General features: G+C 47.2%; 7 protein-coding genes and 5 long non-coding RNA genes across 21 annotated transcripts in view; 6 read left to right on the top strand and 6 right to left on the bottom strand.

The window, feature by feature from the left end:
* Positions 1-6,008, bottom strand: part of LOC129856035 (NACHT, LRR and PYD domains-containing protein 1 homolog) — a 22,228-nt gene extending 16,220 nt beyond the window's left edge. For 2 of the 5 annotated variants that reach the window (XM_055924165.1, XM_055924168.1), the window contains exons 1-2: positions 1,970-2,452; positions 652-791 (exon numbers count right to left, since the gene is read on the bottom strand). In XM_055924165.1, coding sequence (XP_055780140.1) covers positions 652-791; positions 1,970-2,415 — 586 coding nt within the window. In that variant the 5' untranslated portion in view covers positions 2,416-2,452. Of the gene's footprint in view, positions 1-651; positions 792-1,969; positions 2,453-5,939 lie in introns of those variants that run through there. The other 3 variants (XM_055924169.1, XM_055924167.1, XM_055924166.1) reach the window with 3 other exon arrangements.
* Positions 6,009-26,058: 20,050 nt separating this feature from the next.
* On the bottom strand, positions 26,059-37,918 carry zgc:56493 (Thioredoxin-like). Its single transcript, XM_055924164.1, has 5 exons — positions 37,770-37,918; positions 30,898-31,002; positions 30,242-30,301; positions 29,539-29,604; positions 26,059-26,974 (listed from the first exon to the last, which is right to left on the bottom strand). The coding sequence occupies exons 1-5, from the start codon at positions 37,791-37,793 to the stop codon at positions 26,912-26,914; spliced, it is 318 nt and encodes a 105-aa protein (XP_055780139.1). The 5' UTR covers positions 37,794-37,918; the 3' UTR covers positions 26,059-26,911.
* A 9,784-nt stretch (positions 37,919-47,702) lies between these two features.
* fbxo10 (F-box protein 10) lies at positions 47,703-80,766 on the top strand. The gene is made up of 13 exons (XM_055924162.1): positions 47,703-47,922; positions 50,530-50,783; positions 50,873-51,140; positions 53,770-53,904; positions 57,828-58,637; positions 65,133-65,282; positions 67,292-67,428; positions 72,823-72,893; positions 73,081-73,233; positions 73,421-73,720; positions 78,581-78,891; positions 78,975-79,162; positions 79,329-80,766. Exons 2-13 carry the CDS (start codon positions 50,554-50,556, stop codon positions 79,519-79,521), a joined length of 2,946 nt encoding a protein of 981 aa, XP_055780137.1. The 5' UTR covers positions 47,703-47,922; positions 50,530-50,553; the 3' UTR covers positions 79,522-80,766.
* A 259-nt stretch (positions 80,767-81,025) lies between these two features.
* polr1e (RNA polymerase I subunit E) lies at positions 81,026-103,541 on the bottom strand. Its single transcript, XM_055924158.1, has 12 exons — positions 103,457-103,541; positions 101,877-101,980; positions 100,983-101,059; positions 97,290-97,375; positions 91,846-91,904; positions 91,231-91,375; positions 85,449-85,553; positions 85,034-85,127; positions 84,727-84,857; positions 83,851-83,932; positions 83,204-83,335; positions 81,026-81,612 (listed from the first exon to the last, which is right to left on the bottom strand). The coding sequence occupies exons 1-12, from the start codon at positions 103,518-103,520 to the stop codon at positions 81,450-81,452; spliced, it is 1,242 nt and encodes a 413-aa protein (XP_055780133.1). The 5' UTR covers positions 103,521-103,541; the 3' UTR covers positions 81,026-81,449.
* Positions 93,127-94,236, bottom strand: LOC129856029 (uncharacterized). 2 transcript variants are annotated; one of them, XR_008759598.1, is made up of 3 exons: positions 94,000-94,236; positions 93,272-93,939; positions 93,127-93,206 (listed from the first exon to the last, which is right to left on the bottom strand). It is a non-coding gene; the product is annotated as an uncharacterized LOC129856029 (long non-coding RNA). The 2 variants fall into 2 exon arrangements; XR_008759599.1 differs by having other exon boundaries at positions 93,272-93,818.
* Positions 93,719-94,280, top strand: LOC129856031 (uncharacterized). The gene is made up of 3 exons (XR_008759601.1): positions 93,719-93,777; positions 93,898-94,083; positions 94,206-94,280. It is a non-coding gene; the product is annotated as an uncharacterized LOC129856031 (long non-coding RNA).
* On the bottom strand, positions 94,832-96,307 carry LOC129856028 (uncharacterized). Its single transcript, XR_008759597.1, has 3 exons — positions 96,006-96,307; positions 95,030-95,945; positions 94,832-94,907 (listed from the first exon to the last, which is right to left on the bottom strand). It is a non-coding gene; the product is annotated as an uncharacterized LOC129856028 (long non-coding RNA).
* LOC129856030 (uncharacterized) lies at positions 95,186-95,670 on the top strand. The gene is made up of 3 exons (XR_008759600.1): positions 95,186-95,234; positions 95,417-95,476; positions 95,598-95,670. It is a non-coding gene; the product is annotated as an uncharacterized LOC129856030 (long non-coding RNA).
* LOC129856032 (uncharacterized) lies at positions 96,417-97,010 on the top strand. 2 transcript variants are annotated; one of them, XR_008759602.1, is made up of 3 exons: positions 96,417-96,455; positions 96,517-96,696; positions 96,938-97,010. It is a non-coding gene; the product is annotated as an uncharacterized LOC129856032 (long non-coding RNA). The 2 variants fall into 2 exon arrangements; XR_008759603.1 differs by lacking the exon at positions 96,938-97,010 and adding an exon at positions 96,817-96,896.
* A 40-nt stretch (positions 103,542-103,581) lies between the features above and the next one.
* On the top strand, positions 103,582-114,444 carry LOC129856024 (zinc finger and BTB domain-containing protein 5). The gene is made up of 5 exons (XM_055924157.1): positions 103,582-103,989; positions 105,466-105,495; positions 105,752-105,934; positions 106,584-107,456; positions 108,231-114,444. Exons 2-5 carry the CDS (start codon positions 105,469-105,471, stop codon positions 109,380-109,382), a joined length of 2,235 nt encoding a protein of 744 aa, XP_055780132.1. The 5' UTR covers positions 103,582-103,989; positions 105,466-105,468; the 3' UTR covers positions 109,383-114,444.
* Positions 114,431-129,164, bottom strand: grhprb (glyoxylate reductase/hydroxypyruvate reductase b). 2 transcript variants are annotated; one of them, XM_055924160.1, is made up of 9 exons: positions 128,872-129,160; positions 127,154-127,287; positions 126,766-126,838; positions 125,909-126,025; positions 125,600-125,688; positions 125,359-125,463; positions 119,287-119,422; positions 115,814-115,944; positions 114,431-115,042 (listed from the first exon to the last, which is right to left on the bottom strand). In XM_055924160.1, exons 1-9 carry the CDS (start codon positions 129,051-129,053, stop codon positions 114,921-114,923), a joined length of 1,089 nt encoding a protein of 362 aa, XP_055780135.1. In that variant the 5' UTR covers positions 129,054-129,160; the 3' UTR covers positions 114,431-114,920. The 2 variants fall into 2 exon arrangements, with proteins under 2 accessions (XP_055780135.1, XP_055780136.1); XM_055924161.1 differs by lacking the exon at positions 114,431-115,042 and adding an exon at positions 115,437-115,540 and having other exon boundaries at positions 128,872-129,164.
* Positions 129,165-130,476: 1,312 nt separating this feature from the next.
* uba6 (ubiquitin like modifier activating enzyme 6) overlaps positions 130,477-142,884 on the top strand; it is a 66,197-nt gene continuing 53,789 nt past the window's right edge. For all 3 annotated transcript variants that reach the window (XM_055924154.1, XM_055924155.1, XM_055924156.1), the window contains exons 1-9: positions 130,477-130,570; positions 132,852-132,926; positions 133,284-133,378; positions 134,442-134,470; positions 136,043-136,137; positions 136,414-136,525; positions 136,802-136,882; positions 141,210-141,332; positions 141,399-141,522. In XM_055924154.1, coding sequence (XP_055780129.1) covers positions 130,548-130,570; positions 132,852-132,926; positions 133,284-133,378; positions 134,442-134,470; positions 136,043-136,137; positions 136,414-136,525; positions 136,802-136,882; positions 141,210-141,332; positions 141,399-141,522 — 757 coding nt within the window. In that variant the 5' untranslated portion in view covers positions 130,477-130,547. The remainder of the gene's footprint in view (positions 130,571-132,851; positions 132,927-133,283; positions 133,379-134,441; positions 134,471-136,042; positions 136,138-136,413; positions 136,526-136,801; positions 136,883-141,209; positions 141,333-141,398; positions 141,523-142,884) is intronic.

Below are 142,884 nucleotides of genomic sequence, written 5' to 3'. Positions count from 1 at the left end.
TTCATGGATACCGACGTGAGTGCTAAGGGGCAGTAGTCATTTAGGCAGGTTACCTTCGCCTTCTTGGGCCCAGGGACAATGGTGGTCTGCTTGAAACATGTGGGTATTACAGACTCGATCAGGGAGAGGTTGAAAATGTCAGTGCAGACATTTGCCAGTTGGTCTGCACATGCTCTGAGTAGACGCTCTGGTAATCCGTCTGGCACCGCGGCCTTGCGAATGTTGAATTGTTTAAAGGTCTTGCTCACATCGGCTACGGAGAGCGTGATCACACAGTCATCCGGAACAGCTGGTGCTCTCATGCATGCTTCAGTGTTGCTTGCCTCGAAGCGAGCATAAAAGGCATGCAGCTCGTCTGGTAGGCTTGCGTCACTGGGCAGCTCGCAGCTGGGTTTCCCTTTGTAGTCCGTAATAGTTTGCAAGCCCTGCCACATACGACGAACGTCAGAGCCGGTGTAGTAGGATTCAATCTTGGTCCTGTACTGACGCTTTGCCTGTTTGATGGTTAGTCTGAGGACGCTCTTAGTTGTAGAAATTGACCCATTATGCTGTTTACTTTGTGCATCTACGTCATATCGCTGACTCTACTTTTAAGTTTGTTTTGACCAAATAGATCATGATTGTGTTAAAGTAAAATCAGTTAACACTCACATTTCTCAGGTCCAGGCTTAATACAACACTCTCCACCGTGGTCTCTGGTGTCCTCAGGTCCAGGCTTGATCCAACACTCTCCACCATGGTCTCTGGTGTTCTCAGGTCCAGGCTTGATCCAACTCTCTCCACCATGGTCTCTGGTGTTGGTAAAGCAGAAGGATAGACTGTGATTAAACTAAATACAACTTATAAAGGCTTTATATAGCATACATACAGTCATAAGAAATACAAAGGGTGTATAAAGGATGACAGAACAGCTCCCTATGTAGGGTGCATTACCTAAATGTGACATAACCCACTATGTCAACTTCCATAAAGTGATGATGGCGACATTAACCCTCCCCTAACCAATTGACATTACAGGTGACATTTAACTAGGCCAATCACCGCCGGTTGTGATAAAGCCCGGGATCGAACCCGGGTCTGTGGTGACACAGCTGTCTAAGGTACTGCATGTCAGTGCTAGATCTGTATCCAATATCTTCAATATGAGCCTCGGAATTGGATAAGGACACGCGCAGTTGCGTCCCCCCAACGTGTCGGTCTTCAATTGTAGCCTGTGAGAAAGACCCGATCACATGACGGAGGGATGTGAGTGAGAGGTGCTTCTGCACGCAGCCGGGAGAATTGAATTATAATTATAATATTCACCCAAGGGCACAACGGCCACTGGGCGCAAAAGGCATGGATTTTTTTTAGGCTGCATTACCGGGAAATTCGAGGAATGATCAAGTGCTTGTCAATTTGTGAGAGACTGATGAAGTGTGTACAGCCTGTGCAAGAAAATGCATTTCATGAGACTTTTTTTCAAGTCGTCATTAGAGTCGCATCATGCAGCCTTGGAATGTATTAACAATCTAAACATACAGCTCAATGTTTGTATCACGACTAAAGTAGAATAAATAACTGTAAATTAAGCATATGGGACTTCCTGTTTCTTTGTTAACCGCTCAACACAGAATAGCCGCATGTCTCCCCCAAATCATCTGGAGAAAATATTTTTTCTATATTTTATTTAGCTATTTTCAACTGTATTCTTCATTCTATAATATAAAATAATGCCAACGGAATTCTAAGTACATTTTGTCTGCTAAATGACCTAGTGTATCCCACAGCCATATGGCATGGCCAGATCAGGACCTAACATAAGGACAACTCAGAGTATGCTATTCTGTTCTTCTGAAATATACTACATTTTCTTCACATCATGTTTCTTTAGACCTGTCTAAAATTAATAATGGATTTATTGTGATGGTGTCGGCTATATTACATGGATTTATTAGACTTTTTAAAATATAGATGTTCGAAAGAATACCTCCTCTTAGAGGCAGTGCCTCTCTCCTCGCTCTCCCCAGACAGACTCATTTTAGAGGCAGTGGTCTCCTCTTTCTCCCCAGAGAGACTCATTTTAGAGGCAGTGGTCTCCTCTCTCTCCCCAGAGAGACTCATTTTAGAGGCAGTGGTCTCCTCCTCTCTCTCCCCAGAGAGACTCGTTTTAGAGGCAGTAGTCTCTTCCTCTCTCTCCCCAGAGAGACTCGTTTTAGAGGCAGTGCCTCTCTCCTCGCTCTCCCCAGAGAGACTCATTTTAGAGGCAGTGGTCCCCTCCTCTCTCTCCCCAAAGAGACTCATTTTAGAGGCAGTGGTCTCCTCTCTCTCCCCAGAGAGACTCATTTTAGAGGCAGTAGTCTCCTCCTCTCTCTCCCCAGAGAGACTCGTTTTAGAGGCAGTGCCTCTCTCCTCGCTCTCCCCAGAGAGACTCATTTTAGAGGCAGTGGTCCCCTCCTCTCTCACAGCTCACTCAGCTACAATAAGAAATAACAGAACAGTCAATATTTCTGAACATTGTTGGAAGTACCATTAACAATGACAATACTTTTACTGTCCGTGGTCACAGAGTTCACACAACGACGTCACCTACTAAAAGGAAATGACCTCGATAACAGCATTTGTCAGTTAAATGTAACAACCAGGGGTTGGAACTGAAATTATTTTTTCAATCGTTTTCGTTCTGAACAGAACCATCATTTTTTGGGGTTCCGTTCCACAGTTTAGACCAGCAGAATGTAGTTCTGAACCAGTTCAACCCCCCCCCTAAAAAAGTAATGGTTTCTATATTTACTTTATGTTCGTTTTTTTTTTTTTTTTTTTTAAACCTCTGAAATATCTGTATTTGTATTTAGCTCAACATTAAATTACTATTATCTATTTAAATGCATTGGACTGTGTAGGGTGCAAGATGCGACTGAAATTTCTGCGGGAGAGGATGTTGGAGGAGGAGGCTGGGGCTTGAAGCGCTGGGCATCTTGTTGCTATGTACAAAGCAATATATTCATATGGTTTTTGAACACTATTTATTTACAAGCACAACTGGTAATAACCGCGTTCCCACTTGGTAATGAATGCAGCATAATGCCCGATGTCCATCAGATGCATATGAGGTTTTTGTTTTGCCGGATGTCTAGCCCACATTTTACATACTTGACCCACGTGCTTCGCTTTTCAACTCGCTAAAAGCTAGCTAGTCTGTGTGTGTACGTCCATTTGTACCACCGCACGGTAAAGCAACGCACTAGTTTAAAATATTGAGTACACAGAACACACCACAGCCTAGTGCGGCATCCCCAACGTAGCGTTGTGGAACGCAAAGAGTTTGATGCATCTGGTGGACGTGAGGCAAGTATGTTTGATTGAGCCTGAGCTGGGGTGTATTCATTAGTGCACAGTGTAGAAAACCATAGCAAAAAACGTTTTGCAAAGGGAAAGCGTTCCGCAACAAAAAACAACAAGAGTTTCTATTAGACAAATTCAGGTAGGTCGCTCTCCGTTTTGTTCTGTTTACTGAAAAGGCCCACAGCTTGAGTTCACATGAGGTGCGATCAGATTATCTCCACCTGCACACTGGCTGGTGGGGTTTGACATTAAAGACGAATGCTGACAATCATTGAACACATCGGCTCAAGTTAAATCGAGTGCACCTGAAGTGAGCAGAACGGACCACCGCCTTTCTGATCTGTGTAACCAGAAAGCTCCCAGTCTAAACTTTAAACACGTCATTTAGCCCTATATTATATTTAACTACCGGTAGTTCATTTAGCCCTATATTATATTTAACTACCGGTAGTTCATTTAGCCCTATATTATATTTAACTACCGGTAGTTCATTTAGCCCTATATTATATTTAACTACCGGTAGTTCATTTAGCCCTATATTATATTTAACTACCGGTAGTTCATTAAGCCCTATATTATATTTAACTACCGGTAGTTCATTTAGCCCTATATTATATTTAACTACCGGTAGTTCATTTAGCCCTATATTATATTTAACTACCGGTAGTTCATTTAGCCCTATATTATATTTAACTACCGGTAGTTCATTTAGCCCTATATTATATTTAACTACCGATAGTTCATTTAGCCCTATATTATATTTAACTACCGGTAGTTCATTTAGCCCTATATTATATTTAACTACCGGTAGTTCATTTAGCCCTATATTATATTTAACTACCGGTAGTTCATTTAGCCCTATATTATATTTAACTACCGGTAGTTCATTTAGCCCTATTTTATATTTAACTACCGGTAGTTCATTTAGCCCTATATTATATTTAACTACCGGTAGTTCATTTAGCCCTATATTATATTTAACTACCGGTAGTTCATTTAGCCCTATATTATTTTTAACTACCGGTAGTTCATTTAGCCCTATATTATATTTAACTACCGGTAGTTCATTTAGCCCTATATTATATTTAACTACCGGTAGTTCATTTTCCTTTTGTTGCCTGTCACTTTTACTTGCTCGACTTCATGAAACTTTTTATTTTATTTTACTGTCTATGGTCACAAACAATTAAAACAATCTGTTATTTGATTTAAAAAGGATCCTCATTAGCTGTCTCCATAACAACAGCTAGTCTACCTGGTTGGATCCCCTGACTCCATAACAACAGCTAGTCTACCTGGTTGGATCCCCATTAGCTGACTCCATAACAACAGCTAGTCTACCTGGTTGGATCCCCTGACTCCATAACAACAGCTAGTCTACCTGGTTGGATCCCCTGACTCCATAACAACAGCTAGTCTACCTGGTTGGATCCCCTGACCCCATAACAACAGCTAGTCTACCTGGTTGGATCCCCTGACTCCATAACAACAGCTAGTCTACCTGGTTGGATCCCCTGACTCCATAACAACAGCTAGTCTACCTGGTTGGATCCCCTGACTCCATAACAACAACTAGTCTACCTGGGGTCAACACACACAACTGACATCGACTTTACTGTTGACATTGAAAGACGTAGTAGACATTATAAACATTTACCAAGTAGACATTACAGACCGTTAAAATAGCTGACAGGTATTTATTCCGAACCCTTTAAGAGAACAGCACACACACACACACACACACACACACACACACACACACACACACACACACACACACACACACACACACACACACACACACACACACACACACACACACACACACACACACACACACACACACACACCTTTGTTTCTTGTTCTGGTTTAGTAGTAGCCTAAAAGGAGAAACCAAAACGTTTCAGAACGACAACGACAGTTTCTATTGGACAATTCAGGTTGGTCCGTCCTCGTATCGTTTAGTAAATTAACCCAGTCACCGATTAGGTTCAACTTGAAGTGCGATCGGTTTATCACGCCCGGTGCACCGATACTTGAATTCAGAGAAAAGGTGTGACGACAACGATTCAACATCTGCTTAACAATGCGCACCGGGTCGGCGTTCAAGTTATATTGAGCGCACCAACAGCGACCCACAAAACGGACCAGCGCCTTTCTGATCTGCGTCACCAGAAAGCTTTTTCAACATAAACTTTGGATTTAGCCATCGTTTACATCGTTTTTATGCCCATAGTTGCACGTCACTTTTACTTGACGAAACGGACACGTTTCTTTAGCGACAGCTTTACAAAGAGTTACAACGTTCGTTTTCTTCCGGGAAGTGAAAGAACAGTTTCGACCGGATCATGCGTCATTATGATCACGTGCTATCAATCGCCTATAATAATAATAATACCACACCTCATAGACGAAAACAAAACGTCATATTGATTAGATTAATCAATATAGGAATCAGCATAAGCCTAAAACGATCATTCTTGAAAAGTTGGAATCAGTAGTGTATAACTTTACAATTCTGCGGATGTTTTACCACCTAAATCACCTTTCTCTAGAATAGTCCAACTTCTCTTAAACACTTTTCTATATTAAATTGTTTAAAAAACGCTACAAACCTCAGAATATTTTTTTTTCCACCGACCGTGTCCATTTCTTCCTCTACTTCCGTATAAATGTTCTTCCTGTTTCAACACAGTGGGCGGGTTCAACACGTATAGGTTTGTATATTATACGTTCATATTTATGTCATCTAAAGTCTTCATACACTTAATGCAAGTATTCAGCCCACAACTTCATATTCTATCTGGTAACAATTGTTTTTTTTTAATTATTTTATTTCATGATATCATTGAGTGATGTTTTGCAGTGCTACCAGGAGAGGGCAGTGTGAGAACGATGTTTGTCAGAAAAGACGCTAGACGGTCATATCTGTGTTGTTGTGGTCAATCAATAAATCATTACACTTATTTATAAAGCCCTTTTTACATCAGCAGATGTCACAAAGTGCTTATACAGAAACCCAGCCTAAAACCCCAAACAGCAAGCAATGCAGGTGTAGAAGCACGGTGGCTAAGGGAAAAACTCCATAGAAAGGCAGGAACCTAGGAAGAAACCTAGAGAGGAACCAGGCTCTGAGGGGTGGCTAGTCCTCTACTGGCTGTGCTGGGTAGAGAGGAACCAGGCTCTGAGGGGTGGCTAGTCCTCTTCTGGCAGTGCCTGGTGGAGATAAGAGTACATGGCCATTTAAAGCCAGGTTGTTCTTTAAGATGTTCAAACATTCATAGATGACGAGCAGGTAAAAGTTACATTGAACTAATCACACTTATCAAAGATAGAATGTATTTATGTGTGTGTCGGTCTATTCCATTTCCTGTCATTTATTGAAAATGTATTTGACAGAGATTCTGCACATCAATCAACATTTCTCTAAATGTGCCAGATTTAGCCAGCTAGCTGGTTTTCAACTGTAGTCCCTGGGCAGGACAGATAACAGTCTGAATGGTGGTTATAGTCTGGGTCAGATAACAGTCTGGACGGTGGTTATAGTCTGGGTCAGATAACAGTCTGGACGGTGGTTATAGTCTGGGTCAGATAACAGTCTGGACGGTGGTTATAGTCTGGGTCAGATAACAGTCTGGACGGTGGTTATAGTCTGGGTCAGATAACAGTCTGGACGGTGGTTATAGTCTGGGTCAGATAACAGTCTGGATGGTGGTTATAGTCTGGGTCAGATAACAGTCTGGGTGAGATAACAGTCTGGGTGGTGGTTATAGTCTGGGTCAGATAACAGTCTGGGTCAGATAACAGTCTGGGTCAGATAACAGTCTGGATGGTGGTTATAGTCTGGGTCAGATAACAGTCTGGGTGGTGGTTATAGTCTGGGTCAGATAACAGTCTGGGTCAGATAACAGTCTGGGTCAGATAACAGTCTGGATGGTGGTTATAGTCTGGGTCAGATTACAGTCTGGATGGTGGTTATAGTCTGGGTCAGATAACAGTCTGGGTGGTGGTTATAGTCTGGATTAGATAACAGTCTGGATGGTGGTTATAGTCTGGGTCAGATAACAGTCTGGATGGTGGTTATAGTCTGGGTCAGATAACAGTCTGGATGGTGGTTATAGTCTGGGTCAGATAACAGTCTGGGTGGTGGTTATAGTCTGGGTCAGATAACAGTCTGGGTCAGATAACAGTCTGGATGGTGGTTATAGTCTGGGTCAGATAACAGTCTGGGTCAGATAACAGTCTGGATGGTGGTTATAGTCTGGGTGAGATAACAGTCTGGATGGTGGTTATAGTCTGGGTCAGATAACAGTCTGGATGGTGATTATAGTCTGGGTCAGATAACAGTCTGGATGGTGGTTATAGTCTGGGTCAGATAACAGTCTGGGTGGTGGTTATAGTCTGGGTCAGATAACAGTCTGGATGGTGGTTATAGTCTGGGTCAGATAACAGTCTGGATGGTGGTTATAGTCTGGGTCAGATAACAGTCTGGATGGTGGTTATAGTCTGGGTCAGATAACAGTCTGGATGGTGGTTATAGTCTGGGTCAGATAACAGTCTGGATGGTGGTTATAGTCTGGGTCAGATAACAGTCTGGATGGTGGTTATAGTCTGGGTCAGATAACAGTCTGGGTGGTGGTTATAGTCTGGGTCAGATAACAGTCTGGATGGTGGTTATAGTCTGGGTCAGATAACAGTCTGGGTGGTGGTTATAGTCTGGATTAGATAACAGTCTGGGTGGTGGTTATAGTCTGGGTCAGATAACAGTCTGGATGGTGGTTATAGTCTGGGTCAGATAACAGTCTGGATGGTGGTTATAGTCTGGGTCAGATAACAGTCTGGATGGTGGTTATAGTCTGGGTCAGATAACAGTCTGGATGGTGGTTATAGTCTGGGTCAGATAACAGTCTGGGTCAGATAACAGTCTGGGTGGTGGTTATAGTCTGGGTCAGATAACAGTCTGGATGGTGGTTATAGTCTGGGTCAGATAACAGTCTGGATGGTGGTTATAGTCTGGGTCAGATAACAGTCTGGATGGTGGTTATAGTCTGGGTCAGATAACAGTCTGGATGGTGGTTATAGTCTGGGTCAGATAACAGTCTGGATGGTGGTTATAGTCTGGGTCAGATAACAGTCTGGGTGGTGGTTATAGTCTGGGTCAGATAACAGTCTGGGTGGTGGTTATAGTCTGGGTCAGATAACAGTCTGGATGGTGGTTATAGTCTGGGTCAGATAACAGTCTGGATGGTGGTTATAGTCTGGGTCAGATAACAGTCTGGATGGTGGTTATAGTCTGGGTCAGATAACAGTCTGGGTCAGATAACAGTCTGGGTCAGATAACAGTCTGGATGGTGGTTATAGTCTGGGTCAGATAACAGTCTGGACGGTGGTTATAGTCTGGGTCAGATAACAGTCTGGACGGTGGTTATAGTCTGGGTCAGATAACAGTCTGGATGGTGGTTATAGTCTGGGTCAGATAACAGTCTGGATGGTGGTTATAGTCTGGGTCAGATAACAGTCTGGGTCAGATAACAGTCTGGATGGTGGTTATAGTCTGGGTCAGATAACAGTCTGGATGGTGGTTATAGTCTGGGTCAGATAACAGTCTGGATGGTGGTTATAGTCTGGGTCAGATAACAGTCTGGATGGTGGTTATAGTCTGGGTCAGATAACAGTCTGGATGGTGGTTATAGTCTGGGTCAGATAACAGTCTGGATGGTGGTTATAGTCTGGGTCAGATAACAGTCTGGGTCAGATAACAGTCTGGGTGGTGGTTATAGTCTGGGTCAGATAACAGTCTGGATGGTGGTTATAGTCTGGGTCAGATAACAGTCTGGATGGTGGTTATAGTCTGGGTCAGATAACAGTCTGGATGGTGGTTATAGTCTGGGTCAGATAACAGTCTGGATGGTGGTTATAGTCTGGGTCAGATAACAGTCTGGATGGTGGTTATAGTCTGGGTCAGATAACAGTCTGGATGGTGGTTATAGTCTGGGTCAGATAACAGTCTGGATGGTGGTTATAGTCTGGGTCAGATAACAGTCTGGATGGTGCTTATAGTCTGGGTCAGATAACAGTCTGGATGGTGGTTATAGTCTGGGTCAGATAACAGTCTGGATGGTGGTTATAGTCTGGGTCAGATAACAGTCTGGGTGGTGATTATAGTCTGGGGCAGATAACAGTCTGGACGGTGGTTATAGTCTGGGTCAGATAACAGTCTGGGTCAGATAACAGTCTGGGTGGTGATTATAGTCTGGGTCAGATAACAGTCTGGACGGTGGTTATAGTCTGGGTCAGATAACAGTCTGGATGGTGGTTATAGTCTGGGTCAGATAACAGTCTGGATGGTGGTTATAGTCTGGGTCAGATAACAGTCTGGACGGTGGTTATAGTCTGGGTCAGATAACAGTCTGGACGGTGGTTATAGTCTGGGTCAGATAACAGTCTGGATGGTGGTTATAGTCTGGGTCAGATAACAGTCTGGATGGTGGTTATAGTCTGGGTCAGATAACAGTCTGGATGGGGGTTATAGTCTGGGTCAGATAACAGTCTGGATGGTGATTATAGTCTGGGTCAGATAACAGTCTGGATGGTGGTTATAGTCTGGGTCAGATAACAGTCTGGATGGTGGTTATAGTCTGGGTCAGATAACAGTCTGGGTCAGATAACAGTCTGGATGGTGGTTATAGTCTGGGTCAGATAACAGTCTGGATGGTGGTTATAGTCTGGGTCAGATAACAGTCTGGATGGTGGTTATAGTCTGGGTCAGATAACAGTCTGGATGGTGGTTATAGTCTGGGTCAGATAACAGTCTGGATGGTGGTTATAGTCTGGGTCAGATAACAGTCTGGATGGTGGTTATAGTCTGGGTCAGATAACAGTCTGGATTGGGGTTATAGTCTGGGTCAGATAACAGTCTGGATGGTGATTATAGTCTGGGTCAGATGACAGTCTGGATGGTGGTTATAGTCTGGGTCAGATAACAGTCTGGATGGGGGTTATAGTCTGGGTCAGATAACAGTCTGGATGGTGGTTATAGTCTGGGTCAGATAACAGTCTGGATGGTGGTTATAGTCTGGATTAGATAACAGTCTGGGTGGTGGTTATAGTCTGGGTCAGATAACAGTCTGGATGGTGGTTATAGTCTGGGTCAGATAACAGTCTGGATGGTGATTATAGTCTGGGTCAGATAACAGTCTGGATGGTGGTTATAGTCTGGGTCAGATAACAGTCTGGATGGTGGTTATAGTCTGGGTCAGATAACAGTCTGGGTCAGATAACAGTCTGGATGGTGGTTATAGTCTGGGTCAGATAACAGTCTGAATGGTGGTTATAGTCTGGGTCAGATAACAGTCTGGGTGGTGGTTATAGTCTGGGTCAGATAACAGTCTGGATGGTGGTTATAGTCTGGGTCAGATAACAGTCTGGCTCAGATAACAGTCTGGATTGTGGTTATAGTCTGGGTCAGATAACAGTCTGGATGGTGGTTATAGTCTGGGTCAGATAACAGTCTGGGTCAGATAACAGTCTGGGTGGTGATTATAGTCTGGGTCAGATAACAGTCTGGACGGTGGTTATAGTCTGGGTCAGATAACAGTCTGGGTCAGATAACAGTCTGGGTGGTGATTATAGTCTGGGTCAGATAACAGTCTGGACGGTGGTTATAGTCTGGGTCAGATAACAGTCTGGATGGTGGTTATAGTCTGGGTCAGATAACAGTCTGGATGGTGGTTATAGTCTGGGTCAGATAACAGTCTGGATGGTGGTTATAGTCTGGGTCAGATAACAGTCTGGATGGTGGTTATAGTCTGGGTCAGATAACAGTCTGGGTCAGATAACAGTCTGGGTGGTGGTTATAGTCTGGGTCAGATAACAGTCTGGATGGTGGTTATAGTCTGGGTCAGATAACAGTCTGGATGGTGGTTATAGTCTGGGTCAGATAACAGTCTGGATGGTGATTATAGTCTGGGTCAGATAACAGTCTGGATGGTGGTTATAGTCTGGGTCAGACAACAGTCTGGATGGTGGTTATAGTCTGGGTCAGACAACAGTCTGGATGGTGATTATAGTCTGGGTCAGATAACAGTCTGGATGGTGGTTATAGTCTGGGTCAGATAACAGTCTGGATGGTGATTATAGTCTGGGTCAGATAACAGTCTGGATGGTGGTTATAGTCTGGGTCAGATAACAGTCTGGATGGGGGTTATAGTCTGGGTCAGATAACAGTCTGGATGGTGGTTATAGTCTGGGTCAGATAACAGTCTGGATGGTGGTTATAGTCTGGGTCAGATAACAGTCTGGATGGTGGTTATAGTCTGGGTCAGATAACAGTCTGGATGGGGGTTATAGTCTGGGTCAGATAACAGTCTGGATGGTGATTATAGTCTGGGTCAGATAACAGTCTGGATGGTGGTTATAGTCTGGGTCAGATAACAGTCTGGATGGTGGTTATAGTCTGGGTCAGATAACAGTCTGGGTCAGATAACAGTCTGGATGGTGGTTATAGTCTGGGTCAGATAACAGTCTGGATGGTGGTTATAGTCTGGGTCAGATAACAGTCTGGATGGTGGTTATAGTCTGGGTCAGATAACAGTCTGGATGGTGGTTATAGTCTGGGTCAGATAACAGTCTGGATGGTGGTTATAGTCTGGGTCAGATAACATTCTGGATGATGTTTATAGTCTGGGTCAGATAACAGTCTGGATGGGGGTTATAGTCTGGGTCAGATAACAGTCTGGATGGTGATTATAGTCTGGGTCAGATGACAGTCTGGATGGTGGTTATAGTCTGGGTCAGATAACAGTCTGGATGGGGGTTATAGTCTGGGTCAGATAACAGTCTGGATGGTGGTTATAGTCCGGGTCAGATAACAGTCTGGATGGTGGTTATAGTCCGGGTCAGATAACAGTCTGGATGGTGGTTATAGTCTGGGTCAGATAACAGTCTGGGTCAGATAACAGTCTGGGTGGTGGTTATAGTCTGGGTCAGATAACAGTCTGGATGGTGGTTATAGTCTGGGTCAGATAACAGTCTGGATGGTGGTTATAGTCTGGGTCAGATAACAGTCTGGATGGTGGTTATAGTCTGGGTCAGATAACAGTCTGGATGGTGGTTATAGTCTGGGTCAGATAACAGTCTGGATGGTGGTTATAGTCTGGGTCAGATAACAGTCTGGATGGTGGTTATAGTCTGGGTCAGATAACAGTCTGGATGGTGGTTATAGTCTGGGTCAGATAACAGTCTGGATGGTGGTTATAGTCTGGGTCAGATAACAGTCTGGATGGTGGTTATAGTCTGGGTCAGATAACAGTCTGGATGGTGGTTATAGTCTGGGTCAGATAACAGTCTGGATGGTGGTTATAGTCTGGGTCAGATAACAGTCTGGGTCAGATAACAGTCTGGGTGGTGGTTATAGTCTGGGTCAGATAACAGTCTGGATGGTGGTTATAGTCTGGGTCAGATAACAGTCTGGATGGTGGTTATAGTCTGGGTCAGATAACAGTCTGGATGGTGGTTATAGTCTGGGTCAGATAACAGTCTGGATGGTGGTTATAGTCTGGGTCAGATAACAGTCTGGATGGTGGTTATAGTCTGGGTCAGATAACAGTCTGGATGGTGGTTATAGTCTGGGTCAGATAACAGTCTGGATGGTGGTTATAGTCTGGGTCAGATAACAGTCTGGATGGTGCTTATAGTCTGGGTCAGATAACAGTCTGGATGGTGGTTATAGTCTGGGTCAGATAACAGTCTGGATGGTGGTTATAGTCTGGGTCAGATAACAGTCTGGGTGGTGATTATAGTCTGGGGCAGATAACAGTCTGGACGGTGGTTATAGTCTGGGTCAGATAACAGTCTGGGTCAGATAACAGTCTGGGTGGTGATTATAGTCTGGGTCAGATAACAGTCTGGACGGTGGTTATAGTCTGGGTCAGATAACAGTCTGGATGGTGGTTATAGTCTGGGTCAGATAACAGTCTGGATGGTGGTTATAGTCTGGGTCAGATAACAGTCTGGACGGTGGTTATAGTCTGGGTCAGATAACAGTCTGGACGGTGGTTATAGTCTGGGTCAGATAACAGTCTGGATGGTGGTTATAGTCTGGGTCAGATAACAGTCTGGATGGTGGTTATAGTCTGGGTCAGATAACAGTCTGGATGGGGGTTATAGTCTGGGTCAGATAACAGTCTGGATGGTGATTATAGTCTGGGTCAGATAACAGTCTGGATGGTGGTTATAGTCTGGGTCAGATAACAGTCTGGATGGTGGTTATAGTCTGGGTCAGATAACAGTCTGGGTCAGATAACAGTCTGGATGGTGGTTATAGTCTGGGTCAGATAACAGTCTGGATGGTGGTTATAGTCTGGGTCAGATAACAGTCTGGATGGTGGTTATAGTCTGGGTCAGATAACAGTCTGGATGGTGGTTATAGTCTGGGTCAGATAACAGTCTGGATTGGGGTTATAGTCTGGGTCAGATAACAGTCTGGATGGTGATTATAGTCTGGGTCAGATGACAGTCTGGATGGTGGTTATAGTCTGGGTCAGATAACAGTCTGGATGGGGGTTATAGTCTGGGTCAGATAACAGTCTGGATGGTGGTTATAGTCTGGGTCAGATAACAGTCTGGATGGTGGTTATAGTCTGGATTAGATAACAGTCTGGGTGGTGGTTATAGTCTGGGTCAGATAACAGTCTGGATGGTGGTTATAGTCTGGGTCAGATAACAGTCTGGATGGTGATTATAGTCTGGGTCAGATAACAGTCTGGATGGTGGTTATAGTCTGGGTCAGATAACAGTCTGGATGGTGGTTATAGTCTGGGTCAGATAACAGTCTGAATGGTGGTTATAGTCTGGGTCAGATAACAGTCTGGGTGGTGGTTATAGTCTGGGTCAGATAACAGTCTGGATGGTGGTTATAGTCTGGGTCAGATAACAGTCTGGCTCAGATAACAGTCTGGATTGTGGTTATAGTCTGGGTCAGATAACAGTCTGGATGGTGGTTATAGTCTGGGTCAGATAACAGTCTGGATGGTGGTTATAGTCTGGGTCAGATAACAGTCTGGGTCAGATAACAGTCTGGGTGGTGATTATAGTCTGGGTCAGATAACAGTCTGGACGGTGGTTATAGTCTGGGTCAGATAACAGTCTGGGTCAGATAACAGTCTGGGTGGTGATTATAGTCTGGGTCAGATAACAGTCTGGACGGTGGTTATAGTCTGGGTCAGATAACAGTCTGGATGGTGGTTATAGTCTGGGTCAGATAACAGTCTGGATGGTGGTTATAGTCTGGGTCAGATAACAGTCTGGATGGTGGTTATAGTCTGGGTCAGATAACAGTCTGGATGGTGGTTATAGTCTGGGTCAGATAACAGTCTGGGTCAGATAACAGTCTGGGTGGTGGTTATAGTCTGGGTCAGATAACAGTCTGGATGGTGGTTATAGTCTGGGTCAGATAACAGTCTGGATGGTGGTTATAGTCTGGGTCAGATAACAGTCTGGATGGTGATTATAGTCTGGGTCAGATAACAGTCTGGATGGTGGTTATAGTCTGGGTCAGACAACAGTCTGGATGGTGGTTATAGTCTGGGTCAGACAACAGTCTGGATGGTGATTATAGTCTGGGTCAGATAACAGTCTGGATGGTGGTTATAGTCTGGGTCAGATAACAGTCTGGATGGTGATTATAGTCTGGGTCAGATAACAGTCTGGATGGTGGTTATAGTCTGGGTCAGATAACAGTCTGGATGGGGGTTATAGTCTGGGTCAGATAACAGTCTGGATGGTGGTTATAGTCTGGGTCAGATAACAGTCTGGATGGTGGTTATAGTCTGGGTCAGATAACAGTCTGGATGGTGGTTATAGTCTGGGTCAGATAACAGTCTGGATGGGGGTTATAGTCTGGGTCAGATAACAGTCTGGATGGTGATTATAGTCTGGGTCAGATAACAGTCTGGATGGTGGTTATAGTCTGGGTCAGATAACAGTCTGGATGGTGGTTATAGTCTGGGTCAGATAACAGTCTGGGTCAGATAACAGTCTGGATGGTGGTTATAGTCTGGGTCAGATAACAGTCTGGATGGTGGTTATAGTCTGGGTCAGATAACAGTCTGGATGGTGGTTATAGTCTGGGTCAGATAACAGTCTGGATGGTGGTTATAGTCTGGGTCAGATAACAGTCTGGATGGTGGTTATAGTCTGGGTCAGATAACATTCTGGATGATGTTTATAGTCTGGGTCAGATAACAGTCTGGATGGGGGTTATAGTCTGGGTCAGATAACAGTCTGGATGGTGATTATAGTCTGGGTCAGATGACAGTCTGGATGGTGGTTATAGTCTGGGTCAGATAACAGTCTGGATGGGGGTTATAGTCTGGGTCAGATAACAGTCTGGATGGTGGTTATAGTCTGGGTCAGATAACAGTCTGGATGGTGGTTATAGTCCGGGTCAGATAACAGTCTGGATGGTGGTTATAGTCTGGGTCAGATAACAGTCTGGGTCAGATAACAGTCTGGGTGGTGGTTATAGTCTGGGTCAGATAACAGTCTGGATGGTGGTTATAGTCTGGGTCAGATAACAGTCTGGATGGTGGTTATAGTCTGGGTCAGATAACAGTCTGGATGGTGGTTATAGTCTGGGTCAGACAACAGTCTGGATGGTGGTTATAGTCTGGGTCAGACAACAGTCTGGATGGTGGTTATAGTCTGGGTCAGACAACAGTCTGGATGGTGATTATAGTCTGGGTCAGATAACAGTCTGGATGGTGGTTATAGTCTGGGTCAGATAACAGTCTGGATGGTGATTATAGTCTGGGTCAGATAACAGTCTGGATGGTGGTTATAGTCTGGGTCAGATAACAGTCTGGATGGGGGTTATAGTCTGGGTCAGATAACAGTCTGGATGGTGGTTATAGTCTGGGTCAGATAACAGTCTGGATGGTGGTTATAGTCTGGGTCAGATAACAGTCTGGATGGTGGTTATAGTCTGGGTCAGATAACAGTCTGGATGGGGGTTATAGTCTGGGTCAGATAACAGTCTGGATGGTGATTATAGTCTGGGTCAGATAACAGTCTGGATGGTGGTTATAGTCTGGGTCAGATAACAGTCTGGATGGTGGTTATAGTCTGGGTCAGATAACAGTCTGGGTCAGATAACAGTCTGGATGGTGGTTATAGTCTGGGTCAGATAACAGTCTGGATGGTGGTTATAGTCTGGGTCAGATAACAGTCTGGATGGTGGTTATAGTCTGGGTCAGATAACAGTCTGGATGGTGGTTATAGTCTGGGTCAGATAACAGTCTGGATGGTGGTTATAGTCTGGGTCAGATAACAGTCTGGATGATGGTTATAGTCTGGGTCAGATAACAGTCTGGATGGGGGTTATAGTCTGGGTCAGATAACAGTCTGGATGGTGATTATAGTCTGGGTCAGATGACAGTCTGGATGGTGGTTATAGTCTGGGTCAGATAACAGTCTGGATGGGGGTTATAGTCTGGGTCAGATAACAGTCTGGATGGTGGTTATAGTCTGGGTCAGATAACAGTCTGGGTCAGATAACAGTCTGGATGGTGGTTATAGTCTGGATTAGATAACAGTCTGGGTGGTGGTTATAGTCTGGGTCAGATAACAGTCTGGATGGTGGTTATAGTCTGGGTCAGATAACAGTCTGGATGGTGATTATAGTCTGGGTCAGATAACAGTCTGGATGGTGGTTATAGTCTGGGTCAGATAACAGTCTGGATGGTGGTTATAGTCTGGGTCAGATAACAGTCTGGGTCAGATAACAGTCTGGATGGTGGTTATAGTCTGGGTCAGATAACAGTCTGGATGGTGGTTATAGTCTGGGTCAGATAACAGTCTGGGTGGTGGTTATAGTCTGGGTCAGATAACAGTCTGGATGGTGGTTATAGTCTGGGTCAGATAACAGTCTGGGTCAGATAACAGTCTGGATGGTGGTTATAGTCTGGGTCAGATAACAGTCTGGACGGTGGTTATAGTCTGGGTCAGATAACAGTCTGGATGGTGGTTATAGTCTGGGTCAGATAACAGTCTGGGTGGTGGTTATAGTCTGGGTCAGATAACAGTCTGGGTGGTGGTTATAGTCTGGGTCAGATAACAGTCTGGATGGTGGTTATAGTCTGGGTCAGATAACAGTCTGGATGGTGGTTATAGTCTGGGTCAGATAACAGTCTGGGTGGTGGTTATAGTCTGGATTAGATAACAGTCTGGATGGTGGTTATAGTCTGGGTCAGATAACAGTCTGGGTCAGATAACAGTCTGGATGGTGGTTATAGTCTGGGTCAGATAACAGTCTGGATGGTGGTTATAGTCTGGGTCAGATAACAGTCTGGGTCAGATATCAGTCTGGATGGTGGTTATAGTCTGGGTCAGATAACAGTCTGGATGGTGGTTATAGTCTGGGTCAGATAACAGTCTGGATGGTGGTTATAGTCTGGATTAGATAACAGTCTGGGTGGTGGTTATAGTCTGGGTCAGATAACAGTCTGGATGGTGGTTATAGTCTGGGTCAGATAACAGTCTGGATGGTGATTATAGTCTGGGTCAGATAACAGTCTGGATGGTGGTTATAGTCTGGGTCAGATAACAGTCTGGATGGTGGTTATAGTCTGGGTCAGATAACAGTCTGGGTCAGATAACAGTCTGGATGGTGGTTATAGTCTGGGTCAGATAACAGTCTGAATGGTGGTTATAGTCTGGGTCAGATAACAGTCTGGGTGGTGGTTATAGTCTGGGTCAGATAACAGTCTGGATGGTGGTTATAGTCTGGGTCAGATAACAGTCTGGGTCAGATAACAGTCTGGATTGTGGTTATAGTCTGGGTCAGATAACAGTCTGGATGGTGGTTATAGTCTGGGTCAGATAACAGTCTGGATGGTGGTTATAGTCTGGGTCAGATAACAGTCTGGATGGTGGTTATAGTCTGGGTCAGATAACAGTCTGGATGGTGGTTATAGTCTGGGTCAGATAACAGTCTGGGTCAGATAACAGTCTGGGTGGTGATTATAGTCTGGGTCAGATAACAGTCTGGACGGTGGTTATAGTCTGGGTCAGATAACAGTCTGGTTCAGATAACAGTCTGGGTGGTGATTATAGTCTGGGTCAGATAACAGTCTGGACGGTGGTTATAGTCTGGGTCAGATAACAGTCTGGATGGTGGTTATAGTCTGGGTCAGATAACAGTCTGGATGGTGGTTATAGTCTGGGTCAGATAACAGTCTGGATGGTGGTTATAGTCTGGGTCAGATAACAGTCTGGATGGTGGTTATAGTCTGGGTCAGATAACAGTCTGGATGGTGATTATAGTCTGGGTCAGATAACAGTCTGGATGGTGATTATAGTCTGGGTCAGATAACAGTCTGGATGGTGGTTATAGTCTGGGTCAGATAACAGTCTGGATGGTGGTTATAGTCTGGGTCAGATAACAGTCTGGGTCAGATAACAGTCTGGATGGTGGTTATAGTCTGGGTCAGATAACAGTCTGAATGGTGGTTATAGTCTGGGTCAGATAACAGTCTGGGTGGTGGTTATAGTCTGGGTCAGATAACAGTCTGGATGGTGGTTATAGTCTGGGTCAGATAACAGTCTGGGTCAGATAACAGTCTGGATTGTGGTTATAGTCTGGGTCAGATAACAGTCTGGATGGTGGTTATAGTCTGGGTCAGATAACAGTCTGGATGGTGGTTATAGTCTGGGTCAGATAACAGTCTGGATGGTGGTTATAGTCTGGGTCAGATAACAGTCTGGGTCAGATAACAGTCTGGGTGGTGATTATAGTCTGGGTCAGATAACAGTCTGGACGGTGGTTATAGTCTGGGTCAGATAACAGTCTGGGTCAGATAACAGTCTGGGTGGTGATTATAGTCTGGGTCAGATAACAGTCTGGACGGTGGTTATAGTCTGGGTCAGATAACAGTCTGGATGGTGGTTATAGTCTGGGTCAGATAACAGTCTGGATGGTGGTTATAGTCTGGGTCAGATAACAGTCTGGATGGTGGTTATAGTCTGGGTCAGAAAACAGTCTGGATGGTGGTTATAGTCTGGGTCAGATAACAGTCTGGATGGTGGTTATAGTCTGGGTCAGATAACAGTCTGGGTCAGATAACAGTCTGGGTGGTGGTTATAGTCTGGGTCAGATAACAGTCTGGATGGTGGTTATAGTCTGGGTCAGATAACAGTCTGGATGGTGGTTATAGTCTGGGTCAGATAACAGTCTGGATGGTGATTATAGTCTGGGTCAGACAACAGTCTGGATGGTGATTATAGTCTGGGTCAGATAACAGTCTGGATGGTGGTTATAGTCTGGGTCAGATAACAGTCTGGATGGTGATTATAGTCTGGGTCAGATAACAGTCTGGATGGTGGTTATAGTCTGGGTCAGATAACAGTCTGGATGGGGGTTATAGTCTGGGTCAGATAACAGTCTGGATGGTGGTTATAGTCTGGGTCAGATAACAGTCTGGATGGTGGTTATAGTCTGGGTCAGATAACAGTCTGGATGGTGGTTATAGTCTGGGTCAGATAACAGTCTGGATGGGGGTTATAGTCTGGGTCAGATAACAGTCTGGATGGTGATTATAGTCTGGGTCAGATAACAGTCTGGATGGTGGTTATAGTCTGGGTCAGATAACAGTCTGGATGGTGGTTATAGTCTGGGTCAGATAACAGTCTGGGTCAGATAACAGTCTGGATGGTGGTTATAGTCTGGGTCAGATAACAGTCTGGATGGTGGTTATAGTCTGGGTCAGATAACAGTCTGGATGGTGGTTATAGTCTGGGTCAGATAACAGTCTGGATGGTGGTTATAGTCTGGGTCAGATAACAGTCTGGATGGTGGTTATAGTCTGGGTCAGATAACAGTCTGGATGATGGTTATAGTCTGGGTCAGATAACAGTCTGGATGGGGGTTATAGTCTGGGTCAGATAACAGTCTGGATGGTGATTATAGTCTGGGTCAGATGACAGTCTGGATGGTGGTTATAGTCTGGGTCAGATAACAGTCTGGATGGGGGTTATAGCCTGGGTCAGATAACAGTCTGGATGGTGGTTATAGTCTGGGTCAGATAACAGTCTGGATGGTGGTTATAGTCTGGGTCAGATAACAGTCTGGATGGTGGTTATAGTCTGGGTCAGATAACAGTCTGGGTCAGATAACAGTCTGGGTGGTGGTTATAGTCTGGGTCAGATAACAGTCTGGATGGTGGTTATAGTCTGGGTCAGATAACAGTCTGGATGGTGGTTATAGTCTGGGTCAGATAACAGTCTGGATGGTGATTATAGTCTGGGTCAGATAACAGTCTGGATGGTGGTTATAGTCTGGGTCAGACAACAGTCTGGATGGTGGTTATAGTCTGGGTCAGACAACAGTCTGGATGGTGATTATAGTCTGGGTCAGATAACAGTCTGGATGGTGGTTATAGTCTGGGTCAGATAACAGTCTGGATGGTGATTATAGTCTGGGTCAGATAACAGTCTGGATGGTGGTTATAGTCTGGGTCAGATAACAGTCTGGATGGGGGTTATAGTCTGGGTCAGATAACAGTCTGGATGGTGGTTATAGTCTGGGTCAGATAACAGTCTGGATGGTGGTTATAGTCTGGGTCAGATAACAGTCTGGATGGTGGTTATAGTCTGGGTCAGATAACAGTCTGGATGGGGGTTATAGTCTGGGTCAGATAACAGTCTGGATGGTGATTATAGTCTGGGTCAGATAACAGTCTGGATGGTGGTTATAGTCTGGGTCAGATAACAGTCTGGATGGTGGTTATAGTCTGGGTCAGATAACAGTCTGGGTCAGATAACAGTCTGGATGGTGGTTATAGTCTGGGTCAGATAACAGTCTGGATGGTGGTTATAGTCTGGGTCAGATAACAGTCTGGATGGTGGTTATAGTCTGGGTCAGATAACAGTCTGGATGGTGGTTATAGTCTGGGTCAGATAACAGTCTGGATGGTGGTTATAGTCTGGGTCAGATAACAGTCTGGATGGTGGTTATAGTCTGGGTCAGATAACAGTCTGGATGGTGGTTATAGTCTGGGTCAGATAACAGTCTGGATGATGGTTATAGTCTGGGTCAGATAACAGTCTGGATGGGGGTTATAGTCTGGGTCAGATAACAGTCTGGATGGTGATTATAGTCTGGGTCAGATGACAGTCTGGATGGTGGTTATAGTCTGGGTCAGATAACAGTCTGGATGGGGGTTATAGTCTGGGTCAGATAACAGTCTGGATGGTGGTTATAGTCTGGGTCAGATAACAGTCTGGGTCAGATAACAGTCTGGATGGTGGTTATAGTCTGGATTAGATAACAGTCTGGGTGGTGGTTATAGTCTGGGTCAGATAACAGTCTGGATGGTGGTTATAGTCTGGGTCAGATAACAGTCTGGATGGTGATTATAGTCTGGGTCAGATAACAGTCTGGATGGTGGTTATAGTCTGGGTCAGATAACAGTCTGGATGGTGGTTATAGTCTGGGTCAGATAACAGTCTGGATGGTGGTTATAGTCTGGGTCAGATAACAGTCTGGATGGTGGTTATAGTCTGGGTCAGATAACAGTCTGGGTGGTGGTTATAGTCTGGGTCAGATAACAGGCTGGATGGTGGTTATAGTCTGGGTCAGATAACAGTCTGGGTCAGATAACAGTCTGGATGGTGGTTATAGTCTGGGTCAGATAACAGTCTGGACGGTGGTTATAGTCTGGGTCAGATAACAGTCTGGATGGTGGTTATAGTCTGGGTCAGACAACAGTCTGGATGGTGGTTATAGTCTGGGTCAGACAACAGTCTGGATGGTGATTATAGTCTGGGTCAGATAACAGTCTGGATGGTGGTTATAGTCTGGGTCAGATAACAGTCTGGATGGTGATTATAGTCTGGGTCAGATAACAGTCTGGATGGTGGTTATAGTCTGGGTCAGATAACAGTCTGGATGGGGGTTATAGTCTGGGTCAGATAACAGTCTGGATGGTGGTTATAGTCTGGGTCAGATAACAGTCTGGATGGTGGTTATAGTCTGGGTCAGATAACAGTCTGGATGGTGGTTATAGTCTGGGTCAGATAACAGTCTGGATGGGGGTTATAGTCTGGGTCAGATAACAGTCTGGATGGTGATTATAGTCTGGGTCAGATAACAGTCTGGATGGTGGTTATAGTCTGGGTCAGATAACAGTCTGGATGGTGGTTATAGTCTGGGTCAGATAACAGTCTGGGTCAGATAACAGTCTGGATGGTGGTTATAGTCTGGGTCAGATAACAGTCTGGATGGTGGTTATAGTCTGGGTCAGATAACAGTCTGGATGGTGGTTATAGTCTGGGTCAGATAACAGTCTGGATGGTGGTTATAGTCTGGGTCAGATAACAGTCTGGATGGTGGTTATAGTCTGGGTCAGATAACAGTCTGGATGATGGTTATAGTCTGGGTCAGATAACAGTCTGGATGGGGGTTATAGTCTGGGTCAGATAACAGTCTGGATGGTGATTATAGTCTGGGTCAGATGACAGTCTGGATGGTGGTTATAGTCTGGGTCAGATAACAGTCTGGATGGGGGTTATAGTCTGGGTCAGATAACAGTCTGGATGGTGGTTATAGTCTGGGTCAGATAACAGTCTGGGTCAGATAACAGTCTGGATGGTGGTTATAGTCTGGATTAGATAACAGTCTGGGTGGTGGTTATAGTCTGGGTCAGATAACAGTCTGGATGGTGGTTATAGTCTGGGTCAGATAACAGTCTGGATGGTGATTATAGTCTGGGTCAGATAACAGTCTGGATGGTGGTTATAGTCTGGGTCAGATAACAGTCTGGATGGTGGTTATAGTCTGGGTCAGATAACAGTCTGGATGGTGGTTATAGTCTGGGTCAGATAACAGTCTGGATGGTGGTTATAGTCTGGGTCAGATAACAGTCTGGGTGGTGGTTATAGTCTGGGTCAGATAACAGGCTGGATGGTGGTTATAGTCTGGGTCAGATAACAGTCTGGGTCAGATAACAGTCTGGATGGTGGTTATAGTCTGGGTCAGATAACAGTCTGGACGGTGGTTATAGTCTGGGTCAGATAACAGTCTGGATGGTGGTTATAGTCTGGGTCAGATAACAGTCTGGGTGGTGGTTATAGTCTGGGTCAGATAACAGTCTGGGTGGTGGTTATAGTCTGGGTCAGATAACAGTCTGGATGGTGGTTATAGTCTGGGTCAGATAACAGTCTGGATGGTGGTTATAGTCTGGGTCAGATAACAGTCTGGGTGGTGGTTATAGTCTGGATTAGATAACAGTCTGGATGGTGGTTATAGTCTGGGTCAGATAACAGTCTGGGTCAGATAACAGTCTGGATGGTGGTTATAGTCTGGGTCAGATAACAGTCTGGATGGTGGTTATAGTCTGGGTCAGATAACAGTCTGGGTCAGATATCAGTCTGGATGGTGGTTATAGTCTGGGTCAGATAACAGTCTGGACATGTAGGCTGGAAGACGATGGTGGAAGAGACAACGAACACTGTGAAGACACACACAAGCGCAGAGACGCAGACCGACAGACACACACATAGAGACAGACAGACACACACAGATCCGTTTAGAGAGACAGACAGACAGGGATGTTCTCTGTTTAGTGAGTCCACCAGATCAGAGGCAGTAGGGATGACCAGGGATGTTCTCTGTTTAGTGAGTCCACCAGATCAGAGACAGTAGGGATGACCAGGGATGTTCTCTGTTTAGTGAGTCCACCAGATCAGAGGCAGCAGGGATGACCAGGGATGTTCTCTGTTTAGTGAGTCCACCAGATCAGAGGCAGTAGGGATGACCAGGGATGTTCTCTGTTTAGTGAGTCCTCCAGATCAGAGGCAGTAGGGATGACCAGGGATGTTCTCTGTTTAGTGAGTCCACCAGATCAGAGGCAGTAGGGATGACCAGGGATGTTCTCTGTTTAGTGAGTCCTCCAGATCAGAGGCAGTAGGGATGACCAGGGATGTTCTCTGTTTAGTGAGTCCTCCAGATCAGAGGCAGTAGGGATGACCAGGGATGTTCTCTGTTTAGTGAGTCCTCCAGATCAGAGGCAGTAGGGATGACCAGGGATGTTCTGTTTAGTGAGTCCTCCAGATCAGAGGCAGTAGGGATGACCAGGGATGTTCTGTTTAGTGAGTCCTCCAGATCAGAGGCAGTAGGGATGACCAGGGATGTTCTCTGTTTAGTGAGTCCTTCAGATCAGAGGCAGTAGGGATGACCAGGGATGTTCTCTTGATAAGTGTGTGAATTAGACTATTTTCCTGTCCTGCTGTAATGTGACGAGTACTTTTGGGTGTCAGGGAAAATGTATGGAGTAAAAAGTACAATATTTTCTTTAGTAATGTAGTGAAGTAAAAGTTGTAAAAAATATATATAGTTAAAGTAAAGATATCCCCCCCAAAAACTACTTTAAAGTATTTTTACACCACTGGGCATAATCTACAGACAACCAACACAATTGCGTTACATCGATGGCTATTTGAACGCACAGAGACACCGTGACGAGATCCTGAGGTCCATTGTCGAGCTGTTCATCCGCCGCCATCACCTCATGTTTCAGCATGATAATGCACGGCCCCATGTCGCAAGGATCTGGACACAATTCCTGGAAGCTGAAAATGTCCCAGTTCTTTCATGGCCCTGCATACTCGCCAGACATGTCACCCCATTGAGCATGTTTGGGATGCTCTGGATCGACATGTACGACAGCGTGTTCCATTTAATACAGATTAGGGGTCTAATTAATTTATTTCAATTGACTGATTTACTCATATGAACTGTGTATGAACGGTGCGGCTGGTAACCTAGTGGTTAGAGTGCTGGGCCAGTAACCGAAAGGTTGCTAGATCGAATCCCGAGCTGACAAGTACCCTGAACAAGGCAGTTCACCCACTGTTCCCCGTCATTGTAATTAAGAATTTGTTCTTAACTGACTTGCCTAGTTAAATAAAGGTTAAATAAAATTTAAAAAATAACGTTTTATTAACTCAGTAAAATCTTTGTAAATTGTTGAATGTCACGTTTCTATTTTTGTTCGGTGTAGATGGTCTTCCCCTAGTTCAACACTTAAGAGGTTTATACTACATGTAACCGGTGTGAAATGGCTAGCTAGTTAGCGGTGGTACGCGCTAACAGCGTTTCCAATCGGTGACGTCACTCGCTCTGAGACCTTGGAAGTAGTGGTTCCCCCCTTTGCTCTGCAAGGGCCCGCGGCTTTTGTGGCGCGACGGGTAACGATGCTTCGAACGGTGGTTGTTGTCAATGTGTGCAGAGGGCCCCTGGTTCGAGCCCAGGTCGGGGCGAGGAGGAGAGGGACAGGAAACTAAACTGTTACAGGTCTCAGAGCGAGTGACGTCACCGATTGAAACGCTATTAGCATGCACTAGCTAGCTAGCCATTTCATACCGGTTACATGCAGGCTTCCATTCACATTCATCAGATTAATTCAAGTAAGTAAAAGTCTAGATTCTATTTAGCAAAACCATGATTTAAAAATAATTATATTCTTGATTTGAGTGCTGTTCTGCAGTGACACCAGCAGAGGGCAGTGTGACAACATCAATCAGGTTTGGCAGAAGGACTCCAGACATTCTTATCTGTGGTAATAACATGGTAGAATGTAACCAACAATGATTTAGCAAATACTAAAAAAAACAGACTAATTATACATTTATAGCACGATGTACATTAATGAAAATATAAGTTTAAGGAAAGAGACTGAATTTTAATACAAATGGTTTATTATTATACATTATTGACCCATTCCTGGGTAGGAGAGAGAGAGACGGAGAGAGGGAGACACGGGGGAGAGAGGGAGAGACGGGGAGACTGGGGGGAGAGAGAGACGGAGAGAGGGAGACGGAGAGAGGGAGACACGGGGGAGAGAGAGAGGGAGACTGGGGGGGAGAGAGAGGGAGGGAGACAGGGGGAGAGAGAGGGAGACGGAGAGAGGGAGACACGGGGGAGAGAGGGAGACGGAGAGAGGGAGACACGGGGGAGAGAGGGAGAGACGGGGAGACTGGGGGGAGAGAGGGAGAGGGAGGGAGACGGGGGGAGAGAGAGAGGGGGAGGGAGACGGGGGGAGAGAGAGAGGGAGGGAGACAGGGGGGAGAGGGAGAGAGGGAGACAGGGGGGAGAGGGAGAGGGAGGGAGACAGGGGGGAGAGGGAGAGGGAGGGAGACAGGGGGGAGAGGGAGAGGGAGGGAGACAGGGGGGAGAGGGAGAGGGAGGGAGACAGGGGGGAGAGAGAGGAAGACGGGGGGAGAGAGGGAGGGAGACGGGAGGAGAGAGAGGAAGACGGGGGAGGGAAAACAGAGGAAGCTGAAGGGCATATTCTATTTAGATGGGGGGAGGAGAAAGGGAGGATTGGGTGGAAGGCATTCAGGCATCCTGCCAAATCAGTTGAGGAGAGGATGGAGGCTTTGGGGCGTCCTCAGGTGAACTGAGACAGAGGAGAGTTGGAGAGGAGACAACTGTCCTCAGACAGGTGAGAGAGAGGAGAGGAGACAGACAGGTGAGAGAGAGGAGAGGAGACAGACAGGTGAGAGAGAGGAGAGGAGACAGACAGGTGTGTGTTTATTTGTGAGTGTTGACCAGCTCCTCCAGTTTGGCCTGATTGGACCCTGAGAACTCCTCCACCTGGAACACAACGACCAATCAAATCAGTTATTCAACAAATCAACCAACCAATTGTATGTTTAAGTGGAGACAGCGATGCACGAAGTAAACAAACAATATGGGAATATGGGCTCGATTTCCACAACAAACTAACATGCTGACCAGACCGGACAGGTCGCGAGCGTCGCAAAATAAATTTAGATATCCACGTTATTCAATTATTGCGCGCGCCAACGAGCGTCTGCGACGCCAAGGGCTAAAATAGAACTCATTCCTATTTCTGACGCAGATCGCGCTGCAAGTCCTGCCTCTCCCATCTCCTCATTGGTTTACAGAAGCAGGTACCCACGTGCCATCTCCTCATTGGTTTATAGAAGCAGGTACCCACGTGCCATCTCCTCATTGGTTATACCCACGTGGGTGATAGAAAGACGAACTGTTATGCCGGTAGTCGTGGTAATACAATGAAAGTTTAGATGCGATCACCATATAATTTAAACGATGAAAAAGCCTGGAAGGAGGAGAGAACTGTCTCTTTAAGACTACCAGCAGACTCCTACCTTCTTCTAGTTAATATTAGGAACTGTCTCTTTAAGACTCCCAGCAGACTCCTACCTTCTTCTAGTTAATATTAGGAACTGTCTCTTTAAGACTACCAGCAGACTCCTACCTTCTTCTAGTTAATATTAGGAACTGTCTCTTTAAGACTACCAGCAGACTCCTACCTTCTTCTAGTTAATATTAGGAACTGTCTCTTTAAGACTACCAGCAGACTCCTACCTTCTTCTAGTTAATATTAGGAACTGTCTCTTTAAGACTACCAGCAGACTCCTACCTTCTTCTAGTTAATATTAGGAACTGTCTCTTTAAGACTACCAGCAGACTCCTACCTTCTTCTAGTTAATATTAGGAACTGTCTCTTTAAGACTACCAGCAGACTCCTACCTTCTTCTAGTTAATATTAGGAACTGTCTCTTTAAGACTACCAGCAGACTCCTACCTTCTTCTAGTTAATATTAGGAACTGTCTCTTTAAGACTACCAGCAGACTCCTACCTTCTTCTAGTTAATATTAGGAACTGTCACTTTAAGACTCCCAGCAGACTCCTACCTTCTAGTTAATATTAGGAACTGTCTCTTTAAGACTACCAGCAGACTCCTACCTTCTAGTTAATATTAGGAACTGTCTCTTTAAGACTACCAGCAGACTCCTACCTTCAAGTTAATATTAGGAACTGTCTCTTTAAGACTACCAGCAGACTCCTACCTTCTAGTTAATATTAGGAACTGTCTCTTTAAGACTCCCAGCAGACTCCTACCTTCTTCTAGTTAATATTAGGAACTGTCTCTTTAAGACTACCAGCAGACTCCTACCTTCTTCTAGTTAATATTAGGAACTGTCTCTTTAAGACTACCAGCAGACTCCTACCTTCTTCTAGTTAATATTAGGAACTGTCACTTTAAGACTCCCAGCAGACTCCTACCTTCTAGTTAATATTAGGAACTGTCTCTTTAAGACTACCAGCAGACTCCTACCTTCTAGTTAATATTAGGAACTGTCTCTTTAAGACTACCAGCAGACTCCTACCTTCTTCTAGTTAATATTAGGAACTGTCACTTTAAGACTCCCAGCAGACTCCTACCTTCTAGTTAATATTAGGAACTGTCTCTTTAAGACTACCAGCAGACTCCTACCTTCTAGTTAATATTAGGAACTGTCTCTTTAAGACTACCAGCAGACTCCTACCTTCAAGTTAATATTAGGAACTGTCTCTTTAAGACTACCAGCAGACTCCTACCTTCTAGTTAATATTAGGAACTGTCTCTTTAAGACTCCCAGCAGACTCCTACCTTCTTCTAGTTAATATTAGGAACTGTCTCTTTAAGACTACCAGCAGACTCCTACCTTCTAGTTAATATTAGGAACTGTCTCTTTAAGACTACCAGCAGACTCCTACCTTCTAGTTAATATTAGGAACTGTCTCTTTAAGACTCCCAGCAGACTCCTACCTTCTTCTAGTTAATATTAGGAACTGTCTCTTTAAGACTACCAGCAGACTCCTACCTTCTAGTTAATATTAGGAACTGTCTCTTTAAGACTACCAGCAGACTCCTACCTTCTAGTTAATATTAGGAACTGTCTCTTTAAAACTCCCAGCAGACTCCTACCTTCTAGTTAATATTAGGAACTGTCTCTTTAAGACTCCCAGCAGACTCCTACCTTCTAGTTAATATTAGGAACTGTCTCTAAGACTACCAGCAGACTCCTACCTTCTAGTTAATATTAGGAACTGTCTCTTTAAGACTACCAGCAGACTCCTACCTTCTAGTTAATATTAGGAACTGTCTCTTTAAAACTCCCAGCAGACTCCTACCTTCTAGTTAATATTAGGAACTGTCTCTTTAAGACTCCCAGCAGACTCCTACCTTCTAGTTAATATTAGGAACTGTCTCTTTAAGACTACCAGCAGACTCCTACCTTCTAGTTAATATTAGGAACTGTCTCTTTAAGACTACCAGCAGACTCCTACCTTCTTCTAGTTAATATTAGGAACTGTCTCTTTAAGACTACCAGCAGACTCCTACCTTTTTCTGGTTCTTGTAGAAGTGGAATGTAGGCATACACTTGATGTCACAGAAACTGGCCACATCCTGAGGAAAGGGAGGAAGGAGAGAAGGAGACAAGGACAGAGAGGGAGGGAGGAGAGAGAAACAGAACAAGAGAGATAGGAGAGAGGGACAGAGATAGAGAGCGAGGGAGGAGAGAGAGAAACCGAACGAGAGAGATAGGAGAGAGGGACAGAGATAGAGAGCGAGGGAGGAGAGAGAGAAACAGAACGAGAGAGATAGGAGAGAGGGACACAGAGATAGAGAGCGAGGGAGGAGAGAGAGAAACAGAACGAGAGAGATAGGAGAGAGGGACAGAGATAGAGAGCGAGGGAGGAGAGAGAGAAACAGAACGAGAGAGATAGGAGAGAGGGACACAGAGATAGAGAGCGAGGGAGGAGAGAGAGAAACAGAACGAGAGAGATAGGAGAGAGGGACAGAGAGATAGAAGGAGAGAGAGGGAGGAGAGAGAGAAACAGAACGAGAGAGAGAGAGAGAGGGACAGAGAGATAGAAGTAGAGCGAGGGAGGAGAGAGAATGACAAGTTGGTTACATCAGACCGGTGTTGCTGTAAAGGCTGTGATTAAGGGCAGATGACTGATCCCAGATCTGTTAATAATGTTGCTGTATGGATAAAGGCTATGATCATGGGCAGATGGCTGATCTCAGATCTGTTGCTCACCGGTGCGTCGTCCACGTCAACCTTCAGGAAGACCACACTCTGATAATTCTCAGACAGACCCTGGAGACAGAGAGAGAGAGAGACAGAGAAACAGAGAGACAGAGACAGACAGAGAGAGAGACAGACAGACAGAGAGAGAGAGCAAGAGAGAGACAGAAAGAGAGACAGAAAGAGAGACAGAAAGAGAGACAGAAAGAGAGACAGAGAGAGACAGAGAGAGACAGAGAGAGACAGAGAGAGACAGAGAGAGACAGAGAGAGACAGAGAGAGAGAGAGAGAGACACAGAGACAGTGAGACAGAGACAGAGAGACAGAAAGAGAGAGCGAGAGAGAGACAGAGAGAGACAGAAAGAGAGAGCGAGAGAGACAGAGAGACAGAAAGAGAGAGCGAGAGACAGAAAGAGAGAGCGAGAGACAGAAAGAGCGAGAGACAGAAAGAGAGAGCGAGAGACAGAAAGAGAGAGCGAGAGACAGAAAGAGGAGGAAGACCGGAGGAGAGAGGAGGATGAAGAGAAAAGAGGATTTAGAGAAGAAGAGGGAAATGAAGTCAGATCATTTTAACCCCACGTCCTGTTCCAAAGCGGACCAACCCTCCAACACCCAGTAGAAAGTATCAGCGTTTCCTTCTTAAATAAAAGGTGGATTAGAAGGTTCACCTTGAAGAAAGGAGCGATGCTCTGACAGGGTCCGCACCACGTGGCTGTGAAGTCCACCACCACCAGCTGATCTCCTGCCTCCTCCAGGGCCTTGTCGAAGCCCTCCTGGTACACACACACACACACACACACGTGTCAAAAAATAGACCATATTGCCAACAGATCTCTGAAAGTGTGTCGGAGTGTGTTTGTGTAATCACTGTTATAGCGGGTCTGTTATCGCGGGTCTGTTATAGCGGGTCGACTGGTTCTGTTATAGCGGGTCTACTGGTCCTGTTATAGCGGGTCTACTGGTCCTGTTATAGCGGGTCTACTGGTCCTGTTATAGCGGGTCTACTGGTTCTGTTATAGCGGGTCTACTGGTTCTGTTATAGCGGGTCTACTGGTTCTGTTATCGCAGGTCTACTGGTTCTGTTATCGCAGGTCTACTGGTTCTGTTATAGCGGGTCTACTGGTTCTGTTATAGCGGGTCTACTGGTTCTGTTATAGCGGGTCTACTGGTTCTGTTATAGCGGGTCTACTGGTTCTGTTATAGCGGGTATACTGGTCCTGTTATAGCGGGTATACTGGTCCTGTTATAGCGGGTCTGTTATAGCGGGTCTACTGGTTCTGTTATAGCGGGTCTACTGGTTCTGTTATAGCGGGTCTACTGGTTCTGTTATAGCGGGTCTACTGGTTCTGTTATAGCGGGTCTACTGGTTCTGTTATAGCGGGTCTACTGGTCCTGTTATAGCGGGTCTACTGGTCCTGTTATAGCGGGTCTACTGGTCCTGTTATAGCGGGTCTACTGGTCCTGTTATAGCGGGTCTACTGGTTCTGTTGTAGCGGGTCTACTGGTTCTGTTGTAGCGGGTCTACTGGTTCTGTTGTAGCGGGTCTACAGTCATGTCTCTGGTTCTGATACTAGGTAGGAGTCATCACATTAACAGTCATGTCTCTGGTTCTGATACTAGGTAGAGGAGTCATCACATTAACAGTCATGTCTCTAGTTCTGATACTAGGTAGAGGAGAGAGTCATCACATTAACAGTCATGTCTCTGGTTCTGATACTAGGTAGAGGAGTCATCACATTAACAGTCATGTCTCTGGTTCTGATACTAGGTAGAGGAGTCATCACATTAACAGTCATGTCTCTGGTTCTGATACTAGGTAGAGGAGTCATCACATTAACAGTCATGTCTCTGGTTCTGATACTAGGTAGAGGAGTCATCACATTAACAGTCATGTCTCTGGTTCTGATACTAGGTAGAGGAGAGAGTCATCACATTAACAGTCATGTCTCTGGTTCTGATACTAGGTAGAGGAGTCATCACATTAACAGTCATGTCTCTGGTTCTGATACTAGGTAGAGGAGTCATCACATTAACAGTCATGTCTCTAGTTCTGATACTAGGTAGAGGAGTCATCACATTAACAGTCATGTCTCTGGTTCTGATACTAGGTAGAGGAGTCATCACATTAACAGTCATGTCTCTGGTTCTGATACTAGGTAGAGGAGTCATCACATTAACAGTCATGTCTCTGGTTCTGATACTAGGTAGAGGAGAGAGTCATCACATTAACAGTCATGTCTCTGGTTCTGATACTAGGTAGAGGAGAGAGTCATCACATTAACAGTCATGTCTCTGGTTCTGATACTAGGTAGAGGAGTCATCACATTAACAGTCATGTCTCTGGTTCTGATACTAGGTAGAGGAGTCATCACATTAACAGTCATGTCTCTAGTTCTGATACTAGGTAGAGGAGTCATCACATTAACAGTCATGTCTCTGGTTCTGATACTAGGTAGAGGAGTCATCACATTAACAGTCATGTCTCTGGTTCTGATACTAGGTAGAGGAGTCATCACATTAACAGTCATGTCTCTGGTTCTGATACTAGGTAGAGGAGAGAGTCATCACATTAACAGTCATGTCTCTGGTTCTGATACTAGGTAGAGGAGTCATCACATTAACAGTCATGTCTCTGGTTCTGATACTAGGTAGAGGAGTCATCACATTAACAGTCATGTCTCTGGTTCTGATACTAGGTAGAGGAGTCATCACATTAACAGTCATGTCTCTGGTTCTGATACTAGGTAGAGGAGAGAGTCATCACATTAACAGTCATGTCTCTGGTTCTGATACTAGGTAGAGGAGTCATCACATTAACAGTCATGTCTCTGGTTCTGATACTAGGTAGAGGAGTCATCACATTAACAGTCATGTCTCTGGTTCTGATACTAGGTAGAGGAGTCATCACATTAACAGTCATGTCTCTGGTTCTGATACTAGGTAGAGGAGTCATCACATTAACAGTCATGTCTCTGGTTCTGATACTAGGTAGAGGAGTCATCACATTAACAGTCATGTCTCTGGTTCTGATACTAGGTAGAGGAGTCATCACATTAACAGTCATGTCTCTGGTTCTGATACTAGGTAGAGGAGTCATCACATTAACAGTCATGTCTCTGGTTCTTATACTAGGTAGAGGAGAGAGTCAACACATTAACAGTCATGTCTCTGGTTCTGATACTAGGTAGAGGAGTCATCACATTAACAGTCATGTCTCTGGTTCTGATACTAGGTAGAGGAGAGAGTCATCACATTAACAGTCATGTCTCTGGTTCTGATACTAGGTAGAGGAGTCATCACATTAACAGTCATGTCTCTGGTTCTGATACTAGGTAGAGGAGTCAACACATTAACAGTCATGTCTCTGGTTCTGATACTAGGTAGAGGAGTCATCACATTAACAGTCATGTCTCTGGTTCTGATACTAGGTAGAGGAGTCATCACATTAACAGTCATGTCTCTGGTTCTGATACTAGGTAGAGGAGTCATCACATTAACAGTCATGTCTCTGGTTCTGATACTAGGTAGAGGAGTCATCACATTAACAGTCATGTCTCTGGTTCTGATACTAGGTAGAGGAGAGAGTCATCACATTAACAGTCATGTCTCTGGTTCTGATACTAGGTAGAGGAGAGAGTCATCACATTAACAGTCATGTCTCTGGTTCTGATACTAGGTAGAGGAGTCATCACATTAACAGTCATGTCTCTGGTTCTGATACTAGGTAGAGGAGTCATCACATTAACAGTCATGTCTCTGGTTCTGATACTAGTTAGAGGAGTCATCACATTAACAGTCATGTCTCTGGTTCTGATACTAGGTAGAGGAGTCATCACATTAACAGTCATGTCTCTGGTTCTGATACTAGGTAGAGGAGTCATCACATTAACAGTCATGTCTCTAGTTCTGATACTAGGTAGAGGAGTCATCACATTAACAGTCATGTCTCTGGTTCTGATACTAGGTAGAGGAGTCATCACATTAACAGTCATGTCTCTGGTTCTGATACTAGGTAGAGGAGTCATCACATTAACAGTCATGTCTCTGGTTCTGATACTAGGTAGAGGAGTCATCACATTAACAGTCATGTCTCTGGTTCTGATACTAGGTAGAGGAGAGAGTCATCACATTAACAGTCATGTCTCTGGTTCTGATACTAGGTAGAGGAGAGAGTCATCACATTAACAGTCATGTCTCTGGTTCTGATACTAGGTAGAGGAGTCATCACATTAACAGTCATGTCTCTGGTTCTGATACTAGGTAGAGGAGTCATCACATTAACAGTCATGTCTCTGGTTCTGATACTAGGTAGAGGAGTCATCACATTAACAGTCATGTCTCTGGTTCTGATACTAGGTAGAGGAGTCATCACATTAACAGTCATGTCTCTGGTTCTGATACTAGGTAGAGGAGAGAGTCATCACATTAACAGTCATGTCTCTGGTTCTGATACTAGGTAGAGGAGTCATCACATTAACAGTCATGTCTCTGGTTCTGATACTAGGTAGAGGAGTCATCACATTAACAGTCATGTCTCTGGTTCTGATACTAGGTAGAGGAGTCAACACATTAACAGTCATGTCTCTGGTTCTGATACTAGGTAGAGGAGTCATCACATTAACAGTCATGTCTCTGGTTCTGATACTAGGTAGAGGAGTCATCACATTAACAGTCATGTCTCTGGTTCTGATACTAGGTAGAGGAGTCATCACATTAACAGTCATGTCTCTGGTTCTGATACTAGGTAGAGGAGTCATCACATTAACAGTCATGTCTCTGGTTATGATACTAGGTAGAGGAGAGAGTCATCACATTAACAGTCATGTCTCTGGTTCTGATACTAGGTAGAGGAGTCATCACATTAACAGTCATGTCTCTGGTTCTGATACTAGGTAGAGGAGTCATCACATTAACAGTCATGTCTCTGGTTCTGATACTAGGTAGAGGAGTCATCACATTAACAATCATGTCTCTGGTTCTTATACTAGGTAGAGGAGTCATCACGATGGTAGGGTATATAAATAGTGGAGTAGGGTTAGATAGTAGGGTATATAAATAGTGGAGTAGGGTTAGACGGTAGGGTATATAAATAGTGGAGTAGGGTTAGATGGTAGGGTATATAAATAGTGGAGTAGGGTTAGACGGTAGAGTATATAAATAGTGGAGTAGGGTATATAAATAGTGGAGTAGAGTTAGACGGTAGGGTATATAAATAGTGGAGTAGGGTATATAAATAGTGGAGTAGGGTTAGACGGTAGGGTATATAAATAGTGGAGTAGGGTTAGATGGTAGGGTATATAAATAGTGGAGTAGGGTATATAAATAGTGGAGTAGGGTTAGATGGTAGGGTATATAAATAGTGGAGTAGGGTTAGACGGTAGGGTATATAAATAGTGGAGTAGGGTTAGACGGTAGGGTATATAAATAGTGGAGTAGGGTTAGACGGTAGGGTATATAAATAGTGGAGTAGGGTTAGATGGTAGGGTATATAAATAGTGGAGTAGGGTTAGATGGTAGGGTATATAAATAGTGGAGTAGGGTTAGATGGTAGGGTATATAAATAGTGGAGTAGGGTTAGATGGTAGGGTATATAAATAGTGGAGTAGGGTTAGATGGTAGGGTATATAAATAGTGGAGTAGGGTTAGATGGTAGGGTATATAAATAGTGGAGTAGGGTTAGACGGTAGGGTATATAAATAGTGGAGTAGGGTTAGACGGTAGGGTATATAAATAGTGGAGTAGGGTTAGACGGTAGGGTATATAAATAGTGGAGTAGGGTTAGACGGTAGGGTATATAAATAGTGGAGTAGGGTTAGACGGTAGGGTATATAAATAGTGGAGTAGGGTTAGACGGTAGGGTATATAAATAGTGGAGTAGGGTTAGACGGTAAGGTATATACATAGTGGAGTAGGGTTAGATGGTAGGGTATATAAATAGTGGAGTAGGGTTAGACGGTAGGGTATATAAATAGTGGAGTAGGGTTAGACGGTAGGGTATATAAATAGTGGAGTAGGGTTAGACGGTAGGGTATATAAATAGTGGAGTAGGGTTAGATGGTAGGGTATATAAATAGTGGAGTAGGGTTAGATGGTAGGGTATATAAATAGTGGAGTAGGGTATATAAATAGTGGAGTAGGGTTAGATGGTGGGGTATATAAATAGTGGAGTAGGGTGGTGGGTTTTTAGTGAGTGATGGGTGAGATGGTAGGGTATTTGTTGATGTATTTTTTAAAGCTAATTATAAAAGGGAGGTACACCGTATAAACACCAGTCTAGTAGGTGGCGGTAACGCAACATTTATTGGATGCCAAACGCCGACCTTAAACCTCATCGAAGAAGAAGAACGGCGGTACAGAGTATAGAATGAATGAGCCTGAATGTGCAGGCCGACAGACGGGGCTAAATGCCGGATCGGATAAATCTTTACTTTACTTCTGTCTTTGGCGATAGGGTTAGCTTGCTAAAATACTCATCCTTGGCACATGATTCTTTGATCTGAGGTGAACACAATTTGAGCCACGTGTGACGGGGCATATTGCCTCTGCTAGCTATCCATTGCATGGACCAAGCACATCGTTAAAACAAGTCAAACACAGGGTTAGATAGTTAGCTAACGTTATCTGTCTAATGTACAGGGTGACATAAGACGGAGACATGCTAAACCGGCTAGCTAGCTAGCTTTCCTTAACTTTTCGACTAGCTAGTTCGCTTTGCCTAAGCAGTGCCCGACAAAACTACAAAATGTAGCTACACTGGCTAGCTAGCATGTTAGCTAGCTCTGGCTCAAAGTTTGACTTGCTGTAATGCAACTACAGTTAAATAAAAACCCTTGCTAAATCACACCAACCATTCATTGTATATAGCTAGCAGTTGTTGCCTCAACGTTTAAACAATGTTACAACCTCCCGGCCTGTCAGATACGGACTATGTAGGGCTCAAAGTAACACGTGAATTACTATGCAGTATTACCGTTTAAGGCCGGGGCCCACGCTTGTTTGCATAAAACCGGAGAAAGACGACTCGTGAATATCTCATATTAGCATGTCGTTCTAGCTAACTGTTCTCATACAAATAAAAACTGACTAAAATTGTTAGCTGTATGCATCGCGACAAAAGCGATGTATTAAATAATGATCGTGTTTTTAATAGTATCGTTTCGATTAGAGTTGTATTTTTAAAAATGGTGAGATCTCAACATGGCGAATATGGTTTGGGTGAATCCACTGCCCCTCACTAGACGACCGCTGATTCTACCAGGACCATAACGTTAGCCAGTTATCGCAATTGAAAAATGTACATTTTAATTCAAATGTAAATTTGTGCATCTGTCAAGTCTCTAACTAAAGTAACTAGCGAACGTTAGCTAGTTTTATTGAGGACCAAAACATGCTAAAACGGTCAAGCAGGAGGTTTGCAACAACGTGTTGTCTGATTCTCGCCTAATCTAACTAGCTACAGTAAACTTTGCCTTTAGCCAAACGCTACCAATAGCTAAATCGATAAGGGCAAATACCCCCTTTCAAAGGAACGGCATCTCACCTTATCTTCGATTATGATGATCATGTTGATAGATAGTTTAGCGACGGTGACAGTCCTTACTGCTGGCGTATTTCGTCCCTGGTTGTCTGTTTCAAGCAGCGGCACTGTGGACCAGGCAAGCTGAGCGGGACAGCCCGTTATGCAGGGGCGGGTTATGTAAATGTGATTTCAGAACAATCCTGCCCCCCCCTCTCTACGCTATTTTGTTCCGCCACATTCACGGTGTGTGTCTACAACAGACTGTTGTATTCATTCTCGACAAGCTCTGTCTCTCTGTTAAATTAGCCTACTGTTGCATAGCAGTCCTACGACCGTAAGGTTGCACCTGTTCTTCAGACACAAGCAGTAATGTGAGGAGTAAGTTAGTAGTCAAGTAAACCCCCTGGAAAGGACGCTAGTCTATCACAGTGTTCCATTCTAGTTCATCAAGACAGTGGTATACTGACAGCCCCATGTAGTGTTCCATTTTAGTTCATCTAGACAGTGGTATACTGACAGCCCCATGTAGTGTTCCATTCTAGTTCATCAAGACAGTGGTATACTGACAGCCCCATGTAGTGTTCCATTCTAGTTCATCAAGACAGTGGTATACTGACAGCCCCATGTAGTGTTCCATTCTAGTTCATCAGGACAGTGGTATACTGACAGCCCCATGTAGTGTTCCATTCTAGTTCATCAAGACAGTGGTATACTGACAGCCCCATGTAGTGTTCCATTCTAGTTCATCAAGACAGTGGTATACTGACAGCCCCATGTAGTGTAGTGTTTCATTCTAGTTCATCAAGACAGTGGTATACTGACAGCCCCATGTAGTGTTCCGTTCTAGTTCATCAAGACAGTGGTATACTGACAGCCCCATGTAGTGTTCCATTCTAGTTCATCAAGACAGTGGTATACTGACAGCCCCATGTAGTGTTCCATTCTAGTTCATCAAGACAGTGGTATACTGACAGCCCCATGTAGTGTAGTGTTCCATTCTAGTTCATCAAGACAGTGGTATACTGACAGCCTCATGTAGACAGTGGTATACTGACAGCCTCATGTTCCATTCTAGTTCATCAAGACAGTGGTATACTGACAGCCCCATGTAGTGTTCCATTCTAGTTCATCAAGACAGTGGTATACTGACAGCCCCATGTAGTGTAGTGTTCCATTCTAGTTCATCTAGACAGTGGTATACTGACAGCCCCATGTAGTGTAGTGTTCCATTCTAGTTCATCTAGACAGTGGTATACTGACAGCCCCATGCAGTGTAGTGTTCCATTCTAGTTCATCAAGACAGTGGTATACTGACAGCCCCATGTAGTGTTCCATTCTAGTTCATCAAGACAGTGGTATACTGACAGCCCCATGTAGTGTAGTGTTCCATTCTAGTTCATCAAGACAGTGGTATACTGACAGCCCCATGTAGTGTTCCATTCTAGTTCATCAAGACAGTGGTATACTGACAGCCCCATGTAGTGTTCCATTCTAGTTCATCAAGACAGTGGTATACTGACAGCCCCATGTAGTGTAGTGTTCCATTCTAGTTCATCAAGACAGTGGTATACTGACAGCCCCATGTAGTGTTCCATTCTAGTTCATCAAGACAGTGGTATACTGACAGCCCCATGTAGTGTAGTGTTCCATTCTAGTTCATCTAGACAGTGGTATACTGACAGCCCCATGTAGTGTTCCATTCTAGTTCATCAAGACAGTGGTATACTGACAGCCCCATGTAGTGTAGTGTTCCATTCTAGTTCATCAGGACAGTGGTATACTGACAGCCCCATGTAGTGTAGTGTTCCATTCTAGTTCATCTAGACAGTGGTATACTGACAGCCCCATGTAGTGTAGTGTTCCATTCTAGTTCATCTAGACAGTGGTATACTGACAGCCCCATGCAGTGTTCCATTCTAGTTCATCAGGACAGTGGTATACTGACAGCCCCATGTAGTGTAGTGTTCCATTCTAGTTCATCAAGACAGTGGTATACTGACAGCCCCATGTAGTGTAGTGTTCCATTCTAGTTCATCAAGACAGTGGTATACTGACAGCCCCATGTAGTGTAGTGTTCCATTCTAGTTCATCAAGACAGTGGTATACTGACAGCCCCATGTAGTGTTCCATTCTAGTTCATCTAGACAGTGGTATACTGACAGCCCCATGTAGTGTTCCATTCTAGTTCATCAGGACAGTGGTATACTGACAGCCCCATGTAGTGTAGTGTTCCATTCTAGTTCATCTAGACAGTGGTATACTGACAGCCCCATGTAGTGTAGTGTTCCATTCTAGTTCATCTAGACAGTGGTATACTGACAGCCCCATGTAGTGTTCCATTCTAGTTCATCAGGACAGTGGTATACTGACAGCCCCATGTAGTGTTCCATTCTAGTTCATCAGGACAGTGGTATACTGACAGCCTCGTGTAGTGTTCCATTCTAGTTCATCAAGACAGTGGTATACTGACAGCCCCATGTAGTGTAGTGTTCCATTCTAGTTCATCAGGACAGTGGTATACTGACAGCCTCATGTAGTGTTCCATTCTAGTTCATCAGGACAGTGGTATACTGACAGCCTCATGTAGTGTTCCATTCTAGTTCATCAGGACAGTGGTATACTGACAGCCCCATGTAGTGTAGTGTTCCATTCTAGTTCATCAAGACAGTGGTATACTGACAGCCTCATGTAGTGTTCCATTCTAGTTCATCAGGACAGTGGTATACTGACAGCCTCATGTAGTGTTCCATTCTAGTTCATCAGGACAGTGGTATACTGACAGCCCCATGTAGTGTAGTGTTCCATTCTAGTTCATCAGGACAGTGGTATACTGACAGCCCCATGTAGTGTAGTGTTCCATTCTAGTTCATCAGGACAGTGGTATACTGACAGCCCCATGTAGTGTTCCATTCTAGTTCATCTAGACAGTGGTATACTGACAGCCCCATGTAGTGTAGTGTTCCATTCTAGTTCATCAGGACAGTGGTATACTGACAGCCCCATGTAGTGTAGTGTTCCATTCTAGTTCATCAAGACAGTGGTATACTGACAGCCCCATGTAGTGTAGTGTTCCATTCTAGTTCATCAAGACAGTGGTATACTGACAGCCCCATGTAGTGTTCCATTCTAGTTCATCTAGACAGTGGTATACTGACAGCCCCATGTAGTGTAGTGTTCCATTCTAGTTCATCTAGACAGTGGTATACTGACAGCCCCATGTAGTGTAGTGTTCCATTCTAGTTCATCTAGACAGTGGTATACTGACAGCCCCATGTAGTGTTCCATTCTAGTTCATCAGGACAGTGGTATACTGACAGCCTCGTGTAGTGTTCCATTCTAGTTCATCTAGACAGTGGTATACTGACAGCCCCATGTAGTGTAGTGTTCCATTCTAGTTCATCAGGACAGTGGTATACTGACAGCCTCGTGTAGTGTTCCATTCTAGTTCATCTAGACAGTGGTATACTGACAGCCCCATGTAGTGTAGTGTTCCATTCTAGTTCATCTAGACAGTGGTATACTGACAGCCCCATGTAGTGTAGTGTTCCATTCTAGTTCATCTAGACAGTGGTATACTGACAGCCCCATGTAGTGTTCCATTCTAGTTCATCAGGACAGTGGTATACTGACAGCCTCGTGTAGTGTTCCATTCTAGTTCATCAGGACAGTGGTATACTGACAGCCCCATGTAGTGTTCCATTCTGGTTATTTTGGTTCATCAAGACAGGTGCCCCTTTGATGCTGCTGCAGCTCAAGCTGTTGCCCCTTAAAACACACACACACACACACACACACACACACACACACACACACACACACACACACACACACACACACACACACACACACACTGATCTATGTTCAGTTTTGCATTGTAATGAAGGATCTATGGGTTGTATAACTGATCCTAGACCTGGTATTAGGAGCCTGTAATGAATGATCTATGGGTTGTATAACTGATCCTAGACCTGGTATTAGGAGCCTGTAATGAAGGATCTATGGGTTGAATAACTGATCCTAGACCTGGTATTAGGAGCCTGTAATGAATGATCTATGGGTTGTATAACTGATCCTAGACCTGGTATTAGGAGCCTGTAATGAAGGATATATGGGTTGAATAACTGATCCTAGACCTGGTATTAGGAGCCTGTAATGAAGGATCTATGGGTTGTATAACTGATCCTAGACCTGGTATTAGGAGCCTGTAATGAAAGATCTATGGGTTGAATAACTGATCCTAGACCTGGTATTAGGAGCCTGTAATGAAGGATAAATGGGTTGTATAACTGATCCTAGACCTGGTATTAGGAGCCTGTAATGAATGATCTATGGGTTGAATAACTGATCCTAGACCTGGTATTAGGGGGAAACAAACTTCTACACTTCACACCCTAAATCCTCTCATCCTACTATTGACCGCATCCTGATTGGTCCACACATCAAGGGGCGGTTGGGCTGTGTTACCGTAGAGACGAGGGGGGAGGAGGGGCACTACACTGTGTCAGAAGAACCAAATGTGATTCTAATCAGAGGTGTTTTGAAATGATTATCAAAGAGTGTTTAATTAATGCAAGCTCGCCTGAATGGACATGAACATGAAAAGAGAATCCCTATAAACAAGCATTGCACGCACACGCACACACACACACACACACACACACACACACACACACACACACACACACACACACACACACACACACACATACACACACACACACATCTGAAGGGAGAGGATATGGAGTCCTTCATGTACAACACCAATACATTCAAGCAAAGGGGCACCTTATTGAACAGAGTTTAAACACTGAGGAGGGAACACCTTATTGAACAGAGTTTAAACACCGAGGACGGAACACCTTATTGAACAGAGTTTAAACACTGAGGAGGGAACACCTTATTGAACAGAGTTTAAACACCGAGGACGGAACACCTTATTGAACAGAGTTTAAACACTGAGGAGGGAGCATCTTATTGAACAGAGTTTAAACACTGAGGAGGGAGCATCTTATTGAACAGAGTTTAAACACGGAGGACGGAACACTTTATTACCACAATGTTACAGACAACACTATCAATATAACAAGAATATATGTCATTTAGCAGAACTTACAGTCAGTCATGTGTTCATACATTTTACATACGGGTGGTCGCGGTAGTCGAACCCACTGTCCTGGTGCTATGCTCTACCAGCTGAGCTACAGAGGACCACAGTCAGAAAGGTTTCCACTACACTGTTGAAGATAACAGAAACAGAATCGTATTGTAGCTCTGTGGTGAAGATGTCTGTGATTTGGCCAGTCACCCCTCACATACTAGATGGTGTGCATGGCTGTGTGTGTGTGTTCCGTGTGTGTGTTGCGTGTGTGTTCCGCGTGTGTGTTCCGTGTGTGTGTTCCGTGTGTGTGTTCCGTGTGTGTGTTTGCCTGCACTTGATAGGATGTGAGAGGCAGGTGTCTATGTTAATGGCGGTGAGAGGCAGGTGTCTATGTTAATGTGTTCTCATATCTCCTTCATCCACTCTGCCATTCAACTGTCTCGTGAATAAATAAAAGACACAGAGAGAAAGAGAGAGGGATTGAGAGAGCGATGGGGGAAGGTTAGGAGAGAGAGAGAGAGAGGCAGAGAGAGAGGAGGTTAGGAGAGAGAGAGGCAGAGAGAGAGAGAGAGGGAGAGAGAGAGCGATGGGGGAAGGTTAGGAGAGAGAGAGAGAGAGGCAGAGAGACAGAGGAGGTTAGGAGAGAGAGAGGCAGAGAGAGAGAGAGAGGGAGAGAGAGAGAGAGAGAGAGAGAGGAGGTTAGGAGAGAGAGCGAGAGAGAGAGGAGGTTAGGAGAGAGAGAGAGAGGAGGTTAGGAGAGAGGGAGGAATTGAAGAGAAAAAGAGACATAGAGAGGAGACAAAAATTCTAGAATTCTAACCAGGGTAGAAAAGAGCTATTAATACCCCACCTCTCTGTGTGTGTGTGTGTGTGTGTGTGTGTGTGTGTGTGTGTGTGTGTGTGTGTGTGTGTGTGTGTGTGTGTGTGTGTGTGTGTGTGTGTGTGTGTGTGTGTGTGTGTGTGTGTGTGTTAGTGGCGTGTATTCATGCCAAGGAAAGCCAGGTTTCCCCCCAAAAAATGTTTTACAAAAATAATGTATCTTTAGTGTCTCTGCGTTTCTGAATTTTACTTCATTTGGCAAGAAGCTGAATGTATCTCACCGAAGAACGAATCAGAGTGAGCAAAACAGCGCCCCTCTGTCTCTCTATGTGTAGACCATGTATCTGATGCTGTGTGGTCTAAACGAGTATGACATTGTTGCCGTTTGTAGCGTTGAAGCCAGCGAGTATTTAGCCTCCGTTTATATTTTTTTTCTTTTTTTAAATAATAGCCAATCAACGTTGAGCTCAACTGTGAATGGTCCTGGCACACTAAAAAAAAAATGTTAAGGGAAGCCATCTTGGATTTGGCCAATCACATCGAGAGCATATGTCATTGACAGAAACTCGTTGTGTTGTTGTCTTCCGGTGACAAGCTAGCTAGCTAAAATAGGTCCTTTCTTAAATTAGCCATGGATGGAGATAGGGGTTTGGACTTGTGGTTTAACTTAATTCTCCATACTGGCAAATGATTATAACTTCGATTCTGATCCAACCATTAATTCATACATTGTTGTGTTCCTGGCCTGAGAGGATGGAAGTTAAATATGTAGCTAGATGTAGAAGGCTCATGTTAACTAGCTAACGTTGTCCATGAATGGACGTTCAATATGTAACGTTAGCTAGATGTAGAAGGCTAATTTTAACTAGCTAACGTTGTCCATGAATGGAAGTTCAATATGTAGCTAGATGTAGAAGGCTAACGTTAACTAGCTAACGTTGTCCATGAATGGAAGTTCAATATGTAGCTAGATGTAGAAGGCTAACGTTAACTAGCTAACGTTGTCCATGAATGGAAGTTCAATATGTAGCTAGATGTAGAAGGCTAACGTTAACTAGCTAACGTTGTCCATGAATGGAAGTTCAATATGTAGCTAGATGTAGAAGGCTAACGTTAACTAGCTAACGTTGTCCATGAATTGAAGTTAGGCTAGTGAGCAAGCATTTTAGCCATGTAGCCTATGTAAGAAATTGTAATAGAGACTGGAAACTAGTAATAACAACATTTCAACATAAGCCATCTTGTATACAAAATACACATACTCCTCATTTCTCTTGGACATATGCTGGACTTATTAAGACACCAACTACAGACACACACAATTCCCCTCCCCCATGATAACCACAGACACACACAACTCAAGGTTGGAGCTCAAAACAAAGAACTATCTCAGGAACCAATGGAACGTTGACACCAGGCCTGATCAGGACTACCCAAGACCCAGATCGACCAATCGGAAGGCCAGACTTCCAGATCAACCTACTTTGCTTGTTGTCTATATAAAACTGTACAACTGCTTAAACTACCTCTTTTCCGGACGATTCCATACGAATCAGACAGAAAGAGCCTTGCTGCAAGATTTTACTAAGATATCTTTACATGTGATTAAACGGCCTTATTATAAAATTATCCACCTCGTCCTATTGTCTCCGTCCTATTGTCTCCAGTAAACGTTTTATCAACACCTAGGACAACAAACAAGAAAAGTTTGTACTTTATGACCTTTATCACTTAAGCAGATGAATTCATGAACTTCTTGGACGAAAAGATCATGATAATTGGAAAGCAAATTACGGACTCCTCTTTGAATCTGTATTTCTCCAAAACTCAGTTGTCCTGAGTCTGCACAACACGGCCAGGACCTCGGATCAAGGGAGACACTGAAGTTTTTTTTAAATCCTGTATCTCTGTGAAAATAGTCATGGCCTCTAAACCTTCCAGCTGCCTACTGGACCCTATTCCAACGAAACTACTGAAAGAGCTACTTCCTGTGCTTAGCCCTCCTATGTTGAATATAATAAATGTCTCTCTATCCACCGCATGTGTACCAAACTCACTAAAAGTGGCAGTAATAAAGCCTCTCTTGAAAAAGCCAAACCTTGACCCAGAGAAAAAATAAAAAAGGAACAAGTTTGGCTTATATCGAATCTTCCATTCCTCTCAAAAATTTTAGAAAAAGCTGTTGCGCAGCAACTCACTGCCTTTCTGAAGACAAATCATGTATACAAAATGCTCCAGTCTGGTTTTAGACCCCATCATAGCACTGAGACTGCATTTGTGAAGGTGGTAAATTACCTTTTAATGGCGTCAGACCGAGGCTCTGCATCTGTCCTCGTGCTCCTAGACCTTAGTGCTGCTTTTGATACCATCGATCACCACATTCTTTTGGAGAGATTGGAAACCCAAATTGGTCTACACGGACAAGTTCTGGCCTGGTTTAGATCTTATCTGTCGGAAAGATATCAGTTTGTCTCTGTGAATGGTTTGTCCTCTGGACCCTGATCTCTCTTTTGACGAACATATCAAGAATATGTCATGGGCAGCTTTTTTCATCTTTGTAACATTGCAAAAATCTGAAACGTCCTGTCCAAAATTGATGCAGAAAAATGTATCCATGCTTTTATCACTTCTAGATTAGTCTACTGCAATGCTCTACTCTCCGGCTACCCGGATAAAACACTAAATAAACTTCAGTTAGTGCTAAATACGGCTGCTAGAATCTTGACTAGAACCAACCAAATTCAATCACATTACTCCAGTGCTAGCCTCTCTACACTGGCTTCCTGTTAATGCTAGGGTTGGTTTCAAGGTTTTACTGCTATCCTACAAAGCATTACATGGGCTTGCTCCTACCTATCTCTCCGATTTGGTCCTGCCGTACATACCTACACATACGCTACGGTCACAAGACGCAGGCCTCCTTACTGTCCCTAGAATTTCTAAGCAAACAGCTGGAGGCAGGGCTTTCTCCTAAAGAGCTCCCTTTTTATTGAATGGTCTGCCTACCCATGTGAGAGATGCAGACTCGGTCTCAACCTTTAAGACTCATCTCTTCAGTAGGTCATATGATTGAGTGTAGTCTGGCCCAGGAGTGTGAAGGTGAACAGAAAGACACTGGAGCGACGAAACGCCCTTGCTGTCTCTGCCTGGCCGGTTCCCCTCTCCACTGGGATTCTCTTTCATGCCGTTCCTAGGAGGGGTGTGTTACGTCAGGCTTTTTTCACTAAAACTCGACTTGAATGGGTTGAGTCACTGATGTGCTCTTCCTGTCTGGTCTTGCGCCCCCCCCCCCCCCCCCCCCCCCCCCCCTTTTTTTATCAAGGGCGCATGACAAACAAAATGGCGAAAATGAGGAAGTAGAAAGGAAAATCTATGCGTTTGAAGGAGCTCACCTGAGGCCGAAATGCTGCACTATTGAGTCGACAAGTGCAGCCACGTCTTAATAAATGGTTTAAACCATTAAAACAGATGTGGGGGGGGGGGGGGGGGGGGTGTTCGTTTCATTTGGAAGTTTTACTTTTCCAATTTAACACTGTAAAACATATTTACCACTACATTTTTAACAAATAAGATAATGGTTAAATTAGCATTATTTAGGGTAGCTAACGGGGGGGGGGGGGGGGGGGGGGGCGCATTGTACATTTTTGCCTCCGTGGATCGATTTATACTTTTCTGACCTGTCCCAAAAGCTTTTGGCAAGCTTGACGCGCGCATTCAGTTAGGCACTTAAGTTATTAAGGCTTACGCACTAATGCCAAATAGCCTAACATAATTAAATGAAAAAACTCAATGTAGCTTATTGGTCGATATAAATTACACAAGAATGAGACAGTTATGGATTTTTAAGGTATTATTTGATCTTTATTCCCGCCCGCTCGCTACCCGCCCGACCGCTCGCCACACACCCGCCCTTCATCCACACAATATTTAATGACCCGCCTTCTCCGCGGTTTGGACTGCGGTTTATGAGTCAACATGCGCATCACTAGTGTGTGTGTTTTGTGTGTGTATCACTTGAGCAAAAACTTATTTCGTCTCTCTTCTTATCCCTTCCATCTCAGTTCTCTCCGTCTCCTCTCTCCCTCCCCTTTTCTCAACTCTCTCTCCCTTCACTACTCTCTCCTCATCCCTCCCCTTCCATCTCAGTTCTCTCCGTCTTCAGTCTCCTCTCTCTCCTCTTCTCTCGCCCACCCTCGCTCCCTCCCGCCCAGTGTAAGGGCGTCCCTGGTTGGTTTCCATGGTTTGCCTTGCCGTAAAGTGAGTGAAAATGTCTGATTCCTGACAGTGTTTCTAATCTTGATCCCGAACCAGGCGTTGTTCCGCTATATCTCATGAAGCATGGCTATTACAGCTATATATCTAGTTAAAAACCACACTGGGATGTGCGGGGCTTCATCCAAGAGACTTTAACACGGGTAAGATGTCAAATATAGCCTAGTCTACAATGTAGTAAATCCTACGTATAACGTTAGTAAGTATTCGGGTTGCTAGCTAACTAGGTACGTCCACTAAACGCAGATGTGTAGCTAAATTGTTGCTATTATTTTTGCGACAAAATATAGCCAGCCGAGAATTCAACGTTTTTATAACGTTACCGATGTTGAAACAAAGTTGCGCCCACGACGATCCAATGTTGTTGCCAGTTGCCACCCCGTCGATGTGTTGCTAGTTGGTACCAATTCCCTTGATGATGATGATGATGATGATGATGACTCAGTCACAGACAGACAGTCATATGTAACATCTTCCTCACACTAGCCGTTAGTTAGATGTTAGCTGGCCTGTTCCACAATGTAATCTGTCCCGATGGCCAGTCATTGCCCCAGGAGAATGAGCAGACAGTCAGCCTATGTCTGTAGAGTTTAAACTAAGTCCAATACAAGACGGTCAACATTCATGATATAGGCAGTGGAAGTCACCATCACAACGAAGTGTAGGTCTGTAGGCCCAGTCTACACTAACCTAGTCTGTCTGTAGGCCCAGTCTACACTAACCTAGTCTGTCTATAGGCCTAGTCTACACTAACCTAGTCTGTCTATAGGCCTAGTCTACACTAACCTAGTCTGTCTATAGGCCTAGTCTACACTAACCTAGTCTGTCTATAGGCCTAGTCTACACTAACCTAGTCTGTCTGTAGGCCTAGTCTACACTAATCTAGTCTGTCTGTCTGTCTGTCTATAGGCCTAGTCTACACTAACCTAGTCTGTCTATAGGCCTAGTCTAAACTAACCTAGTCTGTCTATAGGCCCAGTCTACACTAACCTAGTCTGTCTATAGGCCTAGTCTACACTAACCCAGTCTGTCTGTAGGCCTAGTCTACACTAACCTAGTCTGTCTGTAGGCCCAGTCTACACTAATCTAGTCTGTCTGTCTATAGGCCTAGTCTACACTAACCTAGTCTGTCTATAGGCCCAGTCTACACTAACCTAGTCTGTCTATAGGCCTAGTCTACACTAACCCAGTCTGTCTGTAGGCCTAGTCTACACTAACCTAGTCTGTCTGTAGGCCCAGTCTACACTAATCTAGTCTGTCTGTAGGCCCAGTCTACACTAACCTAGTTTGTCTATAGGCCTAGTCTACACTAACCTAGTCTGTCTGTAGGCCCAGTCTACACTAACCTAGTCTGTCTATAGGCCCAGTCTACACTAACCTAGTCTGTCTATAGGCCTAGTCTACACGAACCCAGTCTGTCTGTAGGACTAGTCTACACTAACCTAGTTTGTCTATAGGCCTAGTCTACACTAACCTAGTCTGTCTGTAGGCCTAGTCTACACGAACCCAGTCTGTCTGTAGGACTAGTCTACACTAACCTAGTCTGTCTATAGGCCTAGTCTAAACTAACCTAGTCTGTCTATAGGCCTAGTCTAAACTAACCTAGTCTGTCTATAGGCCTAGTCTACACTAACCTAGTCTGTCTGTAGGCCTAGTCTACACTAACCTAGTCTGTCTGTAGGCCTAGTCTACACTAACCTAGTCTGTCTGTCTGTCTGTCTGTCTATAGGCCTAGTCTACACTAACCTAGTCTGTCTATAGGCCTAGTCTACACTAACCTAGTCTGTCTGTCTGTCTGTCTGTCTATAGGCCTAGTCTACACTAACCTAGTCTGTCTATAGGCCTAGTCTACACTAATCTAGTCTGTCTATAGGCCTAGTCTACACTAACCTAGTCTGTCTATAGGCCTAGTCTACACTAACCTAGTCTGTCTGTCTATAGGCCTAGTCTACACTAACCTAGTCTGTCTATAGGCCTAGTCTACACTAACCCAGTCTGTCTGTAGGCCTAGTCTAAACCAACTCAGTCTGTCTGTCTGTCTGTCTGTCTATAGGCCTAGTCTAAACTAACCCAGTCTGTCTGTCTGTCTGTCTGTCTGTCTGTAGGCCTAGTCTAAACTAACCCAGTCTGTCTGTCTGTCTGTCTGTCTGTCTGTCTGTCTGTCTGTCTGTCTGCCTGCCTGCCTGTCTGTCTATAGGCCTAGTCTAAACCAACCCAGTCTGTCTGTCTGTCTATAGGCCTAGTCTACACTAACCCCGTCTGTCTGTCTGTCTGTCTGTCTGTCTGTCTGTCTGTCTATAGGCCTAGTCTATACTAACCCAGTCTGTCTGTCTGTCTATAGGCCTAGTCTACACTAACCCAGTCTGTCTATAGGCTTAGTCTACACTAACCTAGTCTGTCTGTAGGCCTAGTCTACACTAATCTAGTCTGTCTGTCTGTCTATAGGCCTAGTCTAAACTAACCTAGTCTGTCTATAGGCCTAGTCTAAACTAACCCAGTCTGTCTATAGGCCTAGTCTAAACCAACCCAGTCTGTCTATAGGCCTAGTCTAAACCAACCCAGTCTCTCTGTCTGTGTGTCTCCTGTCCCCAGGTGCCCACCCTCCCTATCAGATCCATGTCACTGGGCAGCAGGGGAAGCAGCAGCAGCAGCGGCGGTGGTAGAGGTGCCCACCTCCCGGTGGAGGTATGGCGTGTGGTCCTGGCCTACCTCCCCCTCCCAGAGCTGGGCCGCTGCAGCCTGGTGTGCAGGGCTTGGAGAGAGCTGATCCTCTCCCTGGATAACACCCGTTGGAGACAGCTTTGCCTGGGCCTGCCCGAGTGTCCCCGACACCCCAGCTGGCCCAGGTACTCGTAGTGGAGATGGTGGGTTCTCTGACGTACAAAGGTCCTTCGTTCACATTCCTCTAACCCCGTGTGTCTGTCTGTCTCCGTAGCCGGCCTCACTTGGAGCCCTCATCCTGGAGAGAAGCCCTGAGGCAGCATGCCATCGCCAGTCGTACCTGGTCCCGTCACGCCCACCCTGAGCTCCAGCCCTCCGCCTGCCTCCACCTGTTCCGTCGGAGGAAGGAGAGGAGGGTGTGGCAGGTGGGGTCGGGGCTGGAGCTGGAGACGCTGAGGGGGGCGTTGGGTGTAGCCGGGTCGTACGACCGGGTGGTGCTGCACCCCGGGGTCTACGAGGAGCAGGCAGAGTTGGTACTGAAGGTGACTTAACTGATTGGCTGCTGTTGTCTTGATGACACAATGTCTAGTTAAAGGGGACTTACTGATTGGCTGCTGTTGTCTTGATGACACAATGTCTAGTTAAAGGGGACTTACTGATTGGCTGCTGTTGTCTTGATGACACAATGTCTAGTTAAAGGGGACTTACTGATTGGCTGCGGTTGTCTTGATGACGCAATGTCTAATTAAAGGGGACTTACTGATTGGCTGCTGTTGTCTTGATGACACAATGTCTAATTAAAGGGGACTTACTGATTGGCTGCTGTTGTCTTGATGACACAATGTCTAGTTAAAGGGGACTTACTGATTGGCTGCTGTTGTCTTGATGACACAATGTCTAGTTAAAGGTGACTTACTGATTGGCTGCTGTTGTCTTGATGACACAATGTCTAGTTAAAGGGGACTTACTGATTGGCTGCTGTTATCTTGTTGACACAATGTCTAGTTAAAGGGCCTGTCTGGGATTCATACATCCATTTCTGTACTTTTAAATTCATTATATATTATTTATTTTTAATTTAATTTAACCTTTATTTAATTAGGCAAGTCAGTTAAGAACAAATTCTTTTATTTTTAATTTTTTAATTTTTAAAATAAATGTATCCCCTTTTCTCCCCAATTTTCGTGGTATCCAATCGCTAGTAATTACTATCTTGTCACATCGCTACAACTCCCGTACGGGCTCGGGAGAGACGAAGGTCGAAAGCCACGCGTCCTCCGAAACACAACCCAACCAAGCCGCACTGCTTCTTAACACAGCGCCTCCAACCCGGAAGCCAGCCGCACCAATGTGTCGGAGGAAACACCGTGCACCTGGCCCCCTTGGTTAGCGCGCACTGCGCCCGGCCCGCCACAGGAGTCGCTGGAGCGCGATGAGACAAGGGTATCCCTACCGGCCAAACCCTCCCCAACCCGGACGACGCTAGGCCAATTGTGCGTCGCCCCACGGACCTCCCGGTCGCGGCCGGCTGCGACAGAGCCTGGGTGCGAACCCAGAGACTCTGGTGGCGCAGCTTAGCACTGCGATGCAGTGCCCTAGACCACTGCGCCACCCGGGAGGCCTACAAATTCTTAATTTAGATTGACGGCCTACCCCGGCCAAACCCTCCATTAACCCGGATGACGCTGGGCCAATTGTGCGCCGCCCTATGGGACTCCCGATCACGGTCGGTTGTGATACAGCCTGGAATCGAACCAGATGAGATGCAGTGCCGTCAATCGCTGCGCCACTCGGGAGCCTTATTATTGTTTGAACTGCAGATAGTTTCCAGCTCCAGATTAATTTAAAGGAACAATCTGTTAATATCTGTTAATATCTGTTAATATCTGTTAATATCTGTTAATATCTGTAAGTATCTGTTAATATCTGTTAATATCTGTTAATATCTGTTAGTATCTGTAAGTATCTGTAAGTATCTGTAAGTATCTGTAAGTATCTGTTAGTATCTGTAAGTATCTGTTAATATCTGTTAATATCTGTTAATATCTGTTAGTATCTGTTAATATCTGTTAGTATCTGTTAATATCTGTTAGTATCTGTTAATATCTGTTAATATCTGTTAATATCTGTAAGTATCTGTTAATATCTGTTAATATCTGTTAGTATCTGTTAGTATCTGTTAATATCTGTTAATATCTGTTAGTATCTGTAAGTATCTGTAAGTATCTGTTAATATCTGTAAGTATCTGTAAGTATCTGTTAGTATCTGTTAGTATCTGTTAGCATCTGTTAGCATCTGTTAGTATCTGTTAGTATCTGTTAGTATCTGTTAGTATCTGTTAATATCTGTTAGTATCTGTTAGTATCTGTTAATATCTGTTAATATGTTAGTGTCTGTTAATATCTGTTATTATCTGTTAGTGTCTGTTAGTATCTGTTAATATCTGTCAATATGTTAGTATCTGTTAATATCTGTTAATATGTTAGTATCTGTTAGTATCTGTTAATATATTAGTATCTGTTAATATGTTAGTATCTGTTAATATGTTAGTATCTGTTCATATATGTTAGTATCTGTTAATATCTGTTAATATATTAGTATCTGTCAATATGTTAGTATCTGTTAGTATCTGTTAATGTTAGTATCTGTCAATATGTTAGTATCTGTCAATATGTTAGTATCTGTCAATATGTTAGTATCTGTTAATATGTTAGTATCTGTTAATATATTAGTATCTGTTAGTATCTGTCAATATGTTATTATCTGTTAATATGTTAGTATCTGTTAATATTTTAGTATCTGTTAATGTTAGTGTCTGTTAATATGTTAGTATGTGTTAATATGTTAGTATCTGTTAATATGTTAGTATCTGTCAATATGTTAGTATCTGTCAATATGTTAGTATCTGTCAATATGTTAGTATCTGTTAATGTTAGTATCTGTTAGTATGTGTTAATATGTTAGTATCTGTTAATATGTTAGTATCTGTTAATGTTAGTATCTGTTAATGTTAGTATCTGTTAATGTTAGTATCTGTCAATATGTTAGTATCTGTTAATGTCTGGTGATATCTGTTAATGTCTGTTAATATGTTAGTATCTTTTAGTATCAAGTATTGTAATAAGATCTGCAATTTGATAAATGAAAATATTGCCCTTTGACCCTGCCAGGTGCCTGTGGAGGTGGTGGGACTAGGGCGGCTGGGGGACGTGGCTCTCCTGGTCAGTATGGAGCAGCAGTGTCCCACAGCCAGGCTCTCCAACCTGGTCTTCATGCCTGCATGGTTCTCCACCGTCGTATACAAGGTACATCCAATCAGAGCACATTTTATAAAACACTTTTTTACAACAGTACATGTGACAGTGCTTTACAGACTGGCTGGCTGACTGGCTGGGGTGTTGGACTGGCTGGCTGGGGTGTCTGAATGGGGTGTCTGGCTGACTGGCTGGGGTGTCTGGCTGTCTGACTGGGGTGTCTGGCTGTCTGACTGGGGTGTCTGGCTGACTGGCTGGGGTGTCTGGCTGACTGACTGGGGTGTCTGGCTGTCTGACTGGGGTGTCTGGCTGACTGGCTGGGGTGTCTGGCTGACTGACTGGCTGACTGGCTGGGGTGTCTGGCTGACTGACTGGCTGACTGGCTGACTGGCTGGGGTGTCTGGCTGTCTGACTGGGGTGTCTGACTGGGGTGTCTGGCTGACTGGCTGGGGTGTCTGGCTGACTGGCTGGGGTGTCTGGCTGTCTGACTGGGGTGTCTGGCTGACTGGGGTGTCTGGCTGACTGGCTGGGGTGTCTGGCTGACTGACTGGCTGACTGGCTGGGGTGTCTGGCTGTCTGACTGGGGTGTCTGACTGGGGTGTCTGGCTGACTGGCTGGGGTGTCTGGCTGACTGGCTGGGGTGTCTGGCTGTCTGACTGGGGTGTCTGTCTGACTGGGGTGTCTGGCTGACTGGGGTGTCTGACTGGGGTGTCTGGCTGACTGACTGGGGTGTCTGGCTGTCTGACTGGCTGACTGGCTGTCTGACTGGGGTGTCTGGCTGACTGGCTGTCTGACTGGGGTGTCTGGCTGACTGGCTGGGGTGTCTGGCTGACTGGCTAGGGTGTCTGGCTGTCTGACTGGGGTGTCTGGCTGACTGGGGTGTCTGGCTGACTGACTGGCTGACTGGCTGGGGTGTCTGGCTGTCTGACTGGGGTGTCTGACTGGGGTGTCTGGCTGACTGGCTGGGGTGTCTGGCTGACTGGCTGGGGTGTCTGGCTGTCTGACTGGGGTGTCTGGCTGACTGGGGTGTCTGACTGGGGTGTCTGACTGGGGTGTCTGACTGGGGTGTCTGGCTGACTGACTGGGGTGTCTGGCTGTCTGACTGTCTGACTGGCTGTCTGACTGGGGTGTCTGGCTGGGGTGTCTGACTGGGGTGTCTGGCTGACTGGCTGGGGTGTCTGGCTGTCTGACTGGCTGACTGGCTGTCTGACTGGGGTGTCTGGCTGACTGGCTGTCTGACTGGGGTGTCTGGCTGACTGGCTGGGGTGTCTGGCTGTCTGACTGGGGTGTCTGACTGGGGTGTCTGGCTGGGGTGTCTGGCTGGGGTGTCTGGCTGGGGTGTCTGACTGGGGTGTCTGGCTGGGGTGTCTGGCTGACTGACTGGGGTGTCTGGCTGTCTGACTGGGGTGTCTGGCTGACTGGCTGGGGTGTCTGGCTGACTGACTGGGGTGTCTGGCTGTCTGACTGGGGTGTCTGGCTGACTGGGGTGTCTGGCTGACTGGCTGGGGTGTCTGGCTGACTGACTGGGGTGTCTGGCTGACTGACTGGGGTGTCTGGCTGTCTGACTGGGGTGTCTGGCTGGGGTGTCTGGCTGACTGGCTGGGGTGTCTGGCTGGGGTGTCTGGCTGTCTGACTGGGGTGTCTGGCTGTCTGACTGGGGTGTCTGACTGGGGTGTCTGGCTGGGGTGTCTGGCTGGCTGACTGGGGTGTCTGGCTGGCTGACTGGGGTGTCTGGCTGACTGGGGTGTCTGGCTGACTGGCTGGGGTGTCTGGCTGACTGGCTGGGGTGTCTGGCTGACTGGCTGGGGTGTCTGGCTGACCGGCTGGGGTGTCTGGCTGACCGGCTGGGGTGTCTGGCTGGGGTGTCTGGCTGGGGTGTCTGGCTGGGGTGTCTGGCTGGGGTGTCTGGCTGACTGGCTGGGGTGTCTGGCTGGGGTGTCTGGCTGGGGTGTCTGGCTGACTGGCTGGGGTGTCTGGCTGACTGGCTGGGGTGTCTGGCTGTCTGGCTGGGGTGTCTGGCTGACCGGCTGGGGTGTCTGGCTGGGGTGTCTGGCTGGGGTGTCTGGCTGACCGGCTGGGGTGTCTGGCTGGGGTGTCTGGCTGGGGTGTCTGACTGGGGTGTCTGGCTGGGGTGTCTGACTGGGGTGTCTGGCTGACTGGCTGGGGTGTCTGGCTGTCTGACTGGGGTGTCTGGCTGACTGGCTGGGGTGTCTGGCTGGGGTGTCTGGCTGTCTGGCTGGGGTGTCTGGCTGGGGTGTCTGGCTGTCTGGCTGGGGTGTCTGGCTGTCTGACTGGGGTGTCTGGCTGACTGGCTGGGGTGTCTGGCTGTCTGACTGGGGTGTCTGGCTGACCGGCTGGGGTGTCTGGCTGACTGGCTGGGGTGTCTGGCTGTCTGACTGGGGTGTCTGGCTGTCTGACTGGGGTGTCTGGCTGACTGGCTGGGGTGTCTGGCTGACCGGCTGGGGTGTCTGGCTGACCGGCTGGGGTGTCTGGCTGACCGGCTGGGGTGTCTGGCTGGGGTGTCTGGCTGGGGTGTCTGGCTGACTGGCTGGGGTGTCTGGCTGGGGTGTCTGGCTGACTGGCTGGGGTGTCTGGCTGTCTGGCTGGGGTGTCTGGCTGACCGGCTGGGGTGTCTGGCTGGGGTGTCTGGCTGGGGTGTCTGGCTGACCGGCTGGGGTGTCTGGCTGGGGTGTCTGGCTGGGGTGTCTGGCTGACCGGCTGGGGTGTCTGGCTGGGGTGTCTGGCTGGGGTGTCTGGCTGGGGTGTCTGACTGGGGTGTCTGGCTGACCGGCTGGGGTGTCTGGCTGACTGGCTGGGGTGTCTGGCTGACTGGCTGGGGTGTCTGGCTGACTGACTGGGGTGTCTGGCTGTCTGACTGGGGTGTCTGGCTGACTGGCTGGGGTGTCTGGCTGACTGACTGGCTGACTGGCTGGGGTGTCTGGCTGACTGACTGGCTGACTGGCTGACTGGCTGGGGTGTCTGGCTGTCTGACTGGGGTGTCTGACTGGGGTGTCTGGCTGACTGGCTGGGGTGTCTGGCTGACCGGCTGGGGTGTCTGGCTGGGGTGTCTGGCTGGGGTGTCTGGCTGACTGGCTGGGGTGTCTGGCTGGGGTGTCTGGCTGACTGGCTGGGGTGTCTGGCTGTCTGGCTGGGGTGTCTGGCTGACCGGCTGGGGTGTCTGGCTGGGGTGTCTGGCTGGGGTGTCTGGCTGACCGGCTGGGGTGTCTGGCTGGGGTGTCTGGCTGACCGGCTGGGGTGTCTGGCTGGGGTGTCTGGCTGGGGTGTCTGGCTGGGGTGTCTGACTGGGGTGTCTGGCTGACCGGCTGGGGTGTCTGGCTGACTGGCTGGGGTGTCTGGCTGTCTGACTGGGGTGTCTGGCTGACTGGCTGGGGTGTCTGGCTGACTGGCTGGGGTGTCTGGCTGGGGTGTCTGGCTGTCTGGCTGGGGTGTCTGGCTGGGGTGTCTGGCTGTCTGGCTGGGGTGTCTGGCTGTCTGACTGGGGTGTCTGGCTGACTGGCTGGGGTGTCTGGCTGTCTGACTGGGGTGTCTGGCTGACCGGCTGGGGTGTCTGGCTGACTGGCTGGGGTGTCTGACTGGGGTGTCTGGCTGTCTGACTGGGGTGTCTGGCTGTCTGACTGGGGTGTCTGGCTGACTGGCTGGGGTGTCTGGCTGTCTGACTGGGGTGTCTGGCTGACCGGCTGGGGTGTCTGGCTGACCGGCTGGGTGTCTGGCTGGCTGACTGGCTGTCTCTGTCTGGGCTGTCAGTCAGTCAGGCTGTAAGCAGTGGCCATCTGTTAATACTCTCTGTATCATTCTCTCTTCCCCCTCCTGCCCTCTACAACCTCCTCCCCTCTCCCTCCTGCCCCCTCCTCCCCTCTCCCTCCTGCCCCCTCCTCCCCTCTCCCTCCTGCCCCCTCCTCCCCTCTCCCTCCTCCTGCCCCCTCCTCCCCTCTCCCTCCTCCCCCCTCCACCAGACGTCGTCAGGTCATGTCCAGTTGGACAACTGTAATTTCGAGGGAGCTCAGCTGCAGATCCGAGGCCCAGGAACCTGCCACGCCCGCTTCTGCTCATTCTCACAGGGAAGCTCCACCCACTTCCTGGGCGTGACCCTCAGCCTGTTGGATAGCTGTGATTTCTCAGGAAGTGATTCGGCTTCCGTGACGGTTGAGGGCGCTCCAGTGACGGAGCGGAACTGGGCCTGTAAACACCTGGCCGCTCTGGCTCGAATCACCACATCCTGGACCTCGCCTGGGAGTGGTAGCCCAGCTGGAGACACCTTGGGCGGGCATTCAGGAGCCACACAGCCCCCTGTGGCTACCATCACCCTGGAGGACTGGAGCAAAGGACAAACGGGGAGGAGAGGAGGAGGAGGAGGAGGAGAGGAAGGAGTGTGTCAGGATACGGTGATTGAGGACGGCTGGAGCGACAGCGCTCCTAGTGAGGAGGAAGAGGAGGAGGAAAAAGGAGAGGAAGGTTCAGGACAAGGCAACAACATTCTAAACTACAGACTGGCCCACAGTCACCACGGCCTCTCTCATCTCCTCAGACCCAACCAGGACGACTCCCCCTCGCTGACCCCTGAAGTCCGAACCCTGACCGAGGAGCTCCAACGCGACCCCGGAGCCCAGGCGCTGGTCGAGACAGTGCAGGGGTGCGTGCTGAGGCGCTGCCTGTTTCGGGACGGCAAGGGCGGTGTGCACGTATGTAACCACGGAAACGCCAGGTTGGAAGGAAACGTGTTCCGGGGGCTGACCTATGCGGTGCGCTGCATCCAGAGCGCCACGGTAACCAGATAGGGCTGCCGATCTTATATGATTGGTTGGTTTGTTGATGTATATATACTCCCTTAATTGAATGTGTTTTAGATAGTAATGTACACTACCGGTCAAAAGTTTTACAACACCTACTCATTCAAGGGTTATTTGTACATTTTTTTTACTATTTTCTACATTGTAGAATAATAATGAAGACATCAAAACTATGAAATAACACATATGGAATCATGTAGTAACCAAAAAACAAATCAGAATACTATTTGAGATTCTTCAAATAGCCACCCTTTGCCTTGATGACAGCTTTGCACACTCTTGGCATTCTCTCAACCAGCTTCATGAGGTAGTCACCTGGAATGCATTTCAATTAACAGGTGTGCATTCTTAAAAGTTAATTTGTGGAATTTCTTTCCTTCTTAATGCGTTTGAGCCGATCAGTTGTGTTGTGACAAGGTAGGGGGATACACAGAAGATAGCCTATCTGGTAAAATACCAAGTCCATATTATGGCAAGAACATCTCAAATAAGCAAAGAGAAATGACAGTCCATCATTAATTTAAGACATGAAGGTCAGTCAATACGGAAAATTTCAAGAACTTTTCAAGTTTCTTCAAGTTCAGTCGCAAAAACCATCAAGTGCTATGATGAAACTGGCTCTCATGAGGACCGCTACAGGAAAGGAAGACCCAGAGTTACCTCTGCTGCAGAGGATAAGTTTATTAGAGTTACCAGCCTCAGATTGCAGTCCAAATAAATGCTTCACAGAGTTCAAGTAACAGACACATCTCAACATCAACTGTTCAGAGGAGACTGCATGAATCAGGCCTTCATGGTCGAATTACTGTAAAGAAACCACTACTAAAGGACAGCAATAAGAAGAAGAGACTTGCTTGGGCCAAGAAACACGAGCAATGGACATTAGACCGGTGGAAATCTGTCTTTTGGTCTGCAGTCCTAATTGGAGATTTGTCTTTGTGAGATGCGGTGCGGGTGAACGGATGATCTCCGCATGTGTGGTTCCCACCGTGAAGCATGGAGGAGGAGGTGTGATGGTGTTGGGATGCTTTGCTGGTGACACTGTCAGTGATTTATTTAGAATTCAAGGCACTTAACCAGCATGGCTACCACAGCATTCTGCAGTGATACGCCATCCCATCTGGTTTGGGCTTAGTGGGACTATCATTTCTTTTTCAACAGGACAATGACCCAATACACCTCAAGGCTGTGTAAGGGCTATTTGATTGCTGCACAATCACCCGACCTCAACCAAATTGAGATAGTTTGTGATGAGTCGGACCGCAGAGTGAAGGAAAAGCAGCCAACAAGTGCTCAGCATATGTGGGAACTCCTTCAAGACGGCTGAAAAAGCATTCCAGGTGAAGCTGGTTGAGAAAACGGCAAGAGTGTGCAAAGCTGTCATCAAGGCAAAGGGTGACTACTTTGAAGAATCTCAAATATAAAATATAATTTGATTTGTTTAACACTTTTTTTGGTTACTACATGATTCCATATGTGTTATTTCATAGTTTTGATGTCTTCACTATTATTCTACAATGTAGAAAATAGTAAAAAATAAATAAATAACCCTTGAATGAGTAGATGTTCCAAAACTTTTGACTTTTGACCGGTAGTGTAGATCAAATATGATTGTGTGTATCTCATTGGTTTGTGTATTGTGTGTGTGTGTGTGTGTGTGTTCCAGATTGTGATGCTCCGTAACGAGGTGTGTGTGTGTGTGTTCCAGATTGTGATGCTCCGTAACGAGGTGTGTGTGTGTTCCAGATTGTGATGCTCCGTAATGAGGTGTGTGTGTGTTCCAGATTGTGATGCTCCGTAACGAGGTGTGTGTGTGTTCCAGATTGTGATGCTCCGTAACGAGGTGTGTGTGTGTTCCAGATTGTGATGCTCCGTAACGAGGTGTGTGTGTGTGTTCCAGATTGTGATGCTCCGTAACGAGGTGTGTGTGTGTGTGTTCCAGATTGTGATGCTCCGTAACGAGGTGTGTGTGTGTTCCAGATTGTGATGCTCCGTAACGAGGTGTGTGTGTGTGTGTTCCAGATTGTGATGCTCCGTAACGAGGTGTGTGAGTGTGTGTTCCAGATTGTGATGCTCCGTAACGAGGTGTGTGAGTGTGTGTTCCAGATTGTGATGCTCCGTAACGAGGTGTGTGTGTGTGTGTGTTCCAGATTGTGATGCTCCGTAACGAGGTGTGTGTGTGTTCCAGATTGTGATGCTCCGTAATGAGGTGTGTGTGTGTTCCAGATTGTGATGCTCCGTAACGAGGTGTGTGTGTGTTCCAGATTGTGATGCTCCGTAACGAGGTGTGTGAGTGTTCCAGATTGTGATGCTCCGTAACGAGGTGTGTGTGTGTGTTCCAGATTGTGATGCTCCGTAACGAGGTGTGTGTGTGTGTGTTCCAGATTGTGATGCTCCGTAACGAGGTGTGTGTGTGTTCCAGATTGTGATGCTCCGTAACGAGGTGTGTGTGTGTGTGTTCCAGATTGTGATGCTCCGTAACGAGGTGTGTGAGTGTGTGTTCCAGATTGTGATGCTCCGTAACGAGGTGTGTGAGTGTGTGTTCCAGATTGTGATGCTCCGTAACGAGGTGTGTGAGTGTGTGTTCCAGATTGTGATGCTCCGTAACGAGGTGTGTGTTCCAGATTGTGATGCTCCGTAACGAGGTGTGTGTGTGTCCCAGATTGTGATGCTCCGTAACGAGGTGTGTGTTCCAGATTGTGATGCTCCGTAACGAGGTGTGTGTGTGTGTTCCAGATTGTGATGCTCCGTAACGAGGTGTGTGTTCCAGATTGTGATGCTCCGTAACGAGGTGTGTGAGTGTTCCAGATTGTGATGCTCCGTAACGAGGTGTGTGTGTGTGTGTTCCAGATTGTGATGCTCCGTAACGAGGTGTGTGTGTGTTCCAGATTGTGATGCTCCGTAACGAGGTGTGTGTGTGTTCCAGATTGTGATGCTCCGTAACGAGGTGTGTGTGTGTTCCAGATTGTGATGCTCCGTAACGAGGTGTGTGTGTGTTCCAGATTGTGATGCTCCGTAACGAGGTGTGTGTGTGTGTTCCAGATTGTGATGCTCCGTAACGAGGTGTGTGTTCCAGATTGTGATGCTCCGTAACGAGGTGTGTGTGTGTTCCAGATTGTGATGCTCCGTAACGAGGTGTGTGTGTGTGTCCCAGATTGTGATGCTCCGTAACGAGGTGTGTGAGTGTCGTGCGTCGGGCGTGTTCCTCCGTAACGAGGTGTGTGAGTGTCGTGCGTCGGGCGTGTTCCTCCGTAACGAGGTGTGTGTGTGTTCCAGATTGTGATGCTCCGTAACGAGGTGTGTGTGTGTTCCAGATTGTGATGCTCCGTAACGAGGTGTGTGAGTGTCGTGCGTCGGGCGTGTTCCTCCGTAACGAGGTGTGTGTTCCAGATTGTGATGCTCCGTAACGAGGTGTGTGAGTGTCGTGCGTCGGGCGTGTTCCTCCGTAACGAGGTGTGTGTTCCAGATTGTGATGCTCCGTAACGAGGTGTGTGAGTGTCGTGCGTCGGGCGTGTTCCTCCGTAACGAGGTGTGTGTGTTCCAGATTGTGATGCTCCGTAACGAGGTGTGTGAGTGTCGTGCGTCGGGCGTGTTCCTCCGTAACGAGGTGTGTGTGTGTTCCAGATTGTGATGCTCCGTAACGAGGTGTGTGAGTGTCGTGCGTCGGGCGTGTTCCTCCGTAACGAGGTGTGTGTGTGTTCCAGATTGTGATGCTCCGTAACGAGGTGTGTGAGTGTCGTGCGTCGGGCGTGTTCCTCCGTAACGAGGTGTGTGTGTGTTCCAGATTGTGATGCTCCGTAACGAGGTGTGTGAGTGTCGTGCGTCGGGCGTGTTCCTCCGTAACGAGGTGTGTGTGTGTTCCAGATTGTGATGCTCCGTAACGAGGTGTGTGAGTGTCGTGCGTCGGGCGTGTTCCTCCGTAACGAGGTGTGTGTGTGTTCCAGATTGTGATGCTCCGTAACGAGGTGTGTGAGTGTCGTGCGTGTTCCTCCGTAACGAGGTGTGTGTGTGTTCCAGATTGTGATGCTCCGTAACGAGGTGTGTGAGTGTCGTGCGTCGGGCGTGTTCCTCCGTAACGAGGTGTGTGAGTGTCGTGCGTCGGGCGTGTTCCTCCGTAACGAGGTGTGTGAGTGTCGTGCGTCGGGCGTGTTCCTCCGTAACGAGGTGTGTGAGTGTCGTGCGTCGGGCGTGTTCCTCCGTAACGAGGTGTGTGAGTGTCGTGCGTCGGGCGTGTTCCTCCGTAACGAGGTGTGTGTGTGTTCCAGATTGTGATGCTCCGTAACGAGGTGTGTGAGTGTCGTGCGTCGGGCGTGTTCCTCCGTAACGAGGTGTGTGAGTGTCGTGCGTCGGGCGTGTTCCTCCGTAACGAGGTGTGTGTGTTCCAGATTGTGATGCTCCGTAACGAGGTGTGTGAGTGTCGTGCGTCGGGCGTGTTCCTCCGTAACGAGGTGTGTGTGTTCCAGATTGTGATGCTCCGTAACGAGGTGTGTGAGTGTCGTGCGTCGGGCGTGTTCCTCCGTAACGAGGTGTGTGAGTGTCGTGCGTCGGGCGTGTTCCTCCGTAACGAGGTGTGTGAGTGTCGTGCGTCGGGCGTGTTCCTCCGTAACGAGGTGTGTGTGTGTTCCAGATTGTGATGCTCCGTAACGAGGTGTGTGAGTGTCGTGCGTCGGGCGTGTTCCTCCGTAACGAGGTGTGTGTGTGTTCCAGATTGTGATGCTCCGTAACGAGGTGCGTGAGTGTCGTGCGTCGGGCGTGTTCCTCCGTAACGAGGTGTGTGTGTTCCAGATTGTGATGCTCCGTAACGAGGTGTGTGAGTGTCGTGCGTCGGGCGTGTTCCTCCGTAACGAGGTGTGTGTGTGTTCCAGATTGTGTTCCTCCGTAACGAGGTGTGTGAGTGTCGTGCGTCGGGCGTGTTCCTCCGTAACGAGGTGTGTGTGTGTTCCAGATTGTGTTCCTCCGTAACGAGGTGTGTGAGTGTCGTGCGTCGGGCGTGTTCCTCCGTAACGAGGTGTGTGAGTGTCGTGCGTCGGGCGTGTTCCTCCGTAACGAGGTGTGTGTTCCAGATTGTGATGCTCCGTAACGAGGTGTGTGAGTGTCGTGCGTCGGGCGTGTTCCTCCGTAACGAGGTGTGTGAGTGTCGTGCGTCGGGCGTGTTCCTCCGTAACGAGGTGTGTGAGTGTCGTGCGTCGGGCGTGTTCCTCCGTAACGAGGTGTGTGAGTGTCGTGCGTCGGGCGTGTTCCTCCGTAACGAGGTGTGTGTGTGTTCCAGATTGTGATGCTCCGTAACGAGGTGTGTGAGTGTCGTGCGTCGGGCGTGTTCCTCCGTAACGAGGTGTGTGTTCCAGATTGTGTTCCTCCGTAACGAGGTGTGTGTGTGTTCCAGATTGTGTTCCTCCGTAACGAGGTGTGTGTGTGTTCCAGATTGTGTTCCTCCGTAACGAGGTGTGTGAGTGTCGTGCGTCGGGCGTGTTCCTCCGTAACGAGGTGTGTGAGTGTCGTGCGTCGGGCGTGTTCCTCCGTAACGAGGTGTGTGAGTGTCGTGCGTCGGGCGTGTTCCTCCGTAACGAGGTGTGTGAGTGTCGTGCGTCGGGCGTGTTCCTCCGTAACGAGGTGTGTGTGTGTTCCAGATTGTGATGCTCCGTAACGAGGTGTGTGAGTGTCGTGCGTCGGGCGTGTTCCTCCGTAACGAGGTGTGTGTGTGTTCCAGATTGTGATGCTCCGTAACGAGGTGTGTGAGTGTCGTGCGTCGGGCGTGTTCCTCCGTAACGAGGTGTGTGAGTGTCGTGCGTCGGGCGTGTTCCTCCGTAACGAGGTGTGTGAGTGTCGTGCGTCGGGCGTGTTCCTCCGTAACGAGGTGTGTGTGTTCCAGATTGTGATGCTCCGTAACGAGGTGTGTGAGTGTCGTGCGTCGGGCGTGTTCCTCCGTAACGAGGTGTGTGTGTGTTCCAGATTGTGATGCTCCGTAACGAGGTGTGTGAGTGTCGTGCGTCGGGCGTGTTCCTCCGTAACGAGGTGTGTGTGTGTTCCAGATTGTGATGCTCCGTAACGAGGTGTGTGAGTGTCGTGCGTCGGGCGTGTTCCTCCGTAACGAGGTGTGTGTGTGTTCCAGATTGTGATGCTCCGTAACGAGGTGTGTGAGTGTCGTGCGTCGGGCGTGTTCCTCCGTAACGAGGTGTGTGTGTGTTCCAGATTGTGATGCTCCGTAACGAGGTGTGTGAGTGTCGTGCGTCGGGCGTGTTCCTCCGTAACGAGGTGTGTGAGTGTCGTGCGTCGGGCGTGTTCCTCCGTAACGAGGTGTGTGTGTGTTCCAGATTGTGATGCTCCGTAACGAGGTGTGTGAGTGTCGTGCGTCGGGCGTGTTCCTCCGTAACGAGGTGTGTGTGTGTTCCAGATTGTGATGCTCCGTAACGAGGTGTGTGAGTGTCGTGCGTCGGGCGTGTTCCTCCGTAACGAGGTGTGTGTGTGTTCCAGATTGTGATGCTCCGTAACGAGGTGTGTGAGTGTCGTGCGTCGGGCGTGTTCCTCCGTCTGTCGGCTCAGGGTCTGATCGCTGACAACAACATCCACTCCAACGGGGAGGCGGGGCTTGACATCCGCAAGGGGGCGGACCCCATCATCCTGGTAGTTCTATTCATTCTATTTCACGTCTCTGATGTCATCACATCTGTTCTGTTCGTCTCTGATGTCATTATATCTATCCTGTTCGTCTCTGATGTCATTATATCTGTCCTGTTTGTCTCTGATGTCATTATATCTATCCTGTTCGTCTCTGATGTCATCACGTCTGTCCTGTTCGTCTCTGATGTCATTATATCTGCCCTGTTCGTCTCTGATGTCATTATATCTGTCCTGTTTGTCTCTGATGTCATCATATCTGTCCTGTTCGTCTCTGATGTCATCACGTCTGTCCTGTTCGTCTCTGATGTCATTACATCTGTCCTGTTCAGTCTGATGTCATTACGTCTGTCCTGTTCGTCTCTGATGTCATTACGTCTGTCCTGTTCGTCTCTGATGTCATTACATCTGTCCTGTTCATTTCTGATGTCATTATATCTATCCTGTTCGTCTCTGATGTCATTATCTGTCCTGTTCGTCTCTGATGTCATTACATCTGTCCTGTTCGTCTCTGATGTCATCACGTCTGTCCTGTTCATCTCTGATGTCATCACGTCTGTCCTGTTCGTCTCTGATGTCATCACGTCTGTCCTGTTCGTCTCTGATGTCATTATGTTTGTCCTGTTCGTCTCTGATGTCATCATATCTGTCCTGTTCGTCTCTGATGTCATTATGTTTGTCCTGTTCGTCATTATGTTTGTCCTGTTCGTCTCTGATGTCATCATGTCTGTCCTGTTCGTCTCTGATGTCATCACATCTGTCCTGTTCGTCTCTGATGTCATTATGTTTGTCCTGTTCGTCTCTGATGTCATCATATCTGTCCTGTTCGTCTCTGATGTCATTATGTTTGTCCTGTTCGTCTCTGATGTCATTATGTCTGTCCTGTTCGTCTCTGATGTCATTATGTTTGTCCTGTTCGTCTGTGATGTCATCATATCTGTCCTGTTCGTCTGTGATGTCATATCTATCCTGTTCGTCTGTGATGTCATCATATCTGTCCTGTTCGTCTGTGATGTCATCATATCTATCCTGTTCGTCTCTGATGTCATCACATCTGTTCTGTTCGCCATCATGTCTGTCCTGTTCGTCTCTGATGTCATCATATCTGTCCTGTTCGCCATCATGTCTGTCCTGTTCGTCTCTGATGTCATCATGTCTGTCCTGTTCGCCATCATGTCTGTCCTGTTCGTCTCTGATGTCATTATATCTGTCCTGTTCGTCTCTGATGTCATTATATCTGTCCTGTTCGTCTCTGATGTCATTATATCTGTCCTGTTCGTCTCTGATGTCATTATGTTTCTCCTGTTCGTCTCTGATGTCATCATGTCTGTCCTGTTCGTCTCTGATGTCATCACATCTGTCCTGTTCGTCTCTGATGTCATCACATCTGTCCTGTTCGTCTCTGATGTCATCATATCTGTCCTGTTCGTCATCATGTCTGTCCTGTTCGCCTCTGATGTCATTATGTTTCTCCTGTTCGTCTCTGATGTCATCATGTCTGTCCTGTTCGTCTCTGATGTCATCATATCTGTCCTGTTCGTCTCTGATGTCATCACATCTGTCCTGTTCATCTGGTAGAAGTTATAGGACATGGTGATCTGCCTGTCTGTCTGTCTGTCTGTCTGTCTGTCTGTCATTCATCTGGTAGAAGTTACAGGACATGGTGATCTGTCTGCCATTCATCTGGTAGAAGTTACAGGACATGGTGATCTGTCTGTCATTCATCTGGTAGAAGTTACAGGACATGGTCATCTGCCTGTCTGTCTGTCTGTTAGAAGTTACAATACATGGTGATCTAAAATAACAACTTATCAAACTTTCTCTGTCTGTCTCTGTCTCTGTCTCTCTCTGTCTCTCTCTGTCTCTCTCTGTCTCTCTCTGTCTCTCTCTGTCTCTCTCTCTGTCTCTCTCTCTGTCTCTCTCTCTCTGTCTCTCTGTCTCTGTCTCTCTCTGTCTCTGTCTCTCTCTGTCTCTCTCTCTCTCTGTCTCTCTCTCTCTCTGTCTCACTCACTCAGTGTAACAGAATACACAGCGGTTTGCGTTCCGGCATCGTGGTTCTTGGCAACGGGAGGGGTTCCATCCGTAGCAACCAGATCTATAACAATAAGGAAGCAGGAGTCTACATCCTGTTCAACGGGAACCCTGTAGTCAGGTAGGAGAGGGTAGTCTACATTCTGTTATACAGGAACCCTGTAGTCAGGTAGGAGAGGGGAGTCTACATTCTGTTATACAGGAACCCTGTAGTCAGGTAGGAGAGGTCTACATTCTGTTATACAGGAACCCTGTAGTCAGGTAGGAGAGGGTAGTCTACATTCTGTTCAACAGGAACCCTGTAGTCAGGTAGGAGAGGGGAGTCTATATTCTGTTATACAGGAACACTGTAGTCAGGTAGGAGAGGGGAGTCTACATTCTGTTATACAGGAACCCTGTGGTCAGGTAGGAGAGGGGTAGTCTACATTCTGTTATACAGGAACCCTGTAGTCAGGTAGGAGAGGGTAGTCTACATTCTGTTATACAGGAACCCTGTAGTCAGGTAGGAGAGGGGAGTCTACATTCTGTTATACAGGAACCCTGTAGTCAGGTAGGAGAGGTCTACATTCTGTTATACAGGAACCCTGTAGTCAGGTAGGAGAGGGGTCTACATTCTGTTCAACAGGAACCCTGTAGTCAGGTAGGAGAGGGTAGTCTACATTCTGTTATACAGGAACCCTGTAGTCAGGTAGGAGAGGGTAGTCTACATTCTGTTATACAGGAACCCTGTAGTCAGGTAGGAGAGGGGAGTCTACATTCTGTTATACAGGAACCCTGTAGTCAGGTAGGAGAGGGTAGTCTACATTCTGTTATACAGGAACCCTGTAGTCAGGTAGGAGAGGGTAGTCTACATTCTGTTATACAGGAACCCTGTAGTCAGGTAGGAGAGGGTAGTCTACATTCTGTTCAACAGGAACCCTGTAGTCAGGTAGGAGAGGGTAGTCTACATTCTGTTATACAGGAACCCTGTAGTCAGGTAGGAGAGGGTAGTCTACATTCTGTTATACAGGAACCCTGTAGTCAGGTAGGAGAGGTCTACATTCTGTTCAACAGGAACACTGTAGTCAGGTAGGAGAGGGGAGTCTATATTCTGTTATACAGGAACCCTGTAGTCAGGTAGGAGAGGTCTACATTCTGTTCAACAGGAACCCCGTAGTCAGGTAGCAGAGGGGAGTCTATATTCTGTTATACAGGAACCCTGTAGTTAGGTAGGAGAGGTCTACATTCTGTTATACAGGAACCCTGTAGTCAGGTAGGAGAGGGTAGTCTACATTCTGTTCAACAGGAACCCTGTAGTCAGGTAGGAGAGGGGAGTCTACATTCTGTTCAACAGGAACCCTGTAGTCAGGTAGGAGAGGGTAGTCTACATTCTGTTCAACAGGAACCCTGTAGTCAGGTAGGATAGGGGTCTACATTCTGTTCAACAGGAACCCTGTAGTCAGGTAGGAGAGGGTAGTCTACATTCTGTTATACAGGAACCCTGTAGTCAGGTAGGAGAGGGTAGTCTACATTCTGTTATACAGGAACCCTGTAGTCAGGTAGGAGAGGGTAGTCTACATTCTGTTATACAGGAACCCTGTAGTCAGGTAGGAGAGGGTAGTCTACATTCTGTTATACAGGAACCCTGTAGTCAGGTAGGAGAGGGTAGTCTACATTCTGTTATACAGGAACCCTGTAGTCAGGTAGGAGAGGGTAGTCTACATTCTGTTATACAGGAACCCTGTAGTCAGGTAGGAGAGGGTAGTCTACATTCTGTTATACAGGAACCCTGTAGTCAGGTAGGAGAGGGTAGTCTACATTCTGTTCAACAGGAACCCTGTAGTCAGGTAGGAGAGGGGAGTCTACATTCTGTTATACAGGAACCCTGTAGTCAGGTAGGAGAGGGGAGTCTACATTCTGTTCAACAGGAACCCTGTAGTCAGGTAGGAGAGGGTAGTCTACATTCTGTTATACAGGAACCCTGTAGTCAGGTAGGAGAGGGTAGTCTACATTCTGTTATACAGGAACCCTGTAGTCAGGTAGGAGAGGGGAGTCTACATTCTGTTATACAGGAACCCTGTAGTCAGGTAGGAGAGGGTAGTCTACATTCTGTTATACAGGAACCCTGTAGTCAGGTAGGAGAGGGGAGTCTACATTCTGTTATACAGGAACCCTGTCGTCAGGTAGGAGAGGGGAGTCTACATTCTGTTCAACAGGAACCCTGTAGTCAGGTAGGAGAGGAGGGGTCTACATTCTGTTCAACGGGAACCCTGTAGTCAGGTAGGAGAGGGGGGTCTACATTCTGTTATACAGGAACCCTGTAGTCAGGTAGGAGAGGGGAGTCTACATTCTGTTCAACGGGAACCCTGTAGTCAGGTAGGAGAGGGTAGTCTACATTCTGTTATACAGGAACCCTGTAGTCAGGTAGGAGAGTAGTCTACATTCTGTTCAACGGGAACCCTGTAGTCAGGTAGGAGAGTAGTCTACATTCTGTTCAACGGGAACCCTGTAGTCAGGTAGGAGAGGGGAGTCTACATTCTGTTCAACGGGAACCCTGTAGTCAGGTAGGAGAGGGGAGTCTACATTCTGTTATACAGGAACACTGTAGTCAGGTAGGAGAGGGGAGTCTACATTCTGTTATACAGGAACCATGTAGTCAGGTAGGAGAGGGTAGTCTACATTCTGTTATACAGGAACACTGTAGTCAGGTAGGAGAGGGGAGTCTACATTCTGTTATACAGGAACCCTGTGGTCAGGTAGGAGAGGGGTAGTCTACATTCTGTTATACAGGAACCCTGTAGTCAGGTAGGAGAGGGTAGTCTACATTCTGTTATACAGGAACCCTGTAGTCAGGTAGGAGAGGGGAGTCTACATTCTGTTATACAGGAACCCTGTAGTCAGGTAGGAGAGGGGAGTCTACATTATGTTCAACAGGAACCCTGTAGTCAGATAGGAGAGGTCTACATTCTGTTCAACAGGAACCCTGTAGTCAGGTAGGAGAGGGGAGTCTATATTCTGTTATACAGGAACCCTGTAGTCAGGTAGGAGAGGTCTACATTCTGTTCAACAGGAACCCTGTAGTCAGGTAGGAGAGGGTAGTCTACATTCTGTTATACAGGAACCCTGTAGTCAGGTAGGAGAGGGTAGTCTACATTCTGTTATACAGGAACCCTGTAGTCAGGTAGGAGAGGGGAGTCTACATTCTGTTATACAGGAACCCTGTAGTCAGGTAGGAGAGGGGAGTCTACATTCTGTTATACAGGAACCCTGTAGTCAGGTAGGAGAGGGTAGTCTACATTCTGTTATACAGGAACCCTGTAGTCAGGTAGGACAGGGTAGTCTACATTCTGTTATACAGGAACCCTGTAGTCAGGTAGGAGAGGGTAGTCTACATTCTGTTCAACAGGAACCCTGTAGTCAGGTAGGAGAGGGGAGTCTACATTCTGTTATACAGGAACCCTGTAGTCAGGTAGGAGAGGGTAGTCTACATTCTGTTCAACAGGAACCCTGTAGTCAGGTAGGAGAGGGTAGTCTACATTCTGTTATACAGGAACCCTGTAGTCAGGTAGGAGAGGGTAGTCTACATTCTGTTATACAGGAACCCTGTAGTCAGGTAGGAGAGGGTAGTCTACATTCTGTTCAACAGGAACCCTGTAGTCAGGTAGGAGAGGGGAGTCCACATTCTGTTATACAGGAACCCTGTAGTCAGGTAGGAGAGGGTAGTCTACATTCTGTTATACAGGAACCCTGTAGTCAGGTAGGAGAGGGGAGTCTACATTCTGTTATACAGGAACCCTGTCGTCAGGTAGGAGAGGGGAGTCTACATTCTGTTATACAGGAACCCTGTAGTCAGGTAGGAGAGGGGAGTCTACATTCTGTTATACAGGAACCCTGTAGTCAGGTAGGAGAGGGGAGTCTACATTCTGTTATACAGGAACCCTGTAGTCAGGTAGGAGAGGGGAGTCTACATTCTGTTATACAGGAACCCTGTAGTCAGGTAGGAGAGGGGAGTCTACATTCTGTTCAACGGGAACCCTGTAGTCAGGTAGGAGAGGGTAGTCTACATTCTGTTATACAGGAACCCTGTAGTCAGGTAGGAGAGGGTAGTCTACAATCTGTTATACAGGAACCCTGTAGTCAGGTAGGAGAGTAGTCTACATTCTGTTCAACAGGAACCCTGTAGTCAGGTAGGAGAGAAGTCTACATTCTGTTCAACAGGAACCATGTAGTCAGGTAGGAGAGTAGTCTACATTCTGTTCAACAGGAACCATGTAGTCAGGTAGGAGAGTAGTCTACATTCTGTTCAACAGGAACCCTGTAGTCAGGTAGGAGAGTAGTCTACATTCTGTTCAACAGGAACCCTGTAGTCAGGTAGGAGAGGGGAGTCTACATTCTGTTCAACGGGAACCCTGTAGTCAGGTAGGAGAGGGGGGGTCTACATTCTGTTCAACGGGAACCCTGTAGTCAGGTAGGAGAGTAGTCTACATTCTGTTCAACGGGAACCCTGTAGTCAGGTAGGAGAGGGGAGTCTACATTCTGTTCAACAGGAACAGATCCCGTGTGGCTCAGTTGGTAGAGCATGGCGCTTGCAACGCCAGGGTTGTGGGTTCAATTCCCACGGGGGGACCAGGGTTCAATTCCCACGGGGGGACCAGGATGAATATGTATGAACGTTCCAATTTGTAAGTCGCTCTGGATAAGAGTGTCTGCTAATTGACTTAAATGTAATGTAGATATTATACACTATATATCTAGATATTATACACTATATATCTAGATATTATACACTATAAATATAGATATTATACACTATATATCTAGATATTATACACTATAAATATAGATATTATACACTATATATCTAGATATTATACACTATAAATATAGATATTATACACTATATATCTAGATATTATACACTATATCTAGATATTATACACTATATATATATAGATAGATATTATACACTATATAGATATTATACACTATATATCTAGATATTCTACACTATGTCTGGAGACATTCATCACTATATATATCTAGATATTATACAATATATCTAGATATTATACACTATATATATAGATAGTATATACAATATATCTAGATTTTATACACTATATATCTAGATAGTATATACAATATATCTAGATATTATACACTATATATCTAGATAGTATATACTATATATCTAGATATTATACACTGTTTAGAGAGATTCATCACTATATATATCTAGATTATATACAATATATCTAGATATTATACACTATATATCTAGATATTATACATTATGTCGGGAGACATTCAACACTATATATAAAATATACATTTATTTGACATCCCTCTCCCTCCAACCTTCTCTCTCTCTCTCTCTCTCCAACCTTCTCCTTCCCTCTACCTTCTCTCTCCTTCCCTCCAACCTTCTCCCTCTCTCTCCTTCCCTCCCTCCAACCTTCTCCCTCTCTCTCTCCCTCCCCCCAACCTTCTCCCTCTCTCTCTCCTTCCCCTTTTCCTCTCTCTCTCTCTCCTCCAGTGGTAACCATATCTTCCAGGGTCAGGCAGCAGGGATTGCTGTGAATGAGAACGGCAGAGGGGTGATAGTCGGTACTTACACACACACACACACACACACACACACACACACACACACAGCATCTTGACTGAAATGTGAAAAGTACTTTATGAATGAAATGTATTATTAGTGATATTATGTAAATGTAGGTACTTTAATGCTATCTATCCATTCTCCCCCCTCCTCCTCCTCCTCCTCCTCCTCCTCCTCCTCCTCCAGAGAATGTGATCAGGGAGAACCAGTGGGGGGGTGCAGACATCAGGCGGGGGGGCGACCCGGTCCTGAGGAACAACTACATCTGTCATGGCTATTCTGACGGGGTGGTGGTGGGGGAGAGAGGCCGTGGACTCATAGAGGGAAACCACATCTACAGTGAGTAATACACTTCCTGTTCACTGACGTCACTTCCTGTCCTCCTCTCTGTCGGGGTGGTGGTGGGGGAGAGAGGCCGTGGACTCATAGAGGGAAACCACATCTACAGTGAGTAATATACACACACTTTCTGTTCGCTGATGTCACTTCCTGTTCTCCTGTCCTCCTCTCCTCTCCCTTCTCCTAGGCAACAAGGGCTGTGGTGTGTGGTTGATGTCCTCCAGCCTCCCTCAGCTGTTGGGAAACTACATTACCCATAACCGCATGTACGGGCTGGCCGTGTTCTGCCGGAAGGACCCTGACGGGGGTGGGACCAGAGAAGGGGGGCAGGAGGGAGGAGGAAGAGGAGGAGGACAGGAGAACTTCCATGAGGAAGGAGAGCTGCTGGCGTGGGAAGGTGACCTTGACAGCGAGGACGAACGTCTCTCCGCCCGGCGCTCCATCAGCACGGCTCTGGTGGAGGGAAACTGCATTAGCCGTAATGGAGGTGAGACTAGACACTGTAGAGCCGCAATGGAGGAGAGACTGTAGACACTGTAGAGCCGCAATGGAGGTGAGACTGTAGACACTGTAGAGCCACAATGGAGGAGAGACTGTAGACACTGTAGGGCCGCAATGGAGGAGAGACTGTAGACACTGTAGAGCCACAATGGAGGAGAGACTGTAGACACTGTAGGGCCGCAATGGAGGTGAGACTGTAGACACCGTAGAGCCACAATGGAGGAGAGACTGTAGACACTGTAGGGCCGCAATGGAGGAGAGACTGTAGACACTGTAGAGCCACAATGGAGGAGAGACTGTAGACACTGTAGAGCCACAATGGAGGTGAGACTGTAGACACTGTAGAGCCGCAATGGAGGAGAGACTGTAGACACTGTAAAGCCACAATGGAGGTGAGACTGTAGACACTGTAGAGCCGTAATGGAGGTGAGACTGTAGACACCGTAGGGCCGCAATGGAGGAGAGACTGTAGACACCGTAGAGCCGCAATGGAGGTGAGACTGTAGACACCGTAGAGCCGCAATGGAGGTGAGACTGTAGACAATGTAGGGCCGCAATGGAGGAGAGACTGTAGACAATGTAGGGCCGCAATGGAGGAGAGACTGTAGACACCGTAGAGCCGCAATGGAGGTGAGACTGTAGAGACTGTAGAGCCACAATGGAGCAGAGACTGTAGACAATGTAGGGCCGCAATGGAGGAGAGACTGTAGACACCGTAGGGCCGCAATGGAGCAGAGACTGTAGACAATGTAGGGCCGCAATGGAGGAGAGACTGTAGACACTGTAGAGCCACAATGGAGGAGAGACTGTAGAGACTGTAGGGCCGCAATGGAGGAGAGACTGTAGACATTGTAGAGCCACAATGGAGGAGAGACTGTAGACACTGTAGAGCCGTAATGGAGGTGAGACTGTAGACACTGTAGAGCCAATGGAGGAGAGACTGTAGACATTGTAGAGCCACAATGGAGGAGAGACTGTAGACACTGTAGAGACACAATGGAGGTGAGACTGTAGACACTGTAGAGACACAATGGAGGAGAGACTGTAGACACTGTAGAGACACAATGGAGGTGAGACTGTAGACACTGTAGAGACACAATGGAGGTGAGACTGTAGACACTGTAGAGCCACAATGGAGGAGAGACTGTAGACATTGTAGAGCCACAATGGAGGAGAGACTGTAGACACTGTAGAGACACAATGGAGGTGAGACTGTAGACACTGTAGAGCCACAATGGAGGAGAGACTGTAGACATTGTAGAGCCGCAATGGAGGAGAGACTGTAGACACTGTAGAGCCACAATGGAGGAGAGACTGTAGAGCCGCAATGGAGGAGAGACTGTAGACATTGTAGAGCCACAATGGAGGAGAGACTGTAGACATTGTAGAGCCACAATGGAGGAGAGACTGTAGACATTGTAGAGCCACAATGGAGGAGAGACTGTAGACACTGTAGAGCCACAATGGAGGAGAGACTGTAGACACTGTAGAGCCACAATGGAGGAGAGACTGTAGACACTGTAGAGCCACAATGGAGGAGAGACTGTAGACATTGTAGAGCCACAATGGAGGTGAGACTGTAGACACCGTAGAGCCACAATGGAGGAGAGACTGTAGACATTGTAGAGCCACAATGGAGGAGAGACTGTAGACACCGTAGAGCCGCAATGGAGGAGAGACTGTAGACACTGTAGAGCCACAATGGAGGAGAGACTGTAGACATTGTAGAGCCACAATGGAGGAGAGACTGTAGACACCGTAGAGCCGCAATGGAGGAGAGACTGTAGACACTGTAGAGCCACAATGGAGGTGAGACTGTAGACATTGTAGAGCCACAATGGAGGAGAGACTGTAGACACCGTAGAGCCGCAATGGAGGAGAGACTGTAGACACTGTAGAGCCACAATGGAGGAGAGACTGTAGACATTGTAGAGCCACAATGGAGGTGAGACTGTAGACACCGTAGAGCCACAATGGAGGAGAGACTGTAGACACCGTAGAGCCGCAATGGAGGAGAGACTGTAGACACTGTAGAGCCACAATGGAGGAGAGACTGTAGACACCGTAGAGCCGCAATGGAGGAGAGACTGTAGACACTGTAGAGCCACAATGGAGGAGAGACTGTAGACATTGTAGAGCCACAATGGAGGTGAGACTGTAGACACTGTAGGGCCGCAATGGAGGAGAGACTGTAGACACCGTAGAGCCGCAATGGAGGAGAGACTGTAGACACTGTAGAGCCACAATGGAGGAGAGACTGTAGACATTGTAGAGCCACAATGGAGGAGAGACTGTAGACACTGTAGAGCCACAATGGAGGTGAGACTGTAGACATTGTAGAGCCACAATGGAGGAGAGACTGTAGACACTGTAGAGCCACAATGGAGGTGAGACTGTAGACATTGTAGAGCCACAATGGAGGTGAGACTGTAGACACTGTAGAGCCACAATGGAGGCTGGCAGGACAGAGTGCCCAGGTTAGTGTGTAGGGTTTGAGCATAGCCTAAAAGGTAGGGAGGGGGCAGTTCCTCTTGCTGCCCTGTAGGGAAGCACCGTGGTCTGGTAGGGGACGTGAGCTTCGACTGGAAGACAGTGGAGTGTGCAGAGTAGTGGGGTAACATGGGAGAATTTGGGAAGGTTGAACTCCAGGCGGGCTGCTGCGTTCTGGGTAAATTGCAGGGGTTGGATGACACACGCGGGAAGCCCAGAGCCAACAGCCAGTTGCAGTCGTCCAGACGGTATTAGGATCTGCGCCACTTCCTGTGTGAGGTAGGGTCGTACTCTACGGATGTTGTAGAGCATCAACCAGCAGGACATGGTCACTGCTGTGATGTTTGCAGAGAACGACAAGAGTGTTGTCCAGGGTCACGCCAAGGTTCTTTACACTCTGGGAGGGGCGACACTGTGGTGTTGTCAACCGTGATGGAGAGGTCCTTCAGCCTGCAGGCCTTCCCCGGGAGCAAGAGCAGCTCTGTCTTGTTGAGGTTGAGCTTGAGGTGGTGGGCCGTCACCCAAGCTGAGATATCTGCCAGGCACTCAGAGATGCGTGTCAGAAGGGGGGGGGGGGGGGGGGGGGGGGGGGGAGAATAGTAGTTGAGTGTCATCATCATAGCAGTGATAGGTCGGATTGGTTTGGGTTTTTACTTTACCATCTATACCGGCATTTGAATGTTTGGTTTGTTCAATGTGATACGCAGTGTTGTAACGGCCATTTTTATTGTTTACTTCTCTCCGGTCTCTCTATGCCGCTGTCCACACAGACTTAGCCACCCCTCCTGTCACTCAATGAGTTAATTTGTTGTTCCTCAACCAGGAGACACTTCCGCGTCCCCGTCTGCATGGTCAACGCAACGCAATCAACACTGTCGATGACAACGATGCAGTTGTCACTTTTGCTTCTTAAAATATAAATCTACTAGTATTCTATAATTACACTATTAGCTTGTGTTTCTTACATCTGCTGACAGCTAGCTTGTCTTTTCTTAGCAAGTTGTTCCTAAATCTTGTTAGCCGCTAATGCTAATCACTAGCTAGCTAGCTAATACATGTAACGTAATGAGTCAGAGCAAGTGTAATTAGCCATACAGCCTGATAATACCAGTGATTGTGTTGACCTTAATTAGCATGTTGTTTGTGCAACAGTGTCTTCTAAATTTAAAGAGGTAAACGGAAAAGCAAGAATCAGTTAGCTTCATGAAGTAGCTAACAGAAAACATTCAATGTAGCCGAAGATTATAGGGTCCCCTAGGAAACACCTATCAACACATTAGTTCTTACCCTGTCACAATAATAACTACTTCTCCCTGGCATTTTCATTCGTTGTCATGTCCAACAACATTGTATTAAAAGTACCCACTATTATATTCTAACCAAATAATTAGAATAGACATTATATTCCTATTATTCCAACAGTGTTTTGCTCTTAAATCGCAACATTTGGTTAAAAATAAGGCCCAGGTGACTTGCCCATATCGTGCAGCTCTACGTGGCAGCGTGGAAACGATCTCAAATGCAGAAATGGATGAAAATTATGATTTGTTTTGTTTTATACTGCTCAATTCAAATTCAACCCAATCAGAATGGAGAAAGACCCATTGAAATCACTTAGAATATACAGTGGGGCAAAAAAGTATTTAGTCAGCCACCAATTGTGCAAGTTCTCCCACTTAAAAAGATGAGAGGCCTGTAATTTTCATCATAGGTACACTTATTTTCCACCATAATTTGCAAATAAATTCATTAAAAATCCTACAATGTGATTTTCTGGATTTTTTTTCTCATTTTGTCTGTCATAGTTGAAGTGTACCTATGATGAAAATTACAGGCCTCTCTCACCTTTTTAAGTGGGAGAACTTGCAATTGGTGGCTGACTAAATACTTTTTTGCCCCACTGTATGTGTTGCCACGCACTACTCATAAAACACATCTACAACTTTTATTATTAAAAAAACATAAAATACCATCTATTTAACATAAAATAAATACCGTCTATTTAAAATAAAATAAATACCGTGATATAATATTTTGGCCATATCGCCCAGCCCTATGTGATGATATGACAGAGCTGAGTGACTTGGTGTAGAGAGAGAAGAGGGCCAAGAACAATGACATTTGGTCGTTTACCTCGTACCATCTAAACACAGCATTGTTGTTAAATCACTGATATGGAACATAAACTCTCTCTCTCTCTGTCTCCCTCTCTCTGCCTCTCTGTCTTTCTCTCTCTCTCTCTGTCTTTCTCTCTCTCTCTCTGTCTCTCTCTCTCTGTCTTTCTCTCTGCCTCTGTCTCTCTCTCTCTCTCTGTCTCTCTTTCTGTCTTTCTCTCTCTCTCTGTCTCTCTCTCTAGCGGTTGGTTTATACGTGAAGAGCAGTGAACCGCTGAATGTCGTTGCTAACCTAGTGAACGGTAACCGTGGCGCCGGTGTTGCCGTGCTACAGAGCGGTCAGCTGACTCGACTAGTTGCTAACTGCGTCCATGGAAACGGGCGCGGTGGCGTCGCCGTGGAGAGGGAGTGTCGGGTGGAACTCCGCGGCAACGGTGTGTATGACAACGGCGGCCATGGCGTTAGTTTCCGGGGCGATGGACAGGTGGTGGAGAACGACGTGGTGGGTAACCGTGGTTACGGGATACGGTTGACGGACAGCGCCGATGTCAAGGTGAGCTGGGCTCAGACACACAACACACATACACACAATCACCATCACCCTGGGTATTAAATAAATACTTTGTGTGTGTGTAGGTGTTGCGTAATCGAGTCCAGCCGGTACAGGGGTGTGGCATCGCCGTGCTGGGGCCGGCAAAGGCCGTCGTCCACGACAACCTGGTGTTCCAGGGTCACCCCGGCAACGTCAAACCCCCGCTACACCGCGACCCCGGCAACGACAGCAGCGCTCTGCGCAACAACAGCGTGCTGAAACATAGCAACAGGTAGCTAGGCAACAGACTTTCAATGCTACTCATCAAGTATGGACACTTCCTTCTAGCTATTTAATGGGTTAATACATTTGACCTCTCCTCTCTCCTCATCCCTTCTCTTCTCTCATCCCGTTTCCTCTCCTCTCCACCCCCCCCCCCCTCTGCTCTCTCCTGCCAGGACATGTTCCTCTGCCCCTCCCTGGGTTTTGGAGAACCCTCCGCCCCGCCCCCTCTCTGACCGTCCCTCATCCCTCCCCCCCTCCTCCTCCTGTCACCCCTCCCACTTTGCAATCTCCATGACTACCAGGATCACCGCCACCGTCGAGAGCGGTTGCCATAACAACGGTAGCGTCTTCTGCACCATCCTCTGAGGCCCTAGCAACCAGCCCGCCTAGTAACCCCGCCCTGAAGACGGATTGGATGACCTCCTCACCAGGGGTCAAGAGTTCAGCCCTGACCTCTCCTGTCTCGAAACATTCTGTTTTCTTAAAACATTCCTCTGACATGTTGATCTAGAAACACTTGAACTCTGCAGATGTTGTGGAATGGCTGGACACAGAACGTTGCCTGTCTTGGGGGTTCTAGATTGTTGTCCTCTCTGGGGGATCTAGAACATTGTCCTCCCCGGGGGGGTTCTAGAACATTGTCCTCTCCGGGGGTTCTAGAACATTGTCCTCTCCGGGGGTTCTAGAACATTGTCCTCTCCGGGGGTTCTAGAACATTGTCCTCTCCGGGGGTTCTAGAACATTGTCCTCCCCGGGGTTTCTAGAACATTGTCCTCCCCGGAGGGTTCTAGAACATTGTCCTCCCCGGAGGGTTCTAGAACATTGTCCTCCCCGGAGGGTTCTAGAACATTGTCCTCCCCGGAGGGTTCTAGAACATTGTCCTCTCCGGGGGTTCAGGAACATTGTCCTCTCCGGGGGTTCAGGAACATTGTCCTCTCCGGGGGTTCAGGAACATTGTCCTCCCCGGAGGGTTCTAGAAGTGTCATTGAGCTATGAGATCCCCACTACTGGAGGAGCTTCTATACAGCATTTACCACTGTGACTGGTGTGGTATCATGGACAGTGTCATGTGACTGGCGTGGTATCATGGACAGTGTCATGTGACTGGCGTGGTATCATGGACAGTGTCATGTGACTGGCGTGGTATCATGGACAGTGTCATGTGACTGGCGTGGTATCATGGACAGTGTCATGTGACTGGCGTGGTATCATGGACAGTGTCATGTGACTGGCGTGGTATCATGGACAGTGTCATGTGACTGGCGTGGTATCATGGACAGTGTCATGTGACTGGCGTGGTATCATGGACAGTGTCATGTGACTGGCGTGGTATCATGGACAGTGTCATGTGACTGGTGTGGTATCAGTGGTTAGGGATGTGAGTTTTACCTGACTAGGAATAACTCCTAGCCTTAATGACATTCAAGTTTCCCCCAAAAATCCAGTTTCCTCACTGAAATGTCTACTAGTGTGTTTTACTGAGCTTTCTACATGTTTTCACCACACGAGTCACTTCCTCAGTTCTCCCAGACGGGTAATGTTCTGACGGTAGGAACTCACACACAACCTGGATTTAGTTTATTACATTAAATGTTTTATTTGTTTACAGAATACTTTGAGGAGGGTTTCTAGTGTCCATCTCTATCTCACCTGCTTTCCCGCTCCAGGAATATGTTTATCTCTTCCTCCTTACCCCCGTCTTCCTCCCCTCCCCTCTCTAGGAATATTTACCCTCTCCCCTTCTCTCTTCCTCCTTACCCATGTCTCCCTCTCTCTTCCTCCTTACCCCCGTCTTCCTCCCCTCCCCTCTCTAGGAATATTTACCCTCTCCCCTTCTCTCTTCCTCCTTACCCATGTCTCCCTCTCTCTTCCTCCTTACCCCCGTCTTCCTCCCCTCCCCTCTCTAGGAATATTTACCCTCTCCCCTTCTCTCTTCCTCCTTACCCATGTCTTCCTCTCCCCTCCTCTCTTCCTCCTTACCCATGTCTTCCTCTCCCCTTCTCCTTACACTTCGAACACACCGACAGCGTCATTACATTCTGGTACACCAGAAGTACCTTCATATCCAATGAAAACGCTGCGTTATCCTAGCAGCCCTGCGTTGCAGTGCGTTCTGTGTGGTGCGTAACGTCAGACGCGTCAAACTGTCTGCTGCAGACGGATTGACAGAAACGGTAGCAGAAGGTGAATGTTGAACTTCGGTTGCAGACAGAACCAGACGATGCTGCGTACTATTTAGCTCAATGACGCTGTCGGTGTGTTCGAAGCGTTACCCTCGTCTTCCTCGTCTTCCTCTAATGCATTTTTTTGCGTTTGCGTATCTCTATGAACGGTTGGTATTTGACGAGGGGCAGCACCAGAGTGGCCAGTCTGTTTTCAGCTGTCGCCCCATCGTTCCCCTTCACACAGCCATGTCTGACCAGGGTCAACCCCATCGACTTGGCCACCTCCACGATCCTACACACACACACACACACACACACACACACACACACACACACACACACACACACACACACACAGAGAGAAAATATCAGTAACGCTGTTGCTTTTGTGTTTGAGGTGTCTCTCTCTCTCTCTCTCTCTCCTGTTCTGTGACCCCTCCCCCAGGTCTCTCTCCTGTTCTGTGACCCCTCCCCCAGGTCTCTCTCCTGTTCTGTAACCCCTCCCCCAGGTCTCTCTCCTGTTCTGTAACCCCCCTCCCCCAGGTCTCTCTCCTGTTCTGTAACCCCTCCCCCAGGTCTCTCTCCTGTTCTGTGACCCCTCCCCCAGGTATCTCTCCTGTTCTGTAACCCCTCCCCCAGGTCTCTCTCCTGTTCTGTAACCCCCCTCCCCCAGGTCTCTCTCCTGTTCTGTAACCCCCCTCCCCCAGGTCTCTCTCCTGTTCTGTAACCCCTCCCCCAGGTCTCTCTCCTGTTCTGTAACCCCCCCCCCCCCCCCCAGGGTCTTTCTCCTGTTCTGTGACCCCCCCCCCCAGGTCTCTCTCCTGTTCTGTAACCCCTCCCACAGGTCTTTCTCCTGTTCTGTAACCCCTCCCCCAGGTCTCTCTCCTGTTCTGTAACCCCTCCCCCAGGTCTCTCTCCTGTTCTGTAACCCCTCCCCCAGGCCTCTCTCCTGTTCTGTAACCCCTCCCCCAGGTCTCTCTCCTGTTCTGTAACCCCTCCCCCAGGTCTCTCTCCTGTTCTGTAACCCCTCCCCCAGGTATCTCTCCTGTTCTGTAACCCCTCCCCCAGGTCTCTCTCCTGTTCTCTGTAACCCCTCCCCCAGGTCTCTCTCCTGTTCTGTAACCCCTCCCCCAGGTCTCTCTCCTGTTCTGTAACCCCTCCCCCAGGTCTCTCTCCTGTTCTGTAACCCCTCCCCCAGGTCTCTCTCCTGTTCTGTAACCCCCCCCCCCCCCCAGGTCTTTCTCCTGTTCTGTGACCCCCCCCCCCAGGTCTCTCTCCTGTTCTGTAACCCCTCCCCCAGGTCTCTCTCCTGTTCTGTAACCCCTCCCCCAGGTCTCTCTCCTGTTCTGTAACCCCTCCCCCAGGTCTCTCTCCTGTTCTGTAACCCCTCCCCCAGGTCTCTCTCCTGTTCTGTAACCCCTCCCCCAGGTCTCTCTCCTGTTCTGTAACCCCTCCCCCAGGTCTCTCTCCTGTTCTGTAACCCCTCCCCCAGGTCTCTCTCCTGTTCTGTAACCCCTCCCCCAGGTCTCTCTCCTGTTCTGTAACCCCTCCCCCAGGTCTCTCTCCTGTTCTGTAACCCCTCCCCCAGGTCTCTCTCCTGTTCTGTAACCCCTCCCCCAGGTCTCTCTCCTGTTCTGTAACCCCTCCCCCAGGTCTCTCTCCTGTTCTGTAACCCCCCCCCCCCCAGGTCTTTCTCCTGTTCTGTAACCCCTCCCCCCCCCCCCCAGGTCTTTCTCCTGTTCTGTAACCCCTCCCCCAGGTCTCTCTCCTGTTCTGTAACCCCTCCCCCAGGTCTCTCTCCTGTTCTGTAACCCCTCCCCCAGGTCTCTCTTCACCGTTTCTCTGTGACCCCCCCCCCAGGTCTCTGTGTAAGTGTCTCTCACCGTTTCTCTGTGACCCCCAGGTCTCTGTGTAGCAGTGTGAGGTCAGAGGTCATGTCTCCCATGTGGAGCAGCAGGGCCAGGCAGTACGCTGCCATCTTCACACGCATCGACGTAGACACCACGTTCTGCACCCTACACACACACACACACACACACACACACACATCAGTAACGTTCTGCACCCTACACACACACACACATCAGTAACGTTCTGCACCCTACCTACACACACATCAGTAACGTTCTGCACCCTACACACACACACACACACACATCAGTAACGTTCTGCACACATTAATACGAATGTAGCTACTGCATTTATCTAAATCTGTTTTTAACTCAGAGTAGGGAGAGGAGAGCTCTATTCCCTATCTAGTGCACTACGTAGGGTGCTCTTTGAGAAGCAGACCATCTATGGGCCCGGGTCAAAGGTCGTGCACTATATATAAATCAAATGTATTTATATAGCCCTTCGTACATCAGCTGATATCTCAAAGTGCTGTATAGAAACCCAGCCTAAAACCCCAAACAGCAAGCAATGCAGGTGTAGAAGCACGGTGGCAAGGAAAAACTCCCTAGAAATGCCAAAACCTAGGAAGAAACCTAGAGAGGAACCAGGGTAGGGTGATAGTGAGTGGACAAGCTACCTGCCGTTATTGAAGGTCTCCACGGTGAAGGTCCTCATCAGCTTGGTGTGGATGATACGAGGACAGCCCTCCTCCTGCCCGACTAGAATACAACATTAACACAACCCTTAATGATACGAGGACAGCCCTCCTCCTGCCCGACTAGAATACAACATTAACACAACCCTTAATGATACGAGGACAGCCCTCCTCCTGCCTGACTAGAATACAACATTAACACAACCCTTAATGATACGAGGACAGCCCTCCTCCTGCCCGACTAGAATACAACATTAACACAACCCTTAATGATACGAGGACAGCCCTCCTCCTGCCTGACTAGAATACAACATTAACACAACCCTTAATGATACGAGGACAGCCCTCCTCCTGCCTGACTAGAATACAACATTAACACAACCCTTAATGATACGAGGACAGCCCTCCTCCTGCCTGACTAGAATACAACATTAACACAACCCTTAATGATACGAGGACAGCCCTCCTCCTGCCTGACTAGAATACAACATTAACACAACCCTTAATGATACGAGGACAGCCCTCCTCCTGCCCGACTAGAATACAACATTAACACAACCCTTAATGATACGAGGACAGCCCTCCTCCTGCCCGACTAGAATACAACATTAACACAACCCTTAATGATACGAGGACAGCCCTCCTCCTGCCCGACTAGAATACAACATTACACAACCCGTAGGCCGGGATTCAATCAAAGGCGCATTGTCGACAGCGTGCCTTTTTAAAAGTCAATTTTCCCAAAGATCATATTCTCGGTAAACATTACAGGTTTAGGCTCAAACGAGGATTACTTTTTTAAAAAGTCAACACTTGCTTCTCGTACACACACACACACACACATACACACACACTCACACTTGCGATTGATGTGTCTCTGCCGTGCCAGTTTGAGCATCATGAGGAGGTAGAAGGCACAGCGCGCCTGTCTCTCTCTGGCCACGCCCTCTCTGGGCAGGCTCTCCAAGTGACGCACCACGCTCTGACACCTGGAACAACAAGATCAACAACACGTCAACAACATAACATGTCAACACCACGCTCTGACACCTGGAACAACAAGATCAACAACACGTCAACAACATAACATGTCAACAACACACAATGATCAACAAGACAACACGTCAACAACAACACATCAACAGTAGCAGTGTTGTAGTCCTACCCTCCGTCTGTTATGTTTTGTAGTTCCTCAGGGGTCAGGGCGGCCATCTTGGAACCAGCAGCATCCAGGGCATCGTACTCCACCGGAGACAGGACTGGGACTCGGGTAAGGACACACACACTAACCTGGAGCTACACACACACAGCTTAACCTGGAGCTACACACACACACCTTAACCTGGAGCTACACACACACACACCTTAACCTGGAGCTACACACACACACAGCTTAACCTGGAGCTACACACACACACAGCTTAACCTGGAGTCACACACACACACACACACACACCTTAACCTGGAGCTACACACACACACAGCTTAACCTGGAGTCACACACACACACACCTTAACCTGGGGACATGCCTTTACCTGCTCTCACTCACACACACACACACAGTTCAGGTGAAGGATACTGTCGTCAAACAGGTAGACGTGTTGAGGTGTGTCAGCGTCGTGGTAACAGGGGGGAAGGTAATGAGAAACTCCAGACTGGGACTGGACCACCTCCTGCTGCAGAGCTGGAGGGGGGAACATTCACTATGTTACTGGGACTGGACCACCTCCTGCTGGAGGGGGGAAACATTCACTATGTTACTGGGACTGGACCACCTCCTGCTGGAGGGGGGAAACATTCACTATGTTACTGGGACTGGACCACCTCCTGCTGGAGGGGGGGAAACATTCACTATGTTACTGGGACTGGACCACCTCCTGCTGGAGAGCTGGAGGGGGGAAACATTCACTATGTTACTGGGACTGGACCACCTCCTGCTGGAGGGGGGAAACATTCACTATGTTACTGGGACTGGACCACCTCCTGCTGGAGGGGGGAAACATTCACTATGTTACTGGGACTGGACCACCTCCTGCTGGAGGGGGGAAACATTCACTATGTTACTGGGACTGGACCACCTCCTGCTGGAGGGGGGAAACATTCACTATGTTACTGGGACTGGACCACCTCCTGCTGGAGGGGGGAAACATTCACTATGTTACTGGGACTGGACCACCTCCTGCTGGAGGGGGGAAACATTCACTATGTTACTGGGACTGGACCACCTCCTGCTGGAGGGGGGAAACATTCACTATGTTACTGGGACTGGACCACCTCCTGCTGGAGGGCTGGAGGGGGGAAACATTCACTATGTTACTGGGACTGGACCACCTCCTGCTGGAGGGGGGGAACATTCACTATGTTACTGGGACTGAACCACCTCCTGCTGGAGGGGGGAAACATTCACTATGTTACTGGGACTGGACCACCTCCTGCTGCAGGGGGGAAACATTCACTATGTTACTGGGACTGGACCACCTCCTGCTGGAGGGGGGAAACATTCACTATGTTACTGGGACTGGACCACCTCCTGCTGGAGGGGGAAACATTCACTATGTTACTGGGACTGGACCACCTCCTGCTGCAGGGGGGGAACATTCACTATGTTACTGGGACTGGACCACCTCCTGCTGGAGGGCTGGAGGGGGGAAACATTCACTATGTTACTGGGACTGGACCACCTCCTGCTGGAGGGGGGAAACATTCACTATGTTACTGGGACTGGACCACCTCCTGCTGGAGGGGGGGAAACATTCACTATGTTACTGGACCACCTCCTGCTGGAGGGGGGAAACATTCACTATGTTACTGGGACTGGACCACCTCCTGCTGGAGGGAAAACATTCACTATGTTACTGGGACTGGACCACCTCCTGCTGGAGGGGGGGAACATTCACTATGTTACTGGGACTGGACCACCTCCTGCTGGAGGGGGGAAACATTCACTATGTTACTGGGACTGGACCACCTCCTGCTGGAGGGGGGAAACATTCACTATGTTACTGGGACTGGACCACCTCCTGCTGCAGGGCTGGAGGGGGGAAACATTCACTATGTTACTGGGACTGGACCACCTCCTGCTGGAGGGGGGAAACATTCACTATGTTACTGGGACTGGACCACCTCGTGCTGGAGGGGGGAAACATTCACTATGTTACTGGGACTGGACCACCTCCTGCTGGAGGGCTGGAGGGGGGAAACATTCACTATGTTACTGGGACTGGACCACCTCCTGCTGGAGGGGGGAAACATTCACTATGTTACTGGGACTGGACCACCTCCTGCTGGAGGGGGGGAACATTCACTATGTTACTGGGACTGGACCACCTCCTGCTGGAGGGCTGGAGGGGGGAAACATTCACTATGTTACTGGGACTGGACCACCTCCTGCTGGAGGAGGGAAACATTCACTATGTTACTGGGACTGGACCACCTCCTGCTGGAGGAGGGAAACATTCACTATGTTACTGGGACTGGACCACCTCCTGCTGGAGGGGGGAAACATTCACTATGTTACTGGGACTGGACCACCTCCTGCTGGAGGAGGGAAACATTCACTATGTTACTGGGACTGGACCACCTCCTGCTGGAGGAGGGAAACATTCACTATGTTACTGGGACTGGACCACCTCCTGCTGGAGGAGGGAAACATTCACTATGTTACTGGGACTGGACCACCTCCTGCTGGAGGGCTGGAGGGGGGAAACATTCACTATGTTACTGGGACTGGACCACCTCCTGCTGCAGGGCTGGAGGAGGGAAACATTCACTATGTTACTGGGACTGGACCACCTCCTGCTGGAGGAGGGAAACATTCACTATGTTACTGGGACTGGACCACCTCCTGCTGGAGGGGGGGAACATTCACTATGTTACTGGGACTGGACCACCTCCTGCTGGAGGAGGGAAACATTCACTATGTTACTGGGACTGGACCACCTCCTGCTGGAGGGGGGGAACATTCACTATGTTACTGGGACTGGACCACCTCCTGCTGGAGGGCTGGAGGAGGGAAACATTCACTATGTTACTGGGACTGGACCACCTCCTGCTGGAGGGCTGGAGGGGGGAAACATTCACTATGTTACTGGGACTGGACCACCTCCTGCTGGAGGGCTGGAAAGGGGAAACATTCACTATGTTACTGGGACTGGACCACCTCCTGCTGGAGGGGGGAAACATTCACTATGTTACTGGGACTGGACCACCTCCTGCTGGAGGGGGGAAACATTCACCATGTTACTGGGACTGGACCACCTCCTGCTGGAGGGGGGAAACATTCACTATGTTACTGGGACTGGACCACCTCCTGCTGGAGGGGGGGAACATTCACTATGTTACTGGGACTGGACCACCTCCTGCTGGAGGGGGGAAACATTCACTATGTTACTGGGACTGGACCACCTCCTGCTGGAGGGCTGGAGGGGGGAAACATTCACTATGTTACTGGGACTGGACCACCTCCTGCTGGAGGAGGGAAACATTCACTATGTTACTGGGACTGGACCACCTCCTGCTGGAGGGGGGAAACATTCACTATGTTACTGGGACTGGACCACCTCCTGCTGGAGGGGGGAACATTCACTATGTTACTGGGACTGGACCACCTCCTGCTGGAGGGGGGAAACATTCACTATGTTACTGGGACTGGACCACCTCCTGCTGGAGGGCTGGAGGGGGGAAACATTCACTATGTTACTGGGACTGGACCCCCTCCTACTGGAGGGGGGAAACATTCACTATGTTACAGCTGTGTGTTACTGTACAGGTGTGTGTGTGTACCTCTACAGTTGTGTGTGTACGTCTACAGGTGTGTGTGTGTGTGTGTTACTGTACAGGTGTGTGTGTGTGTGTGTTACTGCACAGGTGTGTGTGTGTGTGTGTGTACGTTACTGCACAGGTGTGTGTGTGTGTACGTCTACAGGTGTGTTACATTCCACTACCTTCTGGTCTGACTGTGTCTAGACATATACAGCTACAAAGCCTACACACAATAACCCATCATGACATCACAATACCCCATCATGACATCACAATACCCCATCATGACATCACAATACCCCATCATGACATCACAATACCCCATCATGACATCACAAAAACAGGTCTAACAATTTTGGCTAAAATAAAATAATTGAAAAATAACATTTACATAAGTATTCAGACCCTTTACTCAGTACTTTGTTGAAGCACCTTTGGCAGCGATTACAAACATCTATTGGATTTTTGCAGTGTTACACTTGGATTTGCCATATGGCACTCGCAATCAGTTTTGAATGAAACGACGCCGAATTGAGTGGTATTGTACATCGTGTATATGTTTCGTACGGTGCCAATAACTTCCCATTAATTTTTGTCCATTTCAGGGGGGTGTTCCCTTACATAAGTATTCCGACCCTTTACTCAGTACTTTGTTGAAGCACCTTTGGCAGTGATTACAGCCTAGAATCTTCTTGGGTATGACGCTACAAGCCTGGCACACCTGTATTTGGGGAGTTTCTCCCATTCTTCTCTGCAGATCCTCTCAAGCTCTGTCAGGTTGGATGGGGAGCGTCGCTGCACAGCTATTTTCAGGTCTCTCCAGAGATGTTGGATCGGGTACAAGTCCGGGCCACTCAGACATTCAGAGACTTGTCCCGAAGCCACTCCTGCGCTGTCTTGGCTGTGTGCTTAAGAGTCGTTGTCCTGTTGGAAGGTGAACCTTCACCCCAGCATGAGGTCCTGAGCGCCCTGAAGCAGGTTTTCATCAAGGATCTGTCTGTACTTTGCTTCATCCATCTTTCCCTCGATCCTGACTAGTCCCCCAGTCCCTGCCGCTGAAAAACATCCCCACAGCATGATGCTGCCACCTCCATGCTTCACTGTAGGGATGGTGCCAGGTTTCCTCCAGACGTGACGCTTGGCATTCAGGCCAAAGAGTTCAATCTTGGTTTCATCAGACCAGAGAATCTTGTTTCTCCTGGTCTGAGTCCTTTAGGTGCCTTTTGGCAAACTCCAAGCAGGCCATAATATGCCTTTTACTGAGGAGTGGCTTCCGTCTGCCCACTCTACTATAACGGTCTGATTGGTGGAGTGCTGCAGAGATGGTTGTCCTTCTGGAAGGTTCTCCCATCTCCACAGAGGAACTCTGGAGCTCTGGGTTCTTCTCCTCCATTGGTCAGTTTGGCTGGGCGGTCAGCTCTAGGAAGAGTCTTGGTGGTTCCAAACTTCTTACATTGAAGAATGATGGAGGCCACTGTGTTCTTGGGGACCTTCAATGCTGCAGAAATGTTTTGGTACCCTTCCCCAGATCTGTGCCTCGACACAATCCTGTCTCAGAGCTTTACGGACAATCAACCTCATGGCTTGGTTTTTGCTCTGACATGCACTGTTAACTGTGGGACCTTATATAGACAGGTGTGTGCCTTTCCAAATCATGTCCAATCAATTGAATTTACCACAGGTGGACTCCAATCAAGTTGTAGAAACATCTCAAGGATGATCAATGGAAACAGGATGGACCTGAGCTCAATTTAGAGTCTCATAGCAAAGGGTCTAAATACTTATTTTGGTTTATTTTTAATAAATATGCAAACATTTCTGAACCTATTTTCGCTTTGTCATTGTGATGTCATTATGGGGTATTGTGATGTCATTATGGGGTATTGTGTGTCGATTTGAGGATAAAAAAATATATATATATTTTGTAATAAGACTAACGTAACAAAATGTGTGTGTGTGTGTGTGTGTGTGTGGGTATACAGGTGTGTGTGTGTGTGTGTGTGTGTGTGTGTGTGTTTGTGGGTATACAGGTGTGTGTGTGTGTGTGTGTTTGTGGGTATACAGGTGTGTGTGTGTGTGTGTGTGGGGGGGTATACAGGTGTGTGTGTGTGTGTGTGTGTGTGTGTGTGTGTGTGTGTGTGTATACAGGTGTGTGTGTGTGTGTGTGTGGGTATACAGGTGTGTGTGTGTGTGTGGGTATACAGGTGTGTGTGTGTGTGTGTGTGTGTGTGTATACAGGTGTGTGTGTGTGTGTGTATACAGGTGTGTGTGTGTGTGTGTGTGTGGGTGGGTATACAGGTGTGTGTGTGTGGGGGTAGATATACAGGTGTGTGTGTGTGGGGGTAGATATACAGGTGTGTGTGGGGGTAGATATACAGGTGTGTGTGGGGGTAGATATACAGGTGTGTGTGGGGGTAGATATACAGGTGTGTGTGGGGGTAGATATACAGGTGTGTGTGTGTGTGTAGGTATACAGGTGTGTGTGTGGGTATACAGGTGTGTGTAGGTATACAGGTGTGTGTGTGTGTGTAGGTATACAGGTGTGTGTGTGTAGATATACAGGTGTGTGTGTGTAGGTATATGTGTGTTATGTGTGTTACCTTTCAGGCCCTTCTGGTCTATGATGGAGTGGGCAGCCTTGGCCACAGCGCTCTGCAGGGCCTCACTGCCCACCTGGTTCAGCCTCCTGGAAGACAGAGCTCTCTTCTGCTTGTTGGTGCCAAACGCTTCGATCAGAGAGTCCACCTGTAGGAGGGGAGGGATTAGTTATTCATTCTGACATAATGACATCACAATGCCCCGTAATGACATCACAATACCCCGTAATGACATCACTGTAGGAGGGGAGGGATTAGTTACTCATTCTGACATAATGACATCACAATATCCCATAATGACATCACTGTAGGAGGGGAGGGATTAGTTACTCATTCTGACATAATGACATCACAATACCCCATAATGACATCACTGTGGGAGGGGGGGGGATTAGTTACTCATTCTGATGATTGATGTGATCAAATGCAGATTATAATGTAGCCCGTAGTGGATTTAGTAACACAACAACACTTAAAAGGTGTTAAAACCTGACAGGAAGTATTGGGGGAAGCTTCTAATCCCTGGACCAGAGACTAAAGGGGAGGGGAGATGTTCAAGGCTGATAGAACTGTAGACCGTTCCAGGTTCTATTTTTTAACAGAAATGAATGAAGGTACCTTTTCCCTGTATGTAAGATCTGTGTTCTGGGACGTATCGTTCTCTGTCGACGACTCCCCTGGGAAACAGACGACATGTTAAAGTAAGTCAGAGCGACGACGCTCCAGCTCAACACGATCGCAGCACGTCACTGTACTGTTGGTTAAGGGCTTGTCAGTCAGCATTTGACGGTAAGGTCTACCTACACCGGTTGTGTTGGGCGCATGTGACAAATACACATATTATTATGATTTTCAACAGCCATTCATCCAGCCTGTTTTTAAAAAAAAAAACAGAAGAAGTTGATGACCCAATCACACATCAACCTCTAGGTACTTGTGGAGATCTGAGATTTGATTGGTATAGGTCAGTGTTGCCCAACTCCAGTACCCCCAACAGCCCAACTCCAGGCCCCCCAAACAGCCCAACTCCAGGCCCCCCAACAGCCCCACAACAGCCCAACTCCAGGCCCCCCAACAGCCCAACTCCAGGCCCCCCAACAGCCCAACTCCAGGCCCTCAGTACACACTGTTGTAGTCCCGGGGGAAAAACTCACCCGTTTCAACCTATTGAAAGGCCAGTATAGGTAATATGGTGAAACCTCCACCTAGCCTATCAGAGGGCTGGAAAAATCCTCTCAGATCTCCACCAGTGTGATTGTCTCTCAGTGGTTGATGCCTTGTGGAGAGTAGACCTTCTGTATCCTCACGACCCTGCTACACTACAGCCGTCAGCCGTCGAGGGAAACGTTTCCTTATCAACGAAAGCTGCTCTACTCTACCCGCCTCACGTCCAATGACAGCGTCCAGAAGTTCCATTCTCGATTGGCCGACCCTTTCTATCTTGTGAATTTAAATGATAACACATCAAATTGGTTTCTGGTGTAGCAGGTGGAACGTCACATTGACACCAAGCTGAAGGGGGTTTTATCTGTACCTGGGATGACGGACTGCAGGTGGAACGTCACATTGACACCAAGCTGAAGGGGGTTTTATCTGTACCTGGGATGACGGACTGCAGGTGGAACGTCACATTGACACCAAGCTGAAGGGGGTTTTATCTGTACCTGGGATGACGGACTGCAGGTGGAACGTCACATTGACACCAAGCTGAAGGGGGTTTTATCTGTACCTGGGATGACGGACTGCAGGTGGAACGTCACATTGACACCAAGCTGAAGGGGGTTTTATCTGTACCTGGGATGACGGACTGCAGGTGGAACGTCACATTGACACCAAGCTGAAGGGGGTTTTATCTGTACCTGGGATGACGGACTGCAGGTGGAACGTCACATTGACACCAAGCTGAAGGGGTTTTATACCTGGGATGACGGACTGCAGGTGGAACGTCACATTGACACCAAGCTGAAGGGGTTTTATACCTGGGATGACGGACTGCAGGTGGAACGTCACATTGACACCAAGCTGAAGGGGGTTTTATCTGTACCTGGGATGACGGGCTGCAGGTGGAACGTCACATTGACACCAAGCTGAAGGGGGTTTTATACCTGGGATGACAGACTGCAGGTGGAACGTCACATTGACACCAAGCTGAAGGGTTTTTTATCTGTACCTGGGATGACGGACTGCAGGTGGAACGTCACATTGACACCAAGCTGAAGGGGGTTTTATACCTGGGATGACGGACTGCAGGTGGAACGTCACATTGACACCAAGCTGAAGGGGTTTTATACCTGGGATGACGGACTGCAGGTGGAACGTCACATTGACACCAAGCTGAAGGGGTTTTATACCTGGGATGACGGACTGCAGGTGGAACGTCACATTGACACCAAGCTGAAGGGGTTTTATACCTGGGATGACGGACTGCAGGTGGAACGTCACATTGACACCAAGCTGAAGGGGTTTTATACCTAGGATGACAGACTGCAGGTGGAACGTCACATTGACACCAAGCTGAAGGGGTTTTATACCTGGGATGACGGACTGCAGGTGGAACGTCACATTGACACCAAGCTGAAGGGGTTTTATACCTAGGATGACAGACTGCAGGTGGAACGTCACATTGACACCAAGCTGAAGGGGTTTTATACCTGGGATGACGGAATGCAGGTGGAACGTCACATTGACACCAAGCTGAAGGGGGTTTTATACCTGGGATGACGGACTGCAGGTGGAACGTCACATTGACACCAAGCTGAAGGGGGTTTATACCTGGGATGACGGGCTGCAGGTGGAACGTCACATTGACACCAAGCTGAAGGGGGTTTTATCTGTACCTGGGATGACGGGCTGCAGGTGGAACGTCACATTGACACCAAGCTGAAGGGGGTTTTATACCTGGGATGACGGACTGCAGGTGGAACGTCACATTGACACCAAGCTGAAGGGGGTTTTATACCTGGGATGACGGACTGCAGGTGGAACGTCACATTGACACCAAGCTGAAGGGGTTTTATACCTGGGATGACGGACTGCAGGTGGAACGTCACATTGACACCAAGCTGAAGGGGTTTTATACCTGGGATGACGGACTGCAGGTGGAACGTCACATTGACACCAAGCTGAAGGGGTTTGTACCTGGGATGACGGACTGCAGGTGGAACGTCACATTGACACCAAGCTGAAGGGGGTTTTATACCTGGGATGACGGACTGCAGGTGGAACGTCACATTGACACCAAGCTGAAGGGGTTTGTACCTGGGATGACGGACTGCAGGTGGAACGTCACATTGACACCAAGCTGAAGGGGTTTTATACCTGGGATGACGGACTGCAGGTGGAACGTCACATTGACACCAAGCTGAAGGGGTTTTATACCTGGGATGACGGGCTGCAGGTGGAACGTCACATTGACACCAAGCTGAAGGGGTTTTATACCTGGGATGACGGACTGCAGGTGGAACGTCACATTGACACCAAGCTGAAGGGGTTTTATACCTGGGATGACGGGCTGCAGGTGGAACGTCACATTGACACCAAGCTGAAGGGGGTTTTATACCTGGGATGACGGGCTGCAGGTGGAACGTCACATTGACACCAAGCTGAAGGGGGTTTTATACCTGGGATGACGGACTGCAGGTGGAACGTCACATTGACACCAAGCTGAAGGGGTTTTATACCTGGGATGACGGACTGCAGGTGGAACGTCACATTGACACCAAGCTGAAGGGGGTTTTATACCTGGGATGACGGACTGCAGGTGGAACGTCACATTGACACCAAGCTGAAGGGGGTTTTATACCTGGGATGACGGGCTGCAGGTGGAACGTCACATTGACACCAAGCTGAAGGGGGTTTTATACCTGGGATGACGGACTGCAGGTGGAACGTCACATTGACACCAAGCTGAAGGGGTTTTATACCTGGGATGACGGACTGCAGGTGGAACGTCACATTGACACCAAGCTGAAGGGGGTTTTATCTGTACCTGGGATGACGGACTGCAGGTGGAACGTCACATTGACACCAAGCTGAAGGCGGTTTTATACCTGGGATGACGGACTGCAGGTGGAACGTCACATTGACACCAAGCTGAAGGGGGTTTATACCTGGGATGACGGACTGCAGGTGGAACGTCACATTGACACCAAGCTGAAGGGGGTTTTATACCTGGGATGACGGACTGCAGGTGGAACGTCACATTGACACCAAGCTGAAGGGGTTTTATACCTGGGATGACGGACTGCAGGTGGAACGTCACATTGACACCAAGCTGAAGGGGTTTTATACCTGGGATGACGGGCTGCAGGTGGAACGTCACATTGACACCAAGCTAAAGGGGGTTTTATACCTGGGATGACGGGCTGCAGGTGGAACGTCACATTGACACCAAGCTGAAGGGGGTTTTATACCTGGGATGACGGACTGCAGGTGGAACGTCACATTGACACCAAGCTGAAGGGGTTTTATACCTGGGATGACGGACTGCAGGTGGAACGTCACATTGACACCAAGCTGAAGGGGGTTTTATACCTGGGATGACGGGCTGCAGGTGGAACGTCACATTGACACCAAGCTGAAGGGGTTTTATCTGTACCTGGGATGACGGACTGCAGGTGGAACGTCACATTGACACCAAGCTGAAGGGGGTTTTATACCTGGGATGACGGACTGCAGGTGGAACGTCACATTGACACCAAGCTGAAGGGGTTTTATACCTGGGATGATGGACTGCAGGTGGAACGTCACATTGACACCAAGCTGAAGGGGTTTTATACCTGGGATGACGGGCTGCAGGTGGAACGTCACATTGACACCAAGCTGAAGGGGTTTTATACCTGGGATGACGGGCTGCAGGTGGAACGTCACATTGACACCAAGCTGAAGGGGTTTTATACCTGGGATGACGGGCTGCAGGTGGAACGTCACATTGACACCAAGCTGAAGGGGGTTTTATACCTGGGATGACGGACTGCAGGTGGAACGTCACATTGACACCAAGCTGAAGGGGGTTTTATACCTGGGATGACGGACTGCAGGTGGAACGTCACATTGACACCAAGCTGAAGGGGTTTTATACCTGGGATGACGGGCTGCAGGTGGAACGTCACATTGACACCAAGCTGAAGGGGGTTTTATCTGTACCTGGGATGACAGACTGCAGGTGGAACGTCACATTGACACCAAGCTGAAGGGGTTTTATCTGTACCTGGGATGACGGACTGCAGGTGGAACGTCACATTGACACCAAGCTGAAGGGGGTTTTATACCTGGGATGACGGACTGCAGGTGGAACGTCACATTGACACCAAGCTGAAGGGGTTTTATACCTGGGATGACGGACTGCAGGTGGAACGTCACATTGACACCAAGCTGAAGGGGTTTTATACCTGGGATGACGGGCTGCAGGTGGAACGTCACATTGACACCAAGCTGAAGGGGTTTTATACCTGGGATGACGGACTGCAGGTGGAACGTCACATTGACACCAAGCTGAAGGGGGTTTATACCTGGGATGACGGACTGCAGGTGGAACGTCACATTGGCACCAAGCTGAAGGGGGTTTATACCTGGGATGACGGACTGCAGGTGGAACGTCACATTGACACCAAGCTGAAGGGGTTTTATACCTGGGATGACGGGCTGCAGGTGGAACGTCACATTGACACCAAGCTGAAGGGGGTTTTATACCTGGGATGACGGGCTGCAGGTGGAACGTCACATTGACACCAAGCTGAAGGGGGTTTTATACCTGGGATGACGGACTGCAGGTGGAACGTCACATTGACACCAAGCTGAAGGGGGTTTTATCTGTACCTGGGATGACGGACTGCAGGTGGAACGTCACATTGACACCAAGCTGAAGGGGGTTTTATCTGTACCTGGGATGACGGACTGCAGGTGGAACGTCACATTGACACCAAGCTGAAGGGGGTTTATACCTGGGATGACGGACTGCAGGTGGAACGTCACATTGACACCAAGCTGAAGGGGTTTTATACCTGGGATGACGGACTGCAGGTGGAACGTCACATTGACACCAAGCTGAAGGGGGTTTATACCTGGGATGACGGGCTGCATGTTGAATAGTTGAGCGCTGTGAACCTCCATCCTCATGGTCTCCTTGTTCAGCACCCCCACATAATACCTGGAATATAATAACACACCCACATAATACCTGGAATATAATAACACCCCCACATAATACCTGGAATATAATAACACCCCCACATAATACCTGGAATATAATAACACACCCACATAATACCTGGAATATAATAACACCCCCACATAATACCTGGAATATAATAACACCCCCACATAATACCTGGAATATAATAACACCCCCACATAATACCTGGAATATAATAACACACCCCCACATAATACCTGGAATATAATAACACCCCCACATAATACCTGGAATATAATAACACCCCCACATAATACCTGGAATATAATAACACCCCCACATAATACCTGGAATATAATAACACCCCCACATAATACCTGGAATATAATAACACCCCCACATAATACCTGGAATATAATAACACCCCCACATAATACCTGGAATATAATAACACCCCCACATAATACCTGGAATATAATAACACCCCCACATAATACCTGGAATATAATAACACACACCCACATAATACCTGGAATATAATAACACACCCCCACATAATACCTGGAATATAATAACACCCCCACATAATACCTGGAATATAATAACACACCCCCACATAATACCTGGAATATAATAACACACCCCCACATAATACCTGGAATATAATAACACACCCACATAATACCTGGAATATAATAACACACCCCCACATAATACCTGGAATATAATAACACCCCCACATAATACCTGGAATATAATAACACCCCCACATAATACCTGGAATATAATAACACACCCCCCACATAATACCTGGAATATAATAACACACCCCCACATAATACCTGGAATATAATAACACACCCACATAATACCTGGAATATAATAACACACACCCACATAATACCTGGAATATAATAACACACCCCCACATAATACCTGGAATATAATAACACCCCCACATAATACCTGGAATATAATAACACACCCCCACATAATACCTGGAATATAATAACACCCCCACATAATACCTGGAATATAATAACACCCACATAATACCTGGAATATAATAACACCCCCACATAATACCTGGAATATAATAACACCCCCACATAATACCTGGAATATAATAACACACCCCCACATAATACCTGGAATATAATAACACACCCCCACATAATACCTGGAATATAATAACACCCCCACATAATACCTGGAATATAATAACACACCCCCACATAATACCTGGAATATAATAACACCCCCACATAATACCTGGAATATAATAACACACCCCCACATAATACCTGGAATATAATAACACCCCCACATAATACCTGGAATATAATAACACACCCCCACATAATACCTGGAATATAATAACACCCACCCCCACATAATACCTGGAATATAATAACACCCACCCCCACATAATACCTGGAATATAATAACACACCCCCATAATACCTGGAATATAATAACACACCCCCACATAATACCTGGAATATAATAACACACCCCCACATAATACCTGGAATATAATAACACACCCCCACATAATACCTGGAATATAATAACACACCTCCACATAATACCTGGAATATAATAACACACCCCCACATAATACCTGGAATATAATAACACACCTCCACATAATACCTGGAATATAATAACACACCTCCACATAATACCTGGAATATAATAACACACCCCCACATAATACCTGGAATATAATAACACACCTCCACATAATACCTGGAATATAATAACACACCTCCACATAATACCTGGAATATAATAACACACCTCCACATAATACCTGGAATATAATAACACACCTCCACATAATACCTGGAATATAATAACACACCTCCACATAATACCTGGAATATAATAACACCCCCACATAATACCTGGAATATAATAACACCCCCACATAATACCTGGAATATAATAACACACCCACATAATACCTGGAATATAATAACACCCCCACATAATACCTGGAATATAATAACACCCCCACATAATACCTGGAATATAATAACACACCCCCACATAATACCTGGAATATAATAACACACCCCCACATAATACCTGGAATATAATAACACACCCCCACATAATACCTGGAATATAATAACACACCCCCACATAATACCTGGAATATAATAACACACCCCCACATAATACCTGGAATATAATAACACACCCCCACATAATACCTGGAATATAATAACACACCCCCACATAATACCTGGAATATAATAACACACCCCCACATAATACCTGGAATATAATAACACCCCCACATAATACCTGGAATATAATAACACACCCCCACATAATACCTGGAATATAATAACACACCCCCACATAATACCTGGAATATAATAACACACCCCCACATAATACCTGGAATATAATAACACACCCCCACATAATACCTGGAATATAATAACACACCCCCACATAATACCTGGAATATAATAACACACCCCCACATAATACCTGGAATATAATAACACACCCCCACATAATACCTGGAATATAATAACACACCCCCACATAATACCTGGAATATAATAACACACCCCCACATAATACCTGGAATATAATAACACACCCCCACATAATACCTGGAATATAATAACACACCCCCACATAATACCTGGAATATAATAACACACCCCCACATAATACCTGGAATATAATAACACACACACACATAATACCTGGAATATAATAACACACACACATAATACCTGGAATATAATAACACACCCCCACATAATACCTGGAATATAATAACACACCCACATAATACCTGGAATATAATAACACACCCCCACATAATACCTGGAATATAATAACACACCCACATAATACCTGGAATATAATAACACACCCCCACATAATACCTGGAATATAATAACACACCCCCACATAATACCTGGACTATAATAACACACACCCACATAATACCTGGAATATAATAACACACCCCCACATAATACCTGGAATATAATAACACACACCCACATAATACCTGGAATATAATAACACACCCCCACATAATACCTGGAATATAATAACACACCCCCACATAATACCTGGAATATAATAACACACCCCCACATAATACCTGGAATATAATAACACACCCACATAATACCTGGAATATAATAACACACCCACATAATACCTGGAATATAATAACACACACCCACATAATACCTGGAATATAATAACACACACCCACATAATACCTGGAATATAATAACACACCCCCACATAATACCTGGAATATAATAACACACCCCCACATAATACCTGGAATATAATAACACACCCCCACATAATACCTGGAATATAATAACACACCCACATAATACCTGGAATATAATAACACACCCCCACATAATACCTGGAATATAATAACACACACCCACATAATACCTGGACTATAATAACACACCCACATAATACCTGGACTATAATAACACATGGTGACCCTGCCACTGTTTTGGTAAACAGCCGAGGACAAAATACTGGTACACATGGTTTTGAGCTCTTGAAAATATTGAATTTTTTAATTTTATTTTTAACTTAAATAAAAACTTACTTGCAAAGGTTGTTGCATTTTAGGGCTTCTGTTCCAAAGTTACTCCCAACATATGAGAGTCTCTGTGATTCTGCAACCTGACACAGGAAGAAGACCGCGTTAGAGAGAGGTAACCTTAAAACACAGGAAGAAGACAGTGTTAGAGAGAGGTAGCCTTAAAACACAGGAAGAAGACGTTGCTAGAGGTAGCCTTAAAATACAGGAAGAAGACCGTGCTAGAGAGACGTAACCTTAAAACACAGGAAGAAGACCGTGTCAGAGAGAAGTAGCATTAAAACACAGGAAGAAGACCGTGTCAGAGAGAGGTAGCCTTAAAACACAGGAAGAAGACCGCGTTAGAGAGAGGTAGCCTTAAAACACAGAAAGAAGACCGTGTTAGAGAGAGTTAGCCTTAAAACACAGGAAGAAGACCGTGCTAGAGGTAGCCTTAAAACACAGGAAGAAGACCATGTCAGAGAGAGGTAGCCTTAAAACACAGAAAGAAGACCGTGTTAGAGAGAGGTAGCCTTAAAACACAGGAAGAAGACCGTGCTAGAGAGACGTAACCTTAAAACACAGGAAGAAGACCGTGTCAGAGAGAAGTAGCATTAAAACACAGGAAGAAGACCGTGTCAGAGAGAGGTAGCCTTAAAACACAGGAAGAAGACCGCGTTAGAGAGAGTTAGCCTTAAAACACAGGAAGAAGACCGTGTTAGAGAGACGTAACCTTAAAACACAGGAAGAAGACCGTGTTAGAGAGAAGTAGCCTTAAAACACAGGAAGAAGGAATGGTCTTTTACCAAAGTGTCCAATATTTATCAACTCAGTGTTATGCTCCTGAGCACAGATCCAAAACTGATCCAAGATCAGCGTTTTAGAGGCAACGTCACCCTACACCAGGTGTAGTGGTCTCACCAGCATGCGTCGGTTCTTCTTCCTCGGGTTGGTCTCGTCCACGTTCTTATAGAAGCTGAAGTCCAGCTGCTCTGTGTTCCTCAGGTTGCCGTTAGAGAACTGAACTGTTGAGGAGAAAAGGGGATTGATTGATATGAATGTGAGGATGCTGTTCATCGACCACAGCTCTGCCTTCAGTACCATAGTGCCCTCTGTGCCCACCACAAAGCTCAGGGCCCTGTAACTTAACTCCTCCCTATGCAACTGGGTCCTGGACTTCCCGACGGGCCGCCCCCCCCCCAGGTGGTGAAGGTAGGCAACATTACCCCCTCTACACTGATCCTCAACACGGGGGGCCCCACAAGGGTGTGTCCTCAGTCCCCTCCTGTACTCCCTGTATACCCACGACTGCTTGGCCTCAAAACAGTTCCAACTTAAAAAGTTTGCTGACGACACGACAGTAGTAGGCCTGATTACCGCCAACGACGAGACAGCCTACAGGGAAGAGGTAGGCACCGACGGCGTGGTACCAGGTACAACAACCCAACAACCTCTCCCTCAACGTCACCAAAACAAAAAAATAGCTGAAGGAACCAGGCTAAGCACGCCTCCATCCTCATTAACTGCGTTGCCGCGGAGACGGTAAAAAACCATCAAGTTCCCCGAGATACACATCTCAGAAGATCTTTAACGGTCGAACCACACGGTAACGGCACAACAGAAACTCTTCAACAATTGAAATCATTTCCCTGTTTAACCGCTAGGTTTTATGGGTATTATGACACCACTGTGGGGCTCTATAAAACAATTGGGAGTACAACTCATTTTGGTATGTTAACCGAGCCATATCTCCCACGGGCTCTGCTCTGTCTTAATCTACACGGGAATGCGGTCTGACCCCTAGCGTAGCAGTTAGCAAATGGGTCGGCTCTGCTGTGTCTTAATCTACACAGGAATGCGGTCTGACCCCTAGCGTAGCAGTTAGCAAATGGGTCGGCTCTGCTGTGTCTTAATCTACACGGGAATGCGGTCTGACCCCTAGCGTAGCAGTTAGCAAATGGGTCGGCTCTGCTGGCTAACTATGGTTGATGGTGCAAGATAAATCAATATAGTTTGTTACCGTTTGGTCCCTAAAAAATAATAACTAAATATTAAATAATATCACCCGGCTAACGTTAATTGAATGTTTGCTAACTAATTTTACCAATGTCGTCTCTGCGTGCAGTTCGAATGAAGTTGCTAACTAGCGTTAGCGCAATGACTTAAAGTCTATGGTAACTACTAGCACGCTAGTAGATTCCAAAGACTTCCAGTCATTATGCTAGTTAGCATTGGCTCGCGAAACTACCTCTGAACTCCCTTCATACTGGATGCAGAGACATACAAATGGTATCCATTAGTTAATTTGACTATTGGGAAGTAGAATAAATTCCCGAAGTACACATGTAACGTTACTGCGCTAACATGAGAGCACCCACGTGTACTACGGAACAGGGTGGATTTCAGTGTTGTCAACGTTTGGAGACGCTTAAATTGCAATCGTGTAATTAAACATGTATTTAAAATGAATAATTAGCCTGTGACATAAATAGTATATTTACCGATAACAGCTTTATCGTCTTCTCTCTCCTCTTCACAGCAAACCAATGTGCAGTTTGCGTCCATGTTTGTTGTCAGTCGCGGATCAATAAACAATCGGAGAGATATTCGCCTCACAAACTGCAGCGACGTCCTATGGCAAGGAGTGGTACTGCAACTCGTTAACACGGTGAGGTGATTGGAGTGTAGCGCCACCTACAGAGTCTGGGGGGAAAAAAACATCAACCATTTAGCTCCAGCCACCGCCCCCCCCCTGAGAAGACCCTCTTTGGTAAAAAAAAAAAAAACTAAATTTAGATTCGTTCAAAGTAGCTACATGGAGTCATAGCTATTTAGCTGTGTTGTGTCTGTCCTTGGGGGTTCAACCAGTCGGACAAGGGTTTCGCATATTGAGTATGTGACTGTGAGCATTGGAGAAGCGTTAGCGGTCCATGAAGACCGCCTAGCCGTCGGTAGTCCTCGTTCTGTCCGGTCTAGTGGACTTGATGAACCCCGCTTGTCCACGCTGACCCGGGGGAGTAGCACCGACAACAAGGTACCGGTAGCTAACATTAGCAAGCTAGCTGATTGTTTGCGTTTTTTTTTATTTATCATCACGCTTATTGTTTCCTCAAGTTATATCAATGTTGCTTTGCTGCTTTCTAGGGGAAACTTAACTGTTAACGTTAGCACATCTAGCTAGGTAGTTAGCATTACGAATAGCCATTGTAGCCATACACCTAGCGAGCAAACAGAATAATTACTTCGATGAGGTGATGTTTGTTGTTGTCCTTGGCTGTTATTTTAAACAAAATGTCGGTCACACATGGGGTCATGCTAGCTTCTTCACCGCCATCGCTGTGTGTTAATGTTTTTTAAATTATTTTTTACACAGCCTTTCTCAAAAGTGAGCAAGTAGCTAACTAGCTAGCTAACTAAATATCCAGTTGCTGACTTGCTTGCTAGTTAGCTTAGCTTAGCTAGCAACGATAGTATTCGCCAGACGGTGGGAGTCTCTATGATCGGCTTGGCTAACAGACGGCAGTAACTTTAGTTATTTAGTTAGCTAGCTGTCTAGACTCGACTCCTAGACGTCAACAAACTGTACAGTTTCCTTGCTAACCGTTAGCCTGCTTTTAACGTTACCTTGCTTGTACTGGACTAATGTCTTCACGTAGACATACTGGCGTTCATTTCACACATTTCACACATTCTCTTCAATATCGTTACTAGTTCCCCACTTTCACTTACGGTGAAATAGCCTATGCTATGCAATAACTTCAACAAGGACATCTATCTATTTGTTAATAATACACTCAACTAATTAATTGTGATAGTTAGTGTAGCTACTGGCCTTCTACAGCATGTATTATACAAAGCATCAACCATAGTCTACTGTAATGTCGACCTCCTGTGACAGTCAATTTAAAGCATCAACCGTAGTCTACTGTAATGTCCCCTCCAGTGACAGTCAATTTAAAGCATCAACCATAGTCTACTGTAATGTCCCCTCCAGTGACAGTCAATTTAAAGCATCAACCATAGTCTACTATAATGTCCCCTCCAGTGACAGTCAATTTAAAGCATCAACCATAGTCTACTGTAATGTCCCCTCCAGTGACAGTCAATTTAAAGCATCAACCATAGTCTACTGTAATGTCCCCTCCAGTGACAGTCAATTTAAAGCATCAACCATAGTCTACTGTAATGTCCCCTCCAGTGACAGTCAATTTAAAGCATCAACCATAGTCTACTATAATGTCCCCCCCAGTGACAGTCAATTTAAAGCTAATTTATTAATCAATCAAAGATTTGGTCAGGAAGAGGACCTAATTTTCTTCACATTTATTACACAACAGAAATGTTTACAACCCCCCCCCCCTTCTCTCTCTCCCTTCTCCCCCCCTCCCTTCCCCCCCTCCCTTTCCCCCTCCTCCCCTTCCCCTTCTCTCCCCTCCTTCCCCTTCTCTCCCCTCCTTCCCTTTTTCTCTCCTCCTCCCCTTCTCTCTCCTCTCCCCCTCCTTCTCTGCAGGTCATGGACTTCCCGGGCCACTTCGACCAGGTAATGCAAACAGCTTTATGATTTCTGTCAGTAAATGGAGAGAAAAAAAACCTTTCTAACAATAAAATGTATTGTTCATAATAATATAATATAAGAGTATAATGCTATTTGTCAAACGCTTTTATCCGAAGCGACTTACAGTGGTGCGTTCATACATTTTACATGTACGCGTGGCCGCAGCGGGAATCGAACCCACGGCCCGTGCTCTAGCTAGCGACTGAGCCACACATGATTCCTATTATTATTATTATTGTAGGTCTTCCAGCAGCTGAACTACCAGCGCGTCCACAGCCAGCTGTGTGACTGTGTCATTGTGGTGGGCAGCCGCCATTTTAAGGCCCACCGCTCAGTGCTGGCGGCTTGCAGCACACACTTCAGAGCCCTGTTCACCGTCGCCCAGGGAGACGCCAGCATGAACATGATACAACTGGACAGCGAGGTGAGGATGATGACGATGAAGGTGGTGATGATGAGGATGATGAGTTTATAACAGGGGTGGTGATTATGATGAGTTTATAACAGGTGACGAGGTGGATGAGTTTATAACAGGGGTGATGATGAGGATGAGTTTATAACAGGGGTGATGAGGATGATGAGTTTATAACAGGGGTGGTGATTATGATGAGTTTATAACAGGTGACGAGGTGGATGAGTTTATAACGGGTGATGAGGATGATGAGTCTACAACAGGGGTGATGAGGGTTATGGGTTTATAACGGGTGAGGATGATGAGTCTACAACAGGGGTGATGAGGATGATGAGTCTACAACAGGGGTGATGAGGATGATGAGTCTATAACAGGGGTGATGTGTGTTACTGCAGGTGGTGATGAGGATGATGAGTCTATAACAGGGGTGATGAGGATGATGAGTCTACAACAGGGGTGATGATGTGTTACTGCAGGTGGTGACAGCGGAGGATAGGTTTATAACAGGGGTGATGATGTGTTACTGCAGGTGGTGACAGCGGAGGATACGTTTATAACAGGGGTGATGATGTGTTACTGCAGGTGGTGACAGCGGAGGATGAGTTTATAACAGGGGTGATGAGGATGAGTTTATACCAGGGGTGATGGTGTGTTACTGCAGGTGGTGACAGCGGAGGCGTTTGCTGCCCTGGTGGACATGATGTACACCTCCACCCTGATGCTAGGCGAGAGCAACGTGATGGACGTGCTGCTAGCTGCCTCTCACCTCCACCTGAACGCCGTAGTCAAGGCCTGCAAGCACTACCTGACCACCCGCACCATGCCCATGTCCCCGCCGGCAGACCACCGGGCCACACAACACCGCCAGCACCAACACACCCACGCAGAACAGCAGAGACTTAGGCAGCAGCAGGCAGCCGCCGAGTTAGCCGCTAACGCTAACCTAGCGGCAAATGCTAACCTAGCCGCTAACGCTAACCTAGAGGCTAACGCTAACCTAGCGGCTAACGCTGCTACGTCCAGGCTCCAGCGGTCGTTCCTGTTGCAGCAGCTGGGTCTAAGCCTGGTGAGCTCTGCCCTGGGCGGAGTGGAGGAGGATGGGGCCAGGGGTGGTAGCGACGGTGTTAGCGGTGTAGTGGAGCAGAAAGCTTCCTTCCCCATTCGACGTTTCCACAAGAGAAAGCCCTCCCTGAGCTTTAGCCTATCTGAGGACAGGCCCAGGCAGAGGCCCCGCCCCTCCGGACCCCACGGGGATGAGGAAGCGGGACTACTCTCCCCCGACTCCCACAAGACGGGGGAGGAGACCAGACTGGACGGGGAGATCACCGGCCTAGTAAGCGGCGTATCCCAGGATGACTCCCAGATGCCCAGCCAATCGGACGGCGGACGCTGCGAAGGGGAGGAGCAAGGGATGGCGGAGGAGGCGGGTGTGGGGAAGGAGTCCCTGGATGGAGGGAGTCATCATGGTGATGGGGTGGAGGTGAAGATAACTGAGGAAGAGGAGGAGGAGGAAGTAAGGGAGCAACAGGGACAGGTAATAACATTTTACCAGGAAATACTTAACCTGCATCCTGAATATCCCCTTACTCCCTATATAGTCCACTACTTTAGACCAGAGCCCTATTCCCTATATAGTGCACTACTTTAGTCCAGAGCCCTATTCCCTCTATAGTGCACTACTTTAGACCAGAGCCCTATTCCCTCTATAGTGCACTACTTTAGTCCAGAGCCCTATTCCCTCTATAGTGCACTACTTTAGTCCAGAGCCCTATTCCCTCTATAGGGCACTACTTTAGTCCAGAGCCCTATTCCCTCTATAGGGCACTACTTTAGTCCAGAGCCCTATTCCCTCTATAGTGCACTACTTTAGTCCAGGGCTCATAGCTCAGGTTATAGGGTGTCTTTGGGGACGAATACTTCCCCTAATGCAATGTATGAAACAACTGTCGAGCCGTAATTCATGCTTTACCTTGGTTAAATAAAGGGTTTAAACCCAACCTTGTAGGAAGTGATGAGTCATGTCCTGTTGTCCTCCTTCATGTCTGTATCACTCCTCTTCTCTTCTCACTCCTCTTCTCCTCTTCTCTCTCCTCCTCTCCTCTTCTCTCTCTTTCTCTCCTCTTCTCACTCATCTCCTCTCCTCCTCTTTTCTCTCCTCTTCTATCCCCTCCTCTCCTCCTCTCCTCCTCTCCTCTTCTATCCCCTCTCCTCTCTCATCTCCTCTTCTCTGTCCTCCTCTCCTCTCTTCCTCCTATCTCCTCTCCTCCTATCTCCTCTCCTCATCTCCTTCTCTCCTCCTCTCCTCCAGGTGGTGGTCAAGTGTGAGCCTCTGAGCTCCCCAGAGCCAGCAGATGACATCACCATCCAGGGTAGCGACCAGCTGGGACCTAGAGGAGGTAGAGGAAGAGGAGGAGGAGGAGAGGAGGAGAAGGTAGAACTGAGCCCACAGAGCAGCGACCGTAGTCTCTCCTCCTCTGACCAACAGCCGCCCCGGCCCAGCTCCCAGCTCCTGCTGAAAGGAGGTCTTGGTCGGGGGAGTGGAGGTGGTTTTGGCTGTAGTAGCCATCTCGATGAGAAGTCTGGCTTTAGGATTTCTAGCTTCCTCGGCGCCAATGTCTTTGGAAGCGGAGGGTCGGGGGTCGATGCCGGGGACGACGACCTCACCGCGACAACCGGCGAGGCGATGGCAGCGGCACATCGCTTCCTGCTGAGCCCGGAACACTCTGGGACCAATAACTCCGCTTCGATGCTCCGTCCCGGGTCGGCCAACCACCTGCACCTGCTGGGTGGCGACGGTCTCGGGGGATTCTCTACAGACGCCGATTCGCTCTTCCTGCATCCCCTGCATGACGGGCTGGGAAACCCCAGAGGAGGAGGAGGGTTTCCAGACCCGTTTTCTCTGGACTTCCAGCGTTCCAGCCTGGGCCTGCACTCCCTGGCCCGCGCCTCTAGAGGGGGCTCCCTGGGCTTTCCTGGATACCGCCGCATCGCACCTAAAAACGACCGCACGGGAGGAGGAGGAGGAGGGGGAGGAGAAACGGGGGTCGTTCTCCAAGACGCCCTGTCTTCCTCCAGTCTTGGGGAAGGGGGTCCCTTGCTTCTGAACGGATCGGGGGGGTACGAGTCAGGCCCCCCCACCTCCTCCTCCTCCGCCCCCCATCACCCCCATCCCCAGCTGACCCGTGCCTCGGCGGACGTCCTCTCCAAGTGTAAGAAGGCCCTGTCAGAGCACAACGTCCTGGTGGTAGAAGGAGCCAGGAAGTACGCCTGTAGAATCTGCTGTAAGACTTTCCTCACCCTGACCGACTGTAAGAAACACATCAGAGTGCACACGGGGGAGAAACCTTACGCCTGCCTCAAGTGTGGCAAACGGTTCAGCCAGTCGTCCCACCTGTACAAACACTCCAAGACAACATGTCTGCGCTGGCAGAACAGCAACATGGCCAACACACTGATGTAGGCTTGAGTAGGTGATAGATATGATCACTGTAGAGGGGGGGGGGGAGTGAACGGTATCCAGACTTTAATACCTTTTATACCATCGTTGTGCCATACCGGAGCTATATACGGTTTTACCGTGCATTGTGAATTAATGGGGGGGAAATAATTTTTAAAAAATAGCCAAATTAGCGGTATGCTAACAAAGTAGTGGAGAATTCCCATAGTAGATGCTAGCTAAATGCTAACGAGTCAAGCGTTTCGACCTGTACCAACACTCCCAGGACCACCTGTCTACGCTGGCAGAACGGCCATCTGCCTTACGATCTGGATGTAGGCTGGCCTGGTAGCTCGGGTTGAGTTGGATTGGGAAATTCCTTGGGGAACTTATCGGAAGTTTATTTTATTTTTTAAAAATAAATTCTGGTTGGAGGATCGTATCGTCGCTGGACTTCAGACAAGTCTTTCTGAGGCCAGTGGGAGACCTAGAACAAAACTGACATGTTGGTGAGAGTCTCTCACCTTCCCACAGATTAGTGTGTTGGGGCCAAACCGTTGGGACGCTACAGACAGGAAGTTGGCAGATCTGCTTGTCATGACTTCAGACAGGTCCCAAGACGCTTGTTGGGCCAAACCGTTGGGACGCTACAGAACAGAAGTTGGCAGATCTGCTTTTCCCGACTTCAGACGGGTCCCAAGACGCTTGTTGGGGCCAAACCGTTGGGAAACAAACCCTGCTCGACCTCTTCCACTGCAGATACAGAAGTGAGACATCGGCGGATGGATACAAAACAACAGATCTCTCAGCTTAAACAGACAGATTTTTATGGGGGATTTTGTTATTATTGTTATGCTAATTAGCTCTAAGGCGTTAAAAGCCTCAAAGCTACAAACATACACTTACAGTAGTGTGTAGAAGCTACGGGTGTGTTCTATAGGTGGTCCCAGCGGGAATCCAACCCACCACCCTGGTGTTGCAAGTGCCATGTTCTACCGACTGAGTCAAACGGGACAATTTGATAGAGGCGATCGCTTTAGAAAATGGAGTCTCTTTAGGGTGGGGGGGGTGGACTCCCAACTTCCTCATGGAACCCTGTTGTGTTCCTGTTGGAACCCTGTTGTGTTCCTGTTGGAACCCTGTTGTTTTCCTGTTGGAACCCTGTTGTGTTCCTGTTGGAACCATGTTCGGAACGTTTCTGAAACAGGACTTCAGATTCAGAACAGTCCTGAAGCTGAAACCCGGCTAGAGTTGCAGAACTCAGGGTTTCCTGCTTATTCTCCTCTGAATACGGTAATCGTCGAGGTTTTCTGGAATTTTCTGGAAAACCTGAGAATTAGGGGGAATTGTCCGACGCTAAAGCTGGAAGCTTAGTTTGGAGAGGAGAACAGGGATGTGAAGGAGAGAGGATAGACTAGCCTGAGAGACAGTCTGTCTGTCTTGCCCCACATCAATGACATCAATGGAACTGGCAAGAGCACAAAGATCTGGGACCATTTTGTTTTATATGGAGTTGCCTTTTCGTTAGTGCACCTTTTGAATGAACCACCCTATTCCCTATATAGTGCACTACTTTTGACCAGGGCCCATAGGGTAGTAGTTCACTATATAGTGCACTACTTTTGACCAGGGCCCATAGGGTAGTGTTCCCTATATAGTGCACTACTTTTGACCAGGGCCCATAGGGTAGTAGTTCACTATATAGTGCACTACTTTTGACCAGGGCCCATAGGGTAGTGTTCCCTATATAGTGCACTACTTTTGACCAGGGCCCATAGGGTAGTGTTCCCTATATAGTGCACTACTTTTGACCAGGGCCCATAGGGTAGTAGTTCACTATATACAGTGCATTTGTAAAGTATTTAGACCCCTTGACGTTTTCCACGTTTTGTTTCATTACAGCCATATTCGAAAATGGATTAAATAAAAAATGTTCCTCTTCAATCTACATACAATACCCCAGAATGACATCACAATACCCCAGAATGACATCACAATACCCCAGAATGACATCACAATACCCCATAGTGACGAACCAAAAACAGGTTTTTAGAAATGTTAGCAAATATATTAAAAATAAAAAACTGAAATACCTTATCTACATAAGTATTCAGACCCTTTGCTATGAGACTCTAAATTGAGTTCAGGTGCATCCTGTTTCCATTGATCATCCTTGAGATGTTTCTACAACTTGATTGGAGTCCACCTGTGGTAAATTCAATTAATTGGACATGATTTGGAAAGACACACACCTGTCTATATAAGGTCCCACAGTTGACAGAGCATGTCAGAGCAAAAACCAAGCAATGAGGTTGAAGGAATTAAAGGCACTTAAAGGACTCTCAGACCATGAGAAACAAGATTCTCTGGTCTGATGAAACCAAGATTGAACTCTTTAGCCTGAATGCCAAGCGTCACGTCTGGAGGAAACCTGAGACCGTCCATATGGTGAAGCATGGTGGTGGCAGCATCATGCTGTGGGGATGTTTTTCAGCGGCAGGGAACTGGGAAACCAGTCAGGATCGACGCCGAGATGAATGGAGAAAATGTACAGAGAGAACCTTGATGAAAACCTGTTCCCGAGCGTTCAGGACCTCAGACTGGGGTGAAGGTTCACCTTCCAACAGGACAACGACTCTAAGCACACAGCCAAGACAATGCAGGAGTGGCTTCAGGACAAGTATTTGGATGTCCTTGAGTGGCCCAGCCAGAGACCGGACTTGAACCCGATCGAACATCTCTGGAGAGACCTGAAAATAGCTGTGCAGCGACGCTCCCCATCCAACCTGACAGAGCTTGAGAGGATCTCCAGAGAAGAATGGGAGAAACTCCCCAAATACAGGTGTGCCAAGCTTGTAGCATCAAACCCAAGAAGACTGTAATTGCTGTAAAGGGTCTTGTGTTAATGTGATAGTCCAGTAGTAAAAAAAAAAAATGTTTATTGCCAAAATGTCTTAAAGCTGTTCATGCTTTGTAATTATGGGGTATTGTGATGTCATTATGGGGTATTGTGATGTCATTATGGGGTATTGTGATGTCATTATTGGGTATTGTGTGTAGACTGATGAGGGGGGGATCCATAATCCATTTTTAGAATAAGGCTGTAATGTAACAAAATGTGGAAGAAGTCCAGGGGTCTGAATACTTTCCGAAGGCGCTGTAGGTTATACGGTGGCCCTTTAACCCGTCTCCTCACAGGACATTAGAAATGTACATATTTCACATTTATGTATCTTTACACTTTCCTCTGCAAGGGGACATCAAATAAAACCAGTGACTTTTATAACTAGAGCCTGGCGTGTCTCCTGGTCAGGTCACATGATCAGGGATAACTCTGGGGCCCCAGTTGACTATAACATAGTGTTGTTAGGTACTAGATGTCGTGGAACAGTTTGGTACAGTATCTGTGCTTCTTAAATGTCCTTTTTTTAAATCGATACATCGAACACTTCAGACAGTCTTCAGACAATAGTTTATTTTTTTTAAATGACCTTAACGCGGTTTATATAAAAGAAAAGAAAAGCTTTGACTGCTAATAGGAAGGTTGGACTGCGTGCTTCTGTGTTTCCATGGCGACGTGTTGGCCCAGTTACAGTAACGTTACTGTGCTGAGTTGTGTTGTAGTTGACTGACTGACTGACTGACTGGTCAGAGAACAACCTGGCTGTTTGAGACCTGCTCAGTGTGGATGGGTAGCCAGGCAACTAGTGGGCACCTTAAGGCCGTACGGTCTTCACACTGTGACTCAGTCTGTGTTACTCAGTCTGTGTTACTCAGTCTGTGTTACTCAGTCTGTGTTACTCAGTCTGTGTTACTCAGTCTGTGTTACTCAGTCTGTGTTACTCAGTCTGTGTTACTCAGTCTGTGTTACTCAGTCTGTGTTACTCATTCTGTGTTACTCATTCTGTGTTACTCATTCTGTGTTACTCATTCTGTGTTACTCAGTCTGTGATACTCATTCTGTGTTACTCATTCTGTGTTACTCAGTCTGTGTTACTCAGTCTGTGTTACTCATTCTGTGTTACTCAGTCTGTGTTACTCAGTCTGTGTTATTGATATCTGATAAAATACTTTTAAAAGTTTCCTTTCACGCCCTTTGACATGGTTATTTCATCCCTTGTTTTTGCCCAGGAAGATCTTATGACCAGTATCTATTAACTGACCAGTATCTATCTATTGTAATGTTTCTAACAGCTGACTACCAACAGTGTTACAGCCACATTGTAAATGCACCTTAATCGCTAACCAATTTAATTTACAACTCATACTGAGTTTATATCTAATTTAATTGATCGCTGTGGTAAAAAAAATAATTTCGTAGTTAAAAGCTCTTTTTCAATCAGGCATAATCCGTAGGTACCCCTGAAGGACATGAGGACCCTTTGTTAAACAGATCCAAAATGGCTTCCATCTCTCACTGTAGCCCGGTTTCCATGGTGATGTCATCTGTGGCTGTAGTCTAAGTGAAACTGTTTTTTTTATATATATATGTGTGAATGTTTGAAAGTGCACATTATGGTCCTATTTATACAACAACAGCCCCTGTGTGAAAACTACAACAAACTATAACCAAAAAGGGCAACAAAAAAACAAAAAACGACATTTTGTTTATGTAATAATATAGTTGATGAAGGAAAGTTACTGCCTTACGCCCCTCTCTGGCTTAAAAAGCTGGGCTTTATCCTCATGCCAAAAGTGCAGGATTTCTGTGTTGTTTTTGTGCACTTCTAACACAGTGTAACTATGTTTTGGTGCCGCGTCTCAAATGGTGCCCTGTTCCCTGTGTAGTGCACTACTTCTTATTGACACTCTGGTCTAAAGTAGTGCACTACTTCCTATCAAAGCCACTGACACTCTGGTCTAAAGTAGTGTACTACGTAGGGAATAGGGTGCCATAGGACTCTGGTCTAAAGTAGTGTACTACGTAGGGAATAGGGCGCCTTGTGAGACGTTACCCCAAAGAGAAGATGAAATGTAAAGGTGTTTATTTCCTCTCTGTTTGTTTGAGGAGAATAAAGTGACGGAGGACATGTCGTCCCGGCCGTCACTACAGACTGAATTAAAAGAGGAGAAAAAGTTCCATGTTTATTGTTGTCCTTCGTCATCATTATTATTATGAAACTAAATGATAAAAACATCTGAAATGAGGAAGTGCTGACTGCTACGGTGCCATGTTGAGTTAAAGTGTTGCTGGTCGATGACGACAGCCACCACTATTCTCTATAATCTACTCATTTCTTGACCAGAGTCAACTACATCATTTACAGTTCTGGTAAGAACTGTTGGTTCATTGGTTCTCCTCTGGCGTTCCGAAAGCAGGTCATTGGTTCTCTTCTGGCGTTCCGAAAGCAAGTGATTGGTTCTCCTCTGGTGTTCCGAAAGCAAGTGATTGGTTCTCTTCTGGCGTTCCGAAAGCAAGTGATTGGTTCTCTTCTGGCGTTCCGAAAGCAGGTGATTGGTTCTCCTCTGGTGTTCCGAAAGCAAGTGATTGGTTCTCTTCTGGCGTTCCGAAAGCAGGTGATTGGTTCTTCTCTTGTGTTCCCGAAAGCAGGTGATTGGCAGCTACAGCTTGAGCTCTTTGATCATTGGCTGTCCCTTCAGACCTAGTAGCAGGTTGTTGGCTGCCAGGGCAGACATGGCATTACGTGTGACGTAGGACGCACTGGCAATGTGGGGGAGGATCACTGGAGAGAGAGAGAGAGATGAGATGAGAGGGAGGGTCGCTGGAGAGATGAGAGGGAGGGTCGCTGGAGAGAGAGAGAGATGAGAGAGAGGATCATTGGAGAGATGAGAGGGAGGATCACTGGAGAGAGAGAGATGAGAGGGAGGATCACTGGGGAGAGAGAGGTAAGAGGGAGGGTCACTGGAGAGATGAGAGGGAAGATCACTGGAGAGAGAGAGATGAGAGGGAGGGTCACTGGAGAGAGGAGAGGGAGGATCACTGGAGAGAGAGAGATGAGAGTGAGGGTCACTGGAGAGATGAGAGAGAGAGCGATGAGAGGGAGGATCACTGGAGAGAGATGAGAGGGAGGATCACTGGAGAGAGAGATGAGAGGGAGGATCACTGGAGAGAGAGAGAGATGAGAGGGAGGATCACTGGAGAGAGAGATGAGAGGGAGGATCACTGGAGAGAGAGAGTTGAGAGGGAGGATCACTGGAGAGAGAGATGAGAGGGAGGATCACTGAAGAGAGAGTGATAAATGAAACAGTCAGTACAGGACTGACAGAGAACAGTAATAAATGAAACAGTCAGTACAGGACTGACAGACAGACAGTAATAAATGAAAACAGTCAGTACAGGACTGACAGACAGTAATAAATGAAACAGTCAGTACAGGACTGACAGACAGTAATAAATGAAACAGTCAGTCCAGGACTGACAGAACAGTGATAAAGGAAACAGGAAATAGCAGGATCAACTCTGTCTAGACTCTGAACACCGTGTTTATACTCACCACAGTTGTTAAGGGTGAAGAGTGGGTGGCTGGTGGGCAGGGGTTCAGGGACGGTGACGTCTAGTCCGGCTCCAGCTATCTGACCACTGGACAGGGCTTCATACAGATCCTCCTGGTGTACCACCCCTCCCCTAACACACACAGCCATCATCATGTTACTGTCTACCACACACAGCCATCATCATGTTACTGTCTACCACACACAGCCATCATCATGTAACTGTCTACCACACACAGCCATCATCATGTTACTGTCTACCACACACAGCCATCAGCATGTTACTGTCTACCACCCCTCTACCACACACAGCCATCAGCATGTTACTGTCTACCACCCCTCCCCTACCACACACAGCCATCATCATGTAACTGTCTACCACCCCTCCCCTACCACACACAGCCATCATCATGTTACTGTCTACCACACACAGCCATCATCATGTAACTGTCTACCACACACAGCCATCATCATGTAACTGTCTACCACCGCTCCTCTACCACACACAGCCATCATCATGTTACTGTCTACCACACACAGCCATCAGCATGTTACTGTCTACCACCCCTCCCCTACCACACACAGCCATCATCATGTAACTGTCTACCACCCCTCCTCTACCACACACAGCCATCATCATGTTACTGTCTACCACACACAGCCATCAGCATGTTACTGTCTACCACCCCTCCCCTACCACACACAGCCATCATCATGTAACTGTCTACCACCCCTCCCCTACCACACACAGCCATCATCATGTTACTGTCTACCACACACAGCCATCATCATGTAACTGTCTACCACCCCTCCTCTACCACACACAGCCATCATCATGTTACTGTCTACTACCCCTCCTCTACCACACACACAGCCATCATCATGTAACTGTCTACCACACACAGCCATCATCATGTAACTGTCTACCACACACAGCCATCATCATGTTACTGTCTACCACACACAGCCATCATCATGTAACTGTCTACCACACACAGCCATCATCATGTAACTGTCTACCACACACAGCCATCGTCATGTAACTGTCTACCACCCCTCCTCTACCACACACAGCCACCATCATGTTACTGTCTACCACCCCTCCTCTACCACACACAGCCATCATTATGTAACTGTCTACCACCCCTCCTCTACCACACACAGCCATCATCATGTAACTGTCTACCACCCCTCCTCTACCACACACAGCCATCATCATGTAACTGTCTACCACCCCTCCTCTACCACACACAGCCACCATCATGTTACTGTCTACCACACACAGCCATCATCATGTTACTGTCTACCACACACAGCCATCATCATGTAACTGTCTACCACCCCTCCTCTACCACACACAGCCATCATCATGTTACTGTCTACCACACACAGCCACCATCATGTTACTGTCTACCACCCCTCCTCTACCACACACAGCCATCATCATGTAACTGTCTACCACCCCTCCTCTACCACACACAGCCATCATCATGTTACTGTCTACCACACACAGCCATCATCATGTTACTGTCTACCACACACAGCCATCATCATGTAACTGTCTACCACACACAGCCACCATCATGTTACTGTCTACCACCCCTCCTCTACCACACACAGCCATCATCATGTTACTGTCTACCACACACAGCCACCATCATGTTACTGTCTACCACCCCTCCTCTACCACACACAGCCATCATCATGTAACTGTCTACCACACACAGCCATCATCATGTAACTGTCTACCACCCCTCCTCTACCACACACAGCCATCATCATGTTACTGTCTACCACCCCTCCTCTACCACACACACAGCCATCATCATGTTACTGTCTACCACACACAGCCATCATCATGTTACTGTCTACCACCGCTCCTCTACCACACACAGCCATCATCATGTTACTGTCTACCACCCCTCCTCTACCACACACAGCCATCATCATGTTACTGTCTACCACCCCTCCTCTACCACACACAGCCATCATCATGTTACTGTCTACCACCCCTCCTCTACCACACACACAGCCATCATCATGTTACTGTCTACCACCCCTCCTCTACCACACACACAGCCATCATCATGTTACTGTCTACTACCCCTCCTCTACCACACACACAGCCATCATCATGTAACTGTCTACCACCCCTCCTCTACCACACACAGCCATCATCATGTTACTATCTACCACCCCTCCTCTACCACACACAGCCATCATCATGTTACTGTCTACCACACACAGCCATCATCACGTAACTGTCCACCACCCCTCCTCTACCACACACAGCCATCATCATGTTACTGTCTACCACCCCTCCTCTACTACACACAGCCATCATCATGTTACTGTCTACCACCCCTCCTCTACCACACACAGCCATCATCATGTTACTGTCTACCACCCATCCTCTACCACACACAGCCATCATCATGTTACTGTCTACCACCCCTCCTCTACCACACACACAGCCATCATCATGTTACTGTCTACTACCCCTCCTCTACCACACACACAGCCATCATCATGTAACTGTCTACCACACACAGCCATCATCATGTTACTGTCTACCACCCCTCCTCTACCACACACACAGCCATCATCATGTTACTGTCTACTACCCATCCTCTACCACACACACAGCCATCATCATGTAACTGTCTACCACCCCTCCCCTAACACACACAGCCATCATCATGTTACTGTCTACCACACACAGCCATCATCATGTTACTGTCTACCACCCCTCCTCTACCACACACAGCCATCATCATGTTACTGTCTACTACCCCTCCTCTACCACACACACAGCCATCATCATGTTACTGTCTACCACACACAGCCATCATCATGTTACTGTCTACCACACACAGCCATCATCATGTTACTGTCTACCACCCCTCCTCTACCACACACAGCCATCATCATGTAACTGTCTACCACCCCTCCTCTACCACACACAGCCATCATCATGTTACTGTCTACCACCCCTCCCCTACCACACACAGCCATCATCATGTTACTGTCTACCACACACAGCCATCATCATGTTACTGTCTACCACCCCTCCTCTACCACACACAGCCATCATCATGTATTACTGTCTACCACCCCTCCTCTACCACACACACAGCCATCATCATGTAACACCGTGTGTTACCGTGTATTACCGTGTGTTAACGTGTATTACCGTGTGTTACCGTGTATTACCGTGTGTTACCGTGTATTACCTTGTGTTACCGTGTGTTACTGTGTATTACCGAGTGATACCGTGTATTACCGAGTGTTACCGTGTGTTACCGTGTGTACCGTGTATTACCATTGGTTACCGAGCGGTACCGTGTATTACCATTGGTTACCAAGTGTTACTGTGTCTTACCGTGTGTGTGTGTGTGTGTGTGTGTGTGTGTGTGTGTGTGTGTGTGTGTGTGTGTGTGTGTGTGTGTGTGTGTGTGTGTGTGAGCTTGGTCACCTGCTGGTGTTGATGAAAATGGAGGTATTCTTCATCTTAGAGAACAGGTCCTTGTTACAGATGTCTTTAGTCTCTGGTGTCAGAGCACAACACACTGTCAGGAAGTCAGACTGGCTGGCCAACTCATCCATAGAGACTGGAGAGAGAGAGGACAACATACTGTCAGGAAGTCAGACTGACTGGTCAACTCATCCATAGAGACTGGAGGGAGAGAGGACAACATACTGTCAGGAAGTCAGACTGGCTGGACAACTCATCCATAGAGACTGGAGGGAGCGAGGACAACATACTGTCAGGAAGTCAGACTGACTGGTCAACTCATCCATAGAGACTGGAGGGAGAGAGGACAACATACTGTCAGGAAGTCAGACTGGCTGGTCAACTCATCCATAGAGACTGGAGGGAGAGAGGACAGCATACTGTCAGGAAGTCAGACTGACTGGTCAACTCATCCATAGAGACTGGAGGGAGAGAGGACAACATACTGTCAGGAAGTCAGACTGACTGGACAACTCATCCATAGAGACTGGAGGGAGAGAGAGAGAGAGGACAACATACTGTCAGGAAGTCAGACTGACTGGAGAACTCATCCATAGAGACTGGAGGGAGAGAGGACAACATACTGTCAGGACGTCAGACTGACTGGACAACTCATCCATAGAGACTGGAGGGAGAGAGAGAGAGAGGACAACATACTGTCAGGAAGTCAGACTGACTGGTCAACTCATCCATAGAGACTGGAGGGAGAGAGGACAACATACTGTCAGGAAGTCAGACTGACTGGACAACTCATCCATAGAGACTGGAGGGAGAGAGGACAACATACTGTCAGGAAGTCAGACTGACTGGACAACTCATCCATAGAGAGAGGACAACATACTGTCAGGAAGTCAGACTGACTGGTCAACTCATCCATAGAGACTGGAGGGAGAGAGGACAACATACTGTCAGGAAGTCAGACTGACTGGACAACTCTTCCATAGAGACTGGAGAGAGAGAGGACAACATACTGTCAGGAAGTCAGACTGACTGGTCAACTCATCCATAGAGACTGGAGGGAGAGAGGACAGCATACTGTCAGGAAGTCAGACTGACTGGTCAACTCATCCATAGAGACTGGAGGGAGAGAGGACAACATACTGTCAGGAAGTCAGACTGGCTGGTCAACTCATCCATAGAGACTGGAGGGAGAGAGGACAACATACTGTCAGGAAGTCAGACTGGCTGGCCAACTCATCCATAGAGAGAGGACAACATACTGTCAGGAAGTCAGACTGACTGGCCAACTCATCCATAGAGACTGGAGGGAGAGAGGACAACATACTGTCAGGAAGTCAGACTGACTGGTCAACTCATCCATAGAGACTGGAGGGAGAGAGGACAACATACTGTCAGGAAGTCAGACTGGCTGGTCAACTCATCCATAGAGACTGGAGGGAGAGAGGACATACTGTCAGGAAGTCAGACTGACTGGACAACTCATCCATAGAGACTGGAGGGAGAGAGGACAACATACTGTCAGGAAGTCAGACTGACTCGACAACTCATCCATAGAGACTGGAGGGAGAGAGGACAACATACTGTCAGGAAGTCAGACTGGCTGGTCAACTCATCCATAGAGACTGGAGGGAGAGAGGACAACATACTGTCAGGAAGTCAGACTGACTGGTCAACTCATCCATAGAGACTGGAGGGAGAGAGGCCAACATACTGTCAGGAAGTCAGACTGACTGGACAACTCATCCATAGAGAGAGGACAACATACTGTCAGGAAGTCAGACTGACTGGACAACTCATCCATAGAGACTGGAGAGAGAGAGGACAACATACTGTCAGGAAGTCAGACTGACTGGTCAACTCATCCATAGAGACTGGAGGGAGAGAGGACAACATACTGTCAGGAAGTCAGACTGACTGGACAACTCATCCATAGAGACTGGAGAGAGAGAGGACAGCATACTGTCAGGAAGTCAGACTGACTGGTCAACTCATCCATAGAGACTGGAGGGAGAGAGGACAACATACTGTCAGGAAGTCAGACTGGCTGGTCAACTCATCCATAGAGACTGGAGGGAGAGAGGACAACATACTGTCAGGAAGTCAGACTGACTGGACAACTCATCCATAGAGACTGGAGGGAGAGAGGACAACATACTGTCAGGAAGTCAGACTGGCTGGCCAACTCATCCATAGAGAGAGGACAACATACTGTCAGGAAGTCAGACTGGCTGGTCAACTCATCCATAGAGACTGGAGGGAGAGAGGACAGCATACTGTCAGGAAGTCAGACTGACTGGTCAACTCATCCATAGAGACTGGAGGGAGAGAGAGAGAGAGGACAACATACTGTCAGGAAGTCAGACTGACTGGTCAACTCATCCATAGAGACTGGAGGGAGAGAGGACAACATACTGTCAGGAAGTCAGACTGGCTGGACAACTCATCCATAGAGACTGGAGAGAGAGAGGACAACATACTGTCAGGAAGTCAGACTGACTGGACAACTCATCCATAGAGACTGGAGGGAGAGAGGACAACATACTGTCAGGAAGTCAGACTGGCTGGTCAACTCATCCATAGAGACTGGAGGGAGAGAGGACAACATACTGTCAGGAAGTCAGACTGACTGGACAACTCATCCATAGAGAGAGGACAACATACTGTCAGGAAGTCAGACTGACTGGACAACTCATCCATAGAGACTGGAGGGAGAGAGGACAACATACTGTCAGGAAGTCAGACTGACTGGACAACTCATCCATAGAGACTGGAGGGAGAGAGGACAACATACTGTCAGGAAGTCATACTGACTGGACAACTCATCCATAGAGACTGGAGGGAGAGAGAGAGAGAGGACAACATACTGTCAGGAAGTCAGACTGACTGGTCAACTCATCCATAGAGACTGGAGGGAGCGAGGACAACATACTGTCAGGAAGTCAGACTGACTGGTCAACTCATCCATAGAGACTGGAGGGAGAGAGGACAACATACTGTCAGGAAGTCAGACTGGCTGGTCAACTCATCCATAGAGACTGGAGGGAGAGAGGACAACATACTGTCAGGAAGTCAGACTGGCTGGCCAACTCATCCATAGAGACTGGAGGGAGAGAGGACAACATACTGTCAGGAAGTCAGACTGACTGGACAACTCATCCATAGAGACTGAAGGGAGAGAGAGAGAGAGGACAACATACTGTCAGGAAGTCAGACTGACTGGTCAACTCATCCATAGAGACTGGAGGGAGAGAGGGAGAGAGAACAACATATTGTCAGGAAGTCAGACTGACTGGTCAACTCATCCATAGAGACTGGAGGGAGAGAGGACAACATACTGTCAGGAAGTCAGACTGGCTGGTCAACTCATCCATAGAGACTGGAGGGAGAGAGGACATACTGTCAGGAAGTCAGACTGACTGGACAACTCATCCATAGAGACTGGAGGGAGAGAGGACAACATACTGTCAGGAAGTCAGACTGACTGGACAACTCATCCATAGAGACTGGAGGGAGAGAGGACAACATACTGTCAGGAAGTCAGACTGGCTGGTCAACTCATCCATAGAGACTGGAGGGAGAGAGGACAACATACTGTCAGGAAGTCAGACTGACTGGTCAACTCATCCATAGAGACTGGAGGGAGAGAGGCCAACATACTGTCAGGAAGTCAGACTGACTGGTCAACTCATCCATAGAGACTGGAGGGAGAGAGGACAACATACTGTCAGGAAGTCAGACTGGCTGGTCAACTCATCCATAGAGACTGGAGGGAGAGAGGACAACATACTGTCAGGAAGTCAGACTGACTGGACAACTCATCCATAGAGAGAGGACAACATACTGTCAGGAAGTCAGACTGACTGGACAACTCATCCATAGAGACTGGAGAGAGAGAGGACAACATACTGTCAGGAAGTCAGACTGACTGGTCAACTCATCCATAGAGACTGGAGGGAGAGAGGACAACATACTGTCAGGAAGTCAGACTGGCTGGCCAACTCATCCATAGAGAGAGGACAACATACTGTCAGGAAGTCAGACTGACTGGCCAACTCATCCATAGAGACTGGAGGGAGAGAGGACAACATACTGTCAGGAAGTCAGACTGACTGGTCAACTCATCCATAGAGACTGGAGAGAGAGAGGCCAACATACTGTCAGGAAGTCAGACTGACTGGCCAACTCATCCATAGAAACTGGAGGGAGAGAGGACAACATACTGTCAGGAAGTCAGACTGGCTGGTCAACTCATCCATAGAGACTGGAGGGAGAGAGGACAATATACTGTCAGGAAGTCAGACTGACTGGACAACTCATCCATAGAGACTGGAGGGAGAGAGGACAACATACTGTCAGGAAGTCAGACTGACTGGTCAACTCATCCATAGAGACTGGAGAGAGAGAGGCCAACATACTGTCAGGAAGTCAGACTGACTGGTCAACTCATCCATAGAGACTGGAGAGAGAGAGGCCAACATACTGTCAGGAAGTCAGACTGACTGGTCAACTCATCCATAGAGACTGGAGGGAGAGAGGACAATATACTGTCAGGAAGTCAGACTGACTGGACAACTCATCCACAGTGGTACCATATCCCCCATATCTCAGTGGTACCATATTCCCCATTAACACCATATCTCAGTGGTACCATATTCCCCATTACCCCATATCTCAGTGGTACCATATTCCCCATTAACACCATATGTCAGTGGTACCATATTCCCCATTACCACATATCTCAGTGGTACCATATTCCCCATTACCCCATATCTCAGTGGTACCATATGCCCCATTAACACCATATCTCAGTGGTACCATATTCCCCATTACCCCATATCTCAGTGGTACCATATTCCCCATTAACACCATATCTCAGTGGTACCATATTCCCCATTAACACCATATCTCATTGGTACCATATTCCCCATATCTCAGTGGTACCATATTCCCCATTACCCCATATCTCAGTGGTACCATATTCCCCATTACCCCATATCTCAGTGGTACCATATTCCCCATTAACACCATATCTCAGTGGTACCATATTCCCCATTACCCCATATCTCAGTGGTACCATATTCCCCATATCTCAGTGGTACCATATTCCCCATTACACCATATCTCAGTGGTACCATATTCCCCATTACACCATATCTCAGTGTTACCATATTCCCCATTAACACCATATCTCAGTGGTACCATATTCCCCATTACACCATATCTCAGTGGTACCATATTCCCCATATCTCAGTGGTACCATATTCCCCATAACACCATATCTCAGTGGTACCATATTCCCCATTAACACCATATCTCAGCGGTACCATATTCCCCATAACACCATATCTCAGTGGTACCATATTCCCCATATCTCAGTGGTACCATATTCCCCATTAACAACATATCTCAGTGGTACCATATTCCCCATATCTCAGTGGTACCATATTCCCCATTAACAACATATCTCAGTGGTACCATATTCCCCATATCTCAGTGGTACCATATTCCCCATAACACCATATCTCAGTGGTACCATATTCCTCATTACACCATATCTCATTGGTACCATATTCCCCATATCTCAGTGCTACCATATTCCCCATAACACCATATCTCAGTGGTACCATATTCCCCATAACAACATATCTCAGTGGTACCATATTCCCCATATCTCAGTGGTACCATATTCCCCATATCTCAGTGGTACCATATTCCCCATATCTCAGTGGTACCATATTCCCCATATCTCAGTGGTACCATATTCCCCATTAACAACATATCTCAGTGGTACCATATTCCCCATATCTCAGTGGTACCATATTCCCCATATCTCAGTGGTACCATATTCCCCATTAACAACATATCTCAGTGGTACCATATTCCCCATTACACCATACCTCAGTGGTACCATATTCCCCATTAACACCATATCTCAGTGGTACCATATTCCCCATATCTCAGTGGTACCATATTCCCCATTAACAACATATCTCAGTGGTACCATATTCCCCATTACCTCATATCTCAGTGGTACCATATTCCCCATTAACACCATATCTCAGTGGTCCGTACCATATTCTGCGTCGATCAAACTGGCCAGCTCTGGTCGGGGAGCCACGTCCGTGTAGATGAACTTCTTAACCTTGAACGGCTTCAGACGCTCAGCGATAGCCACTCCTGTCACACACACACACACACATAGTTGAGGGTTTTCTCACTGACCATAGTGTGTGTGTGTGTGTGTGTGTGTGTGTGTGTGTGTGTGTGTGTGTGTGTGTGTGTGTGTGTGTGTGTGTGTGTGTGTGTTACTCACCGATCCTGCCCAGTCCCAGGATTCCCACCGTGCTGTTAGCCAGCTCATATCCACACAGCCACAGAGTCCTCCATGTTCCCCAGCCGCCACTGGACAGGGACACACAGAGAGAAGAGGGGGGGGGGGTGGAAGTGTGTGTGTGTGTGTGTTTACTTCTTAGCTTCATGTGTAGCCTCTATGAGTCTCCTGGACGTGGTCAGTGTGTGTGTGTGTGTGTGTTCCTACGTCTTGGCTTCATGTGTAGCCTCTATGAGTCTCCTGGACGTGGTCAGTGTGTGTGTGTGTGTGTGTGTGTGTGTGTGTTCTTACCTCTTGGCTTCATGTGTAGCCTCTATGAGTCTCCTGGAGGTGGTCAGCAGTAGAGCGACAGTCAGTTCAGCTACAGAATCTGTTAACACATCTGGGGTATAACCCACACGGATGCCCCTGATACACACACACACACACACACACACACACACACACACACACACACACACACACACACACACACACACACACACACACACACACACACACACACACACACACACACACAGTTGAAGTATACTTTGTCATTATAATCTACAGATAATTAGGAACACCTGCTCTCTCCATGACAGACTGACCAGGTGAATCCAGGTGAAAAGCTATGATCCCTTATTGATGTCACCTGTTAAATCCACTTCAATCAGTGTAGATGAAGGAGAGGAGACAGGTTAAAGAAGGATTTTTAAGCCTTGAGATAATTGAGACATGGATTGTGTGTGTGTGTCATTCAGAGGGTGAATGTGCAAGACAACAGATTGAAGTGCCTTTGAACGGGGGGTGTGTTAGTAGGTGCCAGGCACACCGGTTTGTGTCAAGAACTGCAAAGCTGCTGGGTTTTTCCACACTCAACAGTTTCCTGTGTGTATCTAGAATGATCCACCACCCAAAGGACATCCAGCCAACTTGACACAACTGTGGGAAGCAGTGGACTCAAAATGGGCCAGCATCCCTGTGGAACGCTTTCCACACCTTGTAGAGTCCCTGCCCCGATGAATTGAGGCTGTTCTGAGGACAAAGGGGGGGGGGGGGGGGGGGCTGCAACTCAATATTAGGAAGGTGTTCTTAATGTTTACTATACTCAGTTGTATGTCTGTGATGTGACCAACAACAGAGGTTAGAGGTCAGAGGTCACTGACCTTTTCTTTAGTTCCTCCAGGGAGAGGTGGTCAAAACCCACTGACATGGTGCTCAGGACCCTGAGGTTAGGACCTGCAGGAGAACACACACACACACACACACACACACACACACACACACACACACACACACACACACACACACACACACACACACACACACACACACACACACACACAGGGACACTCACACACACACACACACACACACACACACACACACACACACACACACACACACACAAAGAGACACACACACAGGGACACGCACGCACACACACACACGCATACACACACACAAACACACACACAACAAAAAGTCAAGTTCTCCCAGTGTTCCTGTCAGAGATCAACCGATGGCGTTAGAGATTATGGACAGTCACCTGACCTGCAGCGTCCAATAGCTCGGCGTCGATCTTCTCCGTGAGCACGCAGACCAGCGCATCGACACCTTTGACCTTCTGGAGCAACTCCTTCCGGGGCACGGGGACGTCATCTGAGTCCCACAGATCAAACTGCACTCTGGGTAATGAAGGATTTCAAAAATGAAAGACCTGTTACAGATACTTTACAAATGCATCCTCTCTCTCTCTGTCTCTCTGTCTGTTTCTGTTTCTGTCTCTCTCTCTCTGTCTCTCTGTCTGTTTCTGTTTCTGTCTCTCTCTCTCTGTCTCTCTGTCTGTTTCTGTTTCTGTCTCTCTCTCTCTGTCTCTCTGTCTGTTTCTGTTTCTGTCTCTCTCTCTCTGTCTCTCTGTCTGTTTCTGTTTCTGTCTCTCTCTCTCTGTCTCTCTGTCTGTTTCTGTTTCTGTCTCTCTCTCTCTGTCTCTCTGTCTGTTTCTGTTTCTGTCTCTCTCTCTGTCTCTCTGTCTGTTTCTGTTTCTGTCTCTCTCTCTGTCTCTCTGTCTGTTTCTGTTTCTGTCTCTCTGTTTCTCTCTCTGTCTCTCTGTGTCTCTCTGTCTCTGTCTCTCTCTTTCTCTGTCTCTCTGTGTCTCTGTCTCTCTGTCTGTTTCTGTCTCTCTGTTTCTCTCTCTTTCTCTGTCTCTCTGTGTCTCTGTCTCTCTGTCTGTTTCTGTTTCTGTCTCTCTGTTTCTCTCTCTGTCTCTCTGTGTCTCTGTGTCTGTCTCTCTCTCTGTCTGTTTCTGTCTCTCTCTCTGTCTCTCTGTGTCTCTGTCTCTCTGTCTGTTTCTGTTTCTGTCTCTCTCTCTGTCTCTCTGTGTCTCTGTCTGTTTCTGTTTCTGTCTCTCTCTCTGTCTGTTTCTGTTTCTGTCTCTCTGTCTCTGTCTGTCTGTCTCTCTCTCTGTTTCTCTCTCTGTCTCTCTGTGTCTCTGTCTCTCTGTCTGTTTCTGTTTCTGTCTCTCTGTTTCTCTCTCTGTCTCTCTGTGTCTCTGTGTCTCTGTCTCTCTCTCTGTCTGTTTCTGTCTCTCTCTCTCTTGTCTCTCTCTGTCTGTCTCTCTCTCTCTCTCTGTCTCTCTCTCTCTGTTTCTGTCTCTCTCGCTCTCTCTGTTTCTGTCTCTCTCTCTCTGTCTCTGTCTGTCTCTCTCTTTCTTTCTCTCTCTCTCTCTTGCTTCTTTAAGGGAATCTTTAAGGGAATGAGTACTTCTGTGAAAGCTAATTAATGGTTATGAGTCTGATAGAGACTGAATGAGTGTACATATAAAACAGTGTTATAGAGAGTGAGAGTCCTGTTTGTGACAATCTTTATTATTATTTAACAGTGTTATGATGTTTTATTGATAGGCCTGTTGTTAATGAATCATTCATTTGCCAAAGTAAGCTTTGGCAGTATGCAAATTGAATTGAGAGAGACTTCTTATCTATCTGGTCTGGAACAGGGCAAACACTGTCAGTTCTGTTTACCCAAAAGTCAATGATGAACCACACAAGACAACGATTTCAGAACTTTCCTTTAGAATGAATGACAACTTGATAGGTCAGCCTACATGAATGACTAAAGGACATTTAGTTAAATGAAGAAACGATCCAAAACCTATAGCCTACATAACATGAAATTAAATAATAATAATTAGATTTAAATAATATAATTATTTTAAAAAGTAGGCCTTCAGAACCAGGATGACAACAAGAACAAAGTGTGATCTCACTCACTGTCCGGACTCGCTGAGAATCTTCAGCCCCTCCGGCGGGATCTGGCGCGTGATGTAGACCCGCGGTAGGGACGACATCTCTCTCCGCACGGCGCCCGGTAAACCCCCGGTAATACTTAATGAGTTTAACGGAGCCACGGCGATCCGCTGGAGCCGACTAAGAGCCACGCGACCGCACCACATCGCCGAGAAGAGGAGGTCTGGAGCGTTAAATGTAATTAAATTAAAATCTGTTCAAAACGGAGACTTTGCAACCTGAGCACCTTTCTGATGTGTGTCGTGTGTGTGTGTGTTGTTTTTGGCCAGAGTTCAGAGGGGAGGTACCGGGGGTTACACGGGGGGGGGGGGGGGGGGGGGGGGGGGGGGTCGCCGTTCAGCCAATATGAAGGGAGGGATGGTTGACAGAGATGGCTGGCTTCACACGCATACACACACACACACACACACACACACACACACACACACACCTGGAAGTTGTGCCTACAGTCAGGGAGTGATTTACCAAAAACAGTGTCCCAGTTTACCTGAACCTGGTTCAGCACAGCCCTATAAAGACAAGACACTGTCGAAGACTATGTACAATATGGCTTTAATATATTGGCTTATTAAATTATTATAAAAATATAGTTAGTATATTAGAACTAGGTTTATGACTTATTAAATGATTATAATGTTATAGTTATTATAATGAACTTATTGACTTATTAAATTATTATTATATTATAGTTAGTATATTAGAACTAGGTTTATGGCTTATTAAATGATAACTTCAGTCAACAGCCCAACCATTCATAAAGTAGTACACACGTACACACACACACACACACACACACACACACACACACACACACACACACACACACACACACACACACACACACACAGTCTCACAGTCCCTCTCCTCCCTCACCCCCTCTCCTCCCTCTCCTTCCTCACCCCCTCTCCTCCCTCACCCCCTCTCCTTCCTCACCCCCTCTCCTCCCTCACCCCTCTCCTCCCTCACCCCCTCTCCTTCCTCACCCCCTCACCCCCTCTCCATCCTCAACCCCTCACCCCTCTCACCCCCTCTCCTTCCTCAACCCCTCACCCCTATCAATTAGAGAGTCTGAGTTGTAAATGTTTTACTGGGCAGATGAACTTTGGCTGTTTGAACAGTGTCTCTGTTTTGTAAAATGGTGTCTTGCAGGTTTTCAATAGGACCAATGATACATGATATTAAGCACTATGATGCTTGCACTTAATATGGAATCTGGTAAAAAATTGTCAATGCCAAATACCAAGAGAAAGAACAGATCACTTGTTATTGCGATATTTTTTTATATATATATTTTTTTACCTTTATTTAACTAGGCAAGTCAGTTAAGACCAAATTCTTATTTTCAATGACGGCCTAGGAACAGTAGGTTAACTGCCTTGTTCAGGGGCAGAACGGCAGATTTGTACCTTGTCAGCTGGGGGAATCGAACTTGCAACCCTGATTTAAATAAGCTAAAGTCTGGATATCCCAGAACAATTTTGTTTCAGTTGTTTGTTGTATTTTTTTTTTAAACAATACAAAAAAAAAAATCTATCAAATAAATATAATTTAAACGTGAACCGTGTCATGTGATCTGGGTAACCCGGAACAGTTTTAATGTTTTTATCTACACACAACCCTTCATTCGTAACAACAACTCAATGAACCTATCGTACACAGACAGGTAAGATAGTTCGTCTCTGAATGACGTTTTTAATGCGCATTTTTCGCAACATTCACAAATACCATTATGAACATCCGTATCTGCAGCCATAGGAAGACTTGTGCTTGATACGGCATGACTATACACTTTTATGCAGGGTGTGTTTTTGCACTGACCCGGCATCAGGCAGTATCAATCAATCAATAAAATGTAATTATAAAGCCCTTTTTACATCAGCCGATGTCACAAAGTGCTATACAGAAACCCAGCCTAAAACCCCAAACAGCAAGCAATGCAGATGTAGAAATCTAGCTAGTGCTAGCTAACGCCCTTCTGAGTAAGCAGTCTATGCTAAGTTAGGTTAGCCATCGTTCGTAGCAAGATGAACACATAGATAGCTATTGACGAGGCTTTGAGAAGTTGTCAACCTCAAAACATTTGAATATGGTACTACTACTAGTGTTACTGCTACTCTTACAACGTCCTCACGTTATTGTAGCTAGCTACTAGTAGCTAACTGCAGATTGGGACCAGGAAGCTAGCTAGTTAGCAAGCCCATTAGCTAGCTAGCAATACTGTTTATTTAGCGAGCAAACTTTACTTAGCTATCAACTTCATTTGGCGTGGTGATGTAACTCGCTAACGGTAAGAACGATCAGATAGATACTTTAAGATACACTAAACAGAAAGCTTGATGGAGCTAGCAAAGTCAGAAAAACCATTGTACCTTGACATAGGACAGCTAGTATCATAACATAGTGGATTGTTCTGTAGCTATTGCAGCCGATAAGGATATACCGGATGATAACATAGTGTTATCAGATATTACACAGACATAGCTAGCTAAAATAATGTATTCTAGAATAACGTAACACAGGTATTCCTCTTTTACCTCACCTGTAAGAACAGAGCAGATTCCTTTTAATATTTTGTTACAGCCCAGTGTAACGGATGTGAAATGGCTAGCTAGTTAGATGTGTGCAGAGGGTCCCTGGTTCGCGCCCGTGTCGGGGCGAGGGGACGACGTAAAGTTAGACTGTTACAGCCCAGCACTAAACACACCTGATAAACCAACTCAATGGCTGGATAAAAAGTTGGTCCATTGTATCAGGACTCTTAAGTACTGGGTTGGAATGAAAGCCTGCAAACCCAGTCTATGTGTGCGTCCCAATTATATGTCCTTTCTTGTAAAGTGTGCACTACGTTCCACAAACTCCTCTGAAAGGAGTGGATTGCTGGAGGAGAGAGCTAGAGGGAGTTTCTTATACCTGTCATTTACATTCAAAGCAGTGAAGGGAATTGTACAAGTGCACATTTTGGGAGGTAGGAGAGATAATTGGGACGTAGCCCCCCCCCCACCTGTGTCCTCAGGACTAGGGTGTAGAACAGTGGCGTAGACCAAGGTTTCCCAAACTGGGTCCTGGGGTCCACTCTGGGTCCTGGGCCCCACTCTGGGTCCCACTCTGGGTCCTGGGCCCCACTCTGGGTCCTGGGCCCCACTCTGGGTCCTGGGGTCCACTCTGGGTCCTGGGGTCCACTCTGGGTCCTGGGGGTCCACTCTGGGTCCTGGGGGTCCACTCTGGGTCCGGGGGTCCACTCTGGGTCCTGGGGTCCACTCTGGGTCCTGGGGGTCCACTCTGGGTCCTGGGGCCCCACTCTGGGCCCCTCCGTTGCATCGTTGCAAGTTTTTTGCCCTATCACTACACAGCTGATTTAAATAACCAACTCCTCATCGAGCTTTGATTATTTGAATCAGTTGTGTAGTTCTGGGGGCCCCGGGGGGGAGCCAGGACAGAGATCATAATATAACCCTGACGTCAGGAGGACAGAGATCATAATATAACCCTGACATCAGGAGGACAGAGATCATAATATAACCCTGACGTCAGAAGGACAGAGATCATAATATAAGCCTGACGTCAGAAGGACAGAGATCATAATATAACCCTGACGTCAGGAGGACAGAGATCATAATATAACCCTGATGTCAGGAGGACAGAGATCATAATATAACCCTGATGTCAGGAGGACAGAGATCATAATATAACCCTGATGTCAGAAAGACAGAGATCATAATATAACCCTGACGTCAGGAGGACAGAGATCATAATATAACCCTGATGTCAGGAGGACAGAGATCATAATATAACCCTGATGTCAGAAGGACAGAGATCATAATATAACCCTGATGTCAGAAGGACAGAGATCATAATATAACCCTGACGTCAGAAGGACAGAGATAATATAACCCTGACGTCAGAAGGACTTCTCTCCTCCATGATCTCTCTCTCTCACGATCCAGTGCGTCTCGGACCAGTGAGTTTCCCCATCCCAAGATGTCAGCTGACTCCATGGAGATTGATGACTCCCTGTACAGGTAAATCCCGTACTACCTATTTTAAGTGGGTACAGTTACATACCAGTAATAGTTCCAATAAAACATGTTCTATGTGCTCACTGTCTCACAACATCATTTGATCTTCCCTCTCTCCCTAATCCCCCTCCCTGCCTCCCTCTGCCTGTCTCCCTCTCCCTCCCCAACACCCCCCCTAACCCCCATCCTCCCTCCCTCTCTCTCCCTCCTCCCTCCCTCACCCCCATCCTCCCTCTCTCTCCCCTCTCCCTCCTCCCTCCCTCCTCCCTCACCCCCCCTCCCTACCCCCCCAACCCCTCTCCCGCCCTTCCTCACTCCCCTCGCCCCCCCCCCCTCCCTCCCTAACCCCTCTCCCTCCAGTCGTCAGAGGTATGTCCTGGGGGACAGTGCTATGCAGCAGATGGCTCAGTCTTCTGTCTTCCTCAGTGGAATGGGAGGACTGGGAGTGGAGATCGGTAGGTGACATACGCATCAAATAACACATAGCATTACATTATGTGACATTACATGACATAGCATTACATTATGTGACATTACGTGACATAGCATTACATTATGTGACATTACATGACATAGCATGACAGTACATGCCAGAACATGTCATTAAGTGACATGACATAGCATGACTGTACATGCCAGAACATGCCATTAAGTGACATGACATAGCATGACGGTACATGCCAGAACATGCCATTAAGTGACATGGCATAGCGGGACGGTGCATGCCAGAACATGCCATTAAGTCACATGACATAGCATGACGGTACATGCCAGAACATGCCATTAAGTGACATGGCATAGCGGGACGGTACATGCCAGAACATGCCATTAAGTCACATGACATAGCATGACGGTACATGCCAGAACATGCCATTAAGTGACATGACATAGCATGACAGTACATGCCAGAACATGACATTAAGTGACATGACATAGCATGACGGTACATGCCAGAACATGACATTAAGTGACATGACATAGCATGACGGTACATGCCAGAACATGCCATTAAGTCACATGACATAGCATGACGATACATGCCAGAACATGACATTAAGTGACATGACATAGCATGACGGTACATGCCAGAACATGCCATTAAGTCACATGACATAGCATGACGATACATGCCAGAACATGACATTAAGTGACATGACATAGCATGACGATACATGCCAGAACATGACATTAAGTGACATGACATAGCATGACGGTACATGCCAGAACATGCCATTAAGTCACATGACATAGCATGACGATACATGCCAGAACATGACATTAAGTGACATGACATAGCATGACGGTACATGCCAGAACATGCCATTAAGTCACATGACATAGCATGACGATACATGCCAGAACATGACATTAAGTGACATGACATAGCATGACGATACATGCCAGAACATGACATTAAGTCACATGACATAGCGTTTAGTGAGTGTTTACAGTATGTATTGTATCCATGTATTTCCTGTCATGTGACCGACGTTAGACGTCTCTGCCCTGTTTTCACAGCAAAGAACATCGTGTTAGCAGGTGTGAAGGTGAGTGAGATTGTAGTCTGCGTCACTAGTAGTTCGCTACATAGGGAATAGGGCTCTGGTCACTAGTAGTTCACTACATAGGGAATAGGGCTCTGGTCTCTAGTAGTTCACTATATAGGGAATAGGGCCCTGGTCACTAGTAGTTCACTATATAGGGAATAGGGCTCTGGTCACTAGTAGTTCACTATATATAGGGAATAGGGCTCTGGTCACTAGTAGTGCACTATATAGGGAATAGGGCTCTGGTCACTAGTAGTTCACTACATAGGGAATAGGGCCCTGGTCACTAGTAGTTCACTATATAGGGAATAGGGCTCTGGTCACTAGTAGTTCACTACATAGGGAATAGGGCTCTGGTCTCTAGTAGTTCATTATATAGGGAATAGGGCTCTGGTCACTAGTAGTTCACTATATAGGGAATAGGGCTCTGGTCACTAGTAGTTCACTACATAGGGAATAGGGCTCTGGTCTCTAGTAGTTCATTATATAGGGAATAGGGCTCTGGTCACTAGTAGTTCACTATATAGGGAATAGGGCTCTAGTCACTAGTAGTTCACTAAATAGGGAATAGGGCTCTGGTCACTAGTAGTTCACTACATAGGGAATAGGGCTCTGGTCACTAGTAGTTCACTATATAGGGAAGAGGGCCCTGGTCACTAGTAGTTCACTATATAGGGAATAGGGCTCTGGTCACTAGTAGTTCACTATATAGGGAATAGGACTCTGGTCACTAGTAGTTCACTACATAGGGAATAGGGCTCTGGTCACTAGTAGTTCACTACATAGGGAATAGGGCTCTGGTCACTAGTAGTTCATTATATAGGGAATAGGGCTCTGGTCACTAGTAGTTCACTATATAGGGAATAGGGCTCTAGTCACTAGTAGTTCACTATATAGGGAATAGGGCTCTGGTCTCTAGTAGTTCATTATATAGGGAATAGGGCTCTAGTCACTAGTAGTTCACTATATAGGGAATAGGGCTCTGGTCACTAGTAGTTCACTATATAGGGAATAGGGCTCTAGTCACTAGTAGTTCACTATATAGGGAATAGGGCTCTGGTCTCTAGTAGTTCATTATATAGGGAATAGGGCTCTGGTCACTAGTAGTTCACTACATAGGGAATAGGGCTCTGGTCACTAGTAGTTCACTACATAGGGAATAGGGCTCTGGTCTCTAGTAGTTCATTATATAGGGAATAGGGCTCTGGTCACTAGTAGTTCACTATATAGGGAATAGGGCTCTGGTCACTAATAGTTCACTATATAGGGAATAGGGCTCTGGTCACTAGTAGTTCACTACATAGGGAATAGGGCTCTGGTCACTAGTAGTTCACTATATAGGGAATAGGGCTCTGGTCACTAGTAGTTCACTATGTAGGGAAGATGGTGCCATTTGGGACTGTGTTATTCTTCATGATGACTTCGTTCAGCTACATGTCATTGTCACCATTTAATCAGGGGGACCTGGCTGTATTGACGTGTGTGTGTGTGTGTGTGTCTGTGTGTGTGTGTGTGTGTGTGTGTGTGTGTGTCTGTGTCTGTGTGTGCGTGTGCGTGTGTGTGTGTGTATAGGTGTTGACGCTGCATGACACTAAGCAGTGTGAGACCTGGGACCTGGGCTCCAACTTCTTCCTCAGACAGGACGATGTGCTGACTCACAGGAACAGGTGAGACCAGTCCCGTCTATCTGCAGTCACGTCAAGGAACGCCCATCAGCGTTGACGTCACTACGCGACACGCCCACTGTCTTCGTCAGCTGTAGCGTATTTGCTCTGAGGCCAGGCTGCCTGTTGCGTCGTCAACATTTTGTGGCTTCTCGGTAACACAGGAAACAGGAAACTAGGGGTCGGGAAACAATCCCCTAACTTTCCATTCAATACCCAGGTTTTCATGGTTTGAATCGGTATTTGTCTCTCTGTCTCTGTGTCTCCTTTGTCCCCCAGGGCTTTGGCGGTCCATCCCAGGGTAGCAGAGTTGAACCCTTACGTCCATGTGGACACGTCCTCCTCCTCTCTCGACCTGTCCACTGACCTCAGCTTCCTCAAGAGATACCAGGTGAGAGAGAGACACTCACACACACACGCACGCACACACGCACGCACGCACACACACACACACACACACACACACACACACACACACACACACACACACACACACACACACACACACACACACACACACACACACACACACACACACACACACACACACACACACACACACACACACACACCCACACCCACGTCTTGTTGATGAGTGATTCTGCACAGTCGGACTGTAACTTTGTGGATCTGAAACACCGTTGACTGTCCTTGTTGTGTTGTCCAGTGTGTGATCCTGACTGAGGCCAGGCTGAGTCTCCAGAAGAAAATCAATGACTTCTGCCACTTCCATCAGCCTCCTATCAGGGTAAGACCTCTAGAGACCGTCCTATCAGGGTAAGACCTCTAGAGACCCTCCAATCAGGGTAAGACCTCTAGATACCCTCCAATCAGGGTGAGACCTCTAGAGACCGTCCTATCAGGGTAAGACCTCTAGAGACCGTCCTATCAGGGTAAGACCTCTAGAGACCGTCCAATCAGGGTAAGACCTCTAGAGACCGTCCAATCAGGGTAAGACCTCTAGAGACCGTCCAATCAGGGTAAGACCTCTAGAGACCGTCCAATCAGGGTAAGACCTCTAGAGACCGTCCAATCAGGGTAAGACCTCTAGAGACCGTCCAATCAGGGTAAGACCTCTAGAGACCGTCCAATCAGGGTAAGACCTCTAGAGACCGTCCAATCAGGGTAAGACCTCTAGAGACCGTCCTATCAGGGTAAGACCTCTAGAGACCCTCCTATCAGGGGGAGACCTCTAGAGACCATCCTATCAGGGTGAGACCTCTACATATAGAACCCCTCCTATCAGGGTGAGACCTCTACATATAGAGACCCTCCTATCAGGGTGAGACCTCTACATATAGAGACCCTCCTATCAGGGTAAGACCTCTAGAGACCGTCCAATCAGGGTCAGACCTCTAGAGACCCTCCTATCAGGGTGAGACCTCTACATATAGAGACCCTCCTATCAGGGTAAGACCTCTAGAGACCGTCCTATCAGGGTCAGACCTCTAGAGACCCTCCTATCAGGGTGAGACCTCTAGAGACCCCCCTATCAGGGTCAGACCTCTAGAGACCCTCCTATCAGGGTGAGACCTCTAGAGACCCTCCTATCAGGGTGAGACCTCTAGAGACCCTCCTATCAGGGTGAGACCTCTAGAGACACTCCTATCAGGGTGAGACCTCTAGAGACCCTCCTATCAGGGTGAGACCTTTAGAGACCCTCCTATCAGGGTCAGACCTCTAGAGACCCTCCTATCAGGGTCAGACCTCTAGAGACCCTCCTATCAGGGTCAGACCTCTAGAGACCCTCCTATCAGGGTCAGACCTCTAGAGACCCTCCTATCAGGGTCAGACCTCTAGAGACCCTCCTATCAGGGTCAGACCTCTAGAGACCCTCCTATCAGGGTCAGACCTCTAGAGACCCTCCTATCAGGGTCAGACCTCTAGAGACCCTCCTATCAGGGTCAGACCTCTAGAGACCCTCCTATCAGGGTCAGACCTCTAGAGACCCTCCTATCAGGGTGAGACCTCTAGAGACCCTCCTATCAGGGTGAGACCTCTAGAGACCCTCCTATCAGGGTCAGACCTCTAGAGACCCTCCTATCAGGGTCAGACCTCGAGAGACCCTCCTATCAGGGTGAGACCTCTAGAGACCCTCCTATCAGGGTGAGACCTCTAGAGACCCTCCTATCAGGGTGAGACCTCTAGAGACCCTCCTATCAGGGTGAGACCTCGAGAGACCCTCCTATCAGGATGAGACCTCTACATATAGAGACCCTCCTATCAGGGTGAGACCTCTAGAGACCCTGCTATCAGGGTGAGACCTCTAGAGACCCTCCTATCAGGGTGAGACCTCTAGAGACCCTCCTATCAGGGTGAGACCTCTACATATAGAGACCCTCCTATGAGGGTGATACCTCTACATATAGAGACCCTCCTATCAGGGTGTGACCTCTAGAGACCCTCCTATCAGGGTGAGACCTCTACATATAGAGACCCTCCTTTCAGGGTCAGACCTCTAGAGACCCTCCTATCAGGGTAAGACCTCTACATATAGAGACCCTCCTTTCAAGGTAAGACCTCTACATATAGAGACCCTCCTATCAGGGTGTGACCTCTACATATAGAGACCCTCCTATCAGGGTGAGACCTCTACATATAGAGACACTCCTATCAGGGTGTGACCTCTAGAGACCCTCCTATCAGGGTGAGACCTCTACATATAGAGACCCTCCTATCAGGGTCAGACCTCGAGAGACCCTCCTATCAGGGTAAGACCTCTACATATAGAGACCCTCCTATCAGGGTGAGACCTCTAGAGACCCTCCTATCAGGGTGAGACCTCTACATATAGAGACCCTCCTATCAGGGTGAGACCTCTACATATAGAGACCCTCCTATCAGGGTGAGACCTCTACATATAGAGACCCTCCTATCAGGTTGAGACCTCTACATATAGAGACCCTCCTATCAGGGTCAGACTTCGAGAGACCCTCCTATCAGGGTAAGACCTCTAGAGACCCTCCTATCAGGGTGAGACCTCTAGAGACCCTCCTATCAGGGTGAGACCTCTAGAGACCCTCCTATCAGGGTGAGACCTCTAGAGACCCTCCTATCAGGGTGAGACCTCTAGAGACCCTCCTATCAGGGTGAGACCTCTAGAGACCCTCCTATCAGGGTGAGACCTCTAGAGACCCTCCTATCAGGGTGAGACCTCTAGAGACCCTCCTATCAGGGTGAGACCTCTAGAGACCCTCCTATCAGGGTGAGACCTCGAGAGACCCTCCTATCAGGGTGAGACCTCTAGAGACCCTCCTATCAGGGTCAGACCTCTAGAGACCCTCCTATCAGGGTGAGACCTCTAGAGACCCTCCTATCAGGGTGAGACCTCTAGAGACCCTCCTATCAGGGTGAGACCTCTAGAGACCCTCCTATCAGGGTGAGACCTCGAGAGACCCTCCTATGAGGGTAAGACCTCTACATATAGAGACCCTCCTATCAGGGTGAGACCTCTACATATAGAGACCCTCCTATCAGGGTGAGACCTCTACATATAGAGACCCTCCTATCAGGGTGTGACCTCTAGAGACCCTCCTATCAGGGTGAGACCTCTACATATAGAGACCCTCCTATCAGGGTGAGACCTCTAGAGACCCTCCTGTCAGAGTGAGACCTCTACATATAGAGACCCTCCTATCAGGGTCAGACCTCTAGAGACCCTCCTATCAGGGTAAGACCTCTACATATAGAGACCCTCCTATCAGGGTAAGACCTCTACATATAGAGACCCTCCTATCAGGGTGTGACCTCTACATATAGAGACCCTCCTATCAGGGTGAGACCTCTACATATAGAGACACTCCTATCAGGGTGTGACCTCTAGAGACCCTCCTATCAGGGTGAGACCTCTACATATAGAGACCCTCCTATCAGGGTCAGACCTCGAGAGACCCTCCTATCAGGGTAAGACCTCTACATATAGAGACCCTCCTATCAGGGTGAGACCTCTACATATAGAGACCCTCCTATCAGGGTGAGACCTCTACATATAGAGACCCTCCTATCAGGGTGAGACCTCTACATATAGAGACCCTCCTATCAGGGTGAGACCTCTACATATAGAGACCCTCCTATATAGGGAATAGGGTGCAATTCTGGCCGTGCCAGACCCTCCTATAAGGGTAAGACCTCTACATATAGAGACCCTCCTATCAGGGTGAGACCTCTACATATAGAGACCCTCCTATCAGGGTGAGACCTCTACATATAGAGACCCTCCTATCAGGGTGTGACCTCTAGAGACCCTCCTATCAGGGTGAGACCTCTACATATAGAGACCCTCCTATCAGGGTGAGACCTCTAGAGACCCTCCTGTCAGAGTGAGACCTCTACATATAGAGACCCTCCTATCAGGGTCAGACCTCTAGAGACCCTCCTATCAGGGTAAGACCTCTACATATAGAGACCCTCCTATCAGGGTAAGACCTCTACATATAGAGACCCTCCTATCAGGGTGTGACCTCTACATATAGAGACCCTCCTATCAGGGTGAGACCTCTACATATAGAGACACTCCTATCAGGGTGTGACCTCTAGAGACCCTCCTATCAGGGTGAGACCTCTACATATAGAGACCCTCCTATCAGGGTCAGACCTCGAGAGACCCTCCTATCAGGGTAAGACCTCTACATATAGAGACCCTCCTATCAGGGTGAGACCTCTACATATAGAGACCCTCCTATCAGGGTGAGACCTCTACATATAGAGACCCTCCTATCAGGGTGAGACCTCTACATATAGAGACCCTCCTATCAGGGTGAGACCTCTACATATAGAGACCCTCCTATATAGGGAATAGGGTGCAATTCTGGCCGTGCCCTAAGATGATGCGTCCCAATAATGGGACGCATCATCATCTGAAGTGTGCACTCGTTCACTACTCGTCAGAAATGTAAAAACACCATTGGATTGGTTTAGGGATGGACTAGAGGGAGTTTCCATATACCAGTCGTATCCGGTTCAAATCCATGGAAGGGAAGTTAACAAGTGCCACCAGGTCAGGAGACAGGAGAGATGATTGGGTCTGCGGCCTCGTCCCCCCCCGGGAACTAAAAGCATGACGTGTTTCCTTGCAGTTCATTGGATGTGACGCGTATGGGATCTGTGTGAGAGTGTTCTGTGACTTCGGGGACCAGTTTGAGGTGTCGGACCCCACGGGAGAAGAAGCCAAGGAGATGTTTATCCAGAACATCACACAGGTACACACACACACACACACCACACACACACACCCTCCTCTCTGACCTCTGACCTCTGATCTGTAGGGTAACCCAGGGGTGGTAACCTGTATGGACAGCAGGACCCACGGCCTCCAGACTGGACAGAGTGTTCTCTTCAGAGAGGTCAACGGCATGGACACACTCAACGGCACCTCACGACAGGTCACAGGTACTGATACCACAGGCTTATGACAGGTCACAGGTACTGATACGATAGGCTTATGACAGGTCACAGGTACTGATACGACAGGCTTATGACAGGTCACAGGTACTGATACCACAGGCTTATGACAGGTCACAGGTACTGATACCACAGGCTTATGACAGGTCACAGCTACTGATACCACAGGCTTATGACAGGTCACAGCTACTGATACCACAGGCTTATGACAGGTCACAGGTACTGATACGATAGGCTTATGACAGGTCACAGGTACTGATACGACAGGCTTATGACAGGTCACAGGTACTGATACGATAGGCTTATGACAGGTCACAGGTACTGATACCACAGGCTTATGACAGGTCACAGGTACTGATACCACAGGCTTATGACAGGTCACAGGTACTGATACGATAGGCTTATGACAGGTCACAGGTACTGATACCACAGGCTTATGACAGGTCACAGGTACTGATACCACAGGCTTATGACAGGTCACAGGTACTGATACGATAGGCTTATGACAGGTCACAGGTACTGATACGACAGGCTTATGACAGGTCACAGGTACTTATACGACAGGCTTATGACAGGTCACAGGTACTGATACCACAGGCTTATGACAGGTCACAGGTACTGATACCACAGGCTTATGACAGGTCACAGGTACTGATACCACAGGCTTATGACAGGTCACAGGTACTGATACCACAGGCTTATGACAGGTCACAGGTACTGATACGATAGGCTTATGACAGGTCACAGGTACTGATACCACAGGCTTATGACAGGTCACAGGTACTGATACCACAGGCTTATGACAGGTCACAGGTACAGATACCACAGGCTTATGACAGGTCACAGGTACTGATACCACAGGCTTATGACAGGTCACAGGTACTGATACCACAGGCTTATGACAGGTCACAGGTACTGATAGGACAGTCTTATGACAGGTCACAGGTACTGATAGAAAAGTCTTATGACAGGTCACAGGTACTGATACCACAGGCTTATGACAGGTCACAGGTACTGATACCACAGGCTTATGACAGGTCACAGGTACTGATACCACAGGCTTATGACAGGTCACAGGTACTGATACCACAGGCTTATGACAGGTCACAGGTACTGATACGATAGGCTTATGACAGGTCACAGGTACTGATACCACAGGCTTATGACAGGTCACAGGTACTGATACCACAGGCTTATGACAGGTCACAGGTACAGATACCACAGGCTTATGACAGGTCACAGGTACTGATACCACAGGCTTATGACAGGTCACAGGTACTGATACCACAGGCTTATGACAGGTCACAGGTACTGATAGGACAGTCTTATGACAGGTCACAGGTACTGATA

This window comes from Salvelinus fontinalis, chromosome 5 (assembly GCF_029448725.1).
Source record: "Salvelinus fontinalis isolate EN_2023a chromosome 5, ASM2944872v1, whole genome shotgun sequence".
NCBI classification, from domain to species: domain Eukaryota; kingdom Metazoa; phylum Chordata; class Actinopteri; order Salmoniformes; family Salmonidae; genus Salvelinus; species Salvelinus fontinalis.
The sequence above is the reverse complement of the archived record's forward strand: the minus strand, read 5'-3'. Positions and strand labels throughout refer to the sequence as shown.

Coding starts and splice junctions, on each gene's coding strand:
- zgc:56493 (XM_055924164.1), bottom strand. CDS start 37,793: ATGATCATCATAATCGAAGATAAG. Junction 30,302..30,897: donor GCATCGCTCCTTTCTTCAAG/GTGAACCTTCTA, acceptor CTCTGTCTCCAG/GGTCTGTCTGAGAATTATCA. Junction 29,605..30,241: donor TTGACGTGGACGACGCACCG/GTGAGCAACAGA, acceptor CCCTTTCCTCAG/GATGTGGCCAGTTTCTGTGA.
- fbxo10 (XM_055924162.1), top strand. CDS start 50,554: ATGTCACTGGGCAGCAGGGGAAGCAGCAGCAGCAGCGGCGGTGGTAGA. Junction 50,784..50,872: donor CGACACCCCAGCTGGCCCAG/GTACTCGTAGTG, acceptor CTGTCTCCGTAG/CCGGCCTCACTTGGAGCCCT. Junction 78,892..78,974: donor CGGACAGCGCCGATGTCAAG/GTGAGCTGGGCT, acceptor GTGTGTGTGTAG/GTGTTGCGTAATCGAGTCCA.
- polr1e (XM_055924158.1), bottom strand. CDS start 103,520: ATGGACGCAAACTGCACATTGGTTTGCTGTGAAGAGGAGAGAGAAGAC. Junction 91,905..97,289: donor CATGCAGCCCGTCATCCCAG/GTATAAACCCCC, acceptor TCTGTTTCCCAG/GGGAGTCGTCGACAGAGAAC. Junction 85,554..91,230: donor AGACCAGAAGGGCCTGAAAG/GTAACACACATA, acceptor TCCCCCCTCCAG/CTCTGCAGCAGGAGGTGGTC.
- LOC129856024 (XM_055924157.1), top strand. CDS start 105,469: ATGGACTTCCCGGGCCACTTCGACCAG. Junction 105,496..105,751: donor TCCCGGGCCACTTCGACCAG/GTAATGCAAACA, acceptor TTATTATTGTAG/GTCTTCCAGCAGCTGAACTA. Junction 107,457..108,230: donor TAAGGGAGCAACAGGGACAG/GTAATAACATTT, acceptor CCTCTCCTCCAG/GTGGTGGTCAAGTGTGAGCC.
- grhprb (XM_055924160.1), bottom strand. CDS start 129,053: ATGTGGTGCGGTCGCGTGGCTCTTAGTCGGCTCCAGCGGATCGCCGTG. Junction 126,839..127,153: donor CGAGCTATTGGACGCTGCAG/GTCAGGTGACTG, acceptor GTTCTCCTGCAG/GTCCTAACCTCAGGGTCCTG. Junction 126,026..126,765: donor CTGGAGGAACTAAAGAAAAG/GTCAGTGACCTC, acceptor TGTGTGTATCAG/GGGCATCCGTGTGGGTTATA.